At 45.0% G+C, this 144,179-nt stretch overlaps 2 protein-coding genes, 1 long non-coding RNA gene and 2 pseudogenes across 5 annotated transcripts; 1 reads left to right on the top strand and 4 right to left on the bottom strand.

Moving 5' to 3' along the window:
* Positions 1 to 1,028: 1,028 nt before the first annotated feature.
* On the top strand, positions 1,029 to 92,841 carry LOC101517949 (holocytochrome c-type synthase-like). 3 transcript variants are annotated; one of them, XM_058665607.1, is made up of 7 exons: positions 1,029 to 1,226; positions 1,761 to 1,912; positions 2,860 to 3,008; positions 4,456 to 4,575; positions 5,070 to 5,156; positions 5,755 to 5,949; positions 92,823 to 92,841. In XM_058665607.1, the coding sequence occupies exons 1-7, from the start codon at positions 1,073 to 1,075 to the stop codon at positions 92,824 to 92,826; spliced, it is 861 nt and encodes a 286-aa protein (XP_058521590.1). In that variant the 5' UTR covers positions 1,029 to 1,072; the 3' UTR covers positions 92,827 to 92,841. The 3 variants fall into 3 exon arrangements, with proteins under 3 accessions (XP_058521590.1, XP_058521588.1, XP_004578380.3); XM_058665605.1 differs by lacking the exon at positions 92,823 to 92,841 and adding an exon at positions 57,359 to 57,392; XM_004578323.3 differs by lacking the exon at positions 92,823 to 92,841 and having other exon boundaries at positions 1,031 to 1,226; positions 5,755 to 6,364.
* LOC101527686 (small ribosomal subunit protein eS12-like) lies at positions 45,010 to 45,662 on the bottom strand. Its single transcript, XM_058665608.1, has 2 exons — positions 45,433 to 45,662; positions 45,010 to 45,097 (listed from the first exon to the last, which is right to left on the bottom strand). Exons 1-2 carry the CDS (start codon positions 45,660 to 45,662, stop codon positions 45,010 to 45,012), a joined length of 318 nt encoding a protein of 105 aa, XP_058521591.1.
* An 88-nt stretch (positions 92,842 to 92,929) lies between the features above and the next one.
* Positions 92,930 to 96,025, bottom strand: LOC131480523 (uncharacterized). The gene is made up of 3 exons (XR_009245584.1): positions 95,877 to 96,025; positions 95,653 to 95,756; positions 92,930 to 93,729 (listed from the first exon to the last, which is right to left on the bottom strand). It is a non-coding gene; the product is annotated as an uncharacterized LOC131480523 (long non-coding RNA).
* Positions 96,026 to 109,133: 13,108 nt separating this feature from the next.
* On the bottom strand, positions 109,134 to 112,554 carry LOC131480439 (large ribosomal subunit protein eL36-like; annotated as a pseudogene).
* An 11,118-nt stretch (positions 112,555 to 123,672) lies between these two features.
* LOC118759249 (U4 spliceosomal RNA) lies at positions 123,673 to 123,801 on the bottom strand (annotated as a pseudogene).
* Positions 123,802 to 144,179: the final 20,378 nt, after the last annotated feature.

Raw genomic sequence — 144,179 nt, forward strand, 5'->3', positions numbered from 1 at the left:
GGAAAGACCCCGCCCTTTAGGGGTGGCGGACACTCCCTTTTCCCTCAGCCGCAGCACCCGACCCAAGCGTCCGGAAGTCCCGCCTTCGGAAGAGGAAGTAGCGGGGCGCGCGGCCGAGGGTGACAGGGGTGACTGCGGTGACCGAGGGAAGGCGGAGTCTGCGTGTTCTCTGCCCTCTGGGCTTGACTTGGCGGTTGGAGGTGAGGCCGCCGGTAGCAGCCTGTCAGGTGAGGAAGGACGACTTAGCTGTGGCGGGTGGAGGCCCTCGTTCTTTCCTTTCCTTCTTTGAATCCCATTTCTTCGCCGCCCCTAGCTGGAGGGCTTGTAGGGGCTCCTCGGGCTTCCCTTCCCCTAGGCGGGTCACGGCCGCTGGGAGATCTCTGCTCCCGCCCCCTCGTTAAGACGGGGTCTCCTAGCACCCCGCTCCCCGTCCCCTCACAGTGAGGGGGTCTCCTAGCACCCCGCTCCCCGTTTCCTCACTATTACAGGTGTCCTAGCAGCCCGCTCCCCGTCCCCTCACTATGAGGGGTCTCCTAGCACCCCGCTCCCTGTCCCCTCACCATGAGGGATGTCCCAGCAGCCAGCTCCCTGTCCCCTCACTATGAGGGATGTCCCAGCAGCCGGCTCCTTGTCCCCTCACTATGAGGGATGTCCCAGCAGCCGGCTCCCCATCCCCTTACTATGATGGTCTCCCAGCAGCCGGCTCCCTGTCCCCTCACTATGAGGGGTCTCCTAACACCCCACTTCCTTTCCCCTCACTATGAGGGGTCTCCTAGCACCCCGCTCCCTGTCCCCTCACTATGAGGGGTCTCCTAGCACCCCGCTCCCCGTCCCCTCACTATGAGGGATGTCCCAGCAGCCAGCTCCCCATCTTCTCACTATGAGGGGTCTCCTAGCAGCCGGCTCCCTGTCCCCTCACCATGAGGGATGTCCTAGCAGCTGGCTCCTTGTCCCCTCACTATGAGGGATGTCCCAGCAGCCAGCTCCCCATCTTCTCACTATGAGGGGTCTCCTAGCAGCCGGCTCCTTGTCCCCTCACTGTATCAGGGTCACTCAGTATCACAAGTGCACCATGTGCATTCCAGGCATCCACATTAACTTGTCCCTATGTTTCTCCAGCTGGGGAGTTAGAATTGTTTGGGAGTGGATCCTGATTCCAGCCATGGGCTTGTCGACCTCGACTGCGGCTGTCCCGGTGGAGACAAAGCATGAAAGTACAAGGAGAGGTAACTGACCCTTTGTCCACAAAGTGAACACCAAAGCTCATGTCCCGAAGGCTTTCAGGAAGGGACAGTATAGGGTGGTGGGGAGGGTCACAGGTCTGCGAGCCAGGGTCACTTGCTCCTGGCCGAGATTTTGCAGGGTCCTCAGGGAGATAATACTGGTGCATGACTGATCGCTTCCCAAGTTCTGCTCCACCTGAGCTGTAGTGGTCTCAACTGGCAATGGGAAAACCCTTTTTGATCACATCTAAGAGGAAATACTGCTACTGGCTTCTGTGAGTAGAGCCAGGCCTGCCATTAAAACATTGAAGTGGGCAGACCCTTTACTAAAGCCATAGCTTGAGCCATCCATCCTCTGGCAATTGCTGAGATATATGTTATTATCTCTCTCTCTCCTTTTTTTTTTTTTTTTTTGTTGCTGGAGGCATGCTACAATTACAGAATGAATGCCCACTCTTTTGCCTACCCCCACCCCAGCGGGGTTGGGGACAGATTATGTCCTTCAGGCTGACATGGGTTGTGTTCTAATTTATTTAGGTTGTCCAATGCATGCAGGATCATCTGACCAAAACTGTGAGAAGAAAACAGACTCTGTGCCAGCTCACCAAGACCGTGCGTATGAGTACGTGGAATGCCCCGTTACAGGTGCTAAGTTCAAGAGAAAGGAAAACCTAGATCCTTCCAACATGGTAATTCGTCTTTTCTTTTTGGCACATTTTTTTTTTTTTTTAAATATTTTATTATTATTGGGAAGCCGGATATACAGAGAGGAGGAGAGACAGACAGGAAGATCCTCCATCCGATGTTTCACTCCCCAAGTGAGCTGGGAACCTCCTCCGGATCTCCCTCGCGGGTGCAGGGTCCCAAAGCTTTGGGCCATCCTCAACTGCTTTCCCAGGCCACAAGCAGAGAGCTGGATGGGAAGTGGAGCTGCCGGGATTAGAACCGGCGCCCATATGGGATCCCGGGGCTTTCAAGGCGAGGACTTTAGCTGCTAGGCCATGCCGCCGGGCCCTCTTTTTGGCACATTTTATGAAGAGATGAAGCATCTCTATGAAAGTTATAGATGCCCATGATACACGACTGACTGCTAAGATGGTATCATCTCTAGTCTTTGAAAACAAAGGTATTTGGGCCCCGCGTGGTGGTCTAGTGGCTAAAGTTCTTGCTTTAAACGCACTGGGATCCCATATGGGTACTGGTTCTAATCCCAGCTGCCCCGCTTCCCATCCAGCTTGGGAAAGCAGTCAAGAACAGCCCAAGGCCTTGGGACCCTGTACCTGTGTGGGAGATCTGAAGAGATTCCTGGCTCCTGGCTTTGGATCGGCACAGCACCGGCCATTGCAGCCACTTGGGGAGTGAATCATCGGACGGAAGATCTTCCTCTCTGTCTCTCCTCCTCCCCATAATATATCTGACTTAGCAGTAAAAATAAATAAATCTTTAAACAAAAAAGAAAGAATGAAAGTCTAAAAAATAAGATATTTGATATTTTGACCACAGAGTTCTAGAGAGAACTAGTTTATTAAAGACATGTGTGAGGCACTGCTTTCTGGGAAGGAAGAAAATATATCATTTGTTTCTACCTGATGTCATATTACTGGCAATTAAAAAAAAATATGCTTGTTTTATGCAGATGCCGCCACCTAACCAAACACCAGCCCCAGATCAACCATTTGCGTTATCTACTGCCCGAGAGGAGTCGTCCATTCCGAGGGCAAATTCGGAGAGAAAGTGGGTTTATCCTTCTGAACAGATGTTCTGGAATGCAATGTTAAGGAAAGGGTGAGTAAATGAGCCTATTTTTTATAATATAAATGTGTTCGCCAGATTTATCTCAGAATTAATTGTTGAAGAGGTTATAGCCCCCAAACATACAGGAAGTTTTTATGAGTTAATCAGAATTATGTTTGATCAGCCCTCCTCTTATCCTGTTCTGCTCTGAGATCCTCTCCTGCTCTGTACACAAAACCTTTTAAGAGGGTGTCAGGGTTGTTGCCACCACAAATTTCTATGGTTTTTCTAATGTGTAAGGTTGTTAAGAATCTGTTATCTATAAATCATAAGTTACACTTAAAATCTTCCTCAAACATTCTAAGAAGGTAGAGAATTTCTTGCAGATTCCCCTTCTAAAATTATAGTAACAGCTTTGATCAAAGCCCATGTAATCCAAAAACTAACTTTAATATCTTCTGTCTTTCCAGCCATTTCACCATTTTTCTGAGTAAAATTCTTAAATTCGCTTTCTAGTGTCCCTTCATCTGGAAACCATGGATTATGTTCACCAATAAACTCTAAATAAAAACACAATTGCTGCCTAGTTACCTTTGCTCCACTTTTCACTAAAAATTTCTGCGTAAGATAAAAGACTGCTCTACACTGGTTCTGGCCCATTTTCACATTCACAACTTTCTGTAGGGGTCTCCACTTCTTTCAAGTCCCTGTTCAGGCGCCACTTGTTGCTGTCCTGCAGCGATGGATTTGGTGCACAGTGATGGACTACTGACTGATGGTCAATAGTTTATTTATTTATTTTTTAAAGATTTATTTTATTTTTATTACAAAGTCAGATATACTGAGAGGAGGAGAGATAGAGAGGAAGTGGAACCGCCGGGATTAGAACCAGCAGCCATATGAGATCAAGGTGAGGACCTTAGCCACTAGGCCATGCTGCCGAGCTGGTCAATAGTTTATTAACAGCACCAGACTTTTAAAGGAAGGTTGTGACCACGTAGGCATCCAGGGAGGAGGGGCTTGATCTATTTACATCTCAACAGCAAGGTGCACTTCCCCAAAACAGCAGCTTGTTCTTGTTATCTAAAGCTGCGAACCAGGATGCATCCTGCTCATTCATCTCGTTATCAGTTGCTCCTGGTGCCTTCAGGGGAAATTCAACTGACTATTGTCTCCCACAATAGCAAAGATTCTGAATGTCCTTCTATAGTTTCTTAGTATTGGTGTCAGTCTAGTTTCTGGTGACTCACTAAAATGAGGTGAAAATGAGCCTTTCATCTTTGTTTTCAGCCTGTATCTAATATGTATTGATTACCACTTCTTCATCATGATGAGTAAATGGATAAGTAAATGTCAAAATGAATCTAATCCAGTGGAGACAAGCATTCTTAGTTTTTTCTGTCAAGGATAGATAATATTTAATAAACTGTCTTCTGAATATCTGGGCATACTCTGTCATTATGAGTTGGTCCCATCTCACCTCCTGCACCTTTTCTAGGTGGAAGTGGAAGGAAGAGGATATCACTCAGCAAGACATGTCTAATATTATTAAAATTCACAATCAGAATAATGAGCAGGCTTGGCAGGAGATTCTGAAGTGGGAAGCCCTTCATGCAAGGTAAGTGTGTTTGAGCTTCTAGAACCTTCCTGACTTCAATCCAGTTTTTTCAGAGCGTTCCTGACTTCCTTCCAGCTTTTCCAGAGCATTCCTGACTTCATTCCAGGTTTCTAGACTTGGGAACATGATATGCAGATGCTTTGGAGCACCTGACATTGTAGAATGGCCCTTCCAAGTATGGCTGTTTCTTGGAATCGCTTTAGAAGTTATACCTTTGGGCTCGGCAGTGTGGCCTAGTGGCTAAGGTCCTTGCCTTGATCCCATGTGGCCGCTGGTTCTAATCGCGGCAGCTCTACTTCCTCTCTGTCTCTCTTCCTTTCAGTATATCTGACTTTGTAATAAAAATAAAATAAATCTTTAAAAAAAAAAGAAGTTATACCTTTGCAAAGGGAAATGATATTTTGAGAGATGCATGTGGGAAAGTGTATATTATGAGAACTTCATTGTTAGAGAAAAGGTAAGATTGTAATGGACTCTTATGTGTGGAATTCCAGAGAGTGTCCTTGTGGTCCCTCACTGATCCGGTTTGGAGGGAAGGCCCGAGAGTATTCGCCGAGGGCAAGAATTCGTTCCTGGATGGGGTAGGTGTCAGCACACTTTACCACGTCAGACCCAAAACAAAACAGTCTGAGAAACTGCTGTGCTGTCTTGCGAATTTGAAGAGCCTGAAAGTTTTCTGCCCTTTGTGATCCCGCCTTGATGGCTTGGCTGGGGGCTGTGTGGATTCTAGGCCTGACACCCAGCAGGACACCTGGCAGGTCACGTAGGCAGACCACTCCTCAGGAAGGAGGTACCTGGTGTTTGATAAGATCCACCGCCCTATAGCTCATCGATTTGTACTTTTTGAAAGTTGCTAGTTTCAAACCCACCAATAGAAGCCTGCTAGATCATGACTGTATAATTAATAGCCTGAAATGTATAAAAACTGGGGAGCTTGGGCTCTCGGGTTCTGTCTTTTCTCTTGGGCTCTCTCTGGCTTGCTGGCTTGCTGCGGATCTGGCAGCGGCTACCCTTCCCTTGCCCGGCCATGCTGGGCTGGGGGAGGTGGCTGGGAGACCTAGGTTAGTTTGAATAAACCACCTTTTTGCCTTAACACGGACTTCAGGCTTGATGATTATCTGGGGATTTCAGAAACCGGCACAACAAATTGTCATCACGGTGAACCTGTTTTCATTTCAGGTATGAGTTGCCTTTCGACAGGCATGACTGGGTCATCGACCGCTGTGGAAGGGAAGTAAGGTACGTGATTGACTACTACGATGGTGGCGAAGTCAACCAGGATTACCAGTTTGCCATCCTGGATGTGCGACCTGCACTGGATTCATTCTCTGCAGTGTGGGACAGAATGAAGGTTGCTTGGTGGCGTTGGACTTCGTAAGCACTACTTTTTTTCTCTGAGATGGAAACATATAAATGACTTTTTTTTTTTTAACGTGAGGGACATGAAAATGTTTTCCCCAAACCCAATGGCATTTACAGTGTCCCAGAGACTTCAAGCAGCTGGCGCACTCATTCATATATTTCAACATTTTCAGTTTTTTCTTGATTCCTGTTTTTCTGATATAGGATTTCGCTGCTGACAGACAACTTTGCTCCTTGTTGTGGCATTTGACAAATTATCCCAACTTTGAGTCCATACCAGTATTATATGGAACTATATGGTAAAGCAAGAATATTTTTCTTCTATGTACAACATTAACTCTTTGTCTCAGTTTACGTTTTTTTTTTTGTCTTAAGGAAACTCAAAGTTGGTTTAATTCAATTTAGCATGTTACATAAAAGTGACTTTTTTTAAAAAAAAACAAGGTTGGTAACATTAAATCGTTTATCATGAATGCTGCAGTGTAAATTTAGTCAATGGATTCATAATCTCAGAGTTTTAATTTGGTATGGATGATTTTATTGCATTAGTTTTATGTGGAGTTTTAAAAATCCAACAGCATTAAACTCTACACCTCAGAATATTTGTATATTTTAAAATAAAACCCAGTTACCAGGTTTGGAAGATCTTTTCAGAGTAACTTTATCCTTGTTTCTTCAGACATGTTAACTTTACAGAAGTAATGCTTTGGTCTTCCAGCTCAAGGCAGCCGTCTTATCATGTGTCAGCCATGTATTTCAAACTGCAGAGAAAAAATAGTGTTGGCCTTTTCTTTCCCAAGTGCTATTGAATGAGTATAGGATAAGGCATTTGTGTGAGAAGTGAAGTTTGTAATTGGAAACTGAAAATTAAGCCATAGGGCCCACAGATTCACTCCTTTCATAGGATTGTGGTATGTTTTGAGATAGGTAACCTAAAAATGAAAGTCAAGAGAATCTGATACCATAATCAACAGTTTTCTACACCCTAACCCTTTCACAACTTCCAGAACAGTCAAATATGTGAACCTGGGGTTCATCTATCACGTAGCCAGTGTTTCAATACTTTTTTAAAAAATTTATTTTTATTTATTTTTGTTGGTAAGTCAGCTTTTACAGAGAGAAGGAGAGACAGATCTTCTATCTGCTGGCTTACCCCCCAAGTGGCCATTAACAGCCAGAGCTTAGCTGAAGCCAGGAGCCAGGAGCTTCTTCCTGGTCTCCCATGTGGAAGTGGAGCAGCTGGGATGCAAACTGGTACCTATATGGGATCCCTGCATATGCAAGGGGAGGGCTTTAGCCACTACGGTGCCAGGCCCTGTTCAACATTTTTGGTGGCATGCAACTAAGTGTGTGGATGCACACATGTTTTGAAGACTAGTTTCTTTTCAAGGAGCCTCTGTCTGGTTGGGGACAGTGCATTTGCATGTGGCAGCTATCTTAACCTTTGTAACTGTTACTGCTGAATTGGTGTACAATGCACCAATATATAGAAAATTACCTTTTGCTTTTATTATGACTTAATCTCCCCCACCTTCTCCGACTATGACCTTGGGGTTCAGGGTTCAGCAAATGAATTTGGAGGAATGCAGACCTTCAGATTGTTAAGACGATGGCAGTTGGGGCGGAAAAAAAAAGGATGGGGAAACAAACAGGTGGAATGGCTTTGCCTGTCATACACCTTGGGCCTGCTGCCTCAGTGCGGATAATATTCCAGTAATTCATCTACGGCTGATCTCACAGCGCTGGTCACAGAGTGAATGTTTTATTAGCTGACCGAGACACATTGTATTTGTTTTAAAAAATTTTTTAAATTGGAAAGTCATATACAGAGAGGAGGAGGAGAGACAAAGATCTTCTGTCTGCTGATTCACTCCTTGAGTGACTGCATGGCCAGAGCTGAGCTGATTCAAAGTTAGGAGCCAGGAGCCTCCTCTGGGTCTTCCATGAAGGTGCAGGGTCCCAAGGATTTGGGTCATCCTCTACTGCTTTCCTAGGTCACAAGCAGGGAGCTGAATGGGAAGTGTGGCCGCTGGGACACTTACCAGTGCCCATATGGGATCCCAGCATGTTAAAGGAGGACTTTAGCCACTAGGCTACTGTGCCAGGCTTGCACTGTATCTAAGTCAGAGCCCAGCACTGGGTGTGGCAGCCTGTGAAGCTCTAGTAAATATTGACTAGCCAGATTGTTGGATAAAGTCCTCTTCCAACACACTCCTCTCATGAAGCCAATGAAGCCAATGAAATTCTAAAGCTTAAGTCAGATGGCAACTCAGTATAAGCCATTGTATTAATATGCTAATGGAGCAATGATTGATTATAATTCAACTGGAAAGTTCGCCTTCGTTTTAAAAACTTATTTATTGTTATTTTAAAATATGTATTTATTTTATTGGAAAGTCAGGTTTACAGAGAGAAGAGACAGAGAGAAAAATCTTCTATCTGCTGGTTTGCTCCCCAAGTGGCTGCAACAGCTGGAGCTGAGCTGATCCAAAGCCAGGAGTCAGGAACTTCTCTGTCTCCCACATGGGTATAGGATCCCAAGGCTTTTGGGCTATCCTCTACTGCTTTCTCAGGCCATTAGCAGGGCACAGGAAGGGAAGTGGAATAGCTGGGATATGAACTGCTATCCATATAGGATTTCAGCGCTTGTAAAACAAGGACTTAGCCACTAGGCTACCATGGCAGGCTTAAAGGTTGACTTCTGAATTACACCCATATTCATTCCTCTCTGGGTTTTCTCTGAAGACCTCTTCAAAACCAGCCCCTCATTGGATCTTTATTTTTGCTTCCCTCAGTTGGCAAAGGGCAGGAAACAGAGTCCCCCTCTCAGGTGCTCTCTGGCTACTGAAGGGATTATACAAGTTGGTGGGAGAAACAATAGACGGGAGCAGAGCATCTTGAAGGAATGGCAGTTAGTTGTGCCTGGGTTTCTAAAATGATCTTGCAGGTACCCCCAACACCCCCAGATGCTCTCCTGCTTGTGGATGACTTCCTGCTCAGCTGGTGCTGTGCCAGGTACTTCCTTGCACATTCCTTCGCAAAATTTTAGGAGTTTGCCCTTACCCCAGTGCTGACAATACTGAGAAAATGGAGAGTGCGTGTTGGAAGGCATTTATTCTGATGTCACCCAGCTACTGAAAGGGGAACTTTCCCCTTGGGAGGCTGTAGTGATGACTCAGTTGGTGTCGTGGCATTCACGTGGATACCTGCATTGAGATCCTGGCTCTGGGCTCCAGTCTTGGCCCAGCCCTAGCCACTGCAGGTTTTTGAGTGCTGAACTAGTTACCAAAGCATGCACATACTGTCTGTCTCCAATGAAAAGACAATGGCATGTTGTTACACACTAGGAAGAGAATGAATGCTTTAGGTATTATGGTACTTGTTACTACTCAGCAAGATTGTTAAGATTTATTTATTTTTATTAGAAGGTAGATTGACAGAAGGAGAGAGAGCGAGAGAGAGATCTTCCATCTGCTGGTTCACTTCCAATGTGATTGCAGTGGCTGGAGTTGAGCCAATCTGAAACCAGGAACCATGTGTGTCTGCCACGTGGGTGTAGGGGCCCAAGCACTTGGGCAGTCTTCCACTGCTTTGTCAGTGGGGAATTGGATAAGAAGTGTAACAACCAGGACATGAACCAGCAAGCATATGGGATGCTGGTGCTTGGAAGGGGAGGATTAGCTAGTTGAGCTATCATGCCTGCCCTGTTTTTTTTTTTTTTTTCACTTTCTAGATAATGTTATTTGAAGTAATACATATATATTTTTTGTGAAGTTTAATTTATCTTTGTTCTCCTTAGTTGCTTCTACTTTGAGTATCATGCCTAAAAACAATTTCCTTATCCAAGGTCATGAAGATGTCCATTTGTCTTGTAAGAATTTTATAGCTTTAAATTTTGCATTTAGGATTTTGATTAGTTTTTGTATGCACTGTAAAGTATAGGTCCAGTTTAATACTTACATGTGTATGTTTCATTTTCCCAGCACCAGTTAAAGAAAAAAAAAACAATTTTTTCCCATTAATTATCTTGTTACCAATGTTGAAATAATGTTATAAATGTTAGAGCTTACTATGAAACCTGTTTCAATGGTTTCTATGTCACTTGTTACACCAGCATTTTACAATCTTGATTAGTGCAGCTTTAGTAAATGTTGAAATTGTGTTATCTGTAAATGGTTTTACTTTTTTCTGTCCAAACTTGATAGGCTTTAGTTCTTCTTGTTTCCTAATTGTCCCAGCTGTGATCTTATATACAAAGTCAGATAGAAGTGACCCCCTCTCTGTATATCTGACGTTCCAATAAAAAATAAATAAATCTTTTTTAGAAAGTACTGGATTTTGAAAAATGTCTTTTAAACATCTAATGAGATGGTCATGTGCATTTTATTATGTTAATAGTGTTATATTGTTTGATTATTATGTTTTGACTCAATCTTGTACTGCAGGGATAAGTCCCACTTGTTCATGGTGTAACAAGACTTCATGTTGGCAGTTTTGTTTCCTAGTATTTTTCTGGGGAATGCTGCATATATATTCCTAAAGGATATTGATCTTTAAATTTCTTGGGAGATCATTGATTTTATTATCTTAATGTTGGGTTGATAGAATAAGTTGGAGAAAGTACTCTTCCATTGTTTTGTAAGAGTTCTTCTGAATGATTGGGTTTAATTCATTAAACTTTTGGTAGAATTCACCAGTGAAACCAAATGGTTATGGACTTTCTTTTGTGGGGAGTGCTTTTCTTTTTGAAGGTATTTATTTATTTATTTATTTATTTATTTATTTATAAGAGAAACAAAAGAAGAAAGACTCTCCATTTACTGGTTCATTTCCCCAAATATCTGCTACAGTGAGCCAGGGTAGGGAGCAAGCAGAAGTTAAGAGCCAGCGACTCAATCTGGGTCTCCTGTTTGGATTTCGGGAACTCAGACACTTTGTCACCTGCTGTCTTCCAAGGGTGTGCACTGCGGGAAGCTGGGTCAGGAGCAGAGCCAGAGCTCGAACCAGGTGCTCCACCATGAGATTCAGTTACCACAAATACATCAGCTGCTGTACCAAATGGCAACCCTTCCACATATTTTTTTTAAAAGATTTATTTATTTTTATTATAAAGTCAGATATATAGAGAGGAGGAGAGACAGAGAGGAAGATCTTCCGTCTGATGATTCACTCCCCAAGTGAGCCGCAATGGCCAGTGCGCGCCGATCCGATGCCGGGAACCTGGAACCTCCTCCGGGTCTCCCATGCGGGTACAGGGTCCCAAATCTTTGGGCCGTCCTCGACTGCTTTCCCAGGCCACAAGCAGGGAGCTGGATGGGAAGTGGAGCTGCTGGGATTAGAACCGGCGCCCATATGGGATCCCGGGGCTTTCAAGGCGAGGACTTTAGCTGCTAGGCCATGCCGCTGGGCCCCGTTCCACATATTTTATCATTTGAAATGATACATTGTAAAATTTCATTTTTAATTGGGACATTTCTCTTTTCTCATTGATTTGTAGATGTTTATGAAATATAAGTTCCTTGTCATATATGCATATACATATACATTTTACAAATTTTTTCCCAGTGTGGCCTTCTGTTCACTTTCTTGATGATGTCTTTTGACGAAGTAATTTTAGTAAAGCACCTATCTTTTTTTTTTTTTTTTCATAAGGTCCAATAGTGTCTTTTTTTTTTTCTTAGATTTATTTTATTTTTATTACAAAGTCAGATATACTGAAAGGAGGAGAGATAGAGAGGAAGTGGAGCTACCGGGATTAGAACCAGCGGCCATGTGGGATCAAGGCAAGGACCTTAGCCACTAGGCCACGCTGCCGAGCCCAAGCACCTATCTTTTTAAAAAAGATTTATTTATTTTTATTGCCAAGTCAGATATACAGAAAAAAGGAGAGACAGAGAGGAAGATCTGTCTGTTGATTCACTCCCCAAGTGGCTGCAATAGCTGGAGCTGAGCCAATCTGAAGTCAGAGCCCCTTCCGGGTCTCCCACACGGGTGCAGGGTCTCAAGCTTTGGGCTGTCTTTTTTTGACTGCCCTTCCAGGCCACTGGCAGGGAGCTAGATGGGAAGCAGGGCTGCCAGGATTAGAACCGGCACACATATGGGATCCTGGTGCGTGCAAAGCGAGGATGTTAGCTACTAGGCTACTGCCCTGGGCCCAAAAGAAAGTACTTCTAATGCAAACAAAAGCTGAAAGACTTCACTTCAAGATGTACCCTTCAAATGTAACTTAAAGATGTGCTTCAGAGAAAACAAGAAACACCTACCAAAATCAAAAACAAAGATGGAGAATGTCCCAGTAAGATGATAAAATAAGACTAAATGAAATCATGAACAACTCATTGCTAAAATGACAGGACCAAATTCTGCTCATCAATATTAATCCTGAATGTAAATGGTTTAAATTCATCAATCAAATGCTATAGATTAGTGACCTGAATTAAAAGCAAAACCCAACTAGTGTTGCCTACAGGAGACACATCTCACGAACAAACATATGTGGGAACTGAAAGTGAAAGGATGGAACAAGATATTCCAAGCTAATGCAAAGGGAAAATGAGCTGATGTAGCCATTCTTATATCAGACAATGTACTTCAACATAAAGAAGGACACCACATAATGATCCAAGGATCCATTCAGCAAGAAGAAATCACCATAATAAATGTATATGCACCAAATGCTAGGGCACCTAGCTACATGAAACAAATATTAATGGATTTGAAGGGAGAAATGGACTTCAGTATTGTTGGCAAACCTTAATATCACATTAACCTCAAAGGATTGATTGATAGGCTAAAAACTCAGCAAGGAAACAGCAGAGCTCACCCAGACAATAGTACCAATGGATGTAACTGATACCTATGGAACCTTTCATCCAACAGAAGCAGAATAAGATTTTTTTCATCAGCACAAGGAATCTTCTCCAGGATTGATCATATTACAAGCCACAAAATAAGCCTCAGCAAATTAAAACAAAATCAGACTTATATCGTGCATCTTCTCAGACCATCATGCAGTGAAACTGGACACCAACAAGTCAAAATATCCCAGAATATGTACAAATGCTTGGAGAATGAACAGTGCTGCTAAAGGAACAATGGGTTATGTAAGAAATTAAAAAGGAAAGTAACAACTTGCGTGAAATGATTGAAAGCATTAACACAACAAATCAGAGTTAAGAGGAAAGTTAATTTCAATCAATGCTTGTGTCAAGAAATTAGAAAAGTGGCAAATAAATGGGCTAGTGATATGTCAGAAGGAGCTAGAAAAACAACAGCAAAGCCATCACTGCAAGTTTATCTTGTTGGTTCCTGAGGAAGAGAGTGATCCAAAAGAAATGGTGGTGGGGTTGCAGTGCTCTCTTGGGCAACTGACAGTTTATTTCAAGGGTAACAGTTCTCTTATATCTGTAAATAGTGAGTTAAAGGAAAGTAAGGTGTGTTTATCAAAGCATGATTGAAATGGGAACTAGATAAGGGGTACTGACTGTCCTTGATTAGCTGACTAGACAGAGCACATATGTTCGTGTTTCATCAAGGAGAGCACGAAATACCTCCAAGGACTCACTGGGTGCAGCATGCATGCTGGGCGAGGGCCCTTTGCCTCCTCTTGCTGGAGCCTCTTCTCAACAGGTTCCCAGCCTGCATCTGTCACCCCAGCTTATGTTATTGGATGTTCCAACAGCAATCAACATTAGCAGAAAAAAAGAAGTAACCAAAAATAGGGAGGAAATAAAAAAGAGACCAAAGAAACAATACATAAGATCAACGAATCAAAGGGTTGGTGCTTAGAGAAAATCGGCAAAATAGATTCCCCACTAGCTCATCTAATCAAAAAAGGAGGGAGAAGATACAAATCAAGGACCAGGGACAAGAAAGGAAATACAATGACAACACCTGAGGCATCCAATGAATAATCAGGAACTATTACAAGCAACTATATGTCACCGCATCAGGATCCTAGAAAAAATGTTTAGATTTTTGGCCAACTATGATCTTTCAAAATCGAATCATGATGCCATTAATAATGAAATAAATTTTAAGCAGGATGTGGATTGAATCAGTGATTAAATCCTTCCCAACAAAGAAAAGCCCAAGAATGAATTCTGTACTGATTGTACTGTTTGAGAAGAAATGACTCCAATCCCAAGTAATTCAAAACAATAGGGAGGCAGTCCTTCCAAAGCCTTTCTAAGAAGCTAGCATCACCTTAAAACCAAAGCCAAATACAGGCACAACAGAGAAAGAAAAACAGAGCAATATCCCTGATGAACATAGGCGCAAAAGGCTTCAACAAAATACTAGGCAACAGAATCCAACAATATATCAGAAAGATCATTCACTGGGTCCAGATGGTGTTTATTCCTGGCATACAGGGATGGTTTAACATATGCAAATCGGTAAAATGGTACACCACCACAATAAACTGAAGAATAAAGATTGTCTCAATAGGTGCAGAATAGGCATTTGATAAAATCCAATACCAGGGCCTGGCACAGTAGCCTAGTGGCTGGGGTCCTTCCATTCACTGGGATCCCATGTGGCCCAGTTTGCGTCTTAGCTGCTCCACTTCCCTTCTAGCTCCCTGCTTGTGTCCTGGAAAAGCAGTAGAGGACAGCCCAAAGCCTTGGGACTCTGCACCTGCAATGGAGACCTAGGGGAGGCTCCTGACTCCTGACATCAGATAGGTTCAGTTCTGGCCATTGCAGCCACTTGCGGGGGGGTGGGGAGGGTGGTGCCAGTGGATGGAGGATCTTTTTGTCTCTCCTCTCTGTAGATCTGACTTTCCAATGGAAACAGGTGTATATTTCGGGAGAAAAAAAATCCAAAACCAACCAGTTCATGCTAAAAGCCCTAATTATGATAGACATAAAAGGAACACAACACAATCAAAGTATTAAAGACAAACACAGGGGCAGGCCATACCGGGTGGGGGCATGGCACCCGCTGACATGTGTGAGATCTAAGTCTGGGAGTAAGGCAAGTGGGGGAACCTGTACAACTCTCCCAATGGGTCATAGCTTCTATTGGTGAGCACATTGTCCAGACCTGGGTATTAGGCAGGCTGGGCAAGGTAGCTCCATTCACTGGCAAGTGTGTGGGTTCTGGAAGGGGGCAGACCGGGCAGGACCAAGCAAGTGCAGAAACCAGGTTGGAGTGCAGATCATTCTGGGCTAGGCTATCACACCTGCTGGTTTGCATGAGTCAGGGATAGAAGCAGACTGAGCAAGTCCAGACTGCAGCACCTGCCAGCGAGAGTTGGGACTGGAGACTGGCCGGGTCAGGCTAGGCTATAGCATCCAAAGGCAAAAACGAAGACAGGTGGGGGCTATGCCAAGCTGGATCAGAGCAACCACTGGCATGAGCGAGATCTGTGGCTGGGAATAGGCCTGGTTGGGGATATAGGGGGTGTGGTGTGGTTCCCACTGGTGAGAGCAAGGGCCAGGGTGGGGGCTGTGGTCTAGACTGGACATGGCTGCAGTTTCCTGCGGCATGGGTGTGGACTGGGTCTGGGTTGTGCCAGACTGGGCTGGACTCCAGCACCCACTGCAGCTCATGAGAACCAGGATGGGTGTAGGATGGGCCAGGTTAGGTCTCTGTCCCTGCTGAGCCAAAAGTGAGCTGTATCTGGGTGTGGACCAGGCTTGGCTGGGCTGCAATTCCCAACACTAAAAACTGAAAAGGGTAAAGACTGGTCAGGAAAGGTCACCATTCCTGCTAGGATGGAAGGTGGACTAAGTAGAGCTGGCCCATTGACCCACAGGGTGCGTGAGATCTGGCACTGGGAGAGGTTCTGATGGAGGAGCTTGGCAACTCCTCTGTTGGGACACAGTCCCTGCAAGTGAGTGCAAGAACAAGACAGCCCGGACCAAGCCAGGGAACTTTACCCACTGGCATACATTTGGTTCAGATTTAGGACGAAGCAGGCTAGGCCAGTTCGTATCACCTACTGGCAAATATCTGAGAACTAGAATGGTGTGTGGATCAGGCCAGTCGGGCCGTAATACCAGCCAACTAATATTAGGGCCAGGACTGGGGACTGCCTGGGCTGGGCTGGACTGGGCTAGGCAACAGCCCCCACCAATGTGAACTAGAACTGGGGTCGGTGCCTGGCCCAGTCAGACTACAGCACCTACTGGCAAATGCCGAGGTGAGGTGGGCCATGCCAGAATGGACCGCAGCACTCAACCCGCACACGTGAGACCACAGGGTAGGGAATGAATACAGTAGGGGGGGCTGCATGGGGTTCCCCTGCTGGGCCACTATTCTCAATGGTGAGTGCGAGAGCTGGGATTGGGGGCAGACCAGGCTGGGCAGGCTACAATACCTGTTGACCTCATGTGAGCTACATCAGGAGAAAGCCAGACTGGGCTGACTGTTCCTACCGGTGCATACATAAGCAGAGTGGGTGTGGATTGGCTGAGTTTTGCTGCAGCATCAGCTGGTAGATGCTGCACAGGAGGCTAATTCTGTTAAGCCAAACTGCAGAAGCACCTGGAGAGTACAAGATACGGGAGTGGTCCGAGTAGGGAAATAGTGGGCACCTCCCTTTTGGGTTGCCACTCCAACTGGTGAGCATGAGAACCAGGACTGGGGCAGGCATGACTAAAGTGGCAGGTGTGTGGGCTGGATAGTGGGGCTGGTTGGGTTGAACTAGGCTTCAATACCCATTAACATGTGGGAAGAAGTAATACCAAGTCATTAGATCACTGACATTTACACAGGAAACCTGATTTGAGTTCCTCACTCCCATTGCTGACCTGGTCCAGCTCAACTCATTGCAGATACATGGGGATGGAAGCACTCTGTCTCCCATACCTCCACCCCCCCGCCCCTGCCGACTTCTCTCTCTAATACATAAGTAAATATGTCTTTCAAACTCAGAGCATCTACTCTTTTTTAAAGATTTTATTTATTTCTATTGGAAAGGCAGATTTACATAGAAGAAGAGACAGAAAGATCTTCCATCCACCGGTTCACTCCCCAAGTGGCCACAATGGCTAGAGCTGAGCTGATCTGAAGCCAACAACCGGAAGCTTCTTTCAGGTCTCCCTTGTTGGTGCAGGGTCCCAAGGCTTTGGGGCGTCCTCGACTGCTTTCCCAGGCCACAAGCAGGGAGCTGAATGGGAAGTGGAGCTGCTGGGATTAGAACTGGCAACCATATGGGATCCCGGGGCTTTCAAAGAGAGGACTTTAGCTGCCAAGCCACGCCGTCAGGCCCAAGATTCTTAACTGCTACTTTAAAGGGGACTGTACTTACACGTTCTTTCTCGGTCACGGAGTTACTTGTTTATACTAGAGGTATCAATTTATGTTCATTAATTTTGTACCCTACTACCCTGCCAAACTCTCTTACGAATTCCAATAGTCTCTTGATCGAGTCTTTTGGTTCTCCTTTGTATAGAATCATGTCATCTGCAAACAGGAATAATTTTAATTCCTCATTTCCTATTTGCATTCCTTTAATTTCTTTTTATTATCTAATAGCTCCAGCAAGGACTTTCAGTATTGTGTTGAATGAATAGCAATGGTGAAAAGTAGACATCCTTGTCTAGTTCTAGATCTTAGTGGGAAAGCTTCCAGTATTTCTCCTTGGAGTATGATGCTGACATTGTTTTGGCTTTGTTTCTTCTATCCCAGCCTTTGTATGAGCTGATGGATAGTGCGACTTAGCCCACCCCACACCCTGGTAGGACTGCACATGAGAGGCTGCAGCCTCTATCTGCCCAGCCTTTTACAGTCCCAGTACCTGTGAGTGTTGGCAGATTCCATGGTCATGCCTAGCTTAGCCCCTACCACCCCAACTCTTAGGCTACCCTGTGGGACTTCCATTTCCACAGGGTTAGGCCCACATACGCCCTACAGAAGCTACCCTCAGACCTGGTTCTCTTGCGTGCTGGATGGGGCCAGCCCTCGCAATTGCCTTTTCAGTGAGCAATATCCAAGACAGTCAGATCTGAGACTGTTACTGGAAATGCTGTTCCTTCCCATGGGCTTGGCTGTTTGAAATAGAACTTTCAGACTAACCTCTCCTGGTAAATATTAACCTGCGTCTTGGTGTGGTTCTGCTTCTGATTGCATGCCTTGACCTTTGGCTCAAGAGTCACAAAGGTACGTGTAATCAGGATCAAGCTGCTGCGGAATGACGTCCTGCCAAGCCTCCCACTTGCACTGGGATGAATTGGACATGTAGCATTGCTCACGCATCAGAGGGCATTCTCACTGTTGATGCTATGTGAACAAACATGGGAGATTATCAAAATGTCATTTATAAATTAAAAAGAGCCAAGGCTGTGAGGGTTGCTACTGGTTTACCAATAATCCCGCAACATATATACATGCATATAAGTGTAATTACAAGTTCATAATTCAACAAAATAATAGAAGAGACATCCATAAAGACAGTGCCCTTTATACTTGATATTTCATATCAAATTGTACTGAATAGGCCTAATTTTAAGCGGGTTGCAAGTTTTTAATGATAGCAGTCCTGGGAATATTCTGAATTCTAGAAGTAGTTTGGAGAGGTTATTGCCTTCTTAATAATTTAGAGCATGTATTGCTCTGCCAAGTCAGAAGATTAACATTTAATAGAAAAAAATTATATATCTATAATTCAGTCACGGCTATTAGATCAGATGGATTTTACATTAAGTGAAAAAGATGTTGAGCAGTTAAGGACCATTAAACCACAGGACTCTTTTATTGGGTTTTCAGACCTCCAAGCCAGGACCCTGCTGTGTGGAATACTTATTTTACATACAGAGACACATTAAGGATAGGGAAAGGACATACATTTTAAAAGAAAATAGGCCATGAAAAAGTGTGATTTTCCACATTGCAAACAGCTACTGTACAGATTCAGTCTTATTTTATAACAATTAGCTTTATGCAACATTAAGTTGCTTTCTGATAGGCTGGGAGGATGCAGCGGAAGGCACTTTAGAGGTGTTGTAGAAAATCTAGGAATCTTTGGAACCCCTTTGAAGATCGTACATTGAGAAACCGTATTTCTAAAGGTTCCCCGGCCCCCCTCCAAGTGGCTGTGTGCCGTCAAGGATTTCAGCATGAAAGTACAGGGCTCTTTTACTGTCCGTGAAAACAATGACACATTTGGCCTTTTATGTGGTGCCTGATATGTCAGACAAGGAGGGAAATTGGATGCTTGTGGAACACACTTGTTTGCGGGGGAGGGGTCTGCACGACCCTCGTTACTAAAAGCACAGGACTGACTTCTCACTGTTGGAATTGAAATTCAACAGTTACTATCTTAACCAGTGTGAACTTGGGTGTACCACTTCCCAGGCCCACCCCCAAAATCCAGGCAAGAGTTTTTACGTTGAAGTAGAAAGGCAGATAAACTCAGGAGGATGTGGAATGGAGTTGATATAATTTATAACTTTTCCCCCTACATTGTCCAAACAAATTCTGTGATTTTCTTTCTTGCTATTCTAGGCTCTTTTTAATTGCCTCTGACTAAAGTGGCACCTTATGGACTGCTTCAGAAATTTTCTGCAGGATGTAAAAATGAAATTGATTCATATTCAGAATCTTCTTGCTAAAAATCTGTTGTGCCAAAATAAAAATGATTGCTACTTAGATTTGTTCCTTCTATGTTGTGGCTGCAAACGTTGTCTTACTGGACTTGCAGGATTTCATTTATGCTCAATGAAAGTCACCCTTCTATGTACAAGTCCTGTGGATTAGAGTGTGTCTACTTTAGTTGAAGAAATGTGAGCTTCTCTCTGGAGCTTAAAGGCTGTTTTTTTTAAGTGAATTGTTCCAGTTGGCCTTAATCCTTCAGTGATATAGCTCCTTTAAGCCTTCTTTATTCAGTCCCACAATTGACACTATATATATAAAAAAAAAAAAATCCCAGCTAGAGTTCAACTAAGTTTAAATATATCTGTTGGAGTGAAATGTATTTGAGAGGATTTACATTCTAATCATATGAAGCATTATTTATTGTCAATATTTTCGGTGTGTTGTAGCAAATCTTGTTATTATAATGTACATGGATATTTAACAGCAGCATAATACTTCGCAGCATTTCCCTCAGTCTGGACTGCTAGAACCACACGGTTGGTTATGTGGTTTGTGAGCGTCAGAAAGCTTCCTTATTAAGCTCTGCCAGAGCCTTTTGGGCGATCTCACCCTCCATGTTCTCTCAGTAGAGAACAGTTACCAGGACAACAGAGAATTGGAGAAAGGTTTAATTGTGATTTGATGTCTACCCAGAATAAAGAGCCAATGCCTTGAATTTATATTCTGGGTTCCCAAGAAAATGTCACTATGCATATTTATTATTCTTGTGTTACCTCACGACAAAAGGATTTTAAGGTGGCTGGCAATTTTACTTTTATGTGGAAGAAGAAAATGGCCTGGCAAAAGCTAAAAGCATAAGAAAAGCAAGTATCAGCTTAGGATCCCGAAAATATGTGACTATATTCATTAAAGCCCAAACATTTCAGTTCTATAAATATTTCAAGGGAATGTATTTATTTCAAAGTTATCATAACTGGTGTATTTATTTCTCAATGTAAATTTTGTATAGGTAAATTTGTCCTGTATGTAAAACAGCTAAGGAACTGTCAAAAATTCCTACTCTTCTAGAACTGATGTCAATTTGTCTCTGAGTTTCCTAACAGGAATGCGATGATGAACATCACATACAGGGGGCACAGTTTCCATTAGAAAGAGAAGTTACCCCTGCTTCTGAAACCAGAAAATTCTTCCCTGTGGGTGCAGTGCCTCAGTTGGCTTTTCTCAAGCTGAATCTCTCTCCTTCAGGGCACATCAGACTCCATTGTAAGAAAATAATGTAATAATGCTTTAACTTTGCAGTGATCTGTAACCTGTGAAATGAATGAGCAGGAATAGTGCTAGTAATACACATTTGGATTCCAGTTGGTTCTCAAGGAAGTATCCATTTTTTCTTATTATAAAAACTTTTTTATTTGTTCATTTTCATTTTATTTAAAAGGCAGAGACAGAAATAAGTCTTCCATCTTCTTGTTCATTGCCAAAATGGCCACACAGCCTTGGTGGGGCCAAGTTCAGTTCATGCCTTCCAGGTGGATGGCAGGGACTCCTCTCCTGCCACCCTCAGGAAGCTCAGCTCAGAGGCCGGCACTCCAGGATGCGTTGTGTGCATCCTAAATGGCACCTTAGTCCCTGCACCAAATACCTGTCCCCACCCTTACCTTATTCGCTTTTATTTTTTAAGATTTATTTTATTATTATTTTTAAAGATTTATTTATTTTTATTATAAAGTCAGATACACACAGGAGGAGAGACAGAGAGGAAGATCCTCCGTCCGATGATTCACCCCCCAAGTGAGAGCAACGGCTGGTGCTGCGCCGATCCGAAGCCGGGAACCAGGAACCTCTAGTTCCTGGTTGATAGTCTCCCACATGCGTGCAGGGTCCCAAGGATTTGAGCCGTCCTTGACTGCTCTCTCAGGCCACAAGCAGGGAGCTGGACTGGAAGTGGAGTTGCCAGGATTAGAACTGGCGTGCCCATATGGGATCCCGAGGCGTTCAAGGCGAGGACCTTAGCCGCTAGGCCATGGTGCTGGGCCCAAGATTTATTTTATTTTTATTGGAAAGTCAGGTATACATAGAGGAGAGACAAAGAGGAAGCACTTCCGTCCGTTGATTCAATCCCCAAGTGGCCACAACGGCTGGTGCTATGCCGATTTGAAGTCAGGAGCCAGGAGCCTCCTCCAGGTCTCCCACGCAGGTGCAGGGTCCCAAGGCTTTGGGCCGTCCTCCACTGCTTTCCCAGGCCACAGGCAGGGAGCTGGATGGGAAGTGGAGCTGCCGGGATTAGAACCAGCACCCGTGTGGGATCCAGGCCCACCTTATTCTTGACCCACAGGTGTTTCACATTTCTAAAATAGTTACATGTCTCTGGCATCTTTTTTTTTTTTTTAAACTTTGTCAGTCTTTCTGTTCTCTGCTTTCATTACTTGTGTTCTTTGTTTCACCTATTACATATTTTACCAGTAATTTTAGCTTGGCCAAACTTGGTTCAGGTTCCTGAGCTGCCTTTGAGGACCGTGTGTGTACCTCCCTATAAATCCAGTTGTAGCAAACGTCTTGCTAAGTTTGGCAAGATCTCTGTTTCCATCTGTAATGACTGCTCACCTTCAACGACTCGTCAGCTTCCTCTTCTACTATTGATGTTAATATTTGATAACCATGGCCTGTCTTCAGTTAAAATCCAATTAGGTCAACTTATCTAGAATTTCCCCTAATCCTAACATGTCCGCTCAGTAATGTTTCATCCATCGATCCCTACGCAGCTGCTTGCATATAAACTCCTATTGTCTATACTTATTCAGAGTTGATCCGAATCTCTCACCTGCTGCAGGACCATGTTGCCATGGTCACCAGATCCATCTCAATGATCCTGATCTAAATTTTCCTTAGTATGCTGTTATGAACATCACTCAAAAAAATTTTTTTTCTTTTTCCTTTAACATGCTCACTTTTTTTTTTAAAGTCATGTATTTGGGATCCTTTACCCAGGTCTCGAATATCACGTGTCTTTTTTTTCTCAGTTCTGTCATTTATATTAAAAAAACAGGAATTGATAAAAAATAAATAATAAAAAATAGGAATTGAAAAACATTTTTAATGTAAAAAATAAAAACCAGTATAATCAAATTCATTAATTTTTTCATCATCTATAGTATGCTAGCATTTGTAAACATATAGTACCACTTTTTTTTTATCTGTTTTATTGTTGACAATCTTTACATAGTTAATTACACTTAAAGGAAAAAGAAGAAAGAAAAAAAAAGAGAAGAGAAAAAAAAAGGTTCAGGGGGGTAGGGAAGTGGGTAATGCTATTATGTCAATATTGTTTCCATCATGTATCTGAGGTAAAGGGGGATATTGAGGGAGAAGCCCCACCTGGCTTCCCGCCCACCCCAAGTCCCGGATGTGGGGCATGCTCTGAGATATGTGCTCAAGTGGTGTTAATAGTTCTCCAGTTATGAATCGCTGCCAGTTTCGCTCGATGAGGTCGTCCACTGATTGATATGGTCCATCATAAAGTCTCCGTTTGCCCCATATTTCGCTGCCAACGTATAGCTGAGATGATTGTCCTGTTCTGTCTTCTGTCTTTTCTTGGTTAGAGTTCTGAGTCCAGCAGTTCGATTGGGGAGATCTCCCAAGATACCTTGAGGTATTCCCAGATTAGTTTCTTGTATGTTCTAGCAAGCACAGGGCCCGGCACAGTCCATCACCCTGATCAGCTGGTGGTTGCAATTGCTGTGTTGGTTTTGTTTTCAGTCCCGAGTTGCACTGGAACCAATGGGTGTTGCAGTCCAGTCTGGTTCGGCCCTTACATCAACCAGTGGGAGCTGCAGCCTAGTTGGGGCGACCCACAATAACCCCCACCAAGCCCGCCCCCTACTCTGGTTTGCCAGTATGTGTAGCAGACTAGTCCAGTCTGTCCCATATCCCATTTGGCTCTGGTACTTGTCAATGGGTATTAAAGCTTAATTCTATCTAACCAACTCAACCATCCAGCCCTCACAGATTTTGTTGAGTGCCTTTCTATCTAGCCATCCCAGCCCCTGTCCTAGTTTTCATGCCCTCCCACGGGAGTAGTGACCCAAGAGGGGGGAACCCACTTTTCCCTCCCAGGTCTCTCTGTCCTGGTTTATGCACTCTTTAGGTGGTCCTGTGATTTGACTCGACAGAATTAGTCCCCAGTGCCAGCTTCTGCCAGCTGATGCTGCGGCCCTGATCTAGTCCACATGCGGCGCACAGGTGTTATAGCCTTGCTTAGTCGGGTCTGTCTCTATCCCAGCCCACGCTCTCCAGTGGGAGTAGCTGTCCAGCGAGGGGACCAGCCCCTTAATCCCCCCGCCAGCTCTGCCCCTTCCTTCCTGGATCTCACGTGTGCTGGATGGGTGCTGCATTCATATCCAGTACAGGCAACCATGCCCTGGCATTCCATAATGTGTACTGGTTTTGTCGCAACCAAACCCGGCCCATCCCACACCCTGTTCTGGTGATCGGATTTGCCAGTGGATGACATGAACTGATTCAGCCTGGTCTGCTCCTGACCCATGCCGAATGTGTGCCAGTGGGAAACTTTCCATGGCCTATTCTGGGCTGTTTCCTATCATGCTTCTTGCGCTTACCTGCAGGGACTGTGTTCTGCCAGAGGAGTTGCCCAGGCTCCTCCATCAGAACCCCTCCCAGTGCCAGATTTTGCGCTTGCCAGGGGGTTCTTGAGCCAACCCTACTCGGTTCACCTCCTGTCCTAGCAGGAACAGTGGCTTTTCCTGGCTGGCTTTCACCCCATTCTGGTTCTTGTTGTTGGATGTTTCAGCCCGGCCATGGCTCGTCCATACCCACATACAGCTCACACATGGCTCAGAAGGGTGTTGAGACCCAGCCTAGTCAGTCCCACACCTGTCCTGGTTCTCCATAACACCAGATGGTGTTGGGATCTGAACCGGCCTGGTGCATCCAATCCCAGCCCACACTAGTGCCTCGGGTGACTACAACTGTTTCTTAGATAGAACGCAGCCCCCATTCCAGCACATACACCCCTTGGTGGGGAACTCATCCCAGTTGTGGTGTCCCCTTACCTCCCATATTGAGCCTATTCCTAGCCGTAAATCACACACCTGCCCATGGTTGCTCTGAGGACCATTAGGTGCTAGTCTGCTAGACAAGTCGGAGCTTATCTTTTACTTGATAGGTGTTCAAAGCTCAGCATTATTAAGGGATTGGAAGTTCTTCAAAGGAAGAGTTACTGGCATTGGGAATCTATAGGATTGACTCAGATCCCAGATACAGTGGGGTCCGCCTAGAGCTATCTGAGCAGCGATTCAGACATCCATTACCCCAGAGCTCCCCGGCCGGGCGGCCAGCAGGCACAGCCTGGCACCACATGGCGCACTGGCCGCCCGGGCCCAGCCCGCCATGAGCCAAGAGCTCATGGCGGGCTGGGGTCGGGATTCAAGCTAGACGTCCTCTCCCGCAGGCCCAAGGTATAGTACCACTTTTAACAATCCACAAATAATTGGCACAGATTCCCAGGAGCGAAAATAAAGTGAAAGAGAAAAAGTGTATTTTAAAGGGAAAGATTATTTTCAACTAATGTAGGCACATCTGCCTGAATCATGCCCAACTCCTTCACAATTCTCCCTACACCGCAGCTGCTTCTCATGAAGACCTCCCTTCTTCTATATTTTTATCAAACTCTTTTGTAAGTGTATTATGTAGTGTATGTGTGTTGTTCTGTTGTTCTCTTGAACATATCAACCACCTTTCTATATTTAGAAATTTTTAAAATTATGAGCCTTAGGAACATGAAGAAACATCTGTCCCCTGGAGACTTCGAAATGTCAAATAATCTCTGACAGTTGCTATTGGAGTGCAGGCACATGAAACGTGTCAGATCCTACCTCCAACCATGCCCTGGACTTTGGGTCGAGGTTAGACGACAGTAAGAGGCAGAGGTGATATATGCCATGATCAAGTTCACGGTGCTGACGCAAAGGTAGTCCAATGGCGGGCGTCCTGTGCTTAATGGAAGACTTGCCTTCTCACCAGAGAGGCTTTGGGGTGTGATTTGGAGGCTCGTTTCTAACTGTTGGAAACCAAGCAGGATTTTCCACTTTCCCCGTAACTCAATGAACTGCTTAATACATTAAAAATAACCAGATTTAGTTTCTGATGTTTATAATTCGAAGTTTTAGTTGAGGAGCCAGCACTGTGGCCTTGCAGGTAAAGCTTTCCCCTGTGATACTGGCATCCCATATGAGCTCTGGTTTACTTCTCACCTGCTCCACTTTTGATCCAGCTCCCTGCTAATGACCCGTGACAGCACTGGGAGGTGACCCAGCTACTTGACCCTCTAGCGCCCAATGGGTGCCTAGATTGCCCAGATGAAACTTCTTGTCTTCATGATGGCTCAGTCTCAGCTCTCCCTCTCTCTCTCCTTCAAATAAAAAGACTTAAAAAAACTCAGAACTTATGTTGATAAATCTTCCTCCTGATTTCCAAAGCAAAGAAAATTTTAGGGAATATAGATAGGAAAAGAAATAAAATGAAATGAATGCAAGTCTAAACATAAACACAGAATATGTTTTGTTGCCTTTTCCAATTTGTGCTACACATTCATTCCAAAAAAGGCTCTGTTTGGGGGATTAATGGGGTAGTGTTCTGGGGCCATCTTCTTTTCCCATGGAATCAAATTTCTGATTCTTATTTAAGCACCTGCAGTTAAAGGTGCTGAATTGAATAGGACCAGGGTAGCAAGATTGGAAAATTGAGGGATTTCTTCAAACTCTCACCGTTATTTTAAGAATCAAATACAAAAGTGTGCTAATGTTTTGTCTTGTAGATTGCAATTTTGCCTTTCATTGTTGTCATCTGTCCTTTTAAAAATTATTTATCTGAGGGACAGAGGCAGAGGGAGAAGGAGAGATGGACAGATTGCCAAGGCAAAATACAGAGTTCCTGTCCGTTGGTTCACTCTCCTAGATGCCTGCAACAGCAGAAGCTGGCCAAGTAGAAGCCAGTAACTGGAAACTCAGTCTAGATCTCCTACATCGGTGGCAAAGAAACAATTACTGTATCTATGTACAGGGTGCACGCTATCAAGAAGCTGGATTTAAGAGCAGAGCTGAGACAAAAACCCTGACACTTCCATATGGGATACAGGCATCCCAAGTGGTTTGCTAACCACTAGGCCAAAGGTCCACCCCTGTCATTTTCTTTTAGTTCAGAAATTTGAAACTTGTGGTTAGTCACACTTGTCTGTCTTTAAAGGTGTCTGCAACTTGGTGTCATGTCTTAAACATTGCTTCCCAGCATTGGTGTCTATATTTTGTCTAGTACTTGTATTTATGTGCTGTCCTTTGTGTTTAGACAAGTGACCAGTTATGAATTTGCTTTAATGGCATGTTGATAGGCACAGGTTCAGATGAATTATTATCTAAACTGCCATCTAGTTTGCCTTATGAATTCACTGCCTTTTAATTTCAGCTCAGGGGTCTTTGTTTTCTCCCCTGTTTTGTAATGCCACCTTGAGCAAACATTAAAATTCCAACCACAGCTGGTTTCATTAGGTCTACCTACTTTTGTAACCTCTCCTTGAATATGTATATTCTCTCAAGTTTCAAATATTTCTGTAATTTCTCTTAAAAAAAATGAAAGACAGTCTTAACTAGATGGGCACAGCTTTTGGGGCGTCCCAGCTGGAGATTGCCATCATTCCTCTGTATGGAATATTCTAGTTAACATAGAAATTTGCTGTTGAAATTCACAAAGCCAGTCAAGACCTTGTAGGGCGGTATAAAGATGCTGAACAGTAGCATAGCACTGACCAGAGCCATGCTGTGGACTTGCAGATAAACTCACAGACGCTCCTGCTTCTCCTCGGGTGGTGATGAAAAGTGAGTGTACGACATCTTCCCTGATTCTGTGGTTACTGATACGCAGAGTCCAAACATAAAATGTGTATTAGCAAAATCCACATTTGAGGGTTAACACTTTCAGTCCTTAGGTATACTCTTGAAGGACAGGCTCACTGCTGGTTGGATTGTGTATTTAGTGGAAGGTTATGCTTGTGATGGTAAAAATTACAAGGGAAAAAGGAAGAAAGTAGGATGAAGGGCGGAAGGCAGGGTAGGGCAGGAAGTATCCTTATGCTCTTAAAACTGTCACTTAAGTAGATAAATTTGTTCCCTTTAGGTAAATTCTTTAAATTAAGAAAAAAAAAATGAAAGCGGTCACTCACACAAGCACATGCAGTCATTGGAGCAGAAGATGAGACCATTCATTTCTGAGTGGGTTATCATCTCCGCAGTGAACGACTAACAGAGTAGTAAACAGCTGATCAGAAACTCACAGAACATTCACAGAATATTCTCTTGCCTCGTAAGTTCTAAATAGCTTTCTGGCAAGAGAGCCAAGTAGACCCACTGAAATGGGATTTTTACTGCACACCTCAGAACAATGGTGATAATGAATTTTTAGAAGAATCATCTGTTAAACATCTCCTCACTGACGGAATGGGTTGCACAGAAGGAAAGCCAGTGGCAGCCCATGCATGGACTACCAAGGGAATCAACAGGGACATCTGCACTGCACGCCCCCTGTGCCTTCCGTTCCAGCCAAAGGGGGCCAACTTCCCTGCGGCACTGCCGTCAGCAGGACTGGGCTCGCATCCTTTGCCCTTTTCACTCCCACCACTTGAAACAGATCTCTCATTCCTTGAAGAATTGGGGGAACTAAGACATGTATCTGTGTAACTATCTTCAAGAAAAAAAACCTAAATCCACGAAGCCTTCCAGGAATTCCCTTGTGGAAGGCTTTTCCCCTTATTCTGAACTTAGAGAAATTCATAAAAGCTTTCTTGAGCACCAGGAAGGTATCAGAAAGCGGCTGCCTTACTTATCATGCAGTGTGTCAGTCTCTCATTGTCACTGTTAACAAAATTACATAGCTCTGGAAACCAAAGATCAGAGACATGCTTCCCAGCTCAAAAATCAAGGTATCCTCAGGGTCTCGCTCCCCTGAGAGGTGCTGCAGTTGTATAAACATGTTTGGTATTTATTATATTGATATAAAACGTAATCACTTGGGAAAATTATATGGATTTTTTTTGTAATTTCTTTAGGATTTTTAGTGACTATAATTTTTGAAAATTATTATAATTTTTAAAATATTTGTTTATTCTTATTGGAAAATCATATATATATATATATATATAGAGAGAGAGAGAGAGAGAGAGAGAGAGACAGAAGGAAAGATAGAGAGGAAGATCTTCTGTCCAATGATTCACTCCTCAAGTGGCTGCAACGGCCGAAGTTGAGCCTATCCGAAGTCAGGAGGCAGGAACCTCTTCCAGGTCTCCCACACGAGTGCAGGGACCCAAGACCTTGGGCCATCCTTGACTGCTTTCGCAGGCTACAGCAGGGAACTGGATGGGAAGTGGGGGTGCTGGGATTAGAACCGGTACGGTGTCCACATGGGATCCTGGCATGTTCAAGGTGAGAACTTTAGCAACTAGACTACTGTACAGGACCCTGAAAATTATTTTTTAAAATTCCAAGTTACAAATTCCTGTTTTTGATTTTGTATTATGACTTTTCATTTAAGGGGATGTATAGTAACTGTGTAATGGAGACTATCATATTCAGATGTGAGGATACAATGTAATATGCATCTCTACTTCCAGATCAAAGATGGACTTACAATGAAACTGTTTATTATATCTTGACAATAGGATGCTGGACTCTGCCATTATCTGTGCCCACACTGATGGAAATGTGACTGTGTATGAAGAACTATACTATAGTAATGATATAGGGAATTCAGTGAGCAGGGAGGGGACTGGAGAGGGGATAAGGGAAATCCTAGGACCTATGGAACAAGGTGGGGGGACTCACCATGGGGGAGGGGTTTGGGGTGAAGGGGGGAGAATCCCAGTACCTATGAAATTGTGTCATGTAATACACTGTAATTAATGAATAAATGAATAGAAAAAAATAATAATAAAAAGTAAAATTAAAAAATAAATCTTTAAAAAATTCCAAGTTCAGAAAAAACCCCACAAATGGCATAAATATTTTAAAAAGATAAATGTAAGCATTAAGAAACAGAGGGTTCCAGTGGAGTTAGGAGTGAAGTTCTCATATCATCACTAAACTTAACCTGTAATATCAGCTCTTTCCCAAAGGCTAAGATAACCCATAGTTAGTGACATATTTTGTTTTTCCTGACCTACCTCTCTAATTCAAAGGACTTAGACCTTAAAAAGACTTTTTCTCACCTCTTGTGTTATAGCAACATCGTTGAACAATGAATGGCCATTATCTTTTCTGTTCTGTATTCATATACAGGTATGTTTAGGAGCCTGGTCTGTCACCTAACACCTTGGCTACGATGAGCAAGATCCATGGTGGGAAAATTAACATATTAGATTATCCAAGGTGCAAGAACTGTTGATATTTTCCCAAAATGACATTCTGCGGTAAAAGAGAAATTAATCTTAAATCAAATGGAACATAGCCATGAAATATTAGCAGGCTCAGAAACAGAAAACAACTTTTGTGTAAACGTGTAGAAACTTTCTTCCTCTTATGATCGCTGAGTGTGTGTAGATAATATCCATATACCCTCCTGTGATCTTGTTTTTATTAGAAAACCCTCATCCATGGGTTCGCTCCCCAAATGCCAGCAGTGACCAGGGCTGGATTAAAGTCAAACCTGAGGAACTCCATCCAGGCTTCCCACATATAAGGCAGCAACCTCATGATTTGATCCATCACTGCTGGCCTCCCCACCACACGCCAGGACATCAGTAGAAAGTTGGACTCGGGAGCGAAAGCCTGTGATTAAATCTAGGCCCTCTGATGCAGGGTGCAGATATCTTAACCATAGTGCTCCTTGGGATATACTGAATCATGGAAACTTATAAAGTTTTGTTGGGATAAATATATTTATTTTTGTTGGAAAGTCAGATATACAGAGAGGAGAGACAGAGAGGAAGATCTGTGTGCTGATTCACTCCCCAAATGGCTGCAGTGGCTGGAGCTAAGCCTATCTGAAACCAGGAGCCTCCTCTGGATCTCCCACACAGCTGCAGGGTCCCAAGGCTTTGTACCATCCTCAGTTGCTTTCCCAGCCCACAAGCAGGGAGCTGGATGGGAAGCGGGGTCGCCGGGACTTGAACTGGCGCCCATATGGGATTCTGGGCACATGCATGGCAAGGATCTTAGCCACTAGGCTACCGTGCCAGGCCTTGGCATATATATTTTAAACAAGGTTTGATGCTGGTTTCTAGAGATGCATTTAGTGGTTGCTGTGAGCTTGGGTAACCAACTTAACCCTAGTACTTATACTTGAGAAACAGGTTTCTTGGTTCTTGCAGAAGTACCCCTTAGCTCTATGTTCACATCAGGTTCTGTTCCTAGTATGATTGTTGATTTTTCTTGGTACTTGCACCAATCATGTTCTTACTGCTTTCTCTGAATTATACGTTTAGTGTTGTATTTTCTGACCTTGAGTTAAACTGAGATGTATGTGTATTTGCGTGCACATCTTGAACCCATCACCATGACTGTTACGTAGTATATTATATGCATGTGAATTATAGACAGGAAAAATAAATACAGTAGAGAATCAAGCAGCTAGAGTTGTTAGGGCTCCTCTGATGCCTCTACAATAGTGACTGCAGGATGGCCCACAGAAAGGAAGAACATCTAGTTCTTATAGAATGAGCTAAGTTGTACAATTTAAGAAAAAAAATGCAATCAGGATCAACAGAAGGAAAGACCAAGTGGGAAGGTTGTGCAGCCAAACCATCAGAACAAGATTAGTGGAGGTGCCACTGCTGCATCGCCGCAGGCCAAGGTGCAGGATGGGTGAGCATCCTGGTTGCTCCTGCACCGTGCTGCTTATGCAGTAACTGCCAGAGAGGCTGGGAAAGCAAATATTGGACATTGTTATCACAGCTTCATATTAAGACTCTTAGGGTGGGAATTTTCTAATAATTGAAAGGGATTCAGGTTCTGAGAAGCCAAAAATTAAAGCAACAGAATAAGAACCTGTGGGAGCCTTTCCTTTTGGAGTTTAATACCATAAGACCCTGCTGTAATGTCACAAGTGTATTATGAAATCAATGCTCATAAAGTTCGGGATTATGTTACTGCTAAATAAATTACATAGCTGGTAGGATAGTAAAGATAGCTGGATGAGATTTCTGTCCCACTGCAGGATTCAGTGGTGTCCAGATCCCAAATTTATAATGAATTAAATTAAAAGCAAACATTGGGGCCTGGTGCGGTGGCCAGCGCGGTGGCCTAGTGGCTAACGTCCTCACCTTACATATGCTCTAATCCTGATGGCCCTGATTCCCATCCAGCTCCCTGCTTGTGGCCTGTGAAAGCAGTCGAGGATGGGCCAAAGCCTTGGGATCCTGTACCCGCATGAGAGAAAGGTCATTTGGAGAGTGAATCATTGGACAGAAGGTCTTCCTCTCTGTCTCTCCTCTTCTCTGTACATCTGACTTTCCAATAAAAATAAATGAATATGTAAAAAAGCAAATGTGATAAATACCCCTACCTCATCAGTTCCTAATTATGTTATTTATACCTATAGTTCTATAATTTTTTATTATTTATATTTCATTGGAAAGAGAGACAGAGAGATCTGTTAACTGGTTCGCTCTTCAAATGGTTGCAACAGCTGAAGCTGAGCTGATCCAAAGCCAGTCTCCAGAAGCTTCCTCTAGATCTTCCACATGGATGCAGGGACCCAAGGACTTGAGACATTCTCCACCGTCTTCCCAGGTCATAAGCAGAGAGCTGGATCGGAAACGGAGCAGCAGGAACATGAACCAGGGCCCATATGGGATGCTGACACCACAGTCAGAGGGTTAGTCTGAAACACCATCACCGTAGCCCCTTGATGGACAATCTGTTGTCTATGTATTCTAGAAGTATCATTTAATGGCCTTCTATTGTACAACTTATCCCAGTGCATGTTCAGTTGCCGTAATGCCATGTTAATAGTTTGAAACTGGCCATGGAGTCATTTAAAATTTTTTTTTCATGTAGTCAGTTTTTTTTTTTAAAGATTTATTCATTTTTGCACTCCTATGCTCATAGCAGCACAATCAGTAATTGCAAAAACATGGAAGCAACCAAAATGCCCATCAACAGAGGATTGGATAAGAAAGCTATGGTTCATCTACTCCATGGAATACTACTCAGCTATTAAAAAAAACAAAATGCAGTTCTTTGTGGCCAAATGGGCCAAACTGGAAACCATAATGCTAAGGGAAATGAGCCAATCCCAAAAGGTTAAATACCACATGTTTGCCTTAATTTAAGATGATATGATGTTATGTATAACATGTTATGTTTTGAATGTTATATGTTGTGTATAAACTAAAATTGAAGTATAGGTGAGGTGGTCACAGAAGGTGACTGGGAACTCGCATTTACTTTTAATATATTGGTTACTCATTACTATGTCAATTAATTCCATAATGATGTAAATTTTTACTGATGGTATGTTGGAGCTTTCAATTGACTGGGATGATACTCTGCTGGCTCTGTCTTCAGATCAGAGAGGGTATACCTAAGAAGCCGTTGAACTTGATTGGACAATAAGATGCTGGACTCTATGTTTGGTATACGCTTGCAATGGGGGAATCTCAACTGAACTTGAGCTGTGGTTATGCAACAAGGTGGAGGAATCCACCATGGTGGGAGGGTTTGGGGAGGGGTGGGGAGAACCCAAGTATCTATGTAATTGTGTCACATAATACAATGTAATTACTGAAGTTAAATAATAAATTAAAAAAAAAACGCAAAAAAAAAAAAAAAAAAAGATTTATTCATTTTATTACAGCCAGATATACACAGAGGAGGAGAGACAGAGAGGGAGATCTTCCGTCCGATGATTCACTCCCCAAGTGAGCCACAACGGGCCGATGCGTGCCGATCCGAAGCCAGGAACCAGGAACCTCTTCCGGGTCTCCCACACGGGTGCAGGATCCCAATGCATTGGGCCGTCCTCCACTGCTTTCCCAGGCCACATGCAGGGAGCTGGATGGGAAGTGGAGCTGCCGGGCTTAGAACCAGCAGCCATATGGGATCCCGGGGCTTTCAAGGCGAGGACTTTAGCCGCTAGGCCACGCCGCCGGGCCCCATGTAGTCAGTTTTTACACCAAGGTGATTGCCAAGCAGTATAATTTGGTGCCACTAACCATTGCAGTCTCAGAAGGCAGCCCATAGGATCCTTGGACCTTATGTATATTCCTCTTTGGCTGAACTTTGAAGTAACTGTTAGAAGCACAGCTGCATTAGAAACTAAGATGACTGCACTTTGGAACCATTATCATGTTTTTTACAAAAATCATTCTCTCTAGATTAAAACTTTTTTTTTAATTTTCTTTTTTTTTTTATTAATTTCATTGCGTTATGTGACACATTTTTTTAATGCACTGGGATTCCCCCCACCCCTCCCCAAACCCTCCCCCGCCACAGTGGATTGCTCCACCTTGTTGCATTTCCATAGTTCAAATTCAGTTGAGATTCTTTCATTGGAGGTTTTGACCAATCATAAAGTCCAGCATCTTATTGTGCTGGTAAGTTCAATGGCTTCTTGGTGAGACCATCTCTGGTCTGAAGGTAGAACCAGCAGAGTTAGATTAAAACTTTTAAGCCTGAGCCACAGAAATAGAAGCCAAACTTTACAAGCGGGTCAGTACTTATAACAGTGATAAGCAACCCGTCTGAGTTGGTGCTCCTGGCCCAGAGTGTTGGCTGTTAGAGGACATATTGTATGCTGTAGAATAGTACCCTAACCTCAAAAGGTGCTTTCTCTCCATTGTTGCTATAATTGGAGCCTTCAATAGCTCATGACATCCTCTCAGGGTGATTTGTTTGATAATTGGCAAAATGAATGAATGAAGACTATGAACTAATTGTTTTTATTGTGCAGAAAAATAGATTCTTTAGAAGTAATGTGGTCTTCAGGATCAAGCCTGTGTATGATGATTATGCAGATGAAAAGCAAATCGAGGTGTGCTTCTGTGAGAACCAGGCACAGCTCTCCATGTGTGCTGACCACTGCTACTGACAAGCTGAGCCCTACAGACTAAGAATTTGGAAGTCTGTTCTTTTCAGTGGGAGTCATCCTTAGAAGAAACCACCAGCTCTGTGAGTCTTGGATTCTCCAGGCTTTCGATTTTTACCTCTTCCCTGAAAACATCCTCTCTGCTTGCTTGTTTTAGTGTTCTATTTATGCTTCACAAGAAACCACAGACTTAATGGGTTTTAACCCAATACTGTTTTTTTTTTCCCCAAAGGTCATGGGTCAGAAAAATGGTGGTAATGTAAATGAAATCACTGCTCAGACTCTCCTAAGATGAAATCATTGGGGTCATCAGGACCATGTTTTTTTTTGAAGGCTTTGGGAAAAGATTGAATTTCCAAATGCATTTATGTTATCGCCAGAATTCGCTTCCTCTTTGTGGTCATGGGACTGAGGTCCCAGTCTTTGACATGTGACTCCTCCATATCGAAGCCTACAGTCGATATCAAATCCTGGTACTGTTTCATGGAGCTCTGACTGCCCCTGGAGACTTCAGCTTTTAAGGGCTGCTGAGATCTCATGGTCTCTCCTGGATAAGTTGGTCTGTTCTTATGGAACGGTTAGATGATTAGCAAACTTTAATCTGCACCTGCTGGCTCCCCTCTGCATGCAACACTGCCAGAATCCTGTCTCTTGATGAGATTCACAGCCTTCACTTCCCAAAACCATCCAGACCCCTGTACTGGGGGCGGGGAAGGGCGGATAGAGAGGTTGGAAGGGCAAGTCCCTGAGCCTATGGAACTGTATCATGAAAAATAAAATAAAAAGACCCTTGTATTTTCCCTAAGAATCTGTTGCTTGCAGATGTTCCTGGTTTCAATGTCTCTAACAGTTGGTGTTCATAATCGCATGCAACAGAAACCAATTCTGGCTAGTTTGGGAGACCACATGATAAAATACGATTTGCCAGAAGACAGCTTAGTCACCCTCAGAGTAGCCCGAACAAGCATAGACTACTACAGCAGAGAATCCCGCCACTGTTAAAAGCGCTGTTACTGGACGCAGGGGCCATTGCTGCTGCCTTGAGCTCCCAGGAAGTCTGCGAAACTAAGGTTCCCTGCTCTGCCTGAGTGGCTGTTGCTTCTTTTATCAGTGGGGTTTTTTGGTTTTGTTTTGCTTTGTTTTTGTAAGGTCCAGGATAGGAATGTCATGGGCGAACCCAGGGTACCTAATTGAACTATCTGCAAGACAGCAGAGGAAATCAAGAGTTGATGTTTTCAGTTTCTAGAGGTATGTGTAAGTTTTGCTTCCCCTTTGAACTGACGCTATTGGGAAACTTTACAAACAGGTGGCTCAGGCGGCAGGCATCCATTGCAATGAGAAGTATCTCACACACACACACACACACACACACGCACACACACACAGCGAATAAGGCGGCAGGAGGACTTGCACATTATTTGTTTCCAGTCTAAATCAAGGCAGTGTGAGCGAGAGCAACAAGACATGATATCTGAAATCATGCCTGCAATTCTTGGGGATGGCTTTAACAGAAAGCAGGGAGTCAGCGGGACACTCGCTGCCCTGTTTGCATGCACCTGTAGAGACCCCCTCCCTGACCCCTCCAGCAGCATGGCTGCAGTGAAAGCCCTGGGAATTGTCTGCCCGCGTCTGATAGTTCTCCAGTCGTCCTGCCATTAGTCTCTTTTGCTTCCATCTATTCTCCATTCTGCTCTGTAGACTTTTCCAGATTATCTTTGGGAAATTAAAATCGGCTTCTGCAGCCCCCTTCTCTGTGTGTCTTCGGTGGCTTCCCGTGGCTTTCAGATCGAAACCCAGGAATCTTGGTGTACTGTGCTTGTTTCGAGTCCTGTGTCAGCCCACTCAGCCACACGCTGACCAAACCTCTGGTTGTCACGGGTACTTTTCCCCTCAGCCGCAGGCCCTGTTACGGGGTGTAGCCAGTGATAGCCAGCACCTATTGACAGTGGGCTAAGGAGTTGATTAGTGCTCGTTGAGCTGGCAGGAACAGGGACTGGGCTGGTAGCTAAAAACACCTGAACTAATTGGACTCATCTGTACCCAATATCTTGGCTAAACTAGGACATGGGAGGGGGGAGTATATAAGGAGAGGTGAAGGAGCAATAAAGAGAGACTTGTACCATCACTGGTTTTCTGTTGGTGCTTCATCCCCAGACCCTCTCCCTGTCCACATTGCTGGCTCTGCTGGTCAGAGCAATCATGGTCCCTGTGTACTGCTTAGATGGGACAATGGATATGGTAATGTTGTTTCTGTTTTGTGTACTATCAGGAGTTCCAGGAGAGGTGAGGCCTAGCAGTGATGGAATGTGGACAGAGAAGCCAGGGAAAGGTGAATGCCTGCAGCTTAGTAAGTGTGTCCAGGTTATCTGTTGCATGTCTCTTAGGATAACTTACATTATCGGGGAAGCTGGGACAAGGGTCTTCAGCTTAACAGATAAACTTAAGGATAATGACCATTTGTTCCCCTTTGGATTATGTTGGTTGGATTATGATTGGTTGGACTGCGATATGGACTTGTGATTTGCTATTTCTAGTGTGCTCTGTTATCACCAAGCTTGGTTAATAAAGACTCCTTAATAAACCTTAGACATGTCTGGAGTGATCTCGCTCGCACGCCGTAACAGCCCTAAGCTCTCTGCCTCTCAGGACTCTGTGCTCTTTTTTCAGCTGATCCAGGAAATACATCCTTTCACAATTCTCTGCCTTGACCTTTTTAGACTTCGTTGACTTTCAGGCCCAAAGGAGGATGGACCCAGATCCTCAGGCAAAGCATTCCTCCTAACAGGTGTTTTGAATGAGTGATATGCACGAGTCAGATGGAGCTGCCGTGACTCAGAGCAGAAAGTGCAGGGACAACCACAAAGCATCCTGGGACACAGAGGGCAAAGGGAGAGGGCTCAGGGCACTGTTCAGGACTCAGGGAAAGCAGAGGATGTTGTGCCCCCACCTGTCAATGTCCTGGCCAAAGAGATCAGACGCTGCCTCACTCTGCCCAGCCCTAACAACTGTAGGACATTCTGCCTGGGAGTCACGTTCAAACCCACCTCAGAGAGCTAGCACACACTTCCCTGCAAGAGAAGGACGCTCCCACATAGCCAGAGCTTGCGGTGCCCACAAACTGCTTGGTGTTCCCTTTCTCCAGCCCCCTCTTGAGACATGTGGGAAATACATATGTGTGAGTAGCAATACCTTCGGGGAACATAATGTCACCATTATGTAGTGAGTGATACTTTGCCATCCGTTTCCTCTTCTGACCTGAAAATTTGCCTTCCTTTACTGTCTAATGTTGATGCCAGGTTTGAAAACAGCACACATGGGCCTGGCGGCGTGGCCTAGTGGCTAAAGTCCTTGCCTTGAACGCGCCGGGATCCCATATGGGTGCCAGGTCTAATCCCGGCAGCTCCACTTCCCATCCAGCTCCCTGCTTGTGGCCTGGGAAAGCAGTGGAGGACGGCCCAATGCATTGGGACCCTGCACCCGTGTGGGAGACCCGGAAGAGGTTCCTGGTTCCTGGCTTCGGATCGGCGCAGCATCGGCTTTTGCGGCTCACTTGGGGAGTGAATCATCGGACGGAAGATCTTCCTCTCTGTCTCTCCTCTCTGTATATCTGACTTTGTAATAAAATAAATAAATCTTAAAAAAAAAAGGAAAAAAGAAAACAGCACACAAAGACACCTAGAACTGGCACTAGGTCTGTTATTTCTCTAACGCTCACATATCACTATTGATTCTCGTTGAATTTATTACCAGTGAAAGTCTCCAAGGTATATTTTCCAATGGAATTAAGTAAGTTTGTCCTTAGTTCATATAACAAGAGCTGAGAACTAAGAAAGTATGGAGTTTTATAACTGAACACACTAAAAGTTCCTGTTGTATCCTGGTCCTTCTTTTCCAGTTTGTCCCGGTACTAAGCCAGGATGCAGGGAATATGAATGGCCAGGAGATGGCAGAAGAGAGCCACAGTATCCTTGGCAGGCCTATGAAGAACTGGCATCTTAGAAACTGGCTGAATGACATGAAGGTTGAAAAATCTGTACAATTTTTGTTAGGTAAAATGAAAACTAATCTGAAATTAAAAGTGAAAAAAAAAACACTAGCTGCTGGGCAGGAACAGAAATCTAGGCAAGAATTTAACCTTTGAAGTGAGTAGAGAGCAAGAGGTTATGTTATCCGTGAACACCGAGAAGGATCTAACAGGTGCTGGTGCTGAGGGCCACTGGTTGAAGGGGAAGCAGCATCAGGTGGCTGTGGAGAGACGCACAGGCCCCCGTCCAGAAACAGCCCAAATCATGTCACCTGCATGTCCCTGCAGAATACCATGCCCTAAGTATAGACAAAGCTTTCAGAATCTTAGTGACAGAAAGCTGTTTTTAATTTGAAACTGGAAATCAAGCTGTTGGTCTCAATTATGTAGTTATAATATGTGGCTTACATGTATGTGTGTACGTGTGTGTATATATATATATATATAGTTAGATGGATACTGAATGTATATGAAAGAGAGGAATTAATCAAAAAGTTAACATCGTCTACATTTCTGTCTCAAAGATCATATGCTACTTACAAAATCAGAAAGCACAGTAAATGTTTTCAGCACTGCTTAATACCAGGAAATCTGAATGGACTCCATTTAAAAAAAGGCACCCTCGCCCGCACGGCTTGTGTGTTCCATTGTCCATTAGTTACTTGTCAAAAGCTGATCATTAGGCCAGCTCTCTGCTGTCACAGATGGGTGCAAGCTTAAACAAGTCACTCTCTTGTTGTTAGTTACTATCATGATGACCTCCTGCTGGGTGCCAGGCCTTAGAATACATATCTGCACACTGCCAGGCAGATATCAAGAGTAGGCTGCTTTAGACAGAAACTACCAAGTAAAGGTCAGAGGCTGGCACTACAGCTTAGCAAGCTAAGCCTCCACCTGCGGTACCTGTATCTTGCATGGGAGCCGCTTCATGTTCTGGCTGCCCTCTTTCTAATCCAGCTCCCTGCCTGTGGCCTGGGAGAGCAGCAGAGACTGCCCAAATGCTTCGGCCCCTGCAGCCACGTGGGAGACCCAGAAGAAGCCCCCAGCTCCAGCCATCACAGCCATTTGGGGAACCAGCAAATGGAAACTCTTCCTGTTTCGCCTTCCTCTTTAACTCTTTTCAAGAAAAATAAATTTAAAAGATAAAAAATAGGGCCTGGTGCTGTGGCCTAGCGGCTTAAGTCCTCGCCTTGAACGCACCAGGATCCCATGTGGGCGCCAGGTCTAATCCCGGCAGCTCCACTTCCCATCCAGCTCCCTGCTTGTGGCCTGGGAAAGCAGTGGAGGACGCCCCAAAGCCTTGGGACCCTGCACCTGCGTGGGAGACCCGGAAAGAAGTTCCTGGTTTCTGGCTCCGGATCGGCACAGCACTGGCTGTTGTGGTCACTTGGGGAGTGAATCATCGGACGGAAGATCTTCCTCTCTGTCTCTCCTCCTCTCTGTATATCTGACTTTGTAATAAAAATAAAGAAATCTTTTAAAAAAAAGAGAGCTCCCATCTCTAGTTCTCTCCTCAGTGGTAGAGGCTGTGCCAGTGCAAAACCAGGATCTTGGCTTCGGGCAACAGGAAGCCACTCCTTAGTGCAAGCATCCACTGCCTCCTGGCGTGGGCATTAGTAGAAATCTAGGCTCAGACACAGAGCCATGATTCAAACCCAGGCACTGCCACACGGAATGTGGGTATCCCAACTGCCAGGCCAAGTGCCTGCCTCACGCTAAGCTTACCTGATCAAAGGATGCTCTTCAGTGGAGTGGCTCAGCAGAGCATTTGTTTCATCTGTGGACATCTTAGGGGCCTGTGAGAGCGTCGAGTAGCCACAGACCCTCTTGTTGCAACAAGAGCCCCTCGACCCCTAGGAAACCACAAAGGAAAGGCCTCAATAGCCCAGAGGAAGCAGTGGGCTTTATTTTCAGATGGTTTTCCTTGGGTCCTAATTCTCACAAAGTTTACAACGCCCTAGAAAGAGAAGTAAGCAGGAAATCACAGACTGTGGGCTCGAACTGCCACGGAGCCGACTCAGTTCTGCTACAGCTCATTGAGTCTGTCAAAGGTATTTTGAAGTCTTTTATTCCAAAATTTTCATCCCTAATAGTTTTGTGTCACCTGTGTAGTTGACAGGCATAATTGTGTGTGTGTGTGTGTGTGTGTGTGTGTGTGTCTTAATGCCGAATGAGCTAGCCCCTCAGCAGATCAGTAGAAGGACAGAAAAACTAACAAGTATTGGCCGAACACTCTGTGCCTCGGGCCAGGTATGCGTCTGCTGCAGTGTGCAAGCTCTTCTCATCCTGCTCTCCTAGCCCCTTAGGTATTCAGAGCTCTCCCAAGCTTCGCAGCCCCAGATGGTCCTGGAACCTGGTAGGCCTTGCTCCTTGACACACGGAAGCCAATGGCCTCCAAGTCTCATGTCATCCCATCCCTTCCCTTTCTCTTCAAGCCCACAGCCACTTGGCCAGCTAAAACCTGCTGTATTTCTAGCCTAAACAGCAACTATCATCCCTTAATTAATCTGCCTTTTTTTTTTCTAAAGAGTTATGTATTTATTTGAAAGAGTTACAGAGAGAGGGGGCGGGGCAGAAAGATCTGCCATTGACTATTTTACTGCCTAGAAGGCTACCAATAGCCAGGGTTGAGCTAGTAGGAGCCAGGAGCCATGAGCCAGGAGCTTCACCTATGTCTCCCATGTGGGTGGCAAAAACGCAAACACTTGGGCCATTTTCTGCTGCTTTTCTCGGACCAGTAGCAAGGAGCTGGTTCAGAAATGGAGCAGCTGGGTCTCAAACTGGCACCCACATGGGACGCTGGTGTCACAGGCAGCAGCTTGATCGTCTGTGCCACAACAATGCCCATGCCCTGGTCGTTTAACTTCTACTTTATTCAGTCTCCTATCCGTATTCCTTTCTAAAACCAGCACAATCTTTTCAACAGACATCTGAGGAGAATATCATTCGGCAATAAAAAGGAACAGACTATTGATTCATGCTACCACATGATGAACCTCAAAAACATTATGCTAAGTGAAGGAGCCAGAGGCAGAAGACCGCACGTGGCATGCTTCCATTGATGTGCAATGCCGAGAAATGGCAACTAGAGAGAGACAGAGGGCAGATCTGCGGTTGCCTCAGGCTGGGGAGAGGCCGTGAGACTGAGCACAGATGCTCAGGGGGGACCCTGAGCTCACAGAAATGCTCTACAGCTGGATGGTAGGGAGGGTGGCAGAATTTGGAAAATTTGTTAAAAATTATTGAATTATACAGTAGTAGAATCTGGCACACATATGTGGCGAAGAGGAGGCTGGTGAGTTAACAGCAGAGTGCTGGTGGGCTTTCTGGTGCAGACCACTGCGTTTGGGTGTGAAGTTGTCACAGTGGATTTAGGAATGAGATCCATCTCATACCCATTTATTTGTTTATTTTAAGAAGAGGTGTTTTAATGTACTGAAATGCAGAGTTACAAGAGGCAGAGGAATAGAGAGAGAGAGATCGTTCATCTACAAGTTCCTTTCCTCAGTGACCATACAGCTGGGATGCGGCTGTGCCAGACTGAAGCCAAGAGCCAAGAGCTTTTTCCCAGTCTCCCACATGAGTGCAGGGGTTCAAGCCCTTGGACCATTTTTCTTCTGCTTTTCCAGGTGTGTTAGCAGGGAGTTGGATCAGAAGTGGAACAATGAAGACTCAAATGGGACCTGTTGGTGCTGAGAGCAGTTGCTTAGCTTACTATGCCACAGCATCCCTACACAAATTCTTTATTCCAGGGAAGTTGATTTTTTTAACAAAAGATAACAAATATGCCTTATCTTAAAGATATATATCTGGGGCCTGGCATGGTAGCCTAGTGGCTAAAGTCCTAACCTTGCACGTGCCCGGAATCTCATAAGGGTGCTGGCTATAATCCCAGGAGTTCTGTTTCCCATCCAGCTCCCTGCTGGTGGCCTGGGAAAGCAGTCGAGGACAGCCCAAAGCCTTGGGACCCTGCATGCATGTAGGAGACCCAGAAGTTCCTGGCTCCTGGCTTCGGATTGGCACAGCTCTGGCCATAGCGGCATTCCGGGAGCATATGGGATTCCGGAGCATTCAAGGCGAGGAGTTTAGACAGTAGGCCACCGTGCCGGGTCCACATCTTGTTTTTTTTTTTTTTTTAAGCTATATATCTGACCATTAAGTCTTGCCAAATTTCTTGAGCCCTGTGCTTGAAGCAGAGTGAAGAGTCTCACCATGACATTCACTCCTTGCCATCCCTGTCTCCCGTTGTTTGCACAAAGTGTGTGTCCCAGGTGCCCTGGATGGCTTCTGCTCTTCGCACTACACCAGGTACATTTTACTCTTTCCTTTTGCTTTTCATCTCCACTTCGTTTGCTGGTGACAATTTTTCCTAGCAGGAATGACTGCTCTTACATCTGTGTTCCCGTATCACCTCCACCATGAACACATGTCACTGTGGTACGGCCCTGTGAGCCTGTGTCTTGCACTACTACAGGAGTTCGTGAGGGAAGAGGTGTGGTCTAACTCACGGCAGGTGCTGAATCACTGTTGTTCCAGAGTGGCCCATCTGGATGGGGGTTTCTGTATCTTGACACTATTGATGTGTTGAACCAAATAATGCTTTGTAGTGGGAATCTGTGTGAGTACAACCATCACTTGCACTCCTCTGTCACCTTTGCTTGATAACCAAAACTGTTCTCCAAACATTACCACCTACAGTTTTCTTGTGTGGGGAATATGCAACATTGGCCCTTGTTGAGAACCACTGGACAACAGCCTTATCTGCAGTAAACATGGTGCTTTGGATCTTCCTTAAACTCCTGGCTTTGGATCGGCTCAGCTCTAGCCACTGCGGCTACTTGGGGAGTGAATCATCGGACGGAAAATCTTCCTCTCTGTGTCTCCTCCTCTCTTTAAAAACAAACAAAAAAAGATCTTCATTAAACCTGCTGCAACTGAGTGAAGAGGCCTGCAGCCCACTCCTAAAGACTACGTGCTCCGCTGCTCTCGGGAGCAGAGCTGCTCCGGCCCTGAGCCAAGCCCAACATCTCTCTGGCTCACATCCACCTCGGTCAGCCCATCAACTCCACTGAACCAGAAAACCCAGAAGACTTTAGTTGAGAATTTCCTCCCAACTCGGTGTGTCTTCTTCTTCTTTTCTATTTTAACTCCTTGATTCAACAGGATAGACGAGCATGGGCATTGAGCTGTTTTGCCTTCCCTCGCCACTGGCTTGTCCCTTCCTTGTTGGCGGTTGTTGCTTGGAACACACTTGGACAAAGCTCTTTGTATTGTGCTTGGGATATCTGTGACTTGCAGCACATTCTGTGTTTGGCCTCCCCATACTCGTCTTACAGGCTGGGACCGGCTGGGACCGGATGGGACTGGAAAGCCTATGCTTTCTACTTTGTTCTTGTCCTTGTAAACACCTGGCCTCTCCAGGAACTAGACAGGAAAAGCACAGCACTTCTGTCATTGCTTTTGAAAAGGGCTTTTGAAAAGGGCTTTTGAAAAAAGGCTGGCATGGTGGCATAGTATGTTAATCCTCTACCTGCAAGTGCTGGCTTCCCATATGGGTGCAGATCGAGTCCTGGCTGCTCCATTTCCAATCTGGCTCCCTGCTAACAGCCTGGGAAAGCAGTGGAGGCTGGTCCAAAGCCTTGGACCCTGTACATGGGATACCTGGAAGAAGCTCTTGACTTTTGGCCCCTGGCTTTGAACCAGCTCAGCTCTAGCCATTGTAGCCTTCTGCAGACTGAACCAGTGGCTGGAAGACTTCTTTTTCTCTGTCTCTCTTTCTTGCTATATAAAATCTGCCTTTCAGATAAAAATCAGTATTGAGAAAAAGAAAATGAGGACCTGGTATGAAAGCCTAGTGATTAAAGTCCTCGCCTTGCATGCACTGGGATCGCATATGGGCACCGGTTCTAACACCGGTAGCCCTTCTTCCCATCCAGCTCCCTGCCTGTGGCCTGGGAAGGCAGTTGAGGATGGCCCAAAGCCTTGGGACCCAGCGCCCACGTGGGAGACCTGGAGGAGGCTCCTGGCTCCAGGTTTCGGATCGGCTCAGCTCTGGCTATTGTGGCTGCTTGGGGAGTGAATCAGTGGATGGAAGATCTTCCCCTCTGTCTCTCCTCCTCTCTGTATATCTGATTTACCAATAAAAATAAAATAAAAATAAAACAAAATGAATTACTTGTATATTCTGATCATTTTAATTGAATTTTATAAATATAAACACTTCATACAGTTCATGGGTACAGTTCCAACAATATAATGATACATGTCTCTCTCCCCTTCTTTTCTTTTTAATTTTTGCAACAATGTATTTTTGTGTGGTTTTTTTTTTTTTTTTTTGGTGAGACAAATATTTATTTGTTCATTTCTTGCATTTGAAATATTCTTCAATGACATCTTTGACTTGAGATTCTTTGCCATTGTCCTTAGCCAACCACTTTACGGGGTTTCCCCTCTTGGTCAGTTATACAGAAGCCTACCCAATCCCTAAGTTTCTGGTTGTCATCAATTTTTTTTTAAAGATTTATTTTATTTTTATTGGAAAGGAGGATATACAGAGAGCAGGAGAGACAGATCTTCCGTCTGATGATTCACTCCCAAGTGACTGCAATGGCTGGTGCTGTGCCGATCCGAAGCCAGGAGCCAGGAATCTCCTCCAGGTCTCCCACACGGGTGCAGGGTCCCAAGGCTTTGGGCCGTCCTCAACTGCCTTCCCAGGCCACAGGTAAGGAGCTGGATGGGAAGCGGGGCTACTGGGATTAGAACTGGCGCCCATATGAGACCCTGGCGCGTTCAAGGTGATGACTTTAGCTGCTAGGCCACAGCGCCAGGCCCTGTCATCAATCTTAATCAGGTTGTTCTGGTGTTTGGCACACAGGACCTCCACCAACTTGACATACATGGGCTCATCACAGTTGGATGGCAGCACACAGAGGTGGGCTTGGTGCCTTTCTAAGGCTTTGGTGGCTTCACGGATGTCACGCACAAGGCCGGTGTAGATAAGGGTGGTCGTGAGCACCTCTTGTAAAGCAATGTTCATGTCCATTACACCTCCAGCAGCAATGCCTTCCTCGGCCATGGCGGTGGGTTACGGGTGAATGTGCTAGGGCCTCGCCTCTGCGTGACTCGGCAGCAGGAAAGAGTTTTGTGTGATTTTTAAAAGCTTATTTTATCTCTAGAAAGTGAGCAAAGTCCATGTATTTCAAAATACAGATGCAATAACATATTTTTAGTTTTCTTTTTAGTAAAAGGCTTAATGATTCACTAAACAAAGAGTTCAACTAGTCAAACTAGAAAGATCACTGTTCAGGAGGTCATAAGCAGTAACAACATTTCAGGATGTCAATTTCACTCATATATGTTAATTTTTAAATTTCCTGTGTATTACTTACCACAAATCAGTGAAAACATGTGATGCTGCCTTTTTGGGTCTGGCTTATTTCAGCAAGTGTCTTCCATCCTTCCTGAGCGTCATCATTTTTCTGGAGTTCCTAGCTCTGCCTTGTCTTGAAACATACTTCCAGCAGCTTAGAAATAACAATCATTTTATTACTAAATATTTACATACTAATAGAGTTTCAAACACAGACTGTCTGACTCCAAAGCCAGTAGGAGGATTATCTACACTCTGCGACGTAGCCAGGTTTCCAGAATATTTACTATCTTGGTTATTACACTGTCTCAGTTCAAATCCTACCAGATGTGCAACCTGAAATAAAGATCCAAGTGCAAAAGTTCAAAAAGTTATTTCTTTTTCATAGAAAAACGATTCCAGAAAACATTGGTACAAGAGCAGAAGATTGCGGTTGGATAGAAAGCTAGTTCAGTCCATGATGTCATGGAAGTGTCTCCATGGGCATTGACAGTTCTTAAAACACGGAGAAACCCTGGGAGGCAGAAGATGTCTCAGAGTTTCCCACCAGAGGCCAAAGAAGCTGGGATATCAGTCCCGAACATCTCATTCCTGTCTGGTGTGGGCAGCTTCAGATGCACTGGCTGGGGCTCTACCTGGCTGTCCGGCCCCATCCCGCTGTGTAAAGCACCAGGTGTTCGCTGTAGATGAAAGCAGGGCGTGTGGATACAGGCATATCTGCAGTCTGTATACATATTCGGAGTTGATGTTCATGTTTTCTCAATTTTCTGTCTCTGCCGTTTCAACAGCCAGCTGTTTTGTTAGCCAGAAATGAACGTGTGGAAGTAGTTATTCTTGTTCCTCCACTTTCTCAGTGGAAGACCAAATTGCCAACAAGAATACAATTCCGCATTTGTCAGGATGGAGCTCCCTTGTGTCCTCAGAGGTGCCTCTCGTGTGAGCAAAGTCGCTGCACCTGTTGGTCTCCCGGCCTGGGCAAGGTGGGAAGAGGGATGCGCATTAAGCAGAATGCCAAGTTCCTGGCTATAAGGATTAGTCAAAAGTGTGATCATCAGAGTTCTTTCCTGAATGAACAGGAGGATATTAGGAAAGAGACAGAGTTGCGCTTTTCCCTTTAAGGTTGCTAACTGGAAATGATTATAGTAGCTGAATATTGCACACAGATCTCTCCCAACGTCTTGGCGCTTGTTTCCTCAGGGCCATGACTGTAGGCTGAAGGGCCATTTAAGAAGTGAGCTGCGCTCTGGGAATCCATCCCCGAAAGTGGCGGGCAAGAGTCCAGGGTGGCCGCAGCTGTTAGAAGCATTTAAAAGCAATGGACCAGATGTTCACATAGAAATACGGATGGATTTTCAAATCATAACCCCCAGGGTCCACAAAAATAAAGCGAAATAAAAAGGAGGTAGCTGGATGAGACTGTCTCCAAGTCCCTGTGTTTACATAAGGCAGTGTGAACCGTAGAGGTTAGACAGATGAATTCTGTGATCCATTTGCATTGACTGTTGGCTGCTTATGGAGGTGGTGAGTCTCTGACTTCCTGGTTTCCCCACCTAGCCAAAGTCTCAGATCTTCGAAGTTGACAGGAGACAGGACTGTTTCAAATCCCACATTGACCATTTGCTTACTGAGGGGAGCTTGTGTGAGCTGTACAAGCTCTCCGTGCCTCGGTTTCCTAACCTGTAGATGTGCAATAACAATTCCCATACATTGATTTCTACAGGGGTTGGCTCATGGTACAGGCCATGAAATGATGAGCAGTTTCTCCTGCATTGTGGATTGGCAGGAGGAAGACGGACTGCATTTTGTCCTGTGACAGCAGCTCTTGAGGATTCTGCCAATATGGAAATGCCCAGCAGAGAGGAGAGAGCTGAGGGAGGAATTAGCTTAAAGGAAAGCCCATTCTTCCTGAGCGTCCTCCAGATGCTAGCCTGTGGGTGAGTACTGGACTTGCTCTGCCGTCTGGCTCCCCAACCCCTTGACAGCATTCGCCTCCTAAGACTTGTCTGCCCCACCTCAAGTCTCAGCTTGCAGCCTTCATTCCCATCTCTCTTTCCCTTCCAGTTATCGTTTTATCAGCACAGCTCAGAGGACAGATGTATAGACCAGGACAGAGTGAACACTGTTCAATGTTCAGTGGATGGAAGACAGACACCTTTGTCACCTAACCCTTTTTTTTTTTTAAGACTTATTTTTATTACAAAGTCAGATATACAGAGAGGAAGAGAGACAGAGAGGAAGATCTTCTGTCCGATGATTCACTCGCCAAGTCAGCCGCAATGGCTGGTGCGCGCCGATCCGATGCCGGGAACCAGGAACCTCTCCTCCAGGTCTCCCACACGGGTACAGGGTCCCAAAGCCTTGGGCCGTCCTCGACTGCTTTCCCAGGCCACAAGCAGGGAGCTGGATGGGAAGTGGAGCTGCGGGATTAGAACCAGCGCCCATATGGGATCCCGGGACATTCAAGGCGAGGACTTAAGCTGCTAGGCCACGCTGCCGGGCCTGTCACCTAACCCTTTGTCTAAAGCATGGAAATGGGAAGCAGAGGTGCCACAGGAATGTGACAGACATGGAATTGGCTCCAGGGCTTGAGCAAATGACTAGGGCAAAGGTTTTGCTAAAGAATAAATCAGTCAAGTGAAGGGTGTGGTGAGGGGAATGAGACAGTTGGGGAGGAAGGTAGAGTGCCTAGACTGTTAGAATGGCTTATGTGCAATGGAGAAGTGAGAAAGTATTCAAAGATCCAGAATGTGCCAGGCTGGGGCTTTGCCTGGCCTGGAAAGTCACCTTAAGAATCTGAGGTCAGTCCTAGGATGATGGATCAGAAATGGACTTCCACAGAAGTGTTACAGGCAGACTAATATGTACTGGAGACTTCTGGGATTCAGCAGGACACACTAGCTTTGAAGAAATGAAGAGAGGAAACCTGGTCAGGAGAGCATTCAGGATAAAGGGAGGGAGAACACACAGTGAAGCCTTGTTGAAAGGGCAGACTACACTTGATCAATGAGAGGCAGTCTCTTCTGTGTTGTGCCTGAGTGTGGGGAGCGGGGTGCTAAAGCCAATCCTGGGACTGGGAGGGGCCCTTGCAAGATGGCAGCTGGCCCAGGGCCAGGAGGCGGAGCTGGTCTCGCCAGCAGCTAAACAGGATAGGCTAGTTCCCCCGTGGTGATTACTGGCCTATCATGTAGCGCCAAGTGGACCCACGGGGAGAAGTGATTGGTGGAGAACTATATAAAAGTAGCGGGCAAAAACTAGTGGGAGGACAGATGGACGAAGACAGAGGACAGATGCACGGAACAGACGATGATGCGAAGAAAGACTGGGGGGCGACAAGGAGAAAGACTGGGGAATGAAGCAGAGAGTACGGGAAGAAATGTGGGAAGAAGGATGGCGGAAAACAGGAGGAAAGGTGGCAGAAGAAGCGAGTAGGAAAGCTTAGACCAATGGGTACAGGCGCAGCGAAGAGAAGGTTTTATTTTTTTTTTTAAAGATTTATTTTTATTACAAAGTCAGATATACAGAGGAGGAGAGACAGAGAGGAAGATCTTCCATCTGATGATTCACTCCCCAAGTGAGCCGCAATGGCTGGTGCTGTGCCGATCCGGAGCCGAGAACCAGGAACCTCTTCCAGGTCTCCCATGTGGGTACAGGGTCCCAAAGCATTGGGCCGTCCTCGACTGCTTTCCCAGGCCACAAGCAGGGAGCTGGATGGGAAGTGGAGCTGCCAGGCTTAGAACCGGCGCCCATATGGGATCCCGGGACGTTCAAGGCGAGGACTTTAGCCACTAGGCCATGCCGCTGGGCCCGGAGAGGTTTTAAACGCAGCCGCTTTTGGCAGTGAAGGGTCCGGCTGCCAGCTTTTCCCAGACCCCCAAGAGCTTGCCTCAGCGTTTTTGGTGTCGCCGCTGCTGGACAGCAGCGACTTGTGAGAGACTTAAGGAAATGGGAAGCTCAGGACAAAGTAACTCTTGGAGAAGGTAAAAGTGGGAGAAGATGAAGTGGACATTGTGTGGGGTTCCCAGAGTTTTCCAATGGCAGTGAGGACTGGGAGCAGGCAGCCATCCAGGTTTCAGGGACTGCATCACCCAATGCCCTGTCCTAGCTCACCCACATCCTTTATGATAGCTTTATAACCTCCTGAACACATTGGCCCTCTCTTAGCACAGCTCTGAGGAACCATCCACACTCAACATTGCTGTAGCATCAGCTCAGTGCCTCTCCCTCTGCCACCCTTGCTCCCCCTGGATGAGCTTCCTACTCCGTATGCTGCATCTGAGTGCTCCCCCCTGACTCCAATGAATCCATCCTTTGTGTTTGCGCCTTCTAAAATGACCATCCAAAGAGAAGTCGGTTTACTACCTCTCAGTCTCAGCTGATCTCATGACTTTCTGGGCGTTCTGAGTCCAGGTCTACGTGGACTTGTGCTTCATTTGTGCTAACAGAGCCCAGCTGCTTCGAGTTGTTCTTACAGAGGGAGGCTGAATACAGGAGAGCTGAGGCACATCAGCTGGCAGCCAAAGCTGTGGCCCCCATCATGTGAGAGATGTTGCTGGTTCAGAACCCCGTTTAAAGTCAGCACAGCCAGTACAACGTGGAAACAAGGTAAGTTATCCTTGCTGCGCCACTCAATTATAATCCACAGATCTCTAAGTAATGAAGCGATGACTGTTTGAAGTCCTTAGGTTTTGGAGTGACTCAATAAGAGCTAACTAGAACAGTTTGGCTGTGCCTACGGGAATGTGTGTGATCAAGTCAAGTGGAGGGGCTGGTTTTCTTGCCAGCTACCAGGGGGTTAACATAGCTCTTCCACTCCGCCCCTGGAAGAGGTTATGTTTTGTCATCCCTGGGAGCAGCAATGCTCAGCTCATCTCCACTCTTGGAATGGGAAGATGCCAGCACTACTACCTCTTAAGCTCTCTGTGTCTGTAGAGAGAAGCAATTTGCTGCCAAAGGAGCAAATGAGGCTCAGCCTTCTGCAGAAACATTCATCGTCTTGTGCTGCTCCAGGCAGAATCCCAGCACCTAATTCCCTTCTGCGGGAGCTGGCTCCAAGTACATCCGTCTTCACAAGCTCATTATTCATCTGATTATTTTTATGCCGTCCCAGTGGGAAATAAAAGCCATCAATAAATCACAATGTTGCTGCAGATTATGCTAAATGACCTGGGCAGAGTGCTGGCTGTGCCAATCTCTGTGGCCACGAGCGCCAGAGCCACTTGTGTACAGCCCTGCTCCAGGGCTACAGAATGACACCACCTCTTACCCTGGATGTTTGCCTGCCTCTCTACTTGTCCTTAACATGCTGATTAACCCAAGAGTGCTCACAGTTCATGAGCTCAGGAGTCCTGGAATTGTCAAAAGACCCGAGCTGTGTGACACTGGACTAGCCAGCTTGGCTTCTCTGAAGCTTTTGTCAGAAATGGCCAGAAATGTATGTTGTGAGAACTAAATGAAAACCAAAATGTGAAAGTTGCACACTTTAAAAATCCATGGATGTACAAAGCAAAAACAGAAAAAGAGAAAAAAAAAAAACCCACAGAAATCTGTGGGTGTAAATGGGGAGGCGTTTCAATGTTTATTACTTCAATTAAGTGGAACTTGTTGATAACACCGTGGAGAAATGGACTACACTGGACATGAGGTGCCGTGAGTAATGGTATATGATGTCTTTAACGCCCTCTTGTTTGAAATTAATCCAGTAGTGTTTTCCCTGTCAATTTCCTAGAGCCATTACGGGACTCAAATCAAATCACGACTAAGGAGCCCTCCGGCAAAGCGTTAAGTTATACAGATGTAAGATGCATTCCTGAATCATTCTTACTTTAAACTGTTGTTTTCGTTTCGCTCATTTTGTTTTTGTCAATCTTCCTTTTTGCTTTGGCTTGGGTTTTCAGCATTATTGAAAGTCTTTTCTAGGACTTCCTAAGATAATCAAGGAAACTTGGACTGACTGCTTTTCTTGGAAGAAAACAAAACTACTATTACTGAGTACTCACTACCTTTCAGCCTTCCCAATATGTGACCTCTGTTACCAGCCCTTTAAGATGCACAACACGTCTCTGTTTCCTTTAGGGAGGTCCTGGGATTCCAAGAAGCCAAGTGTCTGCTCAGAGTCATACAGCTGGAGCGAGAGCTCGCTTCTGTCCTTGAGACTCCAATGCTGTTTTCTTTCTTTAGAGTTGCCACTCGTCTGGGATTCTTTTAGCTTAAATCGCTTGTGGTATCAGTGTCATGTGAGGTTGATTTTAGCTGGAGCCATCAACGGTGACAAAGAAAATCAGATTTACCAACTGCAGAAATGTTTCCATGGATACATTAGACCCAGGAACCTCTGAATCAAGGGACTTTAGTAGAGCTACAATCTCTGCATAGGATTTTTGAAACCAAGAGCATTTTTTGGTCAAAACAAAGAAGGAATCGATTGCTTCAAAAAGAGAATTGGTTGGCATATAAGTCACATTCAAGGGAACCTACAGGCAGCACCTCCCTGCTCAAGTTTCTGAATGTACTGAGGAACACGATAAAGGAATAAAACAGGAATACCAGAATAACTCCTTTACTGATGGCAAAACATCTGACCCTGAGGTTTTTAACAGATTGTGTGCATCTAGAACATTGGAAGTTTTGTGTGACCAAGGTGTGCCTCTTCAGGGCATGCGCCTCAGAGGGGATGGTAGAAGAGCCTGGGTTTTGCTTTTAACTCACCATTCAGAAGCCAGGGTAACAAGGAATGATATACCTTCACACAATCTTTATCCTCTGAAAATGATATCAGGGTTTGATGAAAACTTCAGAACACTGTAGAATTTTCCAGAAAAATTTTCAGTTGTTGCAAGGAATAAAGCCCAAGATTTAAATGTCTACGATCAAATAATAGAAAAAGAAACAAAAAATACTTGTAAGATATTCCTATAAGTTAAATAAACTTTCAGTGTCTGCTAACCAAAATTTAATTAAACAAGAAAAACTACAATAAGAGCTCTGGGAAAAACTTGCATTATTGTAGATGACAAAAATATATCCTTATATATAAAACTCTTGACACAAAGAAGAAATAAGAAAATCTTAAGATACTTTAGACTACATGCTAAAATACTTCAGACTACGGTATGAAAATATTGCATCTAAATCTATCACAGTTAGCTAAACCAGTGTTTTGAGAGAAATGCTTTAAAGCTTAAGCTTGTGCTAATGAAGATAAAATATCAAAAATTAGTACTCAAAGTTACCCTCTAAAAAAACTAGGAGTCAGGTTTGGGGAAAAGTACAAAATAAATTCAAAATAAATAGAAGGATGTAGTTATAAAGTTAAAGCAAACAAAAGATAAGAAAAATAATAATTAAAAAAAAACAAAGATTGTCTCCTTGGAAAGATAAGTAAAATTGGTAAATCCTAATGAATGGGATAGAACAATCATAAAAACATAAAAATGAAACAACCATTATCAAGGACAACTGAGTGCTATTATTACAGATGCTACAGACATTAAAAGTTATAAAACATTATAAATAATATATCAATAAATTCAGCATCATGAGCAAAGTCAAAATGTAATTTATGGGAAATGACACAAAATCAAACAAATTTGAAATAGCCTATAACTAATAAAATACAATTTTTACATACAATCTTTAAGAAAATAAAGAAGTTAGACTACTGTTTAACTAATGCCACTTCACATCAGCATAATATTAATGCCAAAATCTGTGAAAGATATACCAAAAATAAAATAAAATAAAATTACAGGTCAATATTCTTTGTGAACATAAATACAAAAAATTCCAAGCAGCTTTTAGGAAGCTGAATTTCACAGTATTAAAATACACATCATGACTATTTGTAATTTGTCCTGAAAGCTTAAAGTATACTTAGCATTAGAGAATGAATTGCGAAGTTCATCAAATTAACAGCCTGAAAAAAGGAGAAAAGCAAAGGAGGCTTTGATTGCTAAACATCATGCCAGAGGTTCTAGCCATTGCAATAAGGCAAGACAAAAGTAAATTTCACACAGATTCAAAAATAAAGAGTAAAACTTCCCCTGTTTGGAATGACATGCTGTTTGTACAGAAAATCTCTTTAGCTACAAAACAGCTTTTGGAATTAAAAGTTAATAAAGCTATGGGATCTGAGTATTACACTCAAAAGTGGATCTAATTGTGTCCAACTAGCTGCAGAAATGAAAAAAAAATCCTAAAATGTATAAGATTGATGTTATGTATTTAAGATGAAATAAACGCTGCAAATATGAAGTACAATGAAATTAAGCTATTATAAAGATTAGGGGGAAAAAATGGTGTATGGGTGGGCAGTGTGGGAAGGAGTGTGGGGAGGGTGGGGTGTACTACTGTGTTCCTGAATCTGTGTGGTGAAGTATGTGAAATCTGTTCACGTAATGTCAGTCAATCAAACAAATAAATAGGCAAAAAGAGTCCTGCACATTGAAAATTAAAGAACATTTCTGGGAGAAACTAAAGATCTAAATAATTGGACACAAAGATCACATTTAGGTATGATTAGTTAATTTTCTACAAATTAGGTCGCTGAATCTATGGGTCAATCAAAAGTCAAGCAGGATTTTTAAGATCAAAAATTTTCAAACTTATTTTTTAAAATTTGAAATTGCTAGCACTTATAAACTGCAAGAACAAATCTGAAAAAAGAAAGTAAGTTAGGGCCCAGCACAATGGCTCAATTGGCTAATCCCCCGCCTGTAAGCACCATGATCCCATATGGGTGCCAGTTCTTGTCCCGGTTGCTCCACTTCCCATAGAGCTCCCTGCTTGTGGACTGAGAAAACAGTGGAGGATGGCCCAAAGCTTTGGGAGCCTGTGCCCACATGGGAGACCTGGAAGAAGCTCCTGACTCCTGGTTTCAGATTGGTTCAGCTCTGGCCATTGTGGCCATTTGGGGAGTGAACCAGTGGAAGGAAGATCTTTCTCTCTCTCTCTCCTTGTAAATCTGCCTTTCAGATAAAAAAAATATGCAAGCCAAGCTAAACAAGTGCATGTTTTAAGGATGCATGTCTACTTGATAATAATGCTATAAATAAAAGGAAAAACTATCATAAAAATCTATGTTTTTGTCAGGGTTCCATCAGAGAAGCAGAATTCCACAATATCATAGACTGCAGGACTAACTAGAGGTGGCCATGGAAGGCACTGTAGAGGCAGGTTCAGAAAAGGGAGTTACTGCTGTTGTCATCATCTCCTTATCCAGAAAGACGTCTCCACCTTTAACCCTGGTGCATCTCTGGAGTGGGTTAGTAAGCATGTGTGCCAGGGACCACCTCCCCCGAGTCAGATACTCTCACTGAGCTCAGTGCTGTGTTATATAACATACGGTACAAAGTGCATACAGTATGACCCAGTTCACTTTGCCGTAGCACAGTCCTTTTTACCACCCTTGCCTCCCCATGCCAAATAGTCCAGTCCCCATACATGATTTAAACCTGGCACTGTGTGCTAGAACGAAGCGGGGGTTTCCCAGGTGCTCAGATCATGTTACCCGTGTCTCAAACTAGGCATTGGACACATCACAAAGCTACTTGCAACAGAAACCAATTATTCAGAAGAACATACCATTATGGGTAAGAATAAGACTTCTGACACCCCATTCTGACACCCCAGCTCTCCGTTCCTGCAGAGAATCTATTCCCCCAGGCTGCAGAGAGAGAGAGAGAGAGAGAGAGAGAGGTGAAAGATGTCTGTCTCAGCTCCTGACAGTTCTTCTATACTCAGCTCTGCAGTGGTGAGCCTGGGCTTTAGCAACTCAATTCCCTTGTTGCCAGCTGTTCCCTGTTAAGTCTCATCAACAGGGAGGTTAAAAGAAGCCTGGAAGACAGGAGGATGAGAAGGGGTGATCCTTCCTGTGTGCTTGCTGTTCCTGGAAGTGTTGCCCTAGCAACAGAGTCAGTCCCAGGGTTCAGCATTTTGCACCCTGTTAGAGGTACCAGAAGCTCCCAGGAAAACCCCCTTCTAAGAGGACAGAGCCTGACTTGCGGATAGAGTCCTTCTCAGCTCCTGTGTACAAGAGCATTTAGCTCATGCCCCCACAGCCTGGCGCTGTGAGACCCCTGTCAGTTCTAGGGTGCCAGTACCAGCAGCCTGCTACCCTTTTCTGAGAGGTCTGTGCTTCCACAGTCTCCCACCAGCCTCCTGGGTGTCCCTCCTGTTCTAGGGGTGGTATGTGTATGATACAGGTGTGATATATGTGCAGTTACTGAGTATGTCTGGGATACGATTTAAATGTATCCACCAAAGGTTCCTGTTTCGGAAGCTTGGTGTTGGTATGGCATTACTAAGAAGAGATGGTGGACCTTTAAGAGGTGGGGCCCAGCGGGAGAGAGGTAAGTCATTGGAAATACTGCCCTCAGAATTGGCTAAGGAGTCCTCCTGAGACCCTAGTTGGCTTGTGCCAGAGTAGCTTCTTATGGAAAAGCAGGACAGACCTCTCCCTCATCTCTGACTCCCAGCCTCACCCTGTGACCCTTACCCACATGCTCTCACCATTGCCATCATTGCCACATCAACAACCAGGAAATTCTCCCTGGAAGTGAATAGAAGCCAGTCCCATTTACTTAGACCTTCAAAACTGTAAGCTAAATCATTTTTTTTTTTTTTTTTTTTTTTTTGCTACAAATTACTTAGCTTCCAGTATTTTGTCACAACACTTACCCAGCTGATTCCCTCTACTGAATCTTCCTGTTGACTTGGCTTTTTGTATTGATGAAATGTTTTGGAACTTTGTGACTATACTAAACAACCTGTGGATATACTGAAATCTACTCGACTAGGATGGATTTTATCATTATCTAAGTTATGTATTATTAAAAATACATATCCATTATGTTGAAATATTTGTCTTGATGCTCAATTATATAGCATTAATCAAAGAGAGTGTTCAGATGAGCTTTTGTGTCCACTTGGCTGGCCATGGGGTGTTCAAGGACTTCATCACATGTTATTCCAGTGTTTATCATTGTGTTCTGAATGTTTCAGGCAGTCGAGCACTGAATAAAACAGATCGTTCCACAGTGTGAGGTGATTGTCATTCAATCAATTGGGAGATCTGTCTCCCCGAATCAAGAGGGAATTCTTCAGCAGGCTACCTTCAGACTGTTGACTTCATTTATGTCATAGTGAATTGGTGTCTTAGCAGGCAACGTTGGAGTTCCAGCCTGCCAGCCCACCCTGCAGATTTGCCCTTCCAGCCTCCATAACTGTGTGAACTATTTACAGTCAATATTTCTGAACATATACTCAACCTAATTCTTTGCTTCTCCAGAGAACCATGACTAATATAGAGTAACTGTTGGTGAATCCCACGGACTCACAGGTTTGGAGACTTTTGTCTTAACATATTTGAGATTCTAAGGGCAAACCCTTTTTTTTTTTTGATATAGCTTTCAGACATCAAACTGAAATCAATGCAGGGAGAAAAGAACAATCTCTTCAACAAATTGAGCTGGAAAATTGAATTTACCCTTACCTTACATCTTACACAAAAATAAACTCAAAATAGATCAAGAATCTAAATATATGACCTGATACCATCAAACTATTAGAGGAAAACAGTGGGAAAATTTAACAAAATATAGATATAGGCCAAGACTTCTTGTAAGAGCCCAGAAACAAAGGTAATTTAAGCAAAAACAAAAAAGGGATTACATCAAGCTAAGAAGCTTCCATGTTGCAAAAGAAGCCATCAACAGAGTAAAGGAGCAGCCAATAGAAAGGAAGAAAATATTTAAAATTATGCAACTAATTCAGGACATACAAAGAGCCCAGAAAACTCAACAACAACATACAAGCAATCCAATTAAGAAATGAGCAAAGAACATGAACAGGTAATATTCAAAGAATGAAATACAAATGGCCAACACATATATGAAAAAAAAAAAAGCTCAGATTAACTAGCCATTAGGGAAATGGAAATAAAAACCAAGTAGAATAACTATCATCTAAAAATCAAAAAGTAATAAGTGCTGGAAGGACTATGAGGAAAAGGTGCATTAATCCACTATTGGTGATAATATAGGGTGGTAAAATCAGTATACAAGACAGCATGGAGATTCCTGAGAGACCTGAAAATAGATCTACCATATAACCCAGCCATTCCCAACCCAGCTGGAAATTCACCCAAATGAAGTGAAATCAGCGTATGAGAGAGTTATTTGTACACCCATGTTTATTGCAACTGTATTCACAATAGCTAAGACATAGAACCAACCCACATGTCCATCAAAGCTTGACTGTATAAAGAAATGTGGTATAAATACACTATGGAATACTCCTCAGGCATCAAAAATGAAGTCCTGTCTTCAGCAAGAAAAATGGACACAACTGGAAATCATTAAGCACAGCAAAATAACCCAGTTTCAAAAGGACAAAGACCATATGTTTTCTGTATATGTGGCAGCTGATACAGAATGCACACAAAACAGTGTAGGAATGAAATGATCACTTTGGGATGGGATTGTCATATTTTTTTTTTTTTGGCCTATGTTTATACTCCAATGGAAATATGGTGGTGCATTTTTACTTTTTTACTTATTGACTATTAGGATTGGTGGCAACTTAAGCCTGTGACTAGGGAGTAGATTAAAATTATGACATTACAAATACTGCTGAAGAGAGGGAAAAAAGTGGGTACTGGTCAGGGGAGAAGAGAGTGAAGAAAATGTGATTGTTTTCTTGGACTATACCCATGGGATGCACAAGATCTGCTCCCCTTATTGTAAAAACAAAAACAGACATCTAGCTCCCTGAACATTTAGTAATGCCACTCCTCAGAGATCCACGTCCCAGCTCTGAGAGTCCTTTTCCGTCTCTAGAGGTGAATGGGCCTGTGAAGCTTTAGGCAAATAAGTGCTCACAGCATTTCTAAATTCCTTTTATGTAACTACAGAATGATTGTTGGGAACCCCAGAGAGGAATGGGCAGTGGCTTATGACTGGAGAGGACAATGGACATTGATGAAGAACAGACGGAACAGTGGACATGTTACTGACACGTGCCTGACTCAGCGTTAATGAGGGGTTAATGGAATTCACTCTGCCTTGATTTCTTGGTTTTATTAAGTCCCTGGAACTCAGTTCCACCTCTCTGAGAAATCGAACAGGGCAGCCAGATGAACTACAATGAAGTTTCTTCTATTCAGCAGAATAGAGACTCCCAAAAGAAATTCAGTTCAGTCTTGGTATATTAAAAGAAGCATTCTTCCTTAAACAGCTGAGTTGATCAATTGGGATTTATTTATTTATTTATTTATTTATTTTTGATCAATTGGGATTTATAACCACTACAAAAACATTTTTTAATTACTCTCAAGTAGGATTTTGACATTTTTGTGGTATGGTAAGAAGTGGGTTTTCAGGAACTGAATCTTCACTGATAGATTTTCAGCTTGGTGTCCATCAGGGCAGCTGGAGAGCTACATGCCAAGACTATTGCAGTGGCTGACTATGGGAAAAATGTTTTAAGATCTTAATAAAAGTGATCTGAATTCTATGGAGAGGTATGAAAGTCCCCAAATATCTGTCAGTCTTGAAAAATAAGATCAAAGAGAGAAGCTGTAGGGTCAACAGGAAGGTATGAAAGCATAAGGCAAAGCCACATAAGTGAAAACTGTGGATTCTGAACAGGAATTGTCAGATTCATTCAAGAAAGAAGTTGGAGGCTGAAAACATATGTATACAAAGAGACTTTGAAAATTTGATGTAAAATGTAGTTAACAGACAAATTTATTTAGGTGCCAAATAAAAAGAAATGCATGCGTAGTTTCTTTATTACACAAGTATTCCAGGAAGTTTTTGAAGACCCTTTGTGTGGGAACCTGGTTTATAAGAATATAGTGAATAACCATGGAAAAGAAAGGTGATTATTCTTTTTTTAGAATTTATTTTTTGTTGGAAAAGCAGATCTACGGAGAGAAGGAGAAACAGTGAGAAAAATCTTCCATCCATCTGCTGGTTCACTCTCCAAGTAGCCACAATGGCTGGAGCTGAACTGATTTGAAGCCAGGAGCCAGGAGCGACTGGGCTCCCATGCAGGTGCAGGGTCCCAAGGCTTTGGGCCATCCTTTACTGCTTTCCCCAGCCACAATCAGAAAGCTGGATGGAAAGTTGAATAGTGGGATATGAACTGGCATGTACAAGGTGAGATTTAGCTGCTGAGCCACTGCGCTGGGCCCAAGAAAAGTGATTATTTAATAGTATGGGAAATGCTTGTTTACTGAGAAAACAAAGGTGAACTCTTGCTTATTCTACTTATTTTATACAGATAATAAACTCAACTCAAATTTAAGAACTGAATCTAAAAGGAAGACTATAAAACTGAAAGAAGAAATTGCTGAGAAATATCTTTACAATTTTACAAGAGCTGTAAACATCTTATAGATGACCCTTAAAACCATTCTGTTAGGGAGAAAATGACCAAGATCATGTAATAAGAGATCACCCTAGATGGGTTTAATAAGTATAGAATGAACTAGAAGACATTCTTTGGAATGTCAAAAATGTGGGTGGGAGTTTCTGTGCACTGGCTTATCTCATCAGGTGGAAAGCTTGCAGACCACATTGGAGTGCTGGTTTGAATCCTGACACCTCTGCTTCCCAACCAGCTTCCCGCCACCACTTCCCTGGAGGCAGTAGAGGATGACCCGGTTCGCTTCCACCATGGTCAGAGGCCAGACTGCCTCCTGCCTTCATCTTGGCCTGACTCTGGCTGTTTTGGGGGAGTGAATCAAAATATGGAAGATTCTCTGTCCTCTCTGTTTCTATTTTTTTCTCTCGCCACCTCCTCTTCTTCTTAAGTAGGTAAAAAAATAAGGAAATATTTAAAAAGAAAACATAAATAAATGCCCTAAATGGGTAGGTATTTGGCACAGCCGTTGATTCCTCTTGACACGCCTCTAACTAATATCAGAGTCTCTGCATCCAGGTACTAGATTCGCATCCAATTCCAGCTCTCTGAAAATGTGTACCCTGGGAGGCGGCAGGTAATGGGTACATTATAATATACACTTGGATCAATTCTGGTCTCCTGGTTTTAACCTTGGTCCAGCTCTAGCCATTCCAAACATTTGAGGAGTGAACCAACAATTGAAAAATCTCTTTCTCTTTCTTCCTTTCTCTACCTTTCAAAAAAAAATTTCTAAAATCTTTCTCAAGGTTGAAAATTGTTATTCACATAAATGAAGAATATTGGATCTGAACCATAAATTAGGCAATACTAAGTGTTGTGTGAATATTAAATTTATCAGGGCCTATACAATGGTGTAGCGGACTTAGCCTCTGCCTGTGGTACTGGCATCCCATTCAGGGACCACTTTGAGTCTTGGCTGTTTCACTTCCAACCCAGCTCCTTGTTTATAGCCTGAAAAGGCAACAGAGAATGGCACAAATCCTCGGACCCCTCACAAGCATAGGAGATCCAGAAGAAGGCTTCCGGTCTGCTCAGCCCCAGCCACCTGGGAGTGAATCAGTGGACGGAAGTGCTCTCTTTAGCTTTTCCTCTCTCTCAGTCTGATTGTCTCTCTTTCCCTCTCTCTTGCTCTTCTTGTCCATCTGTAACTCTGCCTTTCAAATAAAAGTAAATCTTTTACAATGTCAAATTTATCAAATTAAGAAATTGCATGAGGGTATTTATATTTAAATAATTGGAGGTGACACATTGGGATGTCAACAAGTTGCTTTCAATGATTTCATCAAAATATATATCTTCACAACAGTCAATGCCCTTGACTGTCCACTGAAGAATGATTGAGATAAGTGATGTGTGTCATATATTTTTCCATCACAATAAGAAACAAGCAAAAACAAAGCAAGACAAGATAAAACCTAGTATCTGGTAAAGATTACAGTTAGCTGTGAACTAAATGATGTTAAATAATAATATAATCTAGCTAGATTATATATACTTAAAGAGCACATTGTCAGTTCATGGGTGTGCTGAAACTCGAGCCCTAGAATTTTCGAGCAGGTGGAGCTGCTGCACTCAAGCAAAACTTTTTAAAGTTTTATGCTAGGCTTCCAAAGGACTCTAGCTCATGGGTTTGAGCTCAGTCTCAAGGCATCCTACCCGGCCTCAGAGTCTTCGGTGCCCTGAAATAGTCAGCAGAAAGTAGTGCAAGAATAATCAGTGTCTGAAACCCATTCTGTGCATTGCAAGCCATTTAGTACTCCATTCTCTGTGTAGACTTAAACATCTCACTTCCAGGAGGATCCAAATGCTACACTCACAGAAGAAGAAGGAGAAAAAGAAGAAAAAGCCCACAGCAGCCCCTGGAGCCCTCCTGAGGGGAGGCCCAGCTGCCCGCAAGGGCTCACCGACTGCCCAAAGGGAGGACGGCCAGAGTAGATGTGGCTGCCAGGTCTTCTCAGCAGGTTGCCATGCTGGGTCTGCGCGCCACTAACGTTTGGAAACTTCTGGTCTCCAGGGAGGAAGAGGCACGAGCCACGGGTTAAGGTTGGTGAAAAGTTGAATACGCAAACTGACATCCAGTGAGAGTGATGGCGGGGGGGTGGGGGGGGGAGCTTTAGCAGCATAACAAATGATGCTCCTGAAAGAGATTGTCAGGCAGCCAGTTTTTTTCTTGGGCTTTCTTTCCTCATCACCCTCGTCCACCCACACACACTCAAAAGTTGGCTTATTTAAACATGAGGAGAGTTGCCAACTAGGCAGGAAAAAGAAGTTAAATTAGAATTGTTCCAATGCTTTGGTTTTCAGACACTGATAAATTAGGTGAATGATAAGGCGCTGGTGAAAACTTGCAAGGGGGCCAATTTTATGGTGATCCTTCCTGATTGAGTCAGCACGGGCACTGGTGGAGTTTAGGATCCTGGTAGGTAGGGAACTGCAATGGCCAGGCTGTGTGTGTGTGTGTGTGTGTGTGTGTGTGTGTGTGTGTATGCAAAGTTCATCATTCTTGGAAGGGAAGGGAGGAATTCTATCCAGAAATGGATTCATCATAATTAAGGCCAGGATGGTTTTGCTTCCAGATGAAAAGTTTGTTTCCTCTAAAGAGACCAGGTTTGCAGGGCTGTGGCTGGCAATCCTGGTCTGTCCTGTTATAACAAGTCCTCATGCTGTTGTACGTGGTTCATGTGGCTTTGCCTGAGGTTAGGTTTTGTGTGATTATGGGACTCTCCCTTGGGGTTTTTCAACAAAAAGGGAATCAACCCACATGCTGTGGCCCTCTGACTCACAGGAAGGTGACACACTTTCATAAAGAGAACCCTGAATGTTCATGCTTTACCTTGAGACTAACATTTTTACATCCAGTTCTGTCTATCCTTGATTTATCTATCTATCCCACAAAGAATTATTGAGCATTTATCATCTTCCAGGTCACAAGAAAAGCCGAAGACAGGCTTTTTCACAAGCCTCAGAGATCAGCAGGGCTTATTAAGAATGTGAAGCCCAGGTGTCTCTTCCAGGAATTCTGATTCCACTGCTACTATCCATCAAGCAATTGCCGGGCATGGCACAAGTGTGTGATTCATTTATTGTTTACAAAACCTGTTCCAAGAAAAGTGAATACTCTCATTTTGCAGAAAAGATTCAGAAATAAATGGAAATATTTGCCCCTCTCAGCAATCGGATTCTAGCCGAGACGTCTGATACCAAGGCCAGAGCGCTTGCTTTCAGGCAGCCCCTTCCTTAATCCAAAGCTCTCCCCCAATCCTTAGCCCAGCCTGCCAACTGGCATCATGCCTAGTTAGCTATGCTGGTAATGGGTTTCCTTCCTGTGCACTTGATTTGGGGCTCCATGGATGTTTGCTGTTGCGTCATCCCCTGGCTGGCAGCATGTTTCCAAACCCCAGTGTCTTCAGGAGGAGGTGTGAATTCCTTGGCTTCCAAGGCTCTTCATGATTTGGATTTACTTTCTTTCCTTACCCCACATAGCCTCCTTCCTCCTCCATATACTAAGCCCCAAGGCCCAGCTGGTCTGCTCTCTATTTTAAAACACCAAGAAGTTGTTCTAACAGAGAAAGTGTCTTTCCTTCTTTCAGAGGTTCACCCTTCCACTCACTCTGGTCCCTATTTCCTTGCCTCCAAGGACTTTGTTTCTTTCATGGTCTTCTCCCCCCATCATCATTAATCTCCCTTTCGCTCTATAGCATACCTTGGATGAAGTCATCTGAAATTTCGCGAACTAAATATAACAAGCCTAAGCTCCTTTTTGGGGCCTGCATATCCCCCTAGCTATTGCACCCTTTCTGTCTTCCTCGGTCAGCACAGGCTCTCAAGAGTTTCTCTCAGTGACTCTCTTGCTCACTTCCCACTCATCCTTCAACTTCCTGTTAAGACTGCTCGCATCAGGGCCACCAGCATCTCTCATGTTGACAAACTGAAGTGCTTTCCTGTTAAATTCCCTGCCGTGACAGAATAGATTGCTATTTTATTAAATACTTCCCTTACTTTACGATGGTATCACGTATTTGTCACAGAAAGTAGAAATCATACTTCAAAGTTTTATTTTTTCTTGGGATGCCAGCTGTATGGTCACCAGACTAAACCATCCACTCTCTGTAGTGTGCTGTGTTCACAACATTTTCTTTCCTACTTTCAGTACATGACATGAGAAATGCAGCATTCTGTTATTAAGTAGCCCTTCTGTTAAAATAGTTACCCAACAGTGGCCTAACATAAGTGTTTGAAACACAGTTGAGGTATGGGACAGGTAGTGATATGGACTAGCTTTGGGTCTTAAGTTGGAAGTCACACTTCTCCTGTTCTACGTAATCCTACTCAGTCAATGATCATCAGTCAAATGACTCCTTCCCAGAGGATATCTCCCCTTACCTGGGACCTGGGGGATGAATGGGACAGAAGAAGGGGTGTGGTGGTATTATGTAGCCATTTGCCTTTCCAACCACATAAGAGCCTATAATGAGGAGGCGCTCTGTCTCAGCGATGCAAATGAGACAGGTAGAAAATACCCCTTTCTCATCCTTTCCTTCCATTCCATGGTCAATTTGTCTTTGAATATGGCCTATGTGTGTGCGATTTCCTCAATCTTTTAAAATGAACTCTCACTTTATAAGTTGTATCTGTGCCTGTACTTAGGGAAGCTTCTTTAAGTAAGAGGCAAGAATCTAGCAAGCTGTATTAGGCCATACCTGTCCCACAGCAATAGGATAGGCTAAGCTATATGCTTTAATAAATTAGGTGCCCTCAATACATTTTTATTTACAATATCTTCAAGTAAAAACAAGTAAAAACATAAGACCATCACGCATCGAGCACCTGTACTTTCCTCTCCACTACTTCTAAATTACTTGAGGATCAACTGTAGATAACAGAACTTACCCTAGCTTGTCCAGGGCTCTTGGTGCTTGCAGAAGCACTGGAAGAATGGGAGGTATAGGGGACCTAGCACGTTTGATTCAACAAAAATATCCCTATACAGTCACTGCAGAACTGGTAGCCACAGGAGATACTACAACAGTTTCTTCTGGCTCTAGGTCTCCACTGCATCTGCAGCTCAACCCTCGCCTCTTGACAAAGCTAAAGGCTGTCTGGGGCCATCTATTACACTGATGCTGAAAAGCTGAAAGCCTTCGTGACTGTGCTTGCCAGAACATGCAGCAGGCTCATGGACAGTCCAGCTTCCAAATTATGAACAAGTGTATCTGCCTGAAGGAAGCTGGGTCCCACAGAGACCTAAACTGCCAGGGAGATGGGGCAAGATATTCCTGGTTTCCTGGCCTCTCGTGGGCAGTGAAGCACACTGCACAGATGTGAGAGTGCAACTCAGTGAGCCAGTTTCTCCACCACACTTTTGGATTTCCATCCTGCCTCATATCCGGTTCTTCTCAGTCTCCCCAGTCAGTGGATCTCCATCAAGGGGCTGCAGAGCTCGGGTCTTGTGGTTTGTCTGGAGCTGAGTGAGCTCCAGATGGTGGCTTGGAGAGAGTGATAGTTACCAATCAGGTCACTTTTGCTTAACTGAATAAGCTGTTGCCAAAGGCAGTGGAGAAATAAATATCCATTGTTATCTTCCAGGTGCTCATTTTTGGCTACCATAGAGAATTGCTACACTGTGCTGATTTGTCCACCCCGCTAGCTCTGGCTCTGTCTGAAACAATCGTGTGTGCTGTCTGGCTTTCATTCGCTCTAAGGTTGTGTCCAGAAGCTGCAAATACACAGGACCCTGAAATTATAAAATAGGAATGAGGCTTTTCTTGCAGGCAAGGCTGAAGGCTGCTTCTCAAGTCCCTGCATCTAAGCATCCACCAACATCTAAGGAGGTCTTGTAACTCAGTCTAAAATTTGCAGCCATCCTCCACTCCATCCCCTGACACACAGAGGCTGGACTCTGCAATTTGGACACTTCCCTTGAAAGCCTACCAGACCCAATAGCGTTCCAGCCATGGCTCCTGTAGCTTGGGGAGGCCAGCAAGCCACACCGAAGGCTTGCCTCCTCGTTGGGGAACGTACCACTAACCCAAACTCTGGCAAAGCTTCCAGGGCTTCTTACCATGGTAAACACCAAAGTGCCAGCTTGCCAGCCACATGGTTTTGCATGGGTTTGATGGAACTCGCTGGGGATCCTGGAGCATCCACCAAGGCATCACCCTCAGTATCTTGCTGTTGTTGTCCCCCCTTCGCTTCCTCTCTACCCCTCCCCCTGTCTTTTATTTTGTCCTTCGACTATGAATTTCTTTGAAGGAAGAAATTATTTTGCCCCAGGAAACTCATTTATAGCAAAATAAGTGAAAGGTCTGGGCATCTGGCCCCACGTGGGGCTCGTTTTCAAGTTATTGCTTTAGCATGCCTTCATCTGGCTTTGCCAAGCTTGGAGCCTTTCCCCGCCAGCATCACACCTGGTTTCAGCTGGAAGGCAGAGGACTCTAGCTTTTCATCTTCTGGGCCTCTTTGTTATTGCTGGAGCCAAGGATTGGCCTGGGATCAGATAGGGGGAAGGAGGCGGGGGACTAAGAACCAAAGCTGGAAACTGTCCCAGAGGCCTAGGAGGAGAAAGGCTTCCTGGAGCTTTGGCATGCCTGCTCCTTCTGAGCCTGAACTGGAGCTCCCAGGCTGATGCAGCCAACCAGAGGCCGAAGAGATCAAGAAGGATGGGTCCCCCAGCCTGAGGGCTGTTACCCATTTCAGGGACACAAGAAAAAGGCCTTCTTAAGCCTCCCATGATAAGAAATTCAGCTTAGGCTTGAAAAACCATATGATAAATTTCCTGAGTAGGGAGATTGCTTTTTGGGGGGGTGGTTTATAGGTTAACAGTTAATATTTCCTTAAAAGCTGGCTTATTTCTATCCCTTATTATTTTTTTTTAAACACAGCTTTGAGAAAAACCAAATTACCCTTTAGCACGCCTAAGAGGATTTTGTCTATCGTATGTTTCAGGATCTTTATGGTGTGCATATCTAGTGAAAGCCATTTCCCATAAAAATACAGAGGACATTTCGATGGGATTTTAAGCTTATTTAAAATTAATTGCAGATTCATTTCACTGCACATTCATTGAAGGCTTTCTTTTTCATTATTAATATGAAGAAATGGTGCAGGCTCTGCCAAAAGTCTGAGAGGACTCAGTGGCTGCTCTGAGGGCTTCCTCCAGCCAGCAGTGTTTTGCCTCAGGTCTGCGTTCTTGGACTCATCAGGCTCTGGCCTGTCTACTTAGATGGACCCCAGGGCATGAGATCAAGAGCCCGACCTGCTGAGATGTCCTTAGCTTCTTGCTTTTCTTCCATCTCTCCTTCCTGCCTGGCTGACAAACAGAATCCAGTAAGGACACACAGATCGTGGCTGGGGTCCCTGAAGAATGAAAAGTGGACCGACAGCAGGCCCTCAGTGGGGGGACAGAGCCAGGCTAAAGGCAGATGGAATCACAGAGGTTGTCCTGCTCCATGTAAGCCAGGCTTCAGATAGGCGACACCCACAGAAGCCATTTGGTCATTTGTGCTAGGTAAGTAGTCACTGTGAGGCCTTTGTGAGAAGACAACTGTAACCACATTTAGTGTCTTTGAATTTCTGTACTTGCTCCCTCTCATCTTTGATTAATAGAGACTGAATCTTCAGAGTGGTAGTCACTAGGAAATGACCTTGGGAGGTCTATGGATCCTCTGCGTGAAGAAGGCCTTGGTGACCATTGGATCCACCTGTACAGCAGAAACCCCAATGGCGTGAGCTTTTCCAATTCAGGGCCAAAGAACCAGGTTTGATTTCTAGTCAAGTGTGCTCCATTCCAAGGTGGGATTCGAGCCAAGCAATACCCTGGATGGAGAGTTGAGGATGAGCTGCTGGGAATGGCTAGGGAGAAGGACGATGCTCCTGTAAGGAAATCGGGGTCTAGCCAGCTGCAACAATTATTGATTTGTTTTTCTGGCTTTTCAGTGATGGGCAAGGACCAGCTTCTTATGGAGCTATAAAGTAAATATATGTGGATCACTGGCCAAGGTGGTTGTGTGGCCTTTTCTCAGGAGCACCAGTTAGGTCTCATTGTCCTACAGGGCCGGTACTCCCGAGATCACTGGTGGGGTGACCATGGGAGTGACAGGAGGGGTCCACTCCTGCTGCCATCACCATGGTTCCTGCCTGTCACAAACTCTTGCTCCCCCTAGAGGTCTGCGATGGTATTTCAGCTCCTCCGGCTTTCAGTGTCAGCTCAGGTTTCATGTCCTGAATTCCTTGAAAAGTCTGAGTGTTCTCCTTTCCCAGTGCGGTTACCATAGTAACCGCCTACAGGACCTTTTGAGAAGGAATCAGGAAGGGGTTTCTCATACACATTCATACTCATGTTGGTGTCACAGAGTCTTTGCTTAAGGGGATTTGGCCTTCTCCTCAATCAGTGGGCCCCAGGGCTATGAACTGGCTGCTCCAGAAAACTGCAGGGTCATCCTGCTCTGGTGTGGCCCCCTCAGTGGACTGTAGAGGGGCAGGTTACATAAGTCAAATCATACGGCTACCGGTTGTCTATTGTGCTCCCCGGAAGAGCAGCATGACCAACTGACAACCACCAAGATGCCTCCAGGGCAGGGCAGTCTGACTGCTGTGCCAGCCTCTCTGCCTATTATGTTAATTATGTCCACTGTGCTGCTGCTGCTGCTGAATGCTTGCCCGCTAACAGCCTCTCTCAAATTCTATCATCTGCACTCGGAATTCTTGAAATCCCAGGTCCATGGCATTATCTGTCCCCTTTCAGCCTTGCGCGGGATGTGGACGCCATCCTTACCATGTTATGGCAGAAGCAGATTCTGAGGTGGGAAGTAAGCTCTGTGCTTTCATATAACACATCTCTCCTTACAGCCTGTTCTTCCTGAGAATCAGCCATACCCCCAATCTTTGGCCAAACAAACCGTTATTTCCATTGTCTGTATCCTAGGCATTCATTGGATCCAGGTTGGCAGAATAAACCACAAGTATCATCAGAACTGACTCCAAAGTCACTGTGAGACACTGGGCCCTTAAGGCTTTTCCTTTTAAGTTTTTTAATTTATTTGAAAGGCAAGGAGGGAGAACCATCTACTGGTTGCCTCCTTTAATGTCCACAGCAGTTGGACTAGAGGGACCAAAACACTAGGTGTTCCCTGTGGGTCTCCTCAGTGTTGAGGGGCAGAGACAAACCCAGGTACCTGGGTCAGCAGCTGCTACTCCTCAGAATGCACATTAGCTGGAAGCTGGATTGAAAGACGAAGCGAGATTTGAAACCAGGACTTTAATACGAAATGCAAGCAACCCAATTGGCAGCTTAGTCTACTGTGCCACAGCGCTAGCCACCGGATACTGAGTAACGCATTAGTAAGGATCAAAGACATCCACCTTACCTCTACTCAGCCACACTGAACGTATGACTCTCACATACGTTCCTAGCATTCCTGCAGGTGCTTTCTCACCAGTCAGGGGGTGACATTCCTTTGCTATATATACTGTTTTCTCCTAGAAGAGGGTTTGTGTTTCTCTGGGTGGGCTGGCCCAAATCCTGAGCCTGGAGAGTAGCTTATGGTAACAAGAGGTAGTAAGCATAATTTTGGGAGGTCCCTATCTCAGGTGAGGATGTGGCATGGTCCTCAGCCCTGGAGAGGCCACTGTTCCCTGAGCCTTGACAGTTCAGAGCAGCTGAGATGGAAAACTCTGTGCAATACTCCCTGGTCCAGACTGGAGGGTCCCACTGTTTTCCTACTCCAGCTCTGACTTTGATGCATGGAGTCTATCCGCACACTGCACTGCCATCATTACATTTAGGACCTGGGCCTAAGGGTCCTACTGTATAAGCCAGAGACTCTTCTTAAACTCTACCACAGAGGCCTCTGACCTTCGCCAGGCACCTGGTATTATTGCAACTTTTGCTCTTAGTCTTTTCTTCTTCTTTTAAGACTTTATTTTTAGAGCAGTTTTAGAGTCTCAGAAAAATTGGGCAGAAAGACAAAGAGCTCCCACAGACCCCTTATATATGCAGAGCCTCCCCAGAAACCAGTTTCCCTCACCAAAGGAAACCTCTGTCGCAGGCAATACCTCTCTGTTATTAGGGACCCAAAGTTCCCAGACTGGATCAGATGTATGCACTCTGTGAGTTTTGACCAATGTATAATGACATATACCTACCATTAGGATGTTGTACTGCCTCCCAAATTCTCTATGCTTCAGCAATTCACCCAGTCTCTGACACTCTGGAACCACTGGGCCTTGTTTTGCCTCCATAATTTATGCTTTTTCAAAAATGCCCTGAATTGTGGGTCACTTCGTATCAGGATACCTTCCGAGAAGTGAGCAATTAAGTGATTTTGTCATTATGCAAACATCAGGGAGCATCAAAACGCAGCCCTGAGTGGTGCAGGCTGATCACTCAACATGGGCTCTTGATTCAATTTGGTGACTCAGGAACATGAAACGAGGCTGCTGCTGTCATAACATGCCATACTGTTTTATTGCAAACCTCTTTCTTTTATAAGAAATAATGATGAAAGCTGTAGTAGATACTCAAGTTGCTTATTACCATTTTTCTTCCTTAAATGATTTATTTAGTTTTATTGGAAAGGCAGATTAACAGAGAGAAGGAGAGACAGAGAGAAAGATCTTCTCTCCAGTGGTTTACTTCCCAAATGGCTGCAATGACTGGAGCTGAGCTGAGCTGATCCGAAGCCAGGAGCCAGGAGCTCTCCCGGGTCTCCTACGTGCGTGCAGGGTCCCAAGGCTTTGAGCCATTCTCGACTGCTTTCCCAGTTCACAATCAGGGAACTGGATGGCAAGTGTAGCAGCCGGGATATGAACTGGCACTCATGGGATCCCGGTGCACTCAAGGTGAAGAGTTAGCCATTGGACCATCGTGTTGGGCTTTATTATCATTTTTCAAATATTATGTACCATATGTGCATATGATTAAGTAAAATATTTTTGAACAAGTAGTTGTGCAGTTTTTTTTAAGATTTATTTATTTTTATTGGAAAGTCAGATATACAGAGAGGAGAAGAGACAAAGAGGAAGATCTTCTGTCCACTGATTTACTCCCCAAGTGGCCGCAATGACTGGAGCTGTACTGATCTGAAGCCAGGAATCAGGAGCTTCTTCCAGGTCTCCCATGTGGGTGCAGGGTCCCAAGGCTTTGGGCCATCCTCCTTGACTGCTTTCCCAGGCCACAAGCAGGGAACTGGATGGGAAGCGGGGCACCTGGGATTACTACTGGGGTCCATATGGGATGCTGGCATGTGCAAGGTGAAGACTTTAGCCACCTTTTTAAATATTTTTTTTAATGGCAAAATTACCACAGACATATGAACAATGCATTGTGATGCAATTGACCATAAGAATTGGGCCATTAGAATTTTTCAGCTCCATTACAGTTTTATGGGACTATGACTATATCTGCATGCCTATACAACATATAATGTATCAGCTTCTCATATTGACTTCACTCAGTAATGTGTATTTAAGTTTCCTCCATATCTTTCCATGGATTGGTAGCTTATTTTTAAGTGCTACATAGTATTTCATGTCTGGATGTACTAGTGTATTTATCCGTTCACTTACCAACAGACATTTTTGTTTCTGTTTTCAACAGTCTTGAAAATTATAAATAAACCTACTTGGAACAGCCATGTTTTTGTGTGGATAGAAGATGTTTGTGTAACTGGGTAAGCATCAGTGAATGGAATTGATGGATGACACGGTAAGAACATGTTTGGTTTTTTTAAGAGGTTGCTGAACTGCCTTCCGGAATTCTGCCCTTGGCCTTCTCACCGGTGGCGAATGAGCATCGCTGTTGCTCCACCTTCCTGGCTGCTTGCGGTCAGCACTGCTGTGAAGTCCATCCTTCTGATAGTGTGTACTGCTCTCACCATGTTCATTTCAGTTCTCTGAGGGTGGTGATGCACAGTATCTTTTCCTGTATTTGCTTGCCAGCTGTGTATCTCCACCAGAGAAATGATGATTCCTTTGGCTACTTTTAAATTAGATTTTTAAAATTTTCTTACTCTTGGATGTGAGATTTCTTATACATTTTCTATAATGGTGCTTTATCAGGTGTGTCTTGAAAATATTTTCCTTCAGTCTGTGGCTCGCCTTCTCATGCTCTAGACAGCACCGTTAGCAGAGCAGATGTTTTGGATTTTAATGAAGCCAAATTAATAGTTTTTAATATATTGTGTCCTTTGGTATTAGAAATAAAAAAACTAGCAGCTGGGCTAGGTGTCGGCTCCCAAGGAAACACTGGAGAGCTGTGTTGGGGCGTGGACCAGGAGCAGCTGGGCTGTAACACCCAACAGTAAGAACAGGAATGGGTGTGGGCTGGTTGGGTAAGGACACTGTTCCTGCTAGGACAGGAGGAGGACAAAATCAGCCAGGGCCAAGGACCTGCTGTGTGTGTGAGATCTGCCACTGGGAGGAGACCTGATAGAGCTTGGGGAATTCCTTTGTCGGGATGCAGTTCCTGCAGGTGAGTGTAAGAACCAACCAGGCCAGGTTTCAGTGCCTGCCAGCATACATACGGGTCAGGTCTGGGGGAAAGCCAGGCTGGACCTGTTTACTGGCAGATCTGAGAACCAGGACAGGATGCAGGAGGGGCCTGGTCAGGCCGTAACACCAGACAGTTCACATTAGGGCCAGGACTAGGGGCTGGTTGGGCTGGGCTCGGCTGCAGCACCCACCAGCAGGCATTAGAACTGGGAGCAGACTGGACTGAGCCAGGCTGCATCACCCGCTGGTGGATGCCGAGGTGAGGTGAGCCATGCCCGTTTGGGGACAATGGGTGCTGGGTTCGTAAACCCCAGAGGTGGGGGCCCGGGTCACCTGATCCCAGGTCCTTGGGCCTACTTGTGTGGTGGCTGCCGGGATTTTGAGACCTTCAGGCGAGGGTCTAGCGAGGTTCAGGTGTCCTGGCCCAGGTTCTTGGGCCTGCCTGTGAGAACTGGTCCTCCTTACTGGAAAAGACGGAGCAATGTCTGGCAGATTGTCCTCCATGATGCACAAGGAGGATATGGCAGCCCACTGGGGCCTGATGAGGACGTCTGATACCATAACAGAGGAAGGAGAACAGAACAGATTGGACAGCTACCCCAGCCAAAGGATGACAGCAAATATCTGGGTGAATGGAGACTAAGGTCGATTATGTCAGCCAATAGATATTGGAAGGGTTTCCTCATCCTTGGATCAGCGAGATTGACAGCATTTCAGAGCTACTGAAACAACCTGGGCAGAACCCTCAGAGTGTGTGTCACATTGGGACCTGGGTGGATCTCAGGAAGCCATTTCCTATCCCCAGTATCGGTTGGGAGGCCGGGTATGGGTTCTTCCCTGATCTATTCTCTTCCCCTGGAAACAGGAAGAAGAAATAGGAAATTTGGAGACAACAGTCACACCCACTTTTCCCTAAACCTCGCTCCTTCCTACTGTGATCAACTATGTAATCATCTAAAATAAAAAATTTTAAAAAGACCTATCGTGTAAAATCTTTTGAGAGATTTAAATTTTTCCACTTTACTTGTAGGTGTATTATCCATTTGGGTTAATTTTTGGAAGAATACAAGATCTATATTTAGATTCTTTATTTTCACGTAAATAAAGAATTGTTCTAGAACTGTATGTTCAGGAGACAGAATTTCCTCCATTTTCAGCTTTTGTTCCTTTGTCAAACATCAGTGGACTATACTTGTGTGTTCAATTTTTTTTCTGTTTCATTTATCTAATTTTAAAAATATTTATTTATTTTTATTGCAAAGTCAGATACATAGAGAGAGGAGGAGAGACAGAAGATCTTCTGTCCGATGATTCACTCCCCAAGTGACCACAATGGCCAGAACTGTGCTGATCTGAAGCCAGAAGGCAGGTGCTATTCTGGGTCTCCCATGTGGGTGCAGGGTCCCAAGGCTTTGGGCCATCCTCCTCGACTGCCTTCCCAGGCCACAAGCAGGGAGCTGGAGGGGAAGCAGAGCTGCTGGGATTAGAACCGGTGCCCACGTGGGATCCAAGTTCAAGGTGAGGACTTTAGCCTCTAGGCCACCATGCTGGTCCTATTTTTATTATTATTATTATTGTTATTTCACCAATACCATGATGTCTTTTTTTATTTTATTTTATTGTATTGTTGTTGACAATCTTTACATAGTTAATTACAGTTAAAGGAAGAAGAAGAAAAAAAAAGAAAAAAAAAGGTTCAGGGGTATAGGGAAGTGGGTAATGCTATTATGTCAATATTGTTCCCATCATGTATCTGAGGTAAAGGGGGATATTGAGGGAGAAGCTCCACCTAGTTTCCCACCCACCCCAAGTCCCGGATGTGGGGCATGCTCTGAGATATGTGCTCAAGTGGTGTTAATAGTTCTCCAGTTATGAATCGCTGCCAGTTTCGCTCGATGAGGTCGTCCACTGACTGATATGGTCCATCATAAAGTCTCCGTTTGCCCCATATTTCACTGCCAACATATAGCTGAGATGAATGATTGTCCTGTTCTGTCTTCTGTCTTTTCTTGGTTAGAGTTCTGAGTCCAGCAGTTCGATTGGGGAGATCTCCAAAGATACCTTGAGGTATTCCCAGATTAGTTTCTTGTATGTTCTAGCAAGCACAGGGCCCGGCACAGTCCATCACCCCGATCAGCTGGTGGTTGCAATTGCTGTGTTGGTTCTGTTTTCGGTCCCGAGTTGCACTGGAACCAGTGGGTGTTGCAGTCCAGTCTGGTTCGGCCCTTACATCAACCAGTGGGAGCTGCAGCCTAGTCGGGGCGACCCACAATAACCCCCACCAGGCCCACCCCTTACCCTGGTTTGCCAGTATGTGTAGCAGAAGACCAGTCTGTCCCCCATCCCATTTGGCTCTGGTACTTGTCAATGGGTATTAAAGCTTGGTTCTATCTAACCAACTCAACCATCCAGCCCTCACAGATTTTGTTGAGTGCCTCTCTATCTAGCCATCCCAGCCCCCGTCCTAGTTTTCATGCCCTCCCACGGGAATAGTGACCCAAGAAGGGGGAACCCACTTTTTCCCTCCCAGGTCTCTCTGTCCCGGTTTATGCACTCTTTAGGTGGTCCTGTAATTTGACTCGACAGAATTAGTCCCCAGTGCCAGCTTCTGCCAGCTGATGCTGCGGCCCTGATCTAGTCCACATGCGGCGCACAGGTGTTATAGCCTTGCTTAGTCGGGTCTGTCTCTATCCCAGCCCACGCTCTCCAGTGGGAGTAGCTGTCCGGCGAGGGGACCAGCCCCTTAATCCCCCCGCCAGCTCTGCCCCTTCCTTCCTGGATCTCACGTGTGCTGGATGGGTGCTGCATTCATATCCAGTACAGGCAACCACGCCCTGGCATTCCATAATGTGTACTGGTTTTGTCGCAACCAAACCCAGCCCATCCCATACTCTGTTCTGGTGATCGGATTTGCCAGTGGTTGACATGAACTGATTCAGCCTGGTCTGCTCCTGACCCATGCTGAATGTGTGCCAGTGGGAAACTTCCCATGGCCTATTCTGGGCTGTTTCCTATCATGCTTCTTGCGCTTACCTGCAGGGACTGTGTCCTGCCAGAGGAGTTGCCCAGGCTCCTCCATCAGAACCCCTCCCAATGCCAGATTTTGCGCTTGCCAGGGGATTCTTGAGCCAACCCTACTCGGTTTACCTCCTGTCCTAGCAGGAACAGTGGTTTTTCCTGGCTGGCTTTCACCCTTCCATGATGTCTTAATTGCTGAAGCCTCTTGGTAAATAGAAAAGTTAGTCAGATAGGGTAAGTTCTATATTGTGCTCTTATGCTCCAACATCGTTTTAGCTATTCAGGGCCATATAAACTTTAGAATCAATTTGTTGATGTACTAAAAATACTTTTCCACAATTTTTACTGGGATTACATTAAATGTATAAATCAAGGTGGAAGAACTGACACCTTGAGTTTAAACTTTTCTATCTATGAGCATAGGATATTAATATCATGATTTATTTCATCAGATTTTGTAGATTTCCTTTTTTTTAAAGCATCTAAAGCAATTAACAAAAGCACATTCTTTCTATGCACCGTTGTCACGGCACCATTCAGGTGTCAGAGTTACCGCACAGCCCCATACTTCACTTTTTACCATAAACAAGGATCGTGTATTGTGATACACATATAGCTGGCTTTCTGGGGATTATCAACATCCCATTTACCGCAAGAACTGAGACTTGACTTTTGCATGATTGAGAAAAGATTCTAGCCCCCAAATCCCATTCTGGAGGTCATGGATGGCAACCACCTCAGTTTGGCACCCCTTAAACACATTTGGTTTTCCTTAGAAGTGACCTCAAGTTTTGGCAATGAGGGGTGGAGAAATGAAGCTTGGCAGAAGGGGAAGACTACAGGTGTATTACTGACTTGGCAATAGTTACAAACAACCTTCACTTGATCCTTCTAGAACCTTCTGGGAAGCCTTGTGAGAAGGCCTCAGAACTGCCTGCCTTTAGAAGATGAAAACAGTATGTATTTACGCACTGTCCCTCCTCCTACTTGTCTCTGGTGGCCCTATAATTCTGCAGTTATGGGATGTGTGTGTGTGTCTGTCATAGGTCATTCTAAGGAGTCCTAAGTGAGAAGGATCATAACCACTCCATGCATCAAATGGTGAAGAACCTGCACAGAACTGGTCACTGCATTTTCTACCAACTGTGAAAATATTTTAAGAGCAACATAAAGGGCAATGGATGGAAGTCTCTAGAAGCTGACTAAAGATAGAAATCAAGGTTCTGAGCTTTAAATTTCAGGGTCATTATTTTCCTATAGCCTCCTGTAGGGTGCGTGGAAGAGAACATAAAGAAAACCATGATGACTAGGGATCTTACCAAGTGTCACATGCTCTATTATTAAACAGCAGCCTTAGACCTATGCCCTTAGTACTGTTTGGGAGGTTATTTGCTCAGTCCTAACTGTAACGCACTTTAGTCATATGACCATAAACAATCTACATAAATTCTTAAAGCCTCAGTTTATCAACTTTTACAGGTGGGCCAATAATGACACCTATGCAAAAGAATGTTCAATGTATTAGGGCCATGCACAAGAATCAATATTTTTTAGATATGTTTTCATTTTGAACAAGCATCAATATATTATAATCTATAGGTAAGCTGAAAACCCCTGGGACTTCTTTGAGACATATGAAGATGACCTCCACCAAACAAAGGCAAGTGTGTTTTACTTGGAACTTGGGTGCCATGTTTGTTTAGCAACATGTGCCAAGTGCTTCATATCTGTTGTCCCACTGTACAACGTAGGAAGCTGAGGGTCAGGAAGGTCAACAACAAATCACAGGGATAGTGAGTGGCCATCAGATACTAATTTCAAGATGTGTATCTCACAGGCCTTAACCATGCACAATTTTACTCCCCAACAGATAAGCAATGGAGGAGGGTTTAAACAGGACGTTTGCAGATGGGCTTTATGCAGCAGGTAACTGAACAGCCAGGTGAGATCTGCCGATGAAAACTCAGTGACAGCTACTGACTTAGAAGTTTGTTTTGTGGAGTACATGGATGTGTAGACCAGAAGAAGCACATAGAAGCAAAATGACCAGGGGCTGCATGTGGCTAGAAAGGGCTAGGATGGGCACCTAATGGAGTGACCAAGTTAAGCCAACAGTATGGAGGAAAGACTATTTGGGGCTTTTCCTTCCCAGGCTGTACAAGGGTGTATGGGAGTCACTGGTTCTAGAGAGAAGAGTTTAGGGGGAATGTGAGGCTGGCTTTGGAAAGGCTGACTCTGAGCTAGAGAAAGTCTCTGCAGACAGGGAGGCCACAGGAAAGGATGGTGACATGAGAGCTTGGCTGGATGATCTCTTTTTCTATCCCCATGGTCAATCAGGAAGATGAATTTCTGGCCAATATTTCTACTGGGATCCCTGGAACCAAGTAGCAAGCAGAAAACCCAGTCTGAAGGAGGCCAGAGGAATTGGAGGTGGGTGGGTGGGCAGTGGGCAGCAAAAGGAAGCATTGAAGTCCAGGTGGATTATTTAGGAGACAAAGATTGAGCAGAGTGCCCTAGTCATGCAAGTCAGATATAAGAAAGGATCTGAAGTCTGGTCAGGCCCCCAGTACCAGTTGGATATGTCCAAGAGAGGAATGACTACAGGGTGCAGACAATTCTAGAAGACCCATTATGGGAGCCCCCAAAGAGGCTTCTAGGTATGACTCAGAGGAAGCTTATATGGGCAGATGACCAGAGCCCCATCCTTTGGCTCAGTTCCCATAGGGAGAGTGGTTGATATCCCAATAATGACTGTGATTAAGATTCTTTCTGAGAGGTTCAAGATGGTGGAAGAAGGCAAGGACAAGTTTGAACGACTGGGGAAAGATTATCTGAGAAGCAGGAAGGGAACACTTCTGGGCAATAAGAGAAAACAGGCCAACCACAGATGGACGCCTGGAGACCCATGAACACAAGGAAGCAGCAGAGACAGCAGAGTGGTGCTTCAGTAAAAAGATATGCCAGTGGGATCAGAGCTCCACTGGCAGTCAGGTGGGAAGGGGAGTTCCCTGGGAACTCAGGAGGTGAACCCACCCACAGAACTGCAGTCTGGCTGATTTGTTCACCCACAAGCAGAAGCAGAGTGGTAGAATTCAAGTAACTGGGTGTGGGAACAGGGTGGATTTCATGGCCCAGACCCCACCAGTGCCACATCAGAAGCCATTTTGAGTATTGTGGGAAAGGTTCAGGGTGGTAGGGAGAAGGCCAATAATGAGTTGTACATGCCCTAAACCAGGGAGAACTCATTTCCAGCTCAATGCACTGCAATGGACCCACAAGGAAAGCAGTACCAACTCGGCATCCTATGGGTTCCATCCAAAATAGGTCCAGGCTGCACCCAGACTAATTGCCAGCAGGTTCTAGTAAGAAGAAAGAAAAAAAAATAGTCTATACAATGTGCACCATTGCCAACCCTGTGATCTAGGTTAAAGTCATAGCTCGCATCTCCCTAAGCCTGGGTACTGCTGGAACTGAGCAGGAGAAGAGCTGAATAGCCATCCATGCAGCTACAGTACAGGCTTGCAGGGAGTAGAGTGGTGATCCAGGAGCTGGAACTGCAGAGAGCATGGCAGAAGCCAGCCATGGGAGCCTGGGACTGAAACTAGCTGAAGGGAGTGGTGTGGACACTGAATGCAAACCTATAGACCTGTGAACAATACAGCTGAAAAACCAGCCCCAAGGAGAAGAATTCGCTACTCAGAATTGCAATGACCGAGAGCAAAATGAGAGACACAGTCACGATGAATAAAACTACTGATAGCTCCCCTGTAAACAAGCAAAATCCTATTTCAGTCTCAGAGCTAAGTCAGGAAGACATGGAGGATCTGCCGGATAATGAATTTTTTTAAAGTTCATGGAAACGAAACAAAATAAGAAACACATTCAAAGAATTTAAGGAATACCTTACAAAGGAAATTACAACGTGAAACAAAATCAAGCCAAATTGTTAGAAATGAAGAACACAATGCAACAAATTTAAAATTCAGCGGAAGGCTTCAGTGATAGAATGAATGAGGCAGAAGAGCTTTTGAATTAGAAGACATCTCCTGCAGTAATGCTGAAACAATCAAAAAGCTGGAAGAGGAACTGAGTCAAGCTAAGAAAAGCATTCAGGAATTAAGGGTCAATATCAAAAGACCAAACATAAGAGTTATAGGCATTCCAGAAGGTGCAGAAAGTGAAGCTGGGTTAAAAGGTGTATTCAACGAAATAATAATTGAGGACTTCCCTAATGTGGAGAAAGAATTGGGAAGCAAAATACAGGGGGGCAGGGCACAGAATTTCCAATAGAGTTGACCAAAAGTAATTCTCTCCATGACATATCATAATCAAGTTTTCTTTGATTGAACATAAGAAACAGATAATTAAATATGCGTGTGAGAAAAATCAATTAAATTACAGCGGAAGCCCGATAAGATTCACAGCTGACCCCTGAGAGCAAACCACAGGCCAGGAGAGAATGGAGTGATATATTCAGATCCCCAAAGGAAAGACTGTCAGCCCAGAATAACTTACCCAGTAAAGGTTTCCTTTGTCTTTAAAAATCAAGGAAATTCTGCAGTGAACAAAAGATGAAAGACTTCACCTCTACTAGACATACCCTGCAAATGTTACTTAAGGTGTGCTCCAGACAGAGAACAGGAATAGCACTCACCAAAACCAAAGGCAAAGGTGGAGAACATCCACATAAAATGATAAAAGAAGACTAAATGAAACAATGCGCAGATCATTGCTAAAATGACAGGACCAAAACATTACCTATCAATATTAACCCTGAATGTAAATAGATTAAACTCATCAATCAAATCATAGATTAGTTGACTGGATCAAAAAGAAAACCCAACTATTTGTTGCCTACAGGAACTACATCTCACCAATAAAGATATGTGGAAACTGAAACTGAAAAAATGGAAAAGGAAAGGAAAAATTAGCTGGTGTAACAATTCTTAGATCATACAGACTTTGTTATAACGATATTAAGAGAGATGAAAAAGGACACCACATAGCAATAAAGGGATCTGTTCGGCAAGAAGATGTCACTATAATAATAAAGGTATCCATTCAGCAAGAAGATATCACCATAATAAATGTATATGCACCAAATGGCAGGGCACCTAACTACATGAAACATTAATGGAGTTAAAAGGAAAAATAGACTCCAATACAATAATAATGGGGGATCTTAATATTTTACAAGCTTAATGGACAGGTCAAAGAGACAGAAACTCAGCGAGGTAATAAGAGAGCTCACCTAGACTCTACAGCAAATGGACTTAATTGATATCTACAGAACCTTTCAACCTACAGACACAGAATACACATTTTTTCATTGGTATATGGGACCTTTCCAGGATTGATCATATTATAGGCCACAAAACAGGTCTCAGCAAATTAAAAAAAAAAAAAAGAAGAAATCATTCCACACATCTCAGACCATCTTGGAGCAAAATTAGAGGCCAATAAGTCAACATACCCCCAGAAGATATTCAAATACTTGGAAACTGAACAATATACTGCTAAAAGAACATGGGTTAGAGAAGAAATCAAACAGGAAATAAAAAGGTTGCTTGAAATGAATGAACACAACATAGAAAAGCTTATGGGACACAATCAGGGTGGTAAGAAGAAAATTAATTTCAATCGACGCTTATGTCAAGAAATTACAGAAACATGAAATAAGCAGGCTAGCTGTACATTTTAAGGAGCTAGACAAACAACAGCAAAACAATCCCAAGATTACCAGGAGAGAAGAAATACTCAAAATAACGGAGGAAATAAACTAGAAAGAGATCAAAAGAACAATACATAAGATTAACAAATCAAAGGGCTGGTTCTTTGAGGAAATCAACAAAATAGATACCCAACCAGTCCAACTAATCAATAAAAGAAGGGAAAAGATTCAAATCAATAGATTCAGACACCAAAAAAAAAAAAAAAAAAGGAAATATAACAACAGATATCTCTGACATACATAGAATAATGAGAAACTATTACAAACAACTATATATCATCAAATCAAAAGGCCTAGAAGAAACAGATTTTTGTTTTTTAAAAGATTTACTGATTTTTATTGGAAAGTCAGATATACACAGAGGAGAAACAGAGAGGAAGACCTTCAGTTCGGTGATTCACTCCCCAGGTGGCCACAATGGCTGGAGCTGAGCCAATCCGAAGCCAGGGTCCCAGAGCTTCTTCCAGGTCTCCCACGCAAGTGCAGGGTCCCAAGGCTTTGGGCAGTCCTCGACTGCTTTCCCAGGCCACAAGCGGGGAGCTGAACGGGAAGCATGGCCGTGGGAATTAGAACTGGTGCCCATATGGGATCCTGGCACGTACAAGGTGAGGACTTTAGCCATTAGGCCATTGCATCAGGCTCAAGAAACAGATTTTTGGGCACATATACTTTACCAAGATTGAATTGTGAAGCAGTTAATCTTAACAGACCTACCCAAGATGGAGACAGAATCAATAATTAAATCTCTCCCCAAAAAGAAAACCCCTGGACCAGATGGCTTCACTGTTTAATTCTACCAAACGTTTTAAGACCTCACCCCAATAGTCCACAAACTATTCAAAACAATAGAAGGAAGGCAACATTCCAATCTCTTTCTATGAAGCCAACATCACCTTAACGTTAAAGCCATATAAAGACTCAGAAGAGAACTACAGAGTGATATCCCGGATGAACATAGACACAAACATCCTCAATGAAAAAAAAATACTAGCCAACAGAATCCAACAACACATCAGACAGCTCATTCATCTGAACCAGGTGGGATTTATTCCTGGCCTGCAGGGTGGTTCAACATATGCAGATCAATAATGTGATACATCACAACACATCAGTTGAAAAATAAAAACCACATGATCATCTCAATAGATGCAGAGATGGCATTTGATAAAATCCAACACCACGTTATGCTAAAAATTCTAAATACAATAGTCACAGAAGGAATATTCTAAAACACAATCATAAGTGATATACGAGAAACCCAATGCCAGCAACAGAATGAATGGAGAAAGACTAGAAGCTTTTCCACAAAGATCTGGAACTAGACAAGTATGTCCGTTTTCACCACTCCTATTGAACATAATATTGGAAATCCTCGCTAGAGCTATTAGGCAACAAAAAGAAATTAAAGGAATTTAAATTAGAAGCAAAAATTTAAAATTATCCCTGTTGGCAGACGACATGATTCTGTCCATAGGAGAACAAAAAGACTCAATAGAGAGCCCATTGGAACTCAAAAGAGAGTTTGGCCAGGCAGCAGGATACAAAATCAGTGGACATAAATTGATGGAATTGGTATACACAAATAATGGATGAGAAAGAACTACTAAGTATATTCCCCTTAAGATAGCAGAGAAGAATCTTAAACACATTGGAATAAACCTAATAAAAATATGGAAGCCCTCTATGATGAAAAGTACAGAACATAAAAAAAAGAAGACATTTAAACCATTAAAAAAAGTGGAGAAATTTACCATGTTTCCAGATCAGCAGGATCGACGGCATTAAAATGTCGATATTACCAAAAGTAATATGGAGATTCAATGCACAAAACATCAAGAACATTCTTCTCAGAAGTAGAGAAGGGGATACAAAAATTCATCTGGAAATACAGGAGACCAGGATCAGCCAAGGCTATCCTGAAGATTAAAAATAAAGCTGGCGGAACCACAATTTCATATTTCAAGGCATATGATAGGGCAGTGGTAAGCTAAACAATCTGGTTCTGGTACGGGAACAGAGAAGATCAATGGGATAGGATAGAAACCCCAGAGGGAGCCCACACATGTGCAGCCAACTAATCTTTGCCAAGAGAACTGAGAATAATCCAGAGAAAAAGCCTCATCTCTTCAGCAAATGCTGTTGGGACAACCGGATAGCAGCCTGAAGAAGTGTCTTATAGACACAAAAATTAGCCCTAAGTGGATCAAGGACCTAAGTCTGCATCCAGAAACCATCAAACTAGCAGAGAAAAACAGAATAAACACTGCAAGATACAGGCATTGATAAAAACTTCTTAGAAAAGTCACCAAAGGCACAGGCAGCTAAAGCCAAAATAAACAAGTGAGACTACATCAAACTAAGAAGCTTCTGTACAGCAAAGGAAATGATCTACATAGTAAAGAAAGAACCAACCAAATGGGAGGAAATTTGTGCACACTGCACAACTGATAGGGGACTAATATCTAGGGTTTACAAAGAGCGTCAGAAAATCAATGACAGCCAAAAAACAACCCTGTGAAGAAATGGGTAAAGGAAATGAATAGGTATTTTTCAAAAGAACAAATTCAATAGCTCATAGACATACAAAAAAAATGGTCAGGCTCCCTAGCTGTCAGCAAAATACAAAACCACATTGCGATTCCACCTAACTCCAGTGAGGTTAGCCTACATTTGAAACTCTATTAAAGTCCCGGTGTGGTAGCCTAGTGGCTAACGTCTTCACCTTGTATGCACCAGGATCCCATATGGGTGCTGGTTCTAATCTCAGCAACTCTGCTTCCCATCCAGCTCCCTGCTTGTGGCCTGGGAAGGCAGGCGAGGACGACCCAAAGCCTTGGGCCCTGCACCCATGTGGGAGACCTGGAAGAGGCTCCTGGTTCCTGGCTTCAGATTGGCTCAGCTCCAGCCATTGCGACCGCTTGGGGAGTGAATCATTGGACGGAAGAGCTTCCTCTCTGTTTTCCCTCCTCTGTGTTTATCTGCTTTTTTGATAAAAATAAATAAATATTAAAAAAAGAACTCTATTAACACCTGCTGGCATGCATGTAGGAAGAAAGGTACATTAATTTACTGTTGGTGGGTGTGTAGGCTCGCACAACCACCATGGAAGTCAGTACAGAGAGTGCTAAGGCAACTGAAAATTGATCTACCATTTGACCCAGCTATCCTACTTTTGGGAGTATATTCAGAAGAAATGTAGTTTGCATATAAGAAAGTGAGCTGCAACCCTATATTTACAGCAGCACAATCTACAATAGTAAAAACGTGGAAGCAATCCAGACGCTCATTGAAAGAGGAATGAATAAAGAAACTGGTACATCTACTCCATGGAATACTACTCAGCCACCAAAAAGAATAAAATTCTACCACTTACAACAAAGCGGTCCCTACCAGAGGCCATTATGCTCAGTGAAATAAGCCAATCCAAAAAGAACAAATGTCATATTTTCTCTCTGATATAAGGCAACCTTTATACAAAATGCAAGATCTATAAATAAACATGTATATACAAATATGTATCTAGAGGAACTGTATAATGAAGACTAGCATACCAAGAGATACAGTGCAGTATACATTTCTACTTCTGAATAAAAGATGGACTCCCAACAAAACTGTTAAATATATCTTAACAATAGAATGCCAAACTTTTGGGCCTGGCGCGATAGCATAGTGGTTAAGGTCCTCACCTTGCACGTGCCAGAATCTCATATGGGCTCCGGTTCTAATCCCGGTGGACCTGCTTCCCATCCAAATCCCTGCTTGTGGCCTGGGAAAGCAATCAAGGAAGGCCCAAAACCTTGGGACCCTGCACCCGCGTGGGAGACCCGGAAGAGCTCCTGGCTCCTGGCTTCAGATTAGCTCAGCTCCAGCTGTTGCGTTCGCTTGGGGAATGAACCATTGGACGGAAGATCTTCCTCTCTGTCTCTCATCCTCTCTGTGTATCTGACTTTCCAATAAAAATAAAAATAAATCTTAAAAAAAAGGATGCCAAACTTTCTAGCATTGTCTATACCTACAATGTCATGATACATTTAAATAACAGAATGATGAATTTGTGCCTGTTGTTGAAGTACTCTACAATTATAATAATATAGGAGAAAATAGGGCAGGGGAGGTAAAACGGGAAATCTCTGAACCTATGAAACTGTATCGTTAAAAACTAAAGTTTTAAGAAAGATTTCTTCTATTTTGGCATCATGGAAGAGAATTGTAAACTTAACAGGAAGGTTGAATTTTAGAAAATAAACACAGGATTTACTTTTTATCCAAATATATTGATAAACCTCTAGAAATGAAAGTTATAAAAATATGAATCACTATCACAGCAACTACTGCAATTCTGCAATTTTGAGGAATGTTTGGTCTGTGGAAGTTTTCCTGATGAATTATTTAATGCTTATACGAACTCAGGGTGGTGGGTATGCTAACTAGTGTTACAGATGAGGGTACTGAGGCCAAAATACATTGAGCCAGTAGCCTGGGATCACACAGCTAATCATGGCAGAGCTGCAATTTGAATCCAGGTATCTTTAACTGCCGCGCTGCCTGGTCCCTCCTCAAACCTTGGCTCCAGGTGTATCAACATGCTGAAAACTGCTTAATATGCCTGGCACACACTGGCTCAAGAAGGTTAGCGTTATTATTGTTACTGCAGGTCATAGTAGTCATGATCTCCATTTCTGAATTTTGTCTTACACATTAAAATAATTTTAAGCTAAAGTGAAATACCCCTTTCTGTGAAGCCAGCCTATGTCAGCTGAGCCAAACAGAATCCAACGCCTGCCTGTAAACTATATGTGCTAATCTTCATGGATTCTTATAAACTATATGTGTTAATTTTCATGGATTCTTATCTCTTGGACCAAACTCTAACCGGCTGCTAGCATCCTGTTTATGGCGTTATGAGAAGAACAGAATCGATTCTTCCCTGGAACTCCTGCCACCACCTTCATATCCTTGAGGCTAAGGGAGGACCAGTTATGCATTGGGCAATATCTTCATAGAGCACCCACCTGTGCTTTGGGCAGGACTGCCTCCTTTTTCTCTTAGCGTTGGCAATGATAACTCAGCCAAAAATTCTCCTTCTGGTTCCCATAGTAGGTACCATGAGGGTACTAGCAGAGCTTCTCGAATGGGATAGCCTGTATCAGATCTCTCTGAAGCAATTCTGCCTCACACCTTCACAGTTAGTGGCTCCCTCTTCAGTCTTCCGTAGATGACAGACCATGGGTTGAAATCAGACGCGTCTGGATCTGAATCCTGGATCCTTTCGGGGCAGGTCGTTCAGCTTCTCAGGGCTCCAGTTGCTCCAGATGCAAAATGGGGTGAGAAAATGCATTTTCCAGGGCTGATGTAGAAGCAACTGACTCAACGTCTAGCACTTAATAAAAAGGTTTCGTTACATAATAGTTTCCTTCCATTCTTCCTTTAACAGCCACTCTGTGCTACCATTATCATTCCATCATGTTCTGGTTGAAAGCTGCGAGTGCTCTGGACCCTGTCCATTTTGGGCTGTTTCCTCCATGACCTTACCAGCCAACCGTTCCTGTAGGCCATTACTCATGCAGTTTAGAAAAGTGGTTAAAAACTCTGGGTTTGAGTCAGATAGAACAAGGATTGTACTTCAGCCCTAAAGGATCAGTGATTTGGGGTCATTTACTTAGCCTCTTGGAATTCAGTTTCTGCACGTTTTAGATGGGTGTAATGACGGCGTTACCCACAGGACTGTTATGATTATAGGGAATAATGCATGTAAAACACTTAGCATATGCCTGTTACATAGTAAGTTAACTTTTTAAAATTACTATCAGAAGATGAGTTGAAGAACACTCATGTAATTTTAGCACTATTCTTAAGCCCTGTATACACAGTTGAAGGTTACTTGTCATTCTCTTGTAATCCACAAGGGTTTGTACTGGTAAGAATGAAGGTGGCAGGAAAGCATTTGAGGGACCTGGATGGTGAAGACAACGTAAAGAATACACCCTTTAGTGACGACGGTGAACAACCCAAAGATGTTTCGAGGTAGTGTTCCAAGTATTTGGCTGGATTATACACATTGAAGTAGATTACAGACAAATATTACAGAAACATAATTTTGAATTTTAAATAAGTTATAAATGAGCTCAGATGATGGGAAAATAAGGATTATACTGTAACAAAGGGGAAAGAGGAGGAAAAGAAATAACCATAGTAATGACAGAAAGAGCAGGAAGGTAAGCTTCTAGAGGACCTGAAAGTGTCTGCCAGAATTGATGATTTTTTAAAAAATTTATTTATTTTATTACAAAGTCAGATATACAGAGAGGAGGAGAGACAGAAAGGAAGATCTTCCGTCCGATGATTCACTCCCCAAGTGAGCCACAATGGCCGGTACGCGCCAATCCGAAGCCGGGAACCAGGAACCTCTTCCAGGTCTCCCACGCGGGTGCAGGGTCCCAATGCATTGGGCCGTCCTCAACTGCTTTCCCAGGCCACAAGCAGGGAACTGGATGGGAAGTGGAGCTGCCGGGATTAGAACCGGCGGCCATATGGTATCCCGGGGCTTTCAAGGAGAGGACTTTAGCCGCTAGGCCGCGCCGCCGGGCCCCAGAATTGATGATTTTAAAGTTCAGTTTTTGAAAGATGAGTGTGGCAGAGGAGCTAGTGGGGACTGTTCACCCTGCTAAATCTCACAGGCACCTTCTATAGCGCTGGGACTCCAAAAGGCAGTGCAAGCCAGTAAGAAATAAAGCCAGCAGGCAGGAGGCAAGGAGCGACTGTGACCTTGCCTGGTAGGAGGGGAAAAATACCCTTTGAGGAATCCTAACTGGATGCCGGTCCTCAGTGTAGGATCAAAGTCAGAGTTCATTCCATTCATTTGGCTTGAAGAAACTTACTTAGCGGATTTAATTTAAAATAGCCTTAGGTCTGAGTTGTGTCAGAGGATGGCAGCGACCCACAGAGAAATACATCCTCAACCCAAGACTCACAGAGTTCCAAGGAAAGAAATTTATGCTCAGATTAAAAAAAAAAAAAAAAAACATGCAAAAAAAGATGTACCGTGAGCAACATCCGGCAGAAAAAGACAGTAAAACTGGACCTGGAAGGTTAAATATTCATTGATTATATGTTAAATTATTTCTGAAAATAAAAGATACTTGAAGAGAGACAAAAGAAATTAGATACTTCAAAAATAAGTAAAAAAGATTATTTTTAAAAACAAAGGGAAAATAGTAAAAATGAAAAAAACCCTTCTGGTAGCAAGAGACAGTCACTGAAATTTCAAGTCATAGTAAAATGGGTTAAGAAAGGTCAGAAAAGGGCCCGGCGGCGTGACCTAGCAGCTAAGGTCCTCGCCTTGAATGCCTCGGGATCCCATATGGCCACCGGTTCTAATCCCGGCAGCTCCACTTCCCATCCAGCTCCCTGCCTGTGGCCTGGGAAAGCAGTCGAGGACGGCCCAAAACTTTGGGACCCTGCACCCGTGTGGGAGACCCGGAGGAGGTTCCTGGTTCTTGGCATCGGATCGGCGCGCATCGGCCCGTTGCGGCTCACTTGGGGAGTGAATCATCGGACGGAAGATCTTCCTCTCTGTCTCTCCTCCTCTCTGTATATCTGACTTTGTAATAAAATAAATAAATCTTTAAAAAAAAAAAGAGAGAAAGAAAGAAAAAAAAAAAAGAAACACACCAAACAAAGTTAAAAAAAAAAAAAAAAAAAGATCAGAAAAAACTGAACTCTGCACTGAAAGCTGGACGTGAAGGACAGGGCGTCCCTGACGTGTCGGGAAAGGCCACTGTTCCTGTGGGACAGGAGCTGGACTAAATAAGGCTGGTCCATGAACCCACCGGTGTGAGCGAAACCTGGCGTTGGGAGAGATGGAGGAGCTTGGTTAATCCTCTGTTGGGACACTCCCTGCAGGTGAGTGCAAGAACCAAGACAGAGAGCAGCCCAGACCAAGCCAAAATACAGTACCCACCGACATACATTTGGCACAGGTTGGGGGCAGACCAGGCTGGGTCAGGTCATATCACCTGCTGGCAAATTCGAGTGTCAAAATGGATTATGGGTCAGGCCAGGTCTGGACTCAATACCAGCCAGTCCACATTAGGGCTGGGAGTGGGGGGTGGCAGGGTTGAGCTAGGGTGTAGCCCCCACCAGCGTGAGCTGGAATTGGGGGTAGGCTGGGCCTGGCCAGGCTGCAGCACCCACTGGCAAATGCCGAGGTGAGGCAGGCTATGTCAGACTGGGCCATAGCACCCAACCAGCACATGTAAAAGCCGGGAGGTGGGGTGGTTAGGACAGACCCAATGGAGGGGGGGTCTGCGGGGGCCCCCCTACTCGGCCACTACCTCCCACTGGTGAGCATGAGAGTTGGGATGGGGGCAGACCAACCCGGGCAGAGCCACAACATCTGATGTCCTACATGTGAGCTGGCTCAGGGAAAAGCCAGGCTGGGATCATTGTACCTTCTGGTACATGCATAAGCCAGAGTGGGTGTTGGTGGTTTGGGCTTTGCTGCAGCATCAGCTGGCAGATGCTGGCACAGGGGTAAATTGGTAAATTCTGTCAGGCGCAGATATGGCAAGACAGATGGTGGCACCTGCTGGCACTAGTGTGGACTGGATGGTGGGGCTGGTTGGGATGAACTAGGCTTCAATGCCCACCAACATGTACAAGAACCAAATGGGATATGGGACAGATGGGACCAGTCAGCTGTAGATACTGGTGAGCATGGGGACCAGGATAGGGGGTGGACCTGGTGGGGGATATTGAGTGTCACTCTGACTAGGCTGCAGCTCCCACTGGTTTGCACGAAGGCCAAGTATGTGGTGGGCAGGATCAGGCTAGACTCCAACACCCATTGGTTTGCATAAAACATGGAGCTGAAGACAGAACTGACCCAACAATTGCAACTACCAATGTGTGCATAGGCTGATTTGGGTGATGGACTGTGCCGGACCCTGCATTAGCACACACAAGAATTAGGTCTGGGATGGCCTGAGGTGAGGCTTCATTGGTGATTCCCTACCAACTGAACCACTGGATTCAGAACCCCAAGCATGGAGAGAATTGTAGGTTCTATGTCTGACTGTGGAGTGCATGTGTCAGAACTGGACCTCCTCAGTGGCTCAGACGGAGGAGTGGACAGCATATCCAGATGCACATGGAGGATATGGCAGTCACTGGAGCCTTCAGAGGACACCTGATACCATGGCAGAGGACAGAACAAATTGGTCAACTACTCCAACCAAGAGTTGGCAGTGAATGTCTGGGCAGATGGAGACTCTAAGGTGGAACATAGCAGCCAGTGGATTCTGGAGAGATTTCATCACAATTGGAGTGGTGGGATTGACAGCAATTAGGGACTGTTGAACTATCAAAATCTCTTGAGAACTTCATGGTAGTGCAAATTTCTGTTTTTCTTTCTGTTGTTGATTTTGTATTGTGGCTTTTCATTTAAGGGGACATATGGTAACTGTGTAATGAAGACTATCATATCCAGATGTGAGGATTCAATGCAGAAGGTACCTCTACTTCCAGATCAAAGATGGACTACTAATGAAACTGTTTACTATATCTTGACAATAGGATGCTGGGCTGTCTGCCATTGTCCACGCCCGCAATGATGGACATATGAGTGTTTATGAAGAACTATACTATAGTAATGACATAGGGGAATTCAGCAGAGGTGGGGAGGGGACTTGAGTAAGGGGTAAAGGAAATCCCAAGGCCTATGGAACTGTATCATAAAATGATAATAATAATTTAAAAGTTATAAACTAAAAAAAGAAAATGTATTCTATAGAAAAAACTAAAAAGAATTATACACTCACCAAAAATATCTTTCATATCTAAGAATAAAATGAAGTCACTTTAAGACAAAAAATTAGGGAAGCAAATTTAATGACTTGTTATGAAAGAAAAATTTTAAAATAAAAAATTTTCTATAGAAGAACTGTGACTTCAGCTGGGATATCAGACTTCAGACATGACAAAGAAAGAAAGAAAGAAAAAACAAACAAGCAAAAACAAAAAATAAAACAAAAAGCTGGGAATCAAGAAAAGTAGGCTATAGGGCCCAGTACGGTGGCCTAGCGGCTAAAGTCCTCACCTTGAATGCGTTGGGATCCCATATGGACGCCTGTTCTAATCCCAACGGCCATGCTTTCCATTCAGCTCCCTGCTCATGGCCTGGGAAAGCAGTTGAGGACAGCCCAAAGCCTTGGGACTCTGCACCTACATGGGAGCCCCAGAAGTTCCTGGCTGCTGGCTACAGATTGGCTCAGCTCCAGCCATTGCGCTCACTTGGGGAGTGAACCATTGGATGCAAGATCTTCCTTTCTGTCTCTCCTCCTCTCTGTATATCGGACTTTGTAATAAAAATAAATAAATCTTAAAAAAAATTTAAAAAAAGAAAAAACTGAACAGGAATTTAAAAAACTGCACCAAATAAACTTGCCTTTTAATCTCATCTGTTATGAATATTTTGAAGTCCTTTCGTATTTAGACGGAAGTTTATAGCATTAAATACTTCTACAGAAAATGAGGAAAGCTTAAAAGCTAATGAGCCAAGCTTCAAAGTTAAGGAGTTACAAGAAAATCAGAAAATGAAGGATGACGATGATAAAAATAAATGAAGAAAGTTAAAACAAATACATAGAATACATAATGGTGATTACTACAGTTTGGAAGGGTGGTGGAGAGAAGGAGTTTGAATAATGGGCACTGAATCAGTGTTACGTGGAAGGAATAAGTTGTTAGTGTTACAGAGCACAGTGACAAGACCATCCCAAGCATCCAGTGTATGCTGCGTGTGCTGATTCAAGGGAGGGACTCAATTCCAGTCATAAAGCAATGCCAAAGAAGGAAATTTCCATCTCCTTGATTTAATCAGTACACATCATATACATGTATTGAAACATCACATGCACAATTATTATTAATAAAAATAGACACTAAAATTAAAAAGCGAATAGTGTATCTAGTACATATTTTATTATATACCTCATTGATACAGAAAGACTTTCAAAAATAGTTTAAAATGTTAATTTCTCTAAAAAACATATAGAAGTTGGTAAAAGAAATAATGTTTAGAAAAGATGAATAAAAATAGAATTTGCCAAGACTGAGAAAAACAAGGCATAGATTAAGGAATGAAAATTTAACCCTGATTTATAAAAGCAAGCTTATCATTCTTGGTCATTTTTTGATTTTTACAGATGAGAATTAAAGTTCCCTCTAACTTCAGTCTAAGTTCACCTTGGGGAACCGGAGCCCAGCACATGCAGCTGACAGGCACCTGGCCAGAGCCCACAGATCTGTCTGCCGCAGGCTTACCTGACCTGAGCACCAGCCTTCCCTTTCACTTGACCTGAATGGTTCTCAGGAGACTTATCCCTTTGACATGGAAGTCAGGGTGCCCGTTCAAATACACAGCTGAATACTGGGTGGGGATCCTCAGGGTTGCCCAGCTCACCCCATGACACCTTGCCGTCATGGAGTAGAATAAAGCAGACGAATGTGAGGGGAGTGTCAAAGTGGTGATTGCAACCTCCAGTACCTCCAGTAACAGAATCCCTTTTGCAGGAGCAGCTCTCTGGAGCCACACATGATGGAAGGTGTATGCAGCAGTCCAAGTCACAGAAGTGACAGCTAAGTTGCTGCACATAAGCATGTGAAAGGGCTTGTTCTTGCTGGGTTGAGGACTGGGGAGGAAAGACTGGAGGAGAGGGGGAGAGGAGACTGCAGACAGCAAGGGAGAGTGAGGCTGGGGTCCACCTGAACTGACGTAGACAAAATCTGTTCCCCAGTGTGGGTCAGTGACCGAAGGCCAAGCGTGAGGAAGTTAGTGTGAGATGCTGCAATGCAGCATGCCTACTTCTGCAGCTTTACAGGAAAACATTTTCAGACCCACTTCCCTCTGTGATATTTCCTGTAACATATAAAAATGGAAAGCTGGTGGCTTGTCACTTCAGGCTCCAGGGTTACAGAGACAAATGAGCAGGAGCTTCTTGTTGGTGGTGACCATGAAAATGCAAATCTGTTGGCAGACATCTTCTGGGGAAGGTGGTGAACTTCCCCAGGGGGAGAAGATCGTATTTCTCTCATGGATGACCCTGGCAGCCACTGAAAGAAAAACCTCCAAAGAGTAAGGTTAAACAGGCAGGGGGCCGGCTGAAAAAGTGGTGTTGGCAGAGGGCCTGTGTTCCTTCGGCTTGCTTTTCTACCTTAGCAGGAAGCTTCTGTTTTCTTGCTGTAGAATGGCTGCTGGGGCACCTTGCTTGTTTTCTGGGAAAGGATAGAGGATAAAGATGAATGAAACCTATCCTTTTCTGAAAAGCTTTCCTTGGGGTCCATGCATGGACTTCTGCTAGGTGTGGGGCACATGGCCACACCTAGCTGCAAGAGAGCCTGGAAAGAACACTTCAGCAAGGCATATTGCCTGCCTGAATGAGCGCAGAATCTTCGTTAAGGAAGACTTGGAGAATGGCCATTGAGTGGGTAATCAGCCGTGTCCACGGCAAAGCTCATCTCAGCTAGAGCTAAGTGGGATGGGAGATGCCAGGAGCCAGCTGGGTTATTTGAGATGTGCGAGACAGTCCTTGAGGAGTGCTGCACAATTTAGAGAGGAAGACAGACAATGGTTGGAAGAGCAGGAACATGAAGCGGCAGCTTCAGCAATAGGGAGCTTGGAGCTCCGAATTGAGACAGGCTGGTTCGGGTGTGGGAGAGGCACTGCTGCGGTGTGAGCGCACAACAGGGAGAGGGTATCCTGGGAAACGGGGCCCTGAAAGCGAAGTGCAGCACACACCACTTGGTGTTATGGAGGCATCAAGTCTCGGAAGGGATGGGACAGGATGTGCAGGACCCAGCAGTGGCAGATAGCCCGGCTGGAGAGTTTGAGGCAGAAGGTGAGTTGGTTAGACCACAGTCCATCTGGCAGCCTCTGGAAGCAGTGTGGGGCTGGTTCAGCTCACATGGGGGCAGGGAGGAGGGGGTACACAGTGGCCACACCTCGATGGCTCCACCCGGTGGAAGGGTTTCTGAAAGGCAGACATGGCCGATCTAACCAGATCTCCTTTTCCTGGAGGAAGAAATAGTCTCCAGAGGGCAGATGAACCGTCCACCGTCACGTACGGTGTCGTCCACCCAACTCTCCCGGGTCATGCTGCTGTTGCTGACAGCTGACTATGGTTGTCTCCCAGGGGTTGGGAGTCTCGGGTTGTGGGTTCAGGATCGCTGGGGGATTCTCTGAGTTCAACAGCAGCGACGTGCGGTTGCACAGGTCAGGGATGAAGAGCGGAGGTACAGGAAAGGGATGCTGGGGGAGCCTGGGCACCCCAGGTGACATAGGGCGCTTGGTCCTGGGGAGAACAAGCACTGCCCATCACGCTGCCTCAGTTGTTGTGGTCCGTACAACTGTTAAGGGAGTCGGGGTTCTCCATCTCTGGACAGAGCGGGGCTCATGGAGGTGACCGGCCTGTGACAGCCACCCGGATTCCCAAGTGCCCAACCCCGGCTGGAAGCCAGACACTCACAGCTGTGGAGGGTCTTCATCCTCCTTGGGCTCCGAGTGGGCGGGAACGGTAACGCGCGATCGGCCCGCAGGGGGCGCTGCGCACCCGAGCAAAGGCGCCCGGCCGCTGCGTCAGGGCGCGACTCCCTGCAATCCCGGCACGACCTGCGGACCAAGGGGCACCAAGATAAAGGGGCCACCGTGGGAGCGCCGTGAGGACGGGTAGGCCGGAGATTCGGGAGCCTGGGCCAAGGATGCCCGGAGAGGCAGGGGAGGGATGCAGGTGGCAGTCCCAGCGGGGGAAGGGGGAGAATCACTGGCGCGCAGAGGCGGCGGGGTCCCACTTGCTGTGGTTGCTGTTTCCCTGCTGGCGACAGAGGGTCTTCCCCGCCACCCGCCCCACACAGCTGCTACCCTGGGTCTGGGACGCGGGACTCTGCCGTACCATTCGCACTCCGCACTCCGTCCTCGCGAGTCAAGCCCACAGGGATGCTGCTTGGTGATTCCCGCCAAAGGCTAGGAAAGTTTCTGACCTGGTGTGCAAAGGCCGCTGCAGGAAAATGTAGCTTCCTCAGCTTTGCTTAGAGAGCAGGGGCAGAGGGCTTGTGGTCTCTGGCCAGCTTGACCATACCGCCTCCTGTGTTGAAGTGAAGGGCTGTTGGCCTTTTCTCTTGAGGTGATCTGAAAGGCTCTGAGGCCAGGCTGTGGTGGGGTCCAGGAGCAGGGCTGAGGAGCAGGAAGTGGGGGTGTGACTCACCAGCCAGGCTGTGGTAGAGGAACCCCCGTGTTGGAGATTTGCCTGGGGCTGCCGGCTGCAGCCCCTGACCCAGCCTGGGACAGCCTTGGGCAGGCTGTCACAGACACCGAGCACTGCTGGGGAATGTGACTGGTCACCCACACCCTCCCTCACGGCCACTCATCCTCCTAGTGCTGAGGGGCTGGGGGAGACCCTGGAGGCCCAGCAACAGCCTGAGGTAATGAGCGCTCAGTCTTGGGAGGGGACTGTTGGGCTTCAGCCTGGTTCTGAGACTGGGGCACAAATTACAGATTCTGCTACTCACAGTCTTCATGACTCATAGCGATTCCGGTTGTGGTGATCAGCCTGTCCTTTTGAAGGGCTAATCCCACGGCATCTAACCTAGATCTTCTCATTAGTCAACAGCACAGGGATAGTTGTCGTTCCATTTCATAGAAAACTGAGGCTTGGAGTACAGTCACCTCTGTTGCTGGCCATAAGAACAGCCTCCTGATACCCCATGCCTGAGTGGACAGCATGTCCACACTCAGGCAGGGCGTGGTAACAGCTGTGGGAGGAGGGAAGGGCACTGTGGGGTCCCAGGTCTATAGTGGAGTAGGCATGCCCTGAGAGGGTAGGTCACTGGAGATGGAAGGCAGGACTTGGAGGTGAAGGGGCTGCCCAGACCAGCTCCTTGAATCTTCTCTGTGGATTCTCACTGCACACCCACAGTAACCCTGCTGCTGCCCAACATATCCATATTGGAGTGTTGTGTCCTACGTGACTTACTCCTTCTATACAGCTGAATTTCAGGTTGATGAGGTTAGAGGGCAATTCAGTAAAATAACATGAAAACTGTGAACACACACTGAATTTGCGCTTGGGATGCCAGGCACCGCTGGGGTGAGACTGTGGTAACAACTTGCCCTCCGTACATGCAAGGCCAGGCGGGAGCCCCTGTGGTCCAGCCCTAGCATCTCTAGTCTTGTGTTGGTTTCTGTAGCTTCTGACCTGGCACACTGTCTGAAACACTTGAGCCAAACCTTCCCAACTCAGGTGTGCTCTGAAGAGGAGCCCAACCTGCAAGCCAGGTCTGATGAGGTCGTGAACAGCACTCAAGGAAGCAGGTGTGAGTGGGTGAGGAGGCCGGCCAGCCACGGCTGGATGAGAATGTTTACAGAAGCTATTGGTCTTTCCTTCCCGCCTCTGCCTTCTCTCTGCCAGCATGGGAGGAGGGAGTCTCTGGGTTGGAGCTGAGAAATCCAGGAGAGCCCCAGTGGAGAGCTGTAATTTCACCCTCAAGAGGAGGTATGGAAACCTCCTTTACCTCCTCAGCGGGTGGTGGCAGTCAAACCAAGCATGAACAAGCTGGAAGCAATTTCTCTGCCCTGCTTCTGGCTCACTGTGACTCTTTCTAATCATCACTTTAACCCCCAATGCGATCCTCACTCTTGAGGTTGGAGACTCACCTCGGCTCCCTGTGGCTTCTAGGCCGCTTTGGACAAAACCATACCAGACCTGAGCTTGAGCTTTTTGAAGAATGTTCCTGATTTTTAAAGGACGTATTTGTTTATTTACTTGCTTGTTTAAAAGAGAGAGGGCCAGAGCGAGCATGGGATTTTCCATTGGCTGGCTCGCTTCCCAAATGGCCACAACAGCCAAACCTGGGCCAAGAGGAAGCCAGAAACTCAATTCAGATCACCCACCTAGGTGGCTGGAGCCCAAGTTTCTTGGTCCATCTTCCCCTGCCTTCTCAAGTGCATTAGCAGGAAGCCGAATCCTAATCAGAGCAGTTGGAACTGGGACCAGCACTATGAAAGGAAATGAAGCGCAGTGCCTTATGTGGCAGTTGAACCCACAGAGCCACAACACCATCTCCCATTTTTCATTTTGACCCTGACTATTCTTTTTTTTTTTTTTTTTTGGTTTAACTTATTTTAATGTAGCTTGCTATAAAAAACTGAAGATTTCTGCATGGTACATTTGGCTTTACAAATATTAATGACTAACAGTTAATGCCTGTGTTACATGTTGTACATCATTAGACCCTGACTAGTCTTAAAGGTTAAGATGCTTTGAATTTTCTAACCAAAAAAAAAAAAAAAAAAAGCATCCCTGATCAGGTTGTGGCTAAGTTAATCAAAAATTAGTAGCACTGTGGTACAGTTAGGGAGGGTGAAGGAAAATAATGGGATCATAGCAGTGACAAAAAGTGAATTGTAAGTGGTGGGCATTTATGCTGAGCAATAACAAACAATAAGAAAGCGAGTGACAGACCCTATGAAATGGTATTCTCCACACACTGTCTCCAATTATGTACATGTGTACATGTAAAAGATAGTGAAAAGGTGAAACACTGTTTTTGTGACACTGAACACTACTTGCCTCTGGACCACGGTGAAGGAGCTGCAAGTAAGATTGGACCAGAGTCACAAAAAGCTCTAATGTAAACCCAAAGCCCTAATGTTATCGAGCAGTGGACTTACGTTAATAGTTGATGAATGGAGGATGGATGTTTGATATGATTATGTCATTTGGGGGGGTGAGCGTGGTGGGGGTCTTCAAGTTGCTGGGGTCATGAGAGGGTTGATACAAGCTGCACCTGACCCCTGTGGCCCTCTGCTTCCGGGCTCACCAAGTGACCCTTCTTCCTCCTGAACCAATGGGGTCAGCTGACCTTGGGCTGGACCTGTGAACTGTCTCAACTGTAAATCCAAATAAGCCTTTACCTTCCTGACACATGTCTCTCAGAGTTTCCACTCAAAGTGATGAAAAGCTGATCCACACAGAAATGTTAGCCTTAACCAGAATGTTTTAGTAAAAAATTAAAATATGAGAACTCACATTTCACAACAATATGGGAACTAAATATACATTAAAAATTGGTGTTCAGAAACTTTGGCTTGTTGCTCTCCCACACTACTGCTCTGAGTTTCTGAGATGGCCTTCTGCACGTGGGGCTTGTGCTCATCCAAACATGGGAACCCAGGACATGTGCAGAACACCTTACATACCAACGCCTTACCTGTGTGAGCTCATCTGTCATCAGCCAGCCTTCCGTGCCTCGAGGAGAACTTTGGAACCTTTGATCTGGGCCCTCTCAGCTCCTGCCTTTGCAGACTCTGGATCTAATTTCTGCACCGTCTATACAGATGGCAACCCCTGGAGCCTAGGCATGTCTTGTGGCTCTGCCCTGATATTCATTCATTGATATTCTGGGGCAGGGAGGTACATTCATAGTTTTCCATGAGGGGCAACTGTGAGAGAGAAGGTAGTTTCTAATTACACAACACCTCACTCACTTGATCTCCACATGGTAGTTGACCCTAATGTGCCTGAACATTTTAGGAACAAGTCTTGCTCTGACCACCTTTCTGTGGCCACTGCTCCTCCTGGGCCAGGCCACAGTCACATCTCTCTGGGAGACCGCAGCTACGGCCAGTTTCGTCTCTGGGATCATTTCTTCCCTTTCCAGCTAGAGTGAACTTTCCTAATCAACTCTGGTCACACAAGTATCAGAAAACTGAAACTCCTCAATGGCTTCTCGTTTCCCTAGGGTCAAGTTCAAATGCCTCTCTGTGGCTCTCCAGGATGGATCAGCATACTCCCAGCTCACATCCCAGCATCCACACTGAGCACTCTTAGAGATCTTTTTCCTCCAGCAGCTCCGGCTCTCCCTCTGTTTGTAGTAGTCTCCCACGACCCCATGCAGGACAGGGAGAGGGGAGGGACGAACTCCCGTTGATGCTTTATATCTGAACTCACCTTTGACAGCAGTCTTTTTGAACTTCATTCCCTTACCCCTCTTGCCTGTCTGCGAGGACACTTGTATTTTACGTAGTTGCAGGTTTAATCTGTCTCTCCCACAAGACTGCAATGTCTTCATAATAGAAAGAATGACCAAACCCACACTAGAGAGAATGTTTTCTTACCTTACCTTGTGCCAGGCACCACACTAAGCATTTTTTATGCTTTACGTCAGCTAATTCTCGCTTCTCCTGGAGGTGAGAGCCACGATGATCTCAGTCTCACAGAAGAGGAATTGAGCCTGAGAGATATAAACTAAAATCTGCCCCAAATTTTGAAGATTATAGATGACAGGAATAGGTCTGAGTTCAGAGTCTACGCCTTTGTCCACTGGGGAAGGTACAGTTGCAGCCATCGGATTCACAACTCCATCCCTGATCCCCAGCATGGCACCTGCCTTCTAGTAGAAACTCAGTAACTATTTATTGGGTAAATAAATAGATCAAGAGTGTGTAATGCAAGACAGTAAGGGTGATCCCTGGCTGGATTACTTTCTTGTGAACGCAGTGAAGGGAAACAGAGTACGTGACCCATTCATGCCGGAGGTCACTGACATTGATACATACCATGATGTGAAGACTCTCGAACCAGGTGATAGCCCTGTGGCTGTCCCCTGGGCCTAGCTACCCAACTGACAGCCTGTTAGACACACAGAGATATCCCTGGAGTCCAGGGGACAGGGGACCACTGAATTATTTCAGGAGTTTCAGGTTAGCACACTTCGTGTATAACCTGAAAGCAACTTTATCTGTAGGGAAGTGGATGGAGAAAAAGGTAATCCATGAAAGAGATCTGTTTTATTCCATCTAATGTAGAATTTCTACTGATGATGTCAGTCAGTGGTTCTCAACCAGGACGATTCTACCCATTGTGAGATGTTTGGCGATATTCAGGGACATTTTTGGTTGTCATAACTGGGACTTGGGCAGTGCTTCTGGCGTCTGATGAGGTGGGGCCAGGAATGGTGCTGAACATCCTTCAATGCATTGGACAGTAGCCCTCCCCCAAGCAAAAAAGTTCTCCAATCCCTGTTTCTCTGGGGCCAAGATTTGAAGTTCTGCTTTAAACAAGGGCACATACTGATAAATAAGTACTATTTGAGGAAGTGCCTTTCTGATGCCTTTGACTCCTCTTGGCATGTGATGGAGGAAGCGCTGGGAGGCCACTGACGGCCCCCTTCTTCTCCTGGTCCTGTCCTCCACCCTGGAAAACTTTCTCAAGATTTGACCCTTCTGCTTTCCCTCTTCCCCTCTCCATTCTTCACAGTTCTGTTATCACTCCAGGATCAAAAGTCTGAAACATTTGGTGCCCAGATTTGAGAAGAGTGCAACAGATGGGCCTCAAATGGGGGTGTACTTAGCCTTCCTACTGCCAAAGACTCTAATGCAGGATCACCCACTCTGCTTGGAACTCTGGGTGTCGTTACCAGAAAGGAGCAGGCTGACATCAGGGCTGGAGATGCTGTTGGCAGGTGCGATGTGCCTCAATGTGATGTGCCCAGGCTCAGTGTGAAACTTGTCTTCACATCTCTGCACCTGGGGGTTGGGCCCCTTCTTTTGGGACCTGAGCATGTCTGTATTCTGGGGGCATACAGCAGTGCTTCAGATAGTTTGTGGGGAAAAAAAAAAACTAAAGATTATTTACTTCGGGGAAAGGCATACAAAGGATACAAGGCAAGTAGCAGGAGCTGGCAGGAGGCTGATGCCTGTATCTTAAGGCCATTCTAAGAGTGATTCAGCGATTTGGCCAAGCCATTTGCCTGTTCAAAGAGGCATATGAGCTTGAATTCCACAGAAACAATGCCAGAACCCTATTCCCACAGTGCTTATACCTTGGCTCCTGCCCTCTATCTAGATACCTAATATAGAGATACATAATTTAAAAAGCAGAGACACACACATACAAAGTCAGAGAGTCAGATGGAGGTACTCCATCTAATAGTTCATTCTTCTAATGGCTGCAAAGCCAAGGTTGGATCACGCTGAAGCAAGGAGACTGTAACTCAATCTAAATCTCCCCAGTGGGTGGCAGTGACCCAAGTGCCTGAACCACAACCTTCTTTCTCCCAAGGAGCACACTAGCAGGAAGCTGGCATTAGCAGACTTGAACCCAGGCACTCCCATGGGAGATCCAAGTTTCTTGGGTAGCATCTTAACCCCTAAATGAACCCTGCCTGGACCTTCTCTGAATCTCAGAGCCCTGCCTTTGTGCCTCCCGGTTCCCCAAGCCTGGCTGCCCCTCCCAGTGCACCCCATCAGTTCTCTCTTGTCCAGCTGTTGGGAGGCAGCATCTGCTTCCCATGTGCCATCTCTTCTCACCCCACCTGGGCACATTTTCTCAAGACCTCGTTCTGCTCGGCGTGCCTTTCCTTTCCCTCCAGTCCACTGACACCTGTTTCTTGTCTGTTACAAGTGGACTCTTTTTTTTTTTTAAGATTTATTTATTTTTATTGGAAAGGCAGATGTACAGAGAGGAGGAGAGACAGAGAGGGAGATCTTCCGTCCGATGATTCACTCCCCAAGTGGCCACCATGGCCGGTGCTAAGCCAATCCAAAGCCAGGAGCCAGGAACTTCCTTCCAGGTCTCCCACGTGGGTGCAGGGTCCCAAGGCTTTGGGCCGTCCTCGACTGCTTTCCCAGGCCACAAGCAGGGAGCTGGACTGGAAGTGGAGCTGCCGGGATTAGAACCGGCGCCCATATGGGATCCTAGCGCGTTCAAGGCGAAGATCTTAACCGCTACGCTATCACACCGGGCCCCACAAGTGGACTCTTGCTTCTCCAAATTTCTTCGATACTCCACATCCTTCAGTCCTGGAAATTTCTGGCTTTGGCTGGGACAGTGCTACAGCCCAGCACCTGCTGTTCTCCCATTGTTTCTGCTGCTGTGAGTTTGTTTCCTAAACTAGATGACAAATACCTGGAGAGTCAACGAATACTTCTCTCTGTCTCTTGTTCCTTTCTCTTTCCTCTTGCCCTGCCTTCCCATGTTTGAAGTGTCAGGTTTACCATTAGAAACTGATAGGACCTTCTTTCAAGTGGATCGGTCACTTCCAAGGTCCCAGTCTGACAAAGTTGTCAAAGTTGTTTGCTTTTTTTTTTGTCTCCAGCATAGATGACCTTGCCCTTCTCGTCCTTCCTGAATCCAGTAAATGTCACTGTCCTCTTCTTTGCCCCCCCTCCCCGCAAATAATCACCACCTCAGTGCTTTGATTTATATAGAGGGACCAGGGATTAAGAATTAATAGCCCAAGCTGTGACTTCCCACAAGGAAACTTGTGACCAGGGCTCAAAGAGTCACCAGGGTTTAAAGTCTAATTATCTGGTAAGTTTGATGAACGAGTTTCTTGCCAGAGCCAGACCCTGTGCTGTCTGTTCAATATGATGACCACTAGTCACACATGACAATTTAAATTTAGCTTGGTTAAAATAAAATGTTGGTCCCTAAGTTATATTAACTAATTTCAAGCACTCAATGGCTGCATGTGGCTAATGGCTGTGATGGTATATTACACATAAAAACATCACCTTTATCTTGGAATGTTCTATTGGATGATGTTGAGGGTATGCTAGACATTTTTTTTTAAACAAATGTGAAGTATACTGAAAGCATATCCTTAATTATCGTGGTTAAGAGGTTCTTAGCTTGCCTGGTGGAAGGGCCAAGTCTCTGAAGTTCCACTCCTGAGCTAAAAGGAGATGCGTCTCCACTACGCCCAGTCTCTGGCAATGTCTCTGCATACCAAGGTCAGAAGAGCATTGTGGGTAATGAGGTCCCTGGGCATCCCTCGGCACTGAGGCCAAGTGCTGATCCTATGTGAACAGAAGGTTCATCTTGGAATCAGAGGGAGTAGTCAGTCCACTGCTGCAGCAAGGTGCTAGGGGGTGAGGTGTCCTTGAGGGGAGAGGCTCATCCTCAAAGAGAGATCTTGGGTCAGGCCTTGTGACATGGAAGTTTAAGCCTGTGTTTCCATATCGCGATGACTCAGATGGAGTCTTGCCTCTGTTTCTGATCCAGTACTCGGCCAAAATGCACCTGGGAGATAGTGGATGATGGTTCCAGTAGTTTGGCCCCTGCCACCTGCACAGGAGATGCACATGGGGTTCCTGGGTTCTGTTTCCACCTGGCCATGACTGCTGTAGGCATTTGGAGAGTGGATGGAAAATCTCTCTCCATCCTCATGTGTGTGTTTGTGTCACTTTGCCCTTCAAATATATAAAAATAAAAATAGACTTTAGAAGTAATAAATACAGAATTTTCATGTCCAATCTGAAGTTAGACACCAGCATATCAAGGGCATCTAATACAGCTGTTGAACCTGCATTGAGAAGGCCCGAAGGACAGGGAAGAAAAAAGAACAGAAAGGAACTTTTCAAAATGTGAAGGCTGGCAAGGGGATTGAGGATGGGCAAACTTTCACCATTAAGGGTCAGACAGCTGACAGCTCTGTGGGCCTTGTGGTTTCAGCGGCGGCTGCGTGCCTTCCTGTTGCAATGAAAGCAGCTGGAGGCAATGCCTGGACAGACAGCTGTGGATGTGTCCCGGTTCAACAAGGCAGAGACAGGCAACAACTGCATCTCTCTCTGCTCTTGAGCTAGAACGTCCTCAGTGTATAGACCCTGGTGGCAGCATTAGCATCCCTCAGCGCTTGGGAGAAAATATATCATCTCTGACCTCAAGGCTACTGTAACAGGTATATTTGTAGTGAAGTTTGTAAGAGTTTGAAGCTATTCTGGGCACGCCGATCAGAATCAGTAACAATGGGCAAAGACGGCAGGAAGCAGAATTTTGTCTCCTCAATATAAAGATGCTTCTTTAGGTGGTATACTTGGCTTGGCAGTTAAGACGTTGGTAAAGAAGCATCTCCTATTAGCATGCCTGGGCTCAATTTCCAACCCAAATTCCTGTCTCCAGATTCTTGCCAATACAGACGCTTGGAGGACCATTGATAGCTGTGGTAGTTGGGTCCCAGCCATCCATGTGGCTGACTTTAATTGAGTTCCTGGCTCCTGCCTTCTGCCCCATCCAGAAAGATACAAGAGTACTCTGTCTTTCCTCCCTTGCTCTGCCTCGGAAATCTTTGAAAAAAGAAGTTTCTTATTTCAAGTACCCGATTTTGAAACCGAAGGTGGTCTCTCAAACTGCGATATTCAAGCCAGAGCAAGACACCCACTTGTTTAGAATGTAAGGAGGGGCTGGGGCAAGAGGCGCCCAGCATCAGGGCCAAATGCCCCTGCTAGGAGGCAAACTGCCTGGTTTTGAGTCCCGGTTGAGCAAGAGGATTTTTCTGATCTTTACAACTGATTCCTCGTCTGTCAAATTGAGTAATCAAAGACCTCATAGGGTTGTCCCAAGAATTAATTTGCTGGAAGTTCTGGAAGAACACTTACCACACAGTAAGTGCTCAGTGTTAGCGGTTTCGATCGATTGCATAATTCCATAATAGACACTTATACTTTGGTTTGGATCAGGGACCAGCCATTGTGTCTACAGTCTCTTCCTTCCAACTCTGAGATTGGAGGAGGGAGAGGATTTGGAGAAGAGCAATCACAGCCAGTGCCTTTTGGATATTCGGTATGAGCCAGGCATTATGCAAGCATCATTTAACGACTCGCAAATTGCTTTCAGATCCTTGCTGGCATGTAAGAGCAGAGAGTTTATAATCTGTTGCCGCCCAAACACTCTCTGTGCTCCAGCTTCAAAAAGTCAAATCAAGCCCAGAGATGATGTGCATAGTTTTGTCACGGATTTATGCTGTGTTGAGGGCCCAGAACTCCCTAGAGCTACCCAGGAGCTGCCTTTTCTGGCCCCAGCTCATGTCTCAAGATTTCAGCAGAGAGAACATTCTATTGCTGAAAAATAAGAGGCCCGCCGCCCTCCCTCCCCACTCACATTTATGTGGTGACTCTCCAAGGTATAATGCCCTTTCTGCCCTTGTTTTTCTGCTTATCCTGTCCATCTGTGGGGGAGAGGACTCAATTTGAGCAAAGTTCTTGCTTTTAGTTCTTACTCCATCGCTTCATAGCTGTGTGGCCACGGACCAGCCCCCAGACCTCTCTGAGCCTTGTCAGCTGGAGAGGTAATACTGTGTTTTTCCACAGGGTCAAGGTGAGAAGGTATGTGAGAGTGCTTTGTAGACTCTCAAGAGCTGTACAAATGTTGGTTGTCGTGTTGAGGAAACGATAAACTTCTCGAGGGCTTTTCTTTCCCTCCAAGTGCTTGCCTCATTGTAAGAGGTCAATCCACACTTAACAAATATGAGAGGAACAGGTGACAGTCCCTGCCTGCAGCCTGGCAGGAGGGAACTACTTCAGAGTGAGAGGAGGTGTGAATGCCCTGAGGCTGCCCACTCACTGGCCTCACCACATCTCCAGCATTCTCTGGTGAGGCACAAGTCCCCACTGCCAGGAAGGTGTCCACGCACCTTTCTTCCTCAGTCACAGCTTCAGTTTGGTTTTGTGAAAATCAACACAGAATTCTTAACTTTCCGAAGAAACCTTTCACAATCAACACACCCCATGTTTTACGTGTGTGTATGTGTGTCCCTGAAGGTGGGTGAGAGGAAAGCGAAGACTCTCCCTTGTCACCAAGGACCAGCTCCGGCAAAACCTGCAGCTTAGAACTCCTCCCACCCCATGTCCTTCCTCTCCACTCCCACCATATAATTTTTTGGTGCGCTCTGGTTAATTAATTTAAAGTGACGATCGTCTCAGATGAAGCTGCAAATCAGTTTCAAATGGCACAGCCAGGCCACCCACTACTGGAAGATCATATAGCAGTGACAACATTAAAACTTGAACAACACTCAACAAGGGGGAGGCGGGGGAAGCCTGAAACCTCAAGTAAAAACATGGTTCCAGCCCTGCTCCTTGCTGTAGCCCTTAAGAAAGTAGAAACAGATGGACGGTGGCTTTGATAATGAGAGAGGCAATCAAGTTTAGATTAAAAAAAAAAATCCAACCCTACCAAAAAGGGATGGGTTTGACAATAAAATCCCAGACACATAACGTTCCATTTAAGAGGCTATTGACATATTAGCCAAGAACAGAGGGGGTCTGGGAGAGGTCAGCCTTCTCTCCCAGAGCACCCTCCATTGTTGCCTGGCCTCTGAAACCAGAGCACTCAGATGCTTAATTGAAACCACTGCAGTGTCTTTGGATGCTGGTGATGGTCAGATTTCCCCTGGAAATCCCAAAGTGTTCTCAGGAGAATTGTCTGCTGCCTGCTGCCAGACCCTCAAGTGGAGAAAAGACATTTCTGCTTCTCATTTAACGTAATTATTTTCTGAGTAGGGGGTGTGTGTGATTTAGGGGGACAAGATACTAGGAACAAAGAGAGGAGAAGATCAATGTTGAAACCGCAAGACCTGGGTTCAGTCTTCAATTTGGCAACCCACCAGCTGTGTAACTTGGGACAAATCCTGACATTTCTTGGGCCTCCATTTCCTTGTCTGCTGAATGAGGATGAAAAAGCCTATTTCACAGGGAGGGGCTCCATGGGACTCCAATACGATGATGGATGGGAAAGCACTTGCTGAATTCTAATGGCTCATCTCACCTGTGGAGAAAGTTCTAAGTGACTGGGCGGGCCAGTGTTGGAGAAAGTGGTTAGAGAAGAAGTTATTACGAGTCTCTGGATTCCCCCCACTCCTCACCAGCTCTGTCGCCATCCAGCCCTGGACTTTGAAGCCAATTTCTTCTGCAGGCTGACCCTCACTCTTTTTTTGCCTGTCTCACCAGAGCTGCCATTCCCACCATGCCAGTAAGCCAAGGCTACGAGGCAGCGCTAATGAATGGTGCGCAGCTGTGGACTGGCAGCACCCCTACAAAAGACTAAACCTGGGCCACACCTGGCACAGGCTGGCAAGTCCATGGTGGAGTGAGCCAGTGTGTGTGTGAAGGGGCTTGGCCGAGGGAAAGGTAATCCTGCAGGAAAGCAGGGCAATAACATTGATTTCTCCACAGTCTCAGCTGGTTCCTCCAGAGACTGTCAGAAGAGGCGGGCCATGAGCATTGCTGCTCTTCAGTAGACTGTTCGAGGCCCCCAAAAGAAGAGACACTCAAATAGAGCAAAATCCTGGTTGGGCTCAAACAGCATATGCTTGTTTGCCAGTACAATCATTTAGGAAAATATGGAGATTTGGTTCTGATTCAAGCTTCCACTTAGGCCTTTTTCAAAGTCTGTTTTTGATCATGTTTATAAGCATCATGGGGACAAAGCTGGGGTCTCTTATTTACTGAGTATTCCAAGCATCTAACAGGTGTCTGACACCAGGAGATGCACATTAAATCATTAATAGAAAGTGCTGGAATCTCTTTTGTTTTCTCTCTCTCTATCAGTCCAAGATGAGCACTGGGCCCTAGCCACCTCAGTACAAAGGAAGGCTTCGAGCTATGGTTTTGTTGCACATTGTCCAGCCCAGCTGGGGGCTGCAGTCACAGCCGAACTCCCCAGTGGGGGTTGTTGACCCTAGGGTAGGGATGGGGCCAGGGTGCTTGGGGCCAACCCTGCCATCATTCCTTCCAGTCTGGAGGCATTGTCTCATACAAAGTGCTTCTACAGCCGACTGCTGCTCTGCCCAGGGCCGGCTGCTAAGTCAGATAGTCTCCAAATGCAATTCCAGCTCGACCCACCAAATGCTGGCTGTGCCTTCTCCCAAAATGCCAAAGCCCGCTGGCCTCTTTGGCAGACTGACCGTTCCCTCTCAGAGATCCCCAAGGAGGCAAGCAGCATGAAACCAGAAACAGGGCCCTGTTGTTGGAGCTGTGAAGGCATAAACCTCATTCTGGCAGTTTTGTTTGGGCTGTGGCCAGTGCCCCAGCAAGTTGGCAACAAGGACAAATCGTGGTGTGCTTGACCTGATATGGTTCCCTCTTCTCCTTCTCCCTGTTACCCCATAGGTCGTCCTGCCCGTCTCATTGAGAATGTAGACCACAGCAGCAAATAGGCTACAGCTCAATAGGTTAGCTAGAAAGAACTCTTCCATACTCAATAACAATGAGCCCTGGCATAGTGCTTTCCTCTAGCGGGTGCCAACCATGGGAATTATTCATCCATCGGCTATTTCTTTGACTTTCAGGACAACCCAATGTGTGGCACTGAGGTGGTACGAACCTGCCATTGTTAGAAACATTTAAAAATATCCCACCACCCCGATACTCCAGCTTCCCCTTTCTGCCAGTATCTACTGGAACAGCTGCAAAAAATTTCTCCTTCATCTGCTATATTCAATCTTTCACTAAACCCCATCAATTTTGCCTTTGAAATTTCTTTTGTACTGGCCCCTTCTCTCCTTTCCATGACTAATCCTGGGGGGCTTGGCTCTCACCCCTGCACGCCTGAGCTGCCTCAAGAATTTCTTGGCAGACTTCCCTGCCTCTGGCTTCTCTACCTTCAATTTGTTCTGCACAGCCAACTGGGAGTCATCTTCCTCACAAGCTCTGCTTGTAACCTAGGTGGAATCCACTCAAAGCCCTAGACTCCTCCAATGTACTTGGCATCGACCTCACAACTTTTGCAGCTCCCTTTGCCAGTACCTCTCAAAATCAGTGTTGTATTAGTTTCCTGTGGCTGCTGCAGCAAATCAACACAAAGTTGGTGGCTTAAACAGCAGCAACTTACTCTCTTACAATGCTGGGGGCTCGGAATCCAAGCTGACTCGTAGAGGACTGTGACAAGATGTCAGCAGGCTGTGTGTCCTTGGGAAGCCCCTAGGAGAACATGTTCCTGATCTCCGCCACCAGCTTCTAGTGGCTGACTAGAACGCTCTAGTGGAATGTTCCACGTTCTGCTTCTAGGCTGCTGTGTGTGGCACCCTTCTCTCTGCAGTTAAATCTCCTTCTGCTACTTCCTTTCTTTGCAGTCCCACTTGATAATCCAGATTAACCTTCCGACCTCAGAATCCTTATCCTAATCACAGCTGTGAAGTGCCTTTTGCCACATCGAGTCATATTCACAAGTCCCAAGGGTTGAACAGTGAGAATTCTGGGGAGGGTATTAGTTGCTTTTTCACAGGGACCAACTCAATTCCTCTGTTTATATCCTCAGTACTTCACAAATACCTGTTGAGCACCTACTTGTAATAGTCTGTGCTCCTCCTCCCCCTCCCCTCCCCCTCCCCTCCTCCTCCTCCCTCTCCCTCCTCCTCCTCCTCCTCCTCCTCCTCCTCTTCTTCTTCTTCTTCTTCTTCTTCTTCTTCTTCTTCTTCTTCTTCTTCTTCTTCTTCTTCCTCCTCCTCCTCCTCCTCCTCCTCCTCCTCAGGAAAAGCAGTGTTGCAGGGAGAGAGAGTGAGTCACAATAGCCAGGGTTAAACTAGACCAAAACAAGGAGCCAGCAGCTTCGTTCAGGTCTCCCACATGGATGCAGGTTCTCAAGGACTTCTGTCATCCTCTACTGCTTTCCCATGTGCACTAGCAGGGAGCCGAATCAGAAGTGGAGCAGCCATAACCCTTATCGGCACCCGTATAACATGCCACTATTGCAGAAGGTAGATTAACTTGATATGCCGCAACTCCCTACCACCACCATTGGAAACCTATGTACAAGGAAGCTGTGACCTGCTTGGAAAATTGCCCAGTGTAGTTGGTGAAGGCATCCATGGCAGAATTTCCCAAGAGGGGTAGGGAGTCCCTTAAATAGCAAGCTAATGTATTTCTCTCTCTACTAGGTACTATGTGGGGCACCTAGCAAGACTCAGTGAAGCTTTGTTCAACCAATGAACAAGTCTGGCATAGCTTCCTTCCTCAAGCCTCCTAAATATACTTGCTAGCTGCTCAGATATGCCCACCATCCTGCCTTGTTTGTCCCCAGCAGAGTCTTTTGCAGCTCTTTGTTAGTGATTTGTGTTAGCCATTCCAGTCATCCATTGCTTCTGGGGCAGTTCAAGCAAGAACAGCAGCAACCTATAGTCTTCAATGATTCCTTGGCCATATTTTGACAGGGCTTTGCTCACCCACACCAACCACCTCTCACATGACCATGTACTTAGCTATACTTGGCAAAGAGTGCACTCCATTTCCCCAGGCAGTGAGAACAACACTCTTGCTGAGCCTTTTTCTGAAATCTTAACCTTCATAATGTACATGAGGAACAGACCTTATTACAAACTACCCTGCACTATTGATGTGTTGTTTGTTTTTTGCATGAAGAGATTTTTAAATTGGATGCTGATAACAGTCTTTTAAAATAAAAAAATGACACAAATCCTCTTGTACCTTCTGAGGCATCATTTTTAAGACACAGGCCTATGTTTCCTATTTAAAGAGTGCTTTTAAAGAATGATGTGAAAGTAGGGACAAGATGCTTTTGCCCAAGGGCAGACCAGATGTATTGTTTGAAAGTGGATGCTTTAATCCTGTTTTAGAGAAGTATATACAGAACAGTAAACCAGTGATTTGTTTGCGGTTCTTCAAGGGCTTGGTTGGAGACTAATGTCTAGCAAACATCTTTAAGTCAGTGCAGTGGCAGGCATTTGGCATTGTGCTGAGCACAGCTGAGACAACCCAGTTCCACACTGGAGTGCCTGGGTTCAATGCCCAGCTCCAGCATCGAGCTTCCTCTTTATGGGGACCCTGAGAGTCAGTGGTAGCAGCTCAGATGATTGGATTCCTGCCATGAACATAAGAGACCCAGGGTGAATGTTCATCTTCCAGCTTCTGGGACTGTTGTGAGCACTTGAATGTGGACCAGAGGATTGCTGTGTTTTTTTCTCTCTCTCTTTCACCACCCTCCCCTCACACACACCTCTGACACTAGAGATCAGAAACTTGCTGTTGACCCAGCACAACCTCTAAGCCTAAAGCAGTTCTCACAGCCATCAACATTGAAGTCCTAGGGAAACCTGATGCACATCTCTTGCCTTAGTTTCTAGAAAACCATATACAATCCCACAAAAGTTGTGTCCTGCCCACCTCTGACATGCATTGTGGATGAGGGAATTTGAGCAGATGTGTTCTCTAGATACAGAAAAGGCACATCAACTAATTTGTCAAATCCTTCCTCTCAGTTTGGATGCACCTGATTCTTGCAAAATAAATTATTGTTCCCCAAAGTGCCAAATATTCATTTTCTTACTTCTCTCCATGTTCTACTTCCTAGTTGTGGAGGTAAGAATGAGTAGATTTCACAACATTTGCACATGATGGCCAAGAATATCTTACAATAGTAAGTGATCCGTTTTACTCTCAGATTTCTATGTATGTAGTTGAAGACATATGTGTAAAGCACAAGATTGGTTCCTAACACTGGCAAGCAGATGGACATTGAATGCTAAAGCCGGAGGTTGTATTTGCATGAAGTATTTAACCTCTGAAACATTTTTAAAGAACTTAATAGGTTTCATCTTCATCGTTTCATCTTTTGTTATTTAAGTACTTTTGGTCATAGTAATGTTTGTTAATTATGACATACTTTGTCTTTCAGAGTTTATGGCAATTTTGGATATTTAAAAAAGAGAGAGAGAGAGCATAATGGGCCAGTATTGGGGCATAGTAGGTTAAGGTGTGCCCTGCAACAGCTACATTCCGTTCAGCTGCTGGTTGGAATTCCAGCTGCCCTGCTTCCAATGCAACTCCCTGTGAATGCGTTTGGGAAGACAGCTCCTCGCGTTTCCTCTGGCGTGGATGTGTGTGCGTGTCCACCCTCTTCTTGATGAACTTGAGCGCCCGTTTGTCCTTGGAGACCTTGAGCAACTCCATGGCGCGGCGCTCCTAGGGGGCGAAGCCGCACACCTCCCGGATCATGTCCCGCACGAATTCGGTGTGTTTGGTCAGCCGCCCGCGGCGCCGGCTGTGCCTCGGTTTGCTCACGTTCTTCGTCACCTTGTGGCCTTTATTGAGGCCGACGGCCATGGGGTAACGCACAGCCATGGCTGCCGCTCGCCACCGGAACCCGAGGAGGAAGACTTTTTTTTTTTTTAAGTTTCCAACTTTTATTTATAAAAAGGGAAATAATAGAACTAGCTCAGGGGAGCGGAGTGGGGGTCGGGGGCGGGAATGATATGTAAAAATTCTCAGCCCACTTCATGGTAAACATGAACTGATGATGTTTGGAAAGGGGCCATGTGACGAGGTCATGGGGTTTTGTTAGCAGCGTTGGGAAATGAGTGATTTCCCGGGTATGTGCGCCTGCCTCCAGTTCATCTCATGCTGAGGGACTGGGGATAGGAGACATGGTGCACCCGTGGCATTAACATAGGAGATTTAGAAGAAGCTCCTGCCTTCTGGCTTCAGCCTGGTCCAGTCCCAGCTTTTATGACCATTTGGGGAGTTAACCAGTAGATGAAAGAGCTGTCTCTTCCTCTTTCCCTCTGTATCTCTGCCTTTTGAATAATAACTAAAAGTAAGTTTTAAAAATATTTTCTCAAAAAACTTGCTGAAATGATATCTGAAAAAAATATTCAATTGTATGTATATGTTAAAGTATCTTAAAAATGAAAGCGCATTCAGTGTATTCGCTTTGCATAGTCCTTAAAATTTCTTACTTAAAAAATTCTTAGATAATTATTGTCAAAAGGACACATTTTATAAAGATTAATTGATTTGGAGATTTTCCCAAAATGAAGGCATAAAAACCTATGAAATAACTACAGGACAATACATGAACTGTGCCTTTATTACTTATACAAATGCCAACAGCTCAATGCTAATCCATCCAGACAAGCATACTAAGAAGTAAATTCATCTTTGATGTTAAGGCTCCCAGTTGTATCAAAACTGCAGCTTTATTCGCATATCTAGATTGTTCTGAAGGTATTTTCATCAGGATGGAATCAGCTCTGGAGATGGTAACTTAAGTTGTACCTTTCACACACATGGACACAACACTGTGCCCTGCTCTAACTGCTGATGCTAAGGGCAGACATGCTTTCTCCCTTCATGCAGAACCATAGAAGGATGCAATCTGCCGTGTTGGTAAAACCTTGGAGCAACATTCTGGGCAGCCGTGTACACCAGGCCGGCTGACGCATTGTGTCCCTGGAGGGAAGGCTGCACCACAGTCAATGTAGAGAAAAGCCCTGGGAGTCTCCCAGGGGCCTCAATGGGAGGCCCAGGACAGCTTCCTCACACCTACCCTGAGTTCTACAGCCACGTTCATAGCTGTGGATTCTGGGGCATGCACTTGGTCATGGGGAATGGCTAAGGAGGTAGAACAAAGTCACTTAGCCTCTTTGATCTTGTTTGCATGACTGTAAAATGGAAATACAGCTTCTCACTTGCCAGGGCTGTTGTGAAAACTGGGATATGCAGTGAAAGCATGCAGCACCATTCCTGGGATGTGGCTTAACACTGAGCAGTGAAAGAGGAAAACATCAGATGAAGGCTAGAGCCTTATAGGTGATCACAAAAAGCCAGGGGTCCCTGAAGCCAACTTGCTCTACAACCCATGCCCAGGGTAGGTGGCACAAGGGCCTCTAAACTGCAAACTCGAGGGTTCAAATGCCAGCTCCCACACTGCAGGATCTGACTCTGAGGATTTACAGCCAGGCTGGGTGCACACTGGAGGGCTCCTCACCTGTAAGTTATTCTACCAGTAATTAGATTTCTTTCCATTGTGGGGAGCCAGCACATGTAAATCCACAGCAACCTGTGCCGGATGATATAAGCAGCACCTGAGCCGCCAAGCTGCCTAAAATGCATCTTCCAGGAAAATGATTTCTCTGGGCACATAAGTTACTGCAGTCCCAGGATAACCATAGCTCAGGCTCTGACCATTCCCGTAATGCTGTGTTCAAGTGATGTAGTGTTCACAGCTCCCTCGGCAGTCCGCTTGCCTTCCAGACCCTGCAGTCTGAGTCAGGAGCCTCATGAACACCTGCTATTGCTGGAGACGATAAACAACAGGGCAGGAGGGGAATGTGTTCCCTCTCAGCCTGCCTGCCTTCCTGGGCTGCACCAACCTGGGCTCAGAGATTCTGAGTCTTACAGGTGAGCCATTCCAAGGCCAAAACCACTTGAAATTGGGACTCAGACTATTATCTGTGTGCAAAAGGATGAAATTATGCACCTACCTCAAACCATGCACAATAACAAATGCCACATGCCTTTGAAATCTGAGCATCAAGCATAAAAACAGCAATTAAAAGATTGTATTTATCTGCTCAGCTATTGATACATTTTGTCTGTCTAATACTGGGTGGAGAAAACCCTAAGTCTAGCACTAATTGCAGAAGCAACAAAAGATGTTTGGCAAATTTGATCCTCTAAAAATTTTTAAGAAGCAAAACTGCATTGTCCAAGGCAGTAGAAATAAACCAAAACAAGTAAAAGCCTGGGAGACAAGGCTTGTGATACATTCTATCAGGAAAACGGAGACTCTCATAATGTAATATGTGATCCTATAAACTAATCAGAAGCAGCACCAATGGGAAGATGGGCAACACACACCTACATGCACACACACCCCTAAAAAAACCCTACATGCATATGTATGTATGTATATACAAGCGTATATACATACACAGATGACTCCACAGGAAAAGAAGATACTCAGCTTCACTGACAACTCTAGGAGTAAATGAAAACAACAATAGAGCCTTGTTTTTAATTTTCTATCATTATTATTGCAATAATAAAAGGTATAACCCCCAGACCTGATAAAAGCAAAGAAAGGAGTGACAGGAGGCATGCGCACCATCACCACTTTTTTGTGGAGGTGATTCGGTGATGGACAGAACTTTCTAGGTGCTTATTGGATAATCCAGTGATCACTCCTCTAGGAATTTATCCACTCAAACTCAAAGCCTGAATGTGCACAAGAGCATTCACTGTGTCACTGCTTGTAAGAGCAAAACCATGGACACATTTAAATTCCTATCCAAAATCATGGGCTAGGGAAATTCAGGTGTATTTGTGTAATGGAATTGTACTCAACTGTCAGGCACGAGAAAGATCTGCATCATCAGAGATAACGTTTTTGAGCAGTCGTTGCATGCTCAGGTGCCACTCTGAGTGCTTTATAAATGTGAGCTCCTTGAACCTCCTCCACAGTGTTGCAGAAGTAGGTCATCCTCATCTGCCTGTTTCAGGAGAGGGACAGAGGCGGTCAATCTGTATAAGGTCACACAGCTGTGAGAAAGCACAGACCTGCAACCAGGCACTTAAGTTTCCAAGGTGCTGGCTTGGAATGGGACTGAAAATGATACTTAAATAGTAAGCGATTAAATACCAAGTTGTCCAAAAATCCAGCATGTCTAAAATATTTGTGGCTTACATGTATAATACATATTCGGTATATACATACATTATGAGTTAATTTGGTGGCAATGATCAAATGGCCAGCAGGAGTAGGTTTAGCTCTCTCTTTTCTTCCAAAAGCATTTAAAAATAAAATTGACGGCCAAGTCTTTGTATTTTTTATTTTTTATTGCCATTGTCCACTTGACTTGAAATAAATAAAAATGGTCTCATCTGTAATAAAAATACATCCTTGAAAAATAACATTCAGTTCATGCCAGTAACAGAAATCCCAGGTTAGTAACATAGCTAGGTCACTATCTCACAGTAAATACATTATTTTAAATAAAGGCTTTGTAAATGGTTTTAAAAAGTAATACAAATTGAGCACACCTAATGTGAAAATCAAAATCCAAAGTCCTCCAAAATCTAACATTTTGAGCACTCAGGACACCGGAGGTGATGTGGTTAGATGATTCCATATCCAGATTTTTAAAAATATTGTATAAAATTAGTTCAGTCTATGTGTAAAAATTCTATATGAAACACAAATGAACTTTATCTTTAGACTTGGGTCTCAGCCCCAATATAGCTCATGTTTTGACAAATATGCCCCAGCCCCGCAAAAAGCACAAAACCCAAAACCCTTCTTGTCCAACCACTTCATACAGGAACGTGCCACCTGTTTACTGTTCTAGAACATGCAGAGCTGCAGGGTGATAGAACAAACCACTCATCTTGCCCAGACTGCAAGCTGGTGCCTCCTGTGCCAGTCACACTGCACTGATTCCCTTGGTTTTCTTGCCAGTTTCCATGACCTTTTATTCCAACCATTACTTCTCAGAGAGCAATTCTGTCAGGAAAAAGAGTTTCATACTGTTGACTGCTTTGACCATGTGACATCAACGGTGCAAATTCACAAGATCCATACCACTTTGGGTCAGAAGATTTCTGGGTATGAAGGGACCTGTAGAGTGCCAAGCGCAAGCTACCAGGACTGCAGAGTAGTTTTGCACTACCCAAATTCAAAGGCAGGTGCTGAGGCTGCCAGGCCATGAGAGGTCTAATGAGCTGCTGTGCAGAACAACTTCGATGAGCCTGGACCATGAGTTCCCAGCCAGGGTGACTTTGCTCCCCCTTGACAATAATTGCACATGCTTTTGGTTGTTGCAGCTGGGAAGGGGTAATTCTGGCAGGTTATAAGCCAGAGGACAGCCCACAACACATTGTTCAGCCCCAGATCTCAATGATGCTGAGAATGGCAAGACTACCCTGATTAGAGCTTGCATTAGGTAAAGTGGGGGTTTTCAGATCCCACAACCGAAAGCTCCTCTGCCTGTGTGTTCAGTTCTAGAAGAGAGATTTCTCCAAGGCCAAATGAGAAGGGCCAGTCCCATTCTCCCTGAGGGACCCGGAAGGAATTAAGTCATAATAATGATTGATGTTGAATCGATGCTCCACAGTAACCCAGCGCTTCCTCTTGTGCTTGGCGTCATAACAGATTGGGGTCCTCAGGAGTTCTACTGATTGCAATCTTTCTCTTTTAGATGCCAAGGCAGACATCTTCCTTCTGTCTTTGCCATAAGGAATCAATCTCAGAAAACTTAGCCGAAACCAGGAGCTCACAAGGGATGACTGTGGATTTCATACACCTGACAAACACAGGTAAGAGGGAGGCTGTGATGCAGGTGACAAACTGGAGTACCATGCATCAGACATTTATTACACACTATTTCATTTGTGTCTCAGGATAATTGCTTGATACAAGTACTATGGCTGTAATTTTGTTTTTCAAATTGTATTCCATCTCAGAAAGATTAACTTGGCCAAGTAACTAGCAGAATTGGGGCTCCCTACCAGGTTTGCATTAATTACAGCTAGACCCTTTAGGAATTTGTTGAGCCCCTGGAAAAGATACAGGGGAACTCCAGGTGTAATGGATTTGACAAAGGCAAATGTGAACTGAACAAGGGTAGACAGGTGGAAGGATCATTGATGAGGGAATATGTTAGTTCTAGACCAGGGAACACTGCCTGTGAGCAGGCCAGCTGCAGGCTGATACAAAGGAGTGAGAGTGGGCACTGGACATTTCTGAGGATTAGGAAATGAGAGTGGTCATGAGAAAGAGAGGATAGTGGTCATCAGATTGGTCCTTAGAAAGACTCACGGACCAAAATAGAACAGAAACAACATGGGCTGGTAACAGGTCATGCAGAGGGCTGGCGGTGCCATCCAGTCCATTCAAATCTCTACCTTCTCACCTATCTGGTGGATGACCGCAGAGGTCATCACATTGATCACTCTGGACACCAGAGGACAGGATGGACCGATCTGATTGTCTGCTGAGGAGCCTACTTAGGAGGAAGGTGTTGGCACCCACGGTAAGTTGCTTTGGGTGTTGAAACAGCACCCCACAACTACCCTAAATTCCTTCAAACTCATGAACACAGAATGTTCCTGGTATCTTGCACTTGTTGATGTTTTACTTTGAGGTTATCTTTTGGTGGTTTGTTCTGCTGAAGTGTTTGCTCATATGTTATTAGAGGTTATTGAAACTCACTGAAGTGGTGACTGTCATTCCTTCAAATGAAACTTTTTTCTGATGCATCCATCCATAGTTACACTGGGGTTACCCTTTTTGAGACAGTGGTTACCAGCCTCCTTAGAAGAGAAACAGCAAGTAGTGGTCTGGAAGAATCCAGTGGCATCAGATGCATTGGTCGCAACCCGGCCGTGCACATGATACACTTGGGTAAAAATTACTCCTAAAGAGTAGGAACTTGTAGGAAAACTTTGCACCTAATGTTTGCAGTACTCATTTTACACTTGTGGAATAAAGCTCTGCTAAGGCATTAACCTATGTTGCAGCTCAGACCTTGAATTCTCCACAGCCTCCATCCCTCTGCCCTGCCCACAACCCTGTAAAGTCCCCTCTTCCCACACCAGCAGAACCTGATGTGGAGGGATGCAGACAGAAGGGGATGGAATGTGACAACATGTGACTTTCATTTTTAAAATATAAGATGGGGGACTAGCGTGATGGCTCAGTGGCTAAATCCTTGCTTCACACATGCCAGGATCCCATATGGGTGCCAATTTGGGTCCGTCCCGGCTGCTCCACTTCCCATCCAGCTCCCTGCCTGTCGCCTGGGAAAGCAGTCGAGGATGGCCCAAAGCCTTGGGACCCTGCACCCGCATGGGAGACCCAGAGGAAGTTTCAGGCTCCTGGCTTTGGATCGGCACAGCACCGACCTTTGTGGTCACTTGGGGAGTGAATCAGTGAACGGAAGATCTTCCTCTCTGTCTCTCCTCCTCTCTGTGTATCTGATTTGCAATAAAAATAAAAATAAATAATAAAAAAACACATAAATGAATCTTTAAAAATAAGTAAAATAAAACATGTTTGTGTGTGTGTGTGTGTGTGTTGTGGTATGTGTCAAATAAAGTATAGGACAGTAGGCAAAAGTAGACAATAATAGAACGGGGTGAATGCTAGTTCCTGTCTGAGAAAGGTTAAAGTCGTTGGACAGAATGAGAGATTTCCTCTGCTTAGTCTGGAGGAAGCAGAGAGACAAAAAACAGTGTCCATGACTTAACAACTTGATTCCAAAAACTAGAGCTTCTCACGCTCTTTCTCCATCTCTATCTTTTTTTTCTCCATCTCTTTTTCTGTATATCAACATTCTGTATATCAACGTTGTCTGTATATCAACATTTCTGTCTCGTTGTGTCTCTCTTTTTCAAAGGAGAGAGGGAGCATACCTGCTCTTTCTCTCTTAAGGAAGTAAAACCAAGGCTGGTTTACACCAGCAAAAAGAGTACTCAACCCTTCCAAAGCTCAGGGGCAGAAGGCAAGCCAAGTCATATCCCAGAACAAGACAGTGAGGACAACACTGCTGGCACTCTGCAGTGTCCTGGACATCACCCATTGGCACAGCTACTGTGCAGCTGCTGGTGCCTGGCTACTGACAACACAAGAGCTAAGAAGCTTTTCAAAGACCTGGCATGCCTCTGCTGGGAGTCTTACAGCAGGGAACATGGAACCCAAATGTACTGGTAGGAATCCAAATGGCCTGGTGGGATCAGCTAAAGACAGCACTGGGATTCTGATCTTCTGTTAGAAATATGAGAGCGTTCTGATGAATCTCTCATGCTTACTAGCCACAAGGTATAGACCAAGAATTTCATGTTCATTTTCCCTGGAATACCAACATTGTGAGGAAATCTGTAACTTCTAAAAATATGAATAGATTGTTGGAACGTTTTCCTTGTCACTCAGGATCCAAGGGAAGGAAGAGAAAGAAAGTCAAGGACTTGAGATAATGTGGTACATAGAGACACTGGAATTTTCTTTTTTGTTTTTTTAAAAATTTTTTATTAACTTTTATTATTATTATTATCATCGTCATCATCATTTTATGATACAGTTCCATAGGTCCTAGGATTTCCCTTACCCCTTACTCAAGTCACCTCCCACCTCTACTGAATTCCTCTATATTATTACTATAGTATAGTTCTTTATACACGGTCATATTTTCTTCACTGTGGGCATGGACAATGGCAGAGAGTCCAGCAACCTATTATCAAGATAGTGTAAACAGTTTCATTGGAAGTCCATTTTTGATCTTGAAGTAGAGATGTATACTGTATTGTATCCTTACATCTGGATATGATAATCTCCATTACACAGTTACTATACATCCCCTTAAATGAAAAGCCACAATATAAAATCAACAACAGAAAGAAAAACAGAAATTTAGAATGCCATGAAGTTAAATAACATGCTACTGGATATGATAATTTCCATTACATAGTTACTATACATCCCCTTAAATGAAAAGCCACAAAACAAAATCAACAACAGGAAGAAAAAAAGAAATTAAAAATGACATGAAGTTAAATGACATGCTACTTGTCACTAAAGAATTGAAAAAGAAAATCAAGAACCTTCTTGAAGAAAATGATGCTGCTGTATGATCTATGAGTCACTGAATGATTTAATCAGAAGAAAGTGTTTCGAAGAGATGAAACCAACAGAAAACAACAAAACCCATGCGATGTAGTTTCTGCTGATCTTTGTTGGTGAGATATGTCTTCTGTAGGAAACAAATAGATGGGCTTTGTTTTGTTAATCCAGTCTACTAATCCATGACGTTTGATTGATGAGTTTAAGCCATTTACATTCAGGGCTAATAGAAATGGGTGGTAATTTGGTCCTGTCATTCTAGCAAGGAGTTGTTCATTGATTTAGTCTTCTGTGGTTATTTTACTGGGATATTCTTCACATTTGCCTTTGGTTTTGGTGGGCGCCATTCCTTTTTTCTGTCAAGAGAACATCTTTAAGTATACTTTTGTAGGGCATATTGTTTCAACTTGTCTTTACTGTGGAAGAATTTTATTTCATTTTCAAAGACAAAGGAAAGCTTTGCTGGGTATGTTATCCTAGGATAATTTGTTGCTTTTAGAATCCGGAATATGTCGCTCGCTCCTTTCTCTTCTGGCCTATAGAGTTTGCTGTGAGAGATCTCCTGTGAGTTTAATTGACATTGCTTTATACGTCAGTTGATTTTTTTTTTTCATGTGCACATTTCAGGATCTTTTCCTTATGTTCGATTGAAGAGAGCTTGATTATCATGTGTCGTGGTGAAGATTGCTTTTGGTCAAGCCTGTTGGGAATTGTGTGCCCCTCCTGGATGTTGTTTCACAATTCTTTCTCTCAATTAGGGAAATTTTCCCTTATTATTTTATTAAATACATTTGTAAACCCAGCTTCTCTTTCTGTACCTTCTGGGACTCCCATAACTCTTGTATTTGGCTTTTTAATAGTGTCTTTCAATTCTTTAATATTTTTTTTTAGCTTGACCCGGCTCTGCTTCCAGCTTTTTGTTTATTTCCCTGGTGACAGGAAATGTCTTCTAATTTTGAGATTCTTTCTTCTGCTTGCTTCATTCTATTTTGGAGACTTTTAATTTGTTCCACTGTATTCTTCATGTCTGATATATCAACTTTCATTTGATTCACTTCCTGTGTGACATGTTTGTTCAATTTCTTGAACTCCTGTATTATGTACTTCTCATTGTTGATAAGAAGCTTTATAACAAGTGTTTTGAATTCTGTATCCATTTTCTCAATGTCTTCCTCAGTTAAATGTGAGGTTGGCAAAGGGTTTTGCTGTTTTGCAGGGGAGTCTTCAGTAATATTCATTGTGCCTCTGTCTCTTCCTTTGCTCTTGGTCATTGTACTTCTGGTTAGCAGATTCTTCTCCTTGGGGCAAGTTTCTAAGCTGTGTCACCCACAGGTCTACAGTTTGATTTTACTTATTGCAGTTGGCACATGGCTCTTTGTTTGCAGTCATTTGTGCCACTCCCTGAAGCAAGTTCCAGGTCTGGATTCTTATGTTAGATTTCCACCATGGTCTATGTAGCCCCAGCTCCTGGCTCACCACTCTCCACCTCCTGTGATACCATGCTGAAGCTGCACCGTTGATGTACAACCTTTCTCCTACTTCTGGTTCAAGCAGTTCCCAGGATTAGGGAGACACCAGGTGTCCTACATAACTAGATGGTTGGTGGCACATCAGGCGCCATTTTGTACCACTACAAGAGTTCTTGATCTGCCGGCTGTCAGGTCTGAGGGCTACCCAGACCTGTCTTGGGTGGAACCTGTAGGATGCCATGTTGTTGCAGTTCACTGAGCCAGAAATGAGTTCACTCCCAGCTCAGTGCATGCTCAGTCCTGTCCCATAACCTTTGTCTCTCTAGAGAAAATGGCACCCGATTTGGCTCTAGGGGACAGACTGGGCTGTGAAATCCACCTTGTTCCCGCAGTACCTGTCTGGGACCTGCCACTCTGTCTCTGCTCCTGGTCAAATCCAACAGACCAGCAGGACGGGCAGTTTTTTGTCTGGTTCACCCCCTGAGCTCCCGGTGAATGTACCTTCCCAACTGGTTAGTGGTGGATTTCTGGCTGCTGGTGGAGTTCCTGCTGCCACTGCAATTCAGATCACTGCTGGCTGAATGCTGCTGGGGTATTGGTCATTGTAGCACCACACCATCGTTTTCACTGCTTTCCTGTATCTGTCAGTCTCCAGGTGACCCTCTACTGTCGTTCTGTCCTCTCCTATTTCCTGAAGTGTGCCCTCTCTGCTTCACACTGGCTAACATTTTTTTTTCCGTCTGGTTAAACATGTCCTTACCCTATTCTGCCATCTTGATTCTAACACTGGAATTTTCCAACTGTAGATCGATTCCAGTTTTTGTCAGCTCTGGGCCATGGGTGATTTTTTTCAGCTGAGAATTCTTGGAGGATGGCAGATAGATCAGCAATGGGTTGGACCTTATGGACCATAGACTGAGTACCCACTGGAATGAATGGGTTTTCGTTTTTTTTTTTTTTTTTTCTTTGCACCAAAGTACCAGTCTGACTTCCACCAGACTTAGGCTCGACAGCAACCTCTGGGGCTGCAGCTGTAGCAGAGATGGTGTGAAACACACATTTCCCATGGCTGGAGAGAATGAGGTGGAGAAGAGGAAAAGGAAGTTTCTAGTAACTCATTTTTTGGGAGTGTGTGTATGTGTGTGTTTGCGTGAGCCCATATGTTCGCGTGCATTTTCTGTGAAGTGATGTGTTATTTGTATATGTTTATGTAAGCATGTGTGTGAGTGGGTATACATTCTCATATTTGTATGTTCACGGACACATGTATATTTCTGTGTGTGTATCTCTGTGTCTATAGGCATGTGTGAATACCCATGTGCTTGTATGCACATGTGTACACCCCTATGTTTGTGTGTGTGAGAGGGAGTCAGAGACAATCAGAGGCATGTTCCCCCTTTACATTGCCTCGGGAGAAGGGCCATTTCTCACGCTGACTCCCAGCAGCTTCAGAATATTGCCAGAAAATTTTCAATTAGCAATAATCGCGCCTTGGATAAACTTCATTGGCTATGATACTGCCACCGCACAAAGCAGAACATTGCTGGAGAAACAGGTGCACAAAACAAAGTAAAACCCTCAAAAGTTCTTTCCTGACTCTGATTCTAGAAAATCACCTGCATTTCACCCGCCTCTTACAATCTGAACCAGTCTATGGCCCAGTGCTTCAGTTCCTGAGCTCTTTGTCTCTGGCTGGCTGGCTGAATTGTCTTTGGGGCCTGCCTGCCTTTCCCTCTGCCTTGGCCATGCACTCCCTTGATCTGTCTCTCTTCTCCTGGTCTGCACTGAGCAATGCGGTTGTCAGGGCCACTGCTTGCCAGAGCCAGATCGCAGAGAAAACCAGTGTTTGCACTGTTGAGTGATTTGGCTCCCTGTATGCATTCCTTCCGATGTAGACTGCACTTCTCTTGTAGCTAGGGGACATCTGGAGACCATCAGGGATGCAGTGAGAACTGAAGCTCTGGGTCCCCAGCCTCCAGCCCCTCTCCTGACTTGGAATGATACTGTTTGTTGTTCTGTCTTACAAATTGGGTTCTTTCCCTACATGCAGGCTTTGGTGACAGCCACCAGATGGCAGGGACTAGTTTTTATAGTAACTCATTAACCTCTTGGCATCCTACGATTAAGAAAGCATTTAATTGCTTTTTCTCAAGCCATCCTATTTGGGCAGCTTGCATCCATCACATGAACCAATTTGCAGCCAGAGCTGGAAAGAGTGGGAATAGTGAGATGTGGCTGCCTCAGGCCCAGGGAGCACCCTGGGGGGCCCTGGATTGCCTGGAGGAACTTTTTGGGAGGTGAGTACAAGCTCAGAACTTTCTCACCCCAGTGGCTTCCTGCTAGGCTGAGAGAAGCCTGTGGATTTGCTGAGGATGTACCTCAGAGATGGCCTAGGGTCTCTTTCACTTATCAGTTGAGACTGAGACCAGACAGATCAAAGGAAGATTCAAAGTTGCACAATTGATGAGTGATTGAACCTGAAACGCAGGCTGGCTCTGTCCACGCCCTAGCTGCTGCCATGGTTCCCCCTTGCTTCACCAATGCTCCACAGCAGCTGTTCTTCTGGAATATTCCCAAACAGATTTCACCCACCTGCATTGCCTGTTTGTACGAAATATCCAAGAATGAGTCTCCTTACATGGATTAACCAACTCAAGAGACAACCTCCATCCTGCCAACCAACACATCCCACTGGGCCTGCGGACCCCAACCTCCCTCCTCCATGCACACATAACCCACAGCAGAGCTCTCCCAGGCCCTACTGGGTGCTAACCCCATACCAGCAGACCACCGTGATTGTTAACTCCTGTGCTCAGCTCTCCTCCCAGATCTCAATGAGAGGCCCACTAGTGTCCAATGTTACGACAGCTGGGCTCAGTGCCCTTTCCCTAGCCACTGCCTCCACAGGGCACATGCTTCCTCATCTCTCACTGTCATGCTCTTGCCCCCTGACACTACTCATACTCCAGACCCCATCGGGAAGGACCTCATTGCCTCAAGACCTGGAAGAATGATAGTGGTTTCCTTCAGCTGGCAGCCACCTCACCTGTAGACAGCTGACCTTGCCAAATTATGCCCTTTCAGGGGCATGCTTCAAGCTGATGACTGATCACATGGGAATGTAAAGACCTGTCTCTCTTGATCCAGCTTGGCACAACTCTGATGGATGGGCCAGTTTAGCTTTAGACCTGCCCTTTTCTTTCTATCCAATTCTACTTGTTCCCCTAAAGGGTTTGTCCCAAGCATATCCCTTAACAGGCACCTCTGCACCAAATTCTATGCCAGAGTCTGCCTCCTGGAGAATCCAGTCTGTCACCAGGCCGGGTGTTTCGGAGGGCATTGTGCTCCCTCCAGCTAGAAGGATGGTCTTCTTTCCCCATCATGGGTACATTCCCCTTATCTCCATTGCACTTTCTTGCCCTATGTAAAAATTCATGCTGCTTTGATACTCCTGCTGAATCACCATGTGTTCCTTTTCTGCCTTCAGCTTGCCTGCCAGCCACTGGGTCACCCTAGCTGAGTATTCCTACGTTGGTCTCACCTCTTTGACTCCTGCCATAACGAATGACTGACTGCAGCCTCTGCCTGGGAGTCCCAGTCAACACTCTCACCTGGTCATTCCAGGACACCAGTGACCTTCTTACACCGGCTCCCCCTGCCCTTTAGCTGCTCCTTCAGTAATGGATGTGTCAGTGTTATCACCCCAAACCACGCCTTCCCCAGGCACTCCTGGCTAGTCCTACCATTCTTCCGCTGTATAATTGTCCCAGTGTACCTTTCTTTAATGCCACACAGACCTCCAGTATACAGAATTCTTTCCAAATTTCCTTCAGTTGACCCTATTCTGTTCACCTTTCTTTGTCTGCCTGCTCCCAGCCCCACTTCCTTTTTTTTTTTTTTTTCCTTTTGGCATTGACAAAGTTGCCTGATCTGATTCATCTTCTGCACATTCTTACCAAGGCATTCCAGGCTTCTTGCGGCGTTCTCCTTTTCCAACCTACTTTTAATTGTTGAGGCCCTGGGCTGCTTCCTTTCCCTGTTACAGTAAATAATCTCATTGATTCTCATGTTTTCACTTGTCAGTAATTGCCAACTGCTTTCCATAGTCCAGACTTTTTTGCGGACCCAACACCATAGGTCATATCCTCCCACCCAGCATCCCTCCTTGAGCTCCTCAAGCATGTCTCATCATATTCAAAACAGGAATCATGTTCTCTCTCCCACCCCAAATCCTCTGCTCCAAGTTTGGGATGGTGTGGCAGAGAAGTATCCCTCACTCTGTAGAACAGTCATCAAGTTCTACCTCCAAAAGACATTCCAAATCTGTCCTTTTCAAAATTGCTACTGATACCTAGCCCAAGCCACCATTATCTGTCACATGCTGGCTGCCATGGCTTCCAACCTACTCACTGTACCAGCATCTATAGTTCATCTTTAGTTTGTTTACCACTTAACAGTGACTACTCTAGTGATCATTTGAAAGTACAAATCAGATCATATTGTCACCCTCTCTTAATCCAAAGAAAATTGTATTGCTTATAACAACATCGGAATTTTAAGAAAGGAATATTACTTGAAAGAAAGAGAAAAATTACATAATGGTAAAGGATTACTTCAACAAGGCAAACTTATGCTATATGTATGTGCACCTAACAATAGACCCTCAAAATACATTGAAACAAGAGTACAATACAAGCACATTCAATCCCACAATTACTACTTTTTAAAGATTCATTTAATTTTATTGGAAAGGCAAATTTACAGAGAGAAGGAGAGATCGAAAAATCTTCCATTTACTGGTTCACTCCCTAAATGGCCACAGTGTCCAGAGCTAAGCCAATCCAAAGCCAGGAGGCAGGAGTTTCTTTCGGGTTCCACATTAGGGTTCAGGATCTCAAGGCTTTGGGTCATCCTCTACTGCTTTTCCAAGCCACAGCAGGGAGGTGAATCAGAAATGAACCTAACAGGACCCGAACCAGCACCCATATGAAATGCTCGTGCTTGGAGGCGGAGGATCAGCCAAGTGAACTAATGTGCTGGACCCCACAATTATTTCTTTTTTAAAGATTTAGTTATTTTTATTGCAAAGTCAGATACACAGAGAGGAGGAGAGAGAGAGGAAGATCTTCCATCTGATGATTCACTCCCCAAGTGAGCACAATGGCCGGTGCCATGCTGATCCAAAGCCAGGAACCAGGAATCTCCTCCAGGTCTTCCATGTGGGTCCCAAGGCTTGGGGCTGTCCTGGACTGCTTTCCCAGGCCACAAGCAGGGAGCTGGATGGGAAGTGGAGCAGCCGAGATTAGAACCGGCGTCCAAAAGGGGTCCTGGTGCATTCAAGGTGAGGACTTAAGCCACTAGACCACCATACCGGGAACCCCACTATTATTTTTGAAGACTTTAACACTTCTCTATAACTAGTTACTATAATAAGAGTATAGAAAATTAGTGAGGATATAGTGAGCACCTTCAATCTACTTGATCTAATTATGATTTACAGAAAATTCCACCAAACAAAAACATACATTCTTTTCAAGCATGCATAGAACATACATTAAGATAAAACACTTAAAAGAACTAGATTCATATAAGTTATGCTCTGTCACAATATCTATTAGAAAAAATTCTCAGATCAATAACTTAACCCTTAGTACCACTGTTTTTTGTTGTTGTTGTCGTTTGTGTGTCATATTTACCGAGGAAAGGAGAGGCAGAGAGAGGAAACTCTTCCATTCACTGGTTCACTTCCCATTGGCCACAATGCCTGGAGTTGAACCAATCCGAAGCCAAGAGCCAGGAGTTTCCTCTGGGTTCCTTCCCCATGTGTGTTCAGAGGTCCAAGCACTTGGGCTTTTCTCCTCTGATTTCCCAGGCCATCAGCAGGGAGCTGGATCAGAAGTGGAGCAGCCGGGACATGAATTGGTGCGCATATGGAATGCTGATTCTTGCAGGTGGAGGATTAATCTGTTGAGCCACAGTACCAGTTCCGCAATACTATATTTTATTTATAACTATTTGACCCTGGATAAAAATGTACAACTTTTTAATCCATCATGCTCTACCTTCCAGTAATACTATATTTTGCATCAGTTTAACAGCTGCATGTAAATCTACCCCCATTCCTCATGTACATTTTACTTCCAAAAATAAGTTCCACAATGTATTGTTTCATTTTTTATTTACACAGTACATTGTGATTTTAAAACTTTTTATTATGAAACAAATTTAGACTCACAGAAAAGTTGTGAATGAAGGACAGAAAGTTTCTCTGCATTCTTTATTCAAATTTCTCTAATGTTAATTTATTTAAGAGTAATACAGTTATCAAAACCAGGGAACTAACACTGACACGATACTCTTCACTAAACTACAAATCTATTAAACAGCACCAACTTCCATCTAGTGGCCTTTTCTGTGTTTCAGAATCCACAGCTTTGAATTACTGTGGATTGTGTTCTTCACTCTCCTTTAATCGGCAACAATGTATTCATTCTGTGTTTTTCACAACATTGATATTTTGCTGAAAGTTAGTGAATTTTTAGGAAGCTTCTCAACTTGGGTGTCTCTGATATTTTCTCATGACTAAGCTGAGCTTACACATTTGGTAAGAATCCTGCTGATCCAAAGCTGTTCATCTAGTTTGCATCATATCAGTGGCTGTATATATTAAAATGATGTTAAGCTTAACCACCTGGTTCAAGTGATTTCTGCTGAATTTCTGTATTATGATTTTATTACTATTTCTGCTCTTTGTAACCGATAAGTACATTGGGAGAGAAACTTTGGCATTGTGCTAATCTGCTTGAACTCAGACTTTCAAATAGTGATTTTCATATTCATCAGCAGATCTGGTCTCCAACTATTACTGTGGCGGTTCTCTGTAAATCCGTATCTGTCATTCCCTGTACACTTACTCATTGAAATAGAAATTACTCTGTATGTAGTTGTTCTGGATATCAGTGTCAACTCATAAATATTCTTTTTATCCTAAACATTGCACTCCAGTACTGTCATCATTTATCTTACTGCCCAGTCGTCCCAAATGTGGCCATTCCTGCTCCTTTTTGACATGCATTCATTCTCTCTTAATGACCTCTTTACTGTTCGTCATCAGACATTCCAGCCTCATGTCGTGTTTTCCGTGTTGTGGTTTTCGGACCTGCTTTGGGATCCCTGGTTTCTTTGATAGAAATGATATTTAGAACCCAAGATCTGGAGGCTGCCATGTTTGGTCCTGCTGCTGGGGCAGAGGGGGCGCCCAGGGACTCTTTCCCAGCTCTGCCCTGGTCGCCTTTCCAGTGTTTTCAAAACTCACCAATGTGCTGGTGTCACTCAAACCATGCTGAGGCCCTTCCTGGCATTGCCCTGTGTTCCTACCACAGAGCCTTGCCTCTTGAGAGTGGAGTAGCAGCATGAGGCACCACATGCTGAGATCTGGGGATTTTTCTTTTCTTTTCTTTTTTATGGATGTTTGTTTTGCAGTTTAAGCTTTCACTGTCATCAAGTGACTTCTCCATTTTTTCATTTCTTAAAGTTTTGGAAAGACGTTTGGGGAAATGCTCAGCTTATTTCTTTTCATTGAGCATCATTTTCCTTCTGTCTGAAGAGCCTCCTTTACCACTTCTTGAACTAAGGTCATCTGGCCATGTATCCTTTGGTCCTATTCGTCTAAAGCCATCTTCATTTCCCTTCATTTCTGAAAAATATGTTCACTGGTAATAAAATAGTCTGTAGCCTTTCTTTTTCTTTAGGTTATTTCAAAGATGTTGCTTCATTATCTCCTAGGTCGCATGATTTCTGATGAAGTTTCTGTTCTCACTTTTTCTTTGGTCTTTTGTATTTTTGGGCCTTTTTGCCTGGTTTCTTAAGATACTTCCCTTTATTATTAGTCTGAAGTGATTTGGTTCTGGTATATCTTGTGGGTTTTATTATGCTTCTTTTGCTTGGAATTCATTGACATTCTTGGATTTACGGGATTTTTGCTAAGGGTCTTTGAAAAGCTCGTAGAAAATACGGACAGTGGAAAATTGAACATGAATTTCAAAAACTTTTCCACCAAAGTAAGTTTATAATTCCATGGCATTTCTCTTGAGCTTTCTGAAGTGTCCTCATGAGTTTTAAGTAAAGTTTGGATAGTTGTAGGCCACTGGTCTCTGAAATACTGGCTTTCCTTTCTGTCTTCTCTACATGTAACAGGTTCCAATAACACATTCATAGACTTGTATTCACAGGTTCCTGGGGACTCTATTCATATTTTTAAGGCCATTTTTCTGTTTCATCTAATCTTTTTCTTCTATAATGTCAGATGTGCTCTAAGCCTTGCATATGTGTATGGCAATGGTTGTGAATGTATCCGCGGCTCAAGAAAAACAGTCTCCACTGTCCACATACCCTTCAATACCCCGCTCATCCCATGCCCCTCCACACACTTGTCATAAGGAATTTGACTTTTAGAAGCAAACTTGGAAGCAGCTACTTGCAATCCCTGACCATGCATGTTCTGGGCATTCCCTAGAGTTACAGCAACATGACCGTTTGGTAGGAACTCCTGAGTCACACCTTCCAAGAAGACAAGTCAGCACGACAGTGCTAACTCTCAAAAGGAGAAGGCCCAACTCGGCCTCCATCACTTTCAGATCTATCTGGAAACAAACTAATTCTAGTAGAGAATGGGCACTGAAACAAAAGAGGGTTTTTAGAGTCATAGCTAGGTAATTTTTTGATCAAAAGTACAGGTGTTTTAATGAGCAGACACAGAGTACGTTCTGGGTATTCCAAGCTCATCAGCTTGGGTTCGTCTGTGCATTTTAAAAATTTCTGATCTTGCATTTATTGCACCAGGAAATCGATTTGGTTACTTTGTATGGTGTATGTCTTTCACCTTTCTCTCCACTATTCACATACCTTCCTGTTGTGGACTCTATCTATCATAGCTATTTTTACGCCCTTATATGATGACCCTATCATCAGTGTCACTTAGGGGTATATTTATATTGATTTGTTTTTCCCTACAGTTACGGGTCACATTTTCCTGTTTTAGTGTGTATCTAATAATTTTGTACATTGTTGCTATGTAATTTGCATAACAAACAGATGATGGAAAAGTTACCACTTCAACTAAATTCAATGGTTTTTAGCATGTATATTCTTTTTTTTTTAAAGATTTATTTTATTTTTATTACAAAGTCAGATATACTGAGAGGAGGAGAGATAGAGAGAAAGTGGAGCTGCCAGAATTAGAACCAGCGGCCATATGGGATCAAGGCGAGGACCTTAGCCACTAGGCCAGGCTGCCGAGCCCTAGCATGTATATTCTTAAAGTTGCACAACCATGATCACTCTCCAACTCCAGAGTACATTCATCACACTGGAAAGAAACTGCACCTGTTACCAGCACTCCCTAATCCTCTCTCCTGTCAGGCCCTGGAAACCATCCTGCTTTCTGTCTCTGTGGGTTTACCTGTTCGGGACACCTCAGAGGAACGGAATCATGCAGTATGTGATCTGTGTCTCCTTCACTTAGTGAGCGTTTACAAGGTGTATCCATGTTACAGTTATATTAGGACTTCGTTCTTTACTATGGCCGAATCATGTTCTACTATGCGAGTATGGTTATCCCACATTTTGTTTATTCCATGAATGACTGTTAAGTACATTTTGATTCATTTCCGCTTTTTGATTCTTAAGAATAATGCCACCAAGAACAAACTGTTGTGTGAATAGATGCTTTCAGTTGTGTGTACCTATTCTGCCTAGGAGTAGAATTGCTAGAGTCATGGTCATTCTATATAGAACGTTTGAAGAAAGTATCACATTGCTTTCTACAGTGGCCGAAACATCTTAGCTTCTTCCAGCCATGTATAAGTGTTCCAAGTTTGCTATATCCTCCCTAGCGCTTCCCATTGGTCATCTTTTTGATTATGGCCATTGTAGTAGGTGTGAAATGGTATGCCATTTGTGCTGTTGTTTTGTTTTTTAAAATTTGTTTGTTTATTTGAAAATCAAAGTTACAGAGAGAGAGAGAGAGAGAGAGAGAGAGAGAGAGAGAGAGAGAGAGACTGACTATCCATCTGTTGGTTCACTCCCCAAAAGGCCACAATGGCCAGGGTTGAGCCAAGCCAGGAGCCAGGAGCTACTTTCAGGTCCTCCGCATGGGTAGCAGGAGCCCAAGAACTGGAGCTGTCTGCTGCTTTTCTCAGGCTATCAGCACTGAGCTGGATCAGAGTGGAAAAGCTGGGACACAAATGCGTGCCACACGGACTGCCAGCCCAGTGCCATCGGGAGACAGCTTTACCTGCCTCACCCCAACATTTGTGCTTCTGATTTGCATTTCTCTAGTGGCTAGTGATGCTGAGCATGTTTAATATATTTACTGGCTTTTTGGGTGTCTTCTTTAGAGAAATGTCTATTCATATCCCTAGCTCACTTTTCGAATTGAATAATAGTTCTTAATATTTCCTGCACATTAGACCTTTATCAGATACATGATTTGCCAAAAATTTCTCCCATTCTGTGGGTTGCCTTTTCACTTCCTTAATTTTTAAGAAGTCAAATTATCTGTCTTTTCTTCTTAATTTTGCTTTAGGCATTACAAGTTAGTGACTGTTGTCTATTTTGAGATCACAAAACTCACACCTATGGATTTTTCAATTTTCGATCTTTGAGCCATTTTGAGTTCATTTTTATATGTGATTCAAATTCACTTTTTATTTTTTTAAAGATTTATTTTATTTTTTAATGTGAAGTCAGATGTACAGAGAGAAGGAGAGACAGAGAGGAAGATCTTCCGTCTGATGATTCACTCCCCAAGTGGCCGCAACGGCCTGTGCTGCGCTGATCCAAAGCCAGGAACCTGGTGACTCTTTCAGGTCTCTCAAGTGGGTACAGGGTCCCAAGGCTTTGGGCTGTCCTTGACTGCCTTCCCCGGCCACAAGCAGGGAGCTGGATGGGAAGTGGAGCTGCCGGGATTAGAACCAGCGTCCATATGGGATCCTGGCACATTCAAGGTGAGGACTTAAGCCACTAGGCCATCACACTAGGTCCCAAATTCACTTTAAGAGAGAGAAAGAGAGAGAGAGAGAGAGAGAGAGACACCTTCCATCTGCTGGCTCACTTCTCAGTGTCTACAATAAGCAGAGACTGAACCAGGCCAAGGCTGAGAATGAGGAACCAGGAGCCAGAAGCTTCTTTCAGGTCTCCCCCATAAGTGGCAGGAGCCCAAGCACTTGGACCAATTTATGCTGTTTTACTAGGCCATTAGCAAGGAACTGTATCAGAAGTAGAATTGCCAGACATGAACCATTGCCCACACGGAATGCCAACATGGCAGGTGGTGGCTTAGCTTGTTACGCTAGCCTTCCCCCCCCACCCCCAGTTCTTTCTTTTTTTCTTTGATTTATTCATTTTATTACAGCCAGATATACACAGAGGAGGAGAGACAGAGAGGAAGATCTTCCGTCCGATGATTCACTCCCCAAGTGAGCCACAACGGGCCGGTGCGTGCCGATCTGAAGCTGGGAACCTGGAACCTCTTCCGGGTCTCCCACGCGGGTGCAGTGTCCCAATGCATTGGGCCGTTCTGGACTGCTTTCCCAGGCCACAGGCCGGGAGCTGGATGGGAAGTGGAGCTTCCAGGATTAGAACCGGCGCCCATATAGGATGCCAGCACATGAGAGGCGAGGACTTTAGCCACTAGGCCACGCCGCTGGGCCCCCCATTTATTTCTTATATGAGGTTATCCAGGTGTCCCTGAACTTTACTTAAATTTAGGCAGTTACACACAGCCTTCCTTGGCAGTGGCTAGCACTGGGCTTGGATGCGACAGGGAGAGGTGCGTTTGCTGCTCCTGGGCCAGGAGAGGGAGGTGCAGAGAAAGGTGTTCCACGGGAGCACTTGGGGCTATATGGGGACATCCTGTGGTCAGGAGAAGCCCAGGGAGTGGGACAGAGGTGGGGGATTTCCAGAGAGCTGGCAGGAAGTCACAAGGCTGGGTGCCCAGAGATTTCAATGAGTACACCTGCGGATGTGGCTATGCGGGCCAATATGTTTGTTCATTTCTTTTTGATTAAAAAAAAAACTTGTTTATTTGAAAAACAGTGTCAGACAGAGAAAGAGTTCTTCCATCCGCTAGATCCCTCCTCCAAATGGCTGCCACAGTCAAGTCTGAGCCAGAGCAGAACCAGGAGCTCAGGGCTCCACATGGGGAGGAGGGAGTCCTGGGGGCCAGTTACAGGAGAGGGGAGCTGCATAGGAGGCAGAGCCCCCAGGACTCAAGAAGGGAAGCCAGCGTAACAGGAGGCATCATTGTGCAGCATCAAAACACCAGCCCTTTATCTACTATTTCTGTGTTTATTTGCTTGTTTATTTGGTGGGAAAAAGGGGAAGGGGCTAATGTGGGTGTTCCCATTGACTGGATGTAAAACAGTGACAGACCCTGGAGGAGGCACCCTGGCAAAGAGAGGTGCTGAGGGTCTAGCCCTAGGAATTCCCAGCACCTGGGGAGAACTGCCAGCCATGCTCCCCGCTTGAGATAGACAATGCCAAAGCATCAGCAGTGGAACTTCTCTCATGGGTAGAGCACTGGAGGGAGCCTGCTCAGCCCTCCTCACGCACCCTGCTCTGGGGCTTTGTCATCTGTGCTCCTGGCCGGAGCAGATGGGGCTCTCGGGCTCTCCGGGATGCCGTCTGTCATGTCCTCCAGTAGTCCCATCATCTTTGGAACCGACAGCTGGCCCAGTCGCCACCTCTCCATCCTTAAGCCAAGGCTGTCTTTGTACCAGCGCTGCCTGGATTGATTGCTAGGGCTTTGGCCAAGAGGTAAGGGACAGGTCTCTAGAAAGATTTCAGGGTCTGTCTAAGAGCTCCAGGGAGTCCCAGGGCTCAGCTAGAATGTGTAGTTTTGCACAGGAGCGACCTGCATCAGAAGGGAGTTGGTAATTGTAGGTGTGTCTCTCTCACAAGGACCATTTGCCCTCAACTCCACAAATCCTTCAGGGATATGGAAATCACAAAGCCTCCTTTTCTGGTACTGGAATTCTTTTTCACTTGGGGCCACCCAGATCTGTCTCTCCGAGGCTACATGGAAGATCTTAAATCTCAGGTCTGGGGAATCATCAGAGCCACAGTTATGAGGCAGCCTGGCTCAGGGGCAAGACCACAGCTTTCAGAAACAGCCTGGCTGCCGCGCATGCTGTGGTCTTGGACAGGCCAGTTCTGGAAGCTGTTGTGTCCTCCTCTGCAAAGCTTGCCAGGGTTGTTGTGACTCAATAACAGAATGCCCAGGGATCCACACATCCTGAATGTAAAATTCCTCTCTGTTGCCGGTTGGATTCCCAGGGTTGCAGACTCTCAGATGGAGATGTTGACTGGAGGGTATCCATGAAGTCAGGGTGGGAAGGGTACAGCAGCAGGCAGAAGGTCAGGATGCTTGGACAACTGAGCCAACTGTGGTTTCCAGCGGAGACAAGTGTGGCCTGTGCGGACTGTGGGAAGCAGGTGCATCCTATCACCCACATGAGAGATGTAGACTGAGGTCTTGGCTGCTGATTTCAGCTTGGCCCAAACCTAGTTGTTGTAGGTATTTGGGGAATGAACCAGTAGTTGGAAGATATTTCTCTTTCTCTCTCTTTCTTTCTCCTCTTTCTCTTTCCATCTGTTTTTTAAATAAATAAAAATAAATAAGAAAAAGCATGGGCCCGGCTTGGTAGCCTAGTGGCTAAAGTCCTCGCCTCTCATGTGCTGGCATCCTATATGGGCACTGACTCTAATCCTGGCAGCTCCACTTCCCATCCACCTACCTGCTTGTGGCCTGGGAAAGCAGTCGAGGACGGCCCAAAGCCTTGGGACCCTGCACCCGCATGGGAGACCCAGAAGTTCCTGGCTCCTGGCTTTGGATTGGCTTAGCACCGGCCATGGTGGCCACTTGGGGAGTGAATCAGTGGACAGAGTATCTTCCTCTCTGTCTTATCTTCTCTCTGTATATCTGACTTTCCAATAAAAATAAATAAATCTTTTAAAAAATAAATATTTTCTGTGAACTTGGTGAACACCTGTGGTATTTATTAAATCGAGTTGATCCTGCAACCCACTTGCTCCCTGAAATTGCTGTGGATATGAAATGCAAGAAAGGTTGGGTTTCTGCTCTTAGGTGCTTGCTGTGCAGTGGGGTGACTCAGCTGCAATCAGAATGTGTGCTGAGTGGGAGAAGTAAGACAGGGAGCGGGGAGAGGGTGAACCCTGTGATTAGAAGTCCTGAGAGCTCAGCAAGCAGACAAGGAGAGGAGGGTGGTTTCAGAATATCTGGTGAAACAAACTTGTGTTCATTGGAAGTTTATGTGCTTTCAATGTCTGGCTCTTGTGTAGCTTCTCCTACAGCAGGGCGTTTGCCCAGGGCTCCTGGGGTCTCAAGCTGCAGAGGACCAGGAGGGGCCCCTGACCTGCAAGCATGCCCACACTGCACTGTAGGAACCTCTCCAAGCTGAGCCACGTGTTGCCTGTGCGGCTCAGCATGCGGCAATCTTCCTTCTACTGAGTTGGTTCCTTCTGTTCACTGATCCTTCAGGTCAACCCAGATCAAGTTTACATCTTTGTGGAACCCTGAGAGCCTGTGCATTAGCCTCCAAGTTGTCCCTGTGCCCAGGTTTGTGGAGAGAGATGGGGGATGGGCTGTAGTATTGCAGGCGAAATAACAGAACCCAGAGATGAAAGGGGAGATTTGGTAATAAGACTGCCTCCAGGAAGGCTTCCCCCATGCCTCTCACTGGGCATCTCCCCTTTCTGCGCCTCACCTGCGCTGCCTTGGCCTAACCAGTGGGAGCCCACACAGCAGCAACTTGCTTCACTGGGGGGGCAATGAGGAACCACTGACTTATTACTTATGAAATGGCCCACAAAATGCCAGCAATCAGCGGGCAGTCAACACCAGAGCTTCCCTGGCTAATAAAAAGTGACTCCGATTGTCACCAGGCTACAGGAAGGGTGTCCCTGTCCTGCCCCTCACCATCAGGAGGAAAGAGCCAGCACGGCTCCATGAGGAGGAAACTCCTGCCTGTGGACATAAACCACCAGCCTCAGTCACGTGCTCCGCTCTCAGCTTCTGCAACCTCCAAGTCAGCCGGCTCTTTATCACTGGACTCTTCTGTGAAGAAATCACCTTCTGCTGACTCCATAAACACACTGCAGATGCCCAGGTTGTGAATGACGGGGGCCCAGGGCCCAGTCCTTTCTGCCACAGAGCCTTTCTGCAGCTTCAGGCTGCCACGTATGCTGATGGTGTGTGTGTCTTGGGGATAACAGGACAGAGGATGGCACACTGAATGTCAGTCACCCTCACCAAGAGATCCTTGGCCGCTGCTACCCTGGGAAATTCTCAGGCTATCCCTGACCCGGGTCCCTGGCACCTTACTCTCTGAGCACCCTAATCATGCTACTTCCTTCCTCTGTTTTCTCTGCCCAATGCTCCCTGTCCCTCCAGCTGCCTTCGAGATTCAGATTCATTCACTGTCTCAAGTGGAGCAGTCCCCAGTCTTTCTTGCTGCTTGGGTCATCTGTGAGAGCTCTGGCAAGAGCAGCACAGAGGCTGTGACATGTCTGCCTGCCTGTCACTGTGGCCAGGCTAGCCAGCACGGCTCCCCCACTGTCGGTGAAAGGCATGTGGGACACAATGTCGCCTTCCCCCTGCCACCACCTCTCGCCCTCTAAAGCTGTCTGGAGTCTTGTCTGCTAAGCCGCTCACCTTGTTTCCCTTCTTCCTTGCTCTTCAGATTCCTCCTACCCCCAGGGATTAGCTTGGCGTTCCCTTCTGAAATCTTCCCTGATCATGTGTCCTTGAACCTTGTGGCCATGGTTTACCTGCCACATGGAATTAACACTGTTCCAGGCTTGTGTAACCCGATGTTCCTGAAGTCTTAGGAGACTTAAAATTCACCGGGAGTTGGCTGGGAGACGGTGGGAACCAGGGGTCAGCTGGGCCTGCATTTAATACTGACTTTCCTATCTGCTGGCTGTGCGGTTTCTACCAGTCACTTAACCTCTCTAAGCTCAGTTCTCTCATCTGTAAAAGAGGAAAGAATGCTTGCATCCTACAGTCACTGTGAGATTTTGGAGAGTTCACATTCAAGATCAAATGACTCAGAGATGTTGGTAATTACGAGGGGGGGGCAGTTATAGGTTCAAGATTCCTTCTTTCTTCTGGAACAACCCACAGATTAAAGGAGGGGAGAACAGATCACTGGCCCCAGATGAGCCCTGGGAGACTCAAAACTGAAAGGAAAGCGTTTTTCCTAAAAAATGATGAGGTGGTTGTGCAAGTGGGAATTGAAAAAAGGCTGGATCCAGAAGACCACTTGAGAGACATGGTCCCCAGCGTGCTGTGCACCAGCTGGAACAGCAGCAGGCCTCATCCTGCTTCCTTTGCTGTCCAAACCAATACCAGGAGGGCTTACAGGATTGCTTTGGCTGTAATCTCCTCCCTGGAGCTGTCCGGAAGCCCTGGGCTCATTCGAATGTAGAAATAAGGAGAACAGACACTAGAGAGAGAGATGACAGGGCTGTGTGCTGCCTAGTGCGCTGGGGCTCCAGCCAGCCTTCTGGAAGGAGAAATGGACACATGGAGGCTGGGAGGGAGGCTGGGCCAACTAAGTTTCTCTCTCCCTGTTGAAAGAATATAGGACTGCATGATCACTACAAACTGCCCTTCAGCCCAGCGAGCTCAGGGGTTGACTCTGTGTGTGTGTGTGTGTGTGTGTGTGTGTGTGTGTGTATACAGTCTGCGCATGGGCAGCTGTGTGTGTGTGTGCATGCTCTGAGCACTTGGGGCACTCAAGTGTGGCTAATTCAGACTCCATTCATTCTGAATGTGTTATTTTTTTTGACTTGGACAAGGCTGAAGGCTACTTTTGCATAATTCACAACAACTACAAAAAAGGCTTGACGTGCTCATGACTAGCTGGTTGGATGATGGCATCATTTCCATTAAGCCAGGCTGCCTCTCCCCGATGCCTTTCGGATTCCACCAGCGAGCACTGGAGCTCCTGCCTCCCACCAGGCTTACTTCTTCCCAGCCTGGGTCTGGCTTGGAGACTCTGAACTCCACTGCCCAACTCACTAATTGAATATGTACTGTGTTCATTCCACGTTTCAATCCATCAATGATGATTTAATTTTTATAATCACATTTAAATGTTCAAGAGTTATTGCTTTTCATCGCAACTTAGGATTCTTTCTATGTGTCATCATCTCAAATCTTCTGGAGAATATTAATGACCCCTTCAGCATTGCCTCCTGTCTGCCCTGCCGACACTACTGCCTTTGGGTGTTGGCTCATTCAGAGAGGTTGGATGTAAATGGCCAGTTTTGCACCCACGTGTTTGGTGATTCTTGGTTGTCTGTTCACATTTGTGTTTGAGACGCACTGTGTTGCTTTTGGGACTCCTTGTGTCTCAGGCTGTGTGTGTTCTCTGAACATGTTTGTCAGTCCAGGTCCCCTGCTTTCTATCTACTGGCAATCCCTCACCATTTCTGGGCTGCTATGTCCTCCTTCCTCCAACCACCCCCTCCTTTCCTGTCTCTCTCCTTTTCTTTCTGTTTTCAGTGCTGTCGTGAGAGATTGTCTTCTCTCCTTCTCCCCAACCTTCTCTTCTTTCTTCACAAAGAATATTACAGTAACTGCAAGAGTTTGGGCAGAAATTGAATCCCCATCTGAATCCCCTTTGTGGGGCCCTTTCACAATCCCTATAATGATGCAGAAGGGGCGTGCCATTCCTTAGAGTAGTGTAGTGAGTGAGTGAGTGAGTGTGTGTATGTGTGTTTGAACAGGAGGCTTTGGAAGCTGATTCCTTCCACTTGTCTGAAATCCCACAGAATTTTTTTTTTAATTTAAAAAAAATGTATTTTATTTATTTGAAAAGGAGATCAGCAGACATAGATCTCCCATCCACTGGTTCACCACCTCAAATGCCCACAAAGGTTGGGTTAGGGTGAAAACAGGAACTGGGAACCCCATCTGGACTTCCAGATGACTGTGACCCATCTACTTGAGCCATCATCTTTGATCTCCCAAGGTGCACTGTAGCAGAAAGCTAGAATTGAGAGAAGAGCTGGGACTGGAATTCAGGTACTTCAGTATGGGATGCTGGTGTCTTAAGCATCGTCTTAACCACAACACTAAACCCCAGAAAACTTCTAACCCATTCTCACTAGTCAGAAAGCCTGGTTGAAATCAGAAGTGTTCATTTTGGGTACAAAAGGCAGGATGAACGTGTTTCCCACCAACTCTGATCCAGAAAGACTTCTGCTTGGTGGTGGTAGCAAAGGCATAGCTAGAATTTGAACGCAAGTCACAAACCTGTGTTTATTTAAACCTATACCGGAGTTCAGCTTGTTCGACAAGTTGGTTTGACTTTTCCTTCCCCAATAAACTTAATTCATGACAATCAGACTGCATGATTTGGCTTTTTAAATCATTTGATGACCTGTTATGCAGTGTGTAATGAATCAAGTTTCTAATAATGCAAATAAAGTAGTGTGAGCAGGGTATAGGGTACACCCCTCCAAATATTGGCACATAGCAGCAACTGGGCTTATACTAAAACTGAAACAACCAAAGAAGAAGGAGATTTATAATACATCTGGGGATCTGCGAGGTAGTTTCAGGAAGTGGCAAAGTCTGACCCCTCAACAGATACCCAGTTTAACCTTCATGCTAGCCAGAGAGCACACTTCTCAAAGGGCTGTTGAAGGTATGCATGAGGCCCCTGACCTGAGTTCCTAGGGAACATGAGCCAAAAACCTAAATTTAGGCTCTGGAAATCGGTAATGGTCACCTAGAAGGAACTAGCCTGGGGATGATGGGAACAGATGTATCTGCCTATGAAGGCAGCAGCAGAGGAGCTGGAAAGAATCGTGAGCTGGAGACATGGAGATGTCTGTGACATCATAGTGATCCCAGCACCTATAGCCTTAAGAAGTGTAGGGCCTGAGACCTGGACCCCAAGAAAGGAGCTGATTAAACCCAGAAACCTTAAGAAGTATGGGACCTGAGACATGGGCCCCAAGAAAGGAGCTGAGTAGGGATTAAACCAGAAGCCTGTGATTTGCACCTAAGTCCCTGATGCTCCCTTAGCTGGTAGAGTCTGGGAAGCAGGTGTCACCTCAGTGTGAAGAAGCAGAGGTTAGTTGCAGCTGCCCCTTGGTGCCTTATCCCTGTTTGCAAAATTGCTTCAGAGCAGAGGGTTGCATGGCCATCTCCAGGGATGCTCTGGGAAAATGATCACAGCTCATTCTCTCTTGGACTCACCAGCCACAGGGGCACTTGCCTGGGATAAGTTAGTTGTGCAGAGTCTGAAGTCCCCGTATCCTGTCCTCCAGGGACTGGCTCCCCTGCAGACTCATTCATGGGGCAGGAGTGAATCAGGTGGAACCATGGAGGCAAGGGGGTGTTCTTGTTGGCTGGGTCATGCATTTTTAAGAAAATTATCAATATTAGTGTACATCCAGATAAGAAGCTAGTCCTGGGCTAGGTGCCACACAACAGGCATGTATTTGAGCGAGCCACTGAGTGAGATCTAACTCTGTTGGAGCGGGAACCCAGCAATGGTACTTCCCTGTGAGACTCAGGACCACCTCTGTCCTCAGTCACAGGCTTGCCTCAGCCTGGAGAATCTCCAGGGAAAGAGACCATCTGTCTTCCTGCTTCCGTCTTACACCGAGTGTGGCCTTCCCAAGGGCATGTCCAATGTCTCCTTCATCAGGGCAGCATCTTCAGAAGGGCAGATGCCATCGACAGCTTTGAGAACTGCCCCAGAGGGTGTGGTTATGGTTTGGGTAGAAAGTGGCTCTCCAACGTTGGCTTTCAACAAAGTCACCAGACTCCAGTCAGAAGAGAATGACACAGTCAGGGTGAAACTTGATTCAGTTATGGTGTCCAGAAGTGGCAGGTGCTTAAGGCGCAACTTCGGGAGATAGCTTTCCCTTCCTAGCAAGGAGACTGGTTACAAAGCCCAAGGAGAACCCAATCTCTCTCATAACTCCTGATCTGAATGTCAGTGTTCCTCCATTGCCATCCACCACCCTCAGCAGACGACGTCAGACCAGCAGGGTAGCCTGATCCGGACTTGAACCTCCAAAACTATGAACTGAATGTATCTTTTCTTTAACTTAGTAGCCTCTGGTATTCTTGCTATTCTGACAAAAATAAAAGCTTATTCACACAAACAGGGAACGCTATCTTCTCCAAGAGTGTTCTATGGTAGGGAAAGTGTCTCTTTATGAAATTAGAGGTCCCTGGGTTCCAGGCACTGTGTATCTCATTACATAGAGCTTCCTCATGACTGCCTGGGGCCACAGCAGGGACTCAATGCTAAACAGAGGTGCTTCTTGCCTTTTAGACTCCGGACCCAGGACTTCCTCAGAGCTGTTTCTCCAGGTCACCTTGGCCTTCCATGTCCACAGGTCTTCATAGTGCCAGCATTATTAGGAAAAAAAAAAAGAGCAGTGCTCACAGCTTGTCAGGGGCACCACACATGTGGTCTTAACTTAATCTTCAAATGCGAATGTGTGTTCCAGGAGCTCGCCTTAGCCCTGGGACCTACTGAACAGCCATTGTATAATTCATTAGTTTGCTAACAAGCTTTCACGGACTCCCCACCTGTGATGCTGTAACCGGTGCTATGACAAGTCACCCCTAGAGGCTATTTAATGTGCTGTGCAAGGCTGTGCATGTGTGCATGTGTGCCTGTGTGCCTGTGACATGTGTGGCCTTTCAGGTAATGACCCAAGTGGCACATGGAGGCAAGAATCACTGTGTGCCAAGTAGCAGGACTTGGTCCCACTTGCTGGGTGACCGTGTATGAGTTTCTTGGCCAGTCACAGCCCCAGTGAGTTTACAGGTTGGAAACAGAAAAATCAGGCTGTTAATCAAATCTTTTAAGCAGATTTCTTCCTTCCCAGCTTCATGTAATCAGGGAAAGTAGAAACAAAAATAATTGCTTCTCTCCCAGTATTTTGTATTCTTCCTCCCTCTCTTTTCCTTCCTCTCCCCTATCATTTTTCTTCCCCTTAGCTTTGACAGAACAAGAGGGAATTATATTTGTGCTCCAGGCTTCAGTGTCCAATTCGCTCTACTAAACAGCAAAGAGGAAGTATGCTTGTGATCAGAGAGCAAGTGCGAGTCTATGATGTGGTCATCATGGTGAGGTTGGCACTGAAGCCTGGGTGAGGCTGCCCGTTTCATCTGGGGGCTGGATCATGTAAGGTCAAAACAGCGAGGTCCACATACTGAACCTGAAAGACTTAGCAAGCCCAAGCACACCGTAGCAGTGTTTACAGTGCTTCCTCTGCTTGATCTCATTACTGCCTGAGCTCCTCACATCAGGCGTGACCCTCCCAAGGTCACCTTCGGTCTTCCCAGCTCTGACAATCAGCATGTCACCCTGAGCAGCCAGTGCCCGCTGAGGGACAGAATGGGCAGACTTGAGCCTGCATCCCAGCTCCGCTTTTTTATGTTTGACCCTGGGCCACTGTTTTTGAGCTCCGTTTCCTCACCTGCCCACCATGAGATGTCCTTTGGGGACTGAATGCAAACTCTTGAAAGCTGCAAGCCACCCTTTTAGAGGCTCTGAAGTCACTCTGCCTTCGAGGGTGGAGTCCAGCGATAGGGGTGGAGCTGCTGTGGTAAGCTGGACATGTAAACAATAAGCAGTCACAGAATACGCCAAGCTGGCACCAAGTTTCGTGTTCTGCTGCAACTTCAGGATAAAATCGTTCTCCTAGGGGATTCCAGGAAATGGCTGTCTTCTGCATTCGGAGAAAGTGCGGCCCCTCCCATGAGTTATGGTTTCTCCTGGAGATGGAATTGTTGGTGATGGTGGTAGTGTGCATGCATGTGATATATGTGAGTGTTTGTGGCTGTGTTTGT

This window comes from Ochotona princeps, chromosome 6 (assembly GCF_030435755.1).
Source record: "Ochotona princeps isolate mOchPri1 chromosome 6, mOchPri1.hap1, whole genome shotgun sequence".
In the NCBI taxonomy this organism is placed as follows: Eukaryota; Metazoa; Chordata; class Mammalia; order Lagomorpha; family Ochotonidae; genus Ochotona; species Ochotona princeps.

Excerpts from the sequence above, each read along its gene's own strand:
- LOC101517949 (XM_058665605.1), top strand. The coding sequence starts at position 1,073 with ATGTGCATTCCAGGCATCCACATTAACTTGTCCCTATGTTTCTCCAGC. Across the intron at positions 1,227-1,760 it reads GCATGAAAGTACAAGGAGAG|GTTGTCCAATGCATGCAGGA; the intron begins GTAACTGACCCT and ends TAATTTATTTAG. Across the intron at positions 5,157-5,754 it reads AGAATTCGTTCCTGGATGGG|GTATGAGTTGCCTTTCGACA; the intron begins GTAGGTGTCAGC and ends TTTTCATTTCAG.
- LOC101527686 (XM_058665608.1), bottom strand. The coding sequence starts at position 45,662 with ATGGCCGAGGAAGGCATTGCTGCTGGAGGTGTAATGGACATGAACATT. Across the intron at positions 45,098-45,432 it reads AAACACCAGAACAACCTGAT|AAAAATTGATGACAACCAGA; the intron begins TAAGATTGATGA and ends AAATCTTTAAAA.